The sequence below is a fragment of the Phascolarctos cinereus genome, unplaced genomic scaffold (assembly GCF_003287225.1).
Source record: "Phascolarctos cinereus isolate Bilbo 61053 unplaced genomic scaffold, phaCin_HiC Scaffold_5;HRSCAF=322, whole genome shotgun sequence".
In the NCBI taxonomy this organism is placed as follows: Eukaryota; Metazoa; Chordata; class Mammalia; order Diprotodontia; family Phascolarctidae; genus Phascolarctos; species Phascolarctos cinereus.
Genome location: NW_027555958.1, coordinates 180,175,063 through 180,297,223, shown reverse-complemented (window position 1 = coordinate 180,297,223; position 122,161 = coordinate 180,175,063). Strand labels below are relative to the sequence as shown.

At 37.3% G+C, this 122,161-nt stretch overlaps 1 protein-coding gene and 2 pseudogenes across 6 annotated transcripts; 2 read left to right on the top strand and 1 right to left on the bottom strand.

Moving 5' to 3' along the window:
• Positions 1-10,382: 10,382 nt before the first annotated feature.
• Positions 10,383-118,950, bottom strand: SNX14 (sorting nexin 14). Of its 6 annotated transcripts, XM_020976299.2 has the most exons (30): positions 118,383-118,940; positions 96,128-96,248; positions 94,496-94,572; positions 94,335-94,413; positions 92,546-92,589; positions 88,146-88,233; positions 85,011-85,095; positions 81,958-82,114; positions 81,276-81,351; positions 80,932-80,976; positions 80,739-80,819; positions 80,513-80,627; positions 78,828-78,983; positions 76,806-76,930; positions 70,504-70,562; positions 69,330-69,356; positions 67,450-67,582; positions 62,302-62,506; positions 59,536-59,619; positions 54,247-54,347; positions 43,317-43,428; positions 39,862-39,882; positions 39,326-39,366; positions 39,100-39,219; positions 26,402-26,525; positions 25,934-26,098; positions 14,603-14,698; positions 12,820-12,911; positions 12,472-12,528; positions 10,383-10,595 (listed from the first exon to the last, which is right to left on the bottom strand). In XM_020976299.2, exons 1-30 carry the CDS (start codon positions 118,520-118,522, stop codon positions 10,557-10,559), a joined length of 2,865 nt encoding a protein of 954 aa, XP_020831958.1. In that variant the 5' UTR covers positions 118,523-118,940; the 3' UTR covers positions 10,383-10,556. The 6 variants fall into 6 exon arrangements, 5 of the variants coding, with proteins under 5 accessions (XP_020831958.1, XP_020831959.1, XP_020831960.1 ...); XM_020976300.2 differs by lacking the exon at positions 39,862-39,882 and having other exon boundaries at positions 118,383-118,938; XM_020976301.2 differs by lacking the exon at positions 69,330-69,356 and having other exon boundaries at positions 118,383-118,937.
• Positions 18,374-21,271, top strand: LOC110200899 (lon protease homolog, mitochondrial pseudogene; annotated as a pseudogene).
• Positions 98,072-103,382, top strand: LOC144457947 (eukaryotic translation initiation factor 2-alpha kinase 1-like; annotated as a pseudogene).
• Positions 118,951-122,161: the final 3,211 nt, after the last annotated feature.

Here is a 122,161-nt window from a genome sequence, read left to right as displayed (position 1 = left end):
GCACAATAGCATTCCATTACATTCATATGCCACCACTTGTTCAGCCATTCCCCAGTTGATGGAACTCCCCTCAATTTCCCATTCTTTGCCACCACAGAAAGGGCTGCTATAAATATTTTTGTACATGTGGGTCCTTTGGATACATGATTCTTACATAAAGGTGACATAAGCAATTTAGAAAAGCCAGGAAGAAATTGTCTTTCAGATCTATGGATAGGGAAAGAGTTCATGACTAAACAAGTGATAGAGAAGATCACAAATAAGAAAATTGTCAATCTTGATTATACAATATTGAAAATTTTTACAAAAAAATGTTTCTCTGAGAAAGGCCTCATATCCAAGGCAAGATACATAATGTATTAATTTAAGAGGCATTCCCCAATAGATAAATGGTCAAAGGAAAAAATCCACATTATCAATAGCCATATGAAAAAAATGATCCATCAGAATACAAATTAAAGTAACTCTGAGGTTCCACCTCACACCTATCAGAAGAGCAAAGGTGAAAAAAGAGGAAAATGACCAACATTACAGGAGCTACATGAAAAAAAAACAGTAACAAATTGTTGGTAGAGCAGTGAGTTGGTTCAGCTATTCTAGAAAGCAATTTGGAACTATGCCCAAAAAGTTACTAAACTCTGTATACTATTTGACCTAGCCATACCATTCCTAGATCTGTACCTCAAGGAGATCAAAAGGAAGAAGACCTATATGGACAAAAATATTTATAGGAACTCTTTTTGTTGGAGCCAAAAACTGGAAATCATAGGTGTGCCCACCTATTGGGGAATGGCTAAACAAATTGTAGTGTATGAATGTAATAATGTAAAAGAATATGGAGAATTTCAGAGAAAATTGGGGAAATGCTTATGTTCTGATGCAAAATAAGTTAGTAGAACTAGAACAATTTTTACAACGGCAACAACATTACAGACAAAAGCAATTTTGAAAGACTTCAGAACTCTGATTTATTATGTACTCATAAACTATGAGTCCAGAGGACTGAAGATAAATCATGTCACTCACCTTCTGTCAAAGGAGTGATGAACGTAAATTCAAAATGAAACTACATATTTTTGGACATGGCCAATGTGGAAATTTATTTTAATGGTCTATGTGTGTTTGTTGTAAGAGTTTTATTTTAAATTTTTTTTTTTGAAAATTGTTCAGTGAAGAAGAGGGCAGAGAGAGGGAGAGATAATAAAAAATAATTAAAAAAAAAAAAAAGAAACTAGGCCTTGGTTGAAGAAGACCTGGGTTTAGCACCTAACTCCAACCCATCCTGTTTGTTTAATCAGGGGCAAGTCCCTAAACCTCTCAAAACCTTAAGCATCTCTACACACCATAAATTATAAAACAGTCACTAATCTGCATTAGTAGAGTTTCTGCAAGAGACATTTCCTATGCCAGTGAACTAATACGTCTAGACCAAACAAACTTCAGAAGAAGAAATACTCACAGATAATGAAGACCACCTTTATTTATATTTTTACTTGTCAAGTCTTAGGGTAAGCAGGTCAGGTGCCTTCTTTTATTTGTAGTTTAAATTTCAACTCTGTTTTCCTCTTATCTAGGCCTTTCCCAATTTTAAAGCCTTTGAATTTTTCCCCTTCAGTCTTCATCTTTCCAGACTGAAGAGCACTGACTTACAGTTATCCCCATATAGAGAACAATGTCAGCGTGGGTAATGCTATTTTTGCAATATAAATTTCTTAAATGCAAAGATAATACCTGTCATTATCCTTTTTTTTTTAATTAAAGTAAAAGCTCACTCATTAGGAATAACTGGGATCCAAATGCATGAATTAGTGAAAAAGTCTGAGCTAGAGACTATTTTTAGATAATGCTTTTCTATTTCACATACAAATAGTAAGTCAGTCTGGCAAAGTGCTAGATTACTCTGAAAAGATTCTTTAGGAATTTAATGAGTGAAAATGTTATTTACATGCTAATTGTATGCAAATGGATATTCATGCACTCATTGAGAAAATTTTAAACAAAACACTCCCCTTAACTAGTTTGTTTACGCCATTAAAACCTCAATCAATAAATGCACTTTGCTTTATAACAGGGGTGCACTTCATCTCAGTGTTGAATTAGTTCAAATTCTTGCTGGAGGAATCCAAATAAGATCTTGCTATATGTGTTTGCCCTTATTTCATGTTTACAAATTTGGTACACACAGTCCAGCATGTTATGCAATAAACACATGAAAAGAAGAACAAGTAAATTCTTTCCAAGAATATTCCACAGGGATGTACTGGAAGCTCAAAGACAGATTGAGAGTTTGCCTTGTGCCATGAGGACAGTCATTCATTCACCAAGTAGAAAACAAACACACCCATTTTCCCCTCTCTTTCAATTGTCAGTGTGCCACCTCATGAATACATTTCTAAAGAAGGCCCCCTCCAGCATCTTGGCAAAGAAAGGAAGTAAATTGGAAAACCTGACTGCTTAAGCATGATCATAATACCCTTTTGAAGGAGTAGAAAGAATTCAAACATATGGACAATTTTTAATTATCTATACTAATGGTAGATAGGGAATGGCTTGAATGAATTGATTTGGGACATTTCCCAACTCCCATTTAGCTAAAATTTAGGAATTGCAATACTGAGCAGCCTTAGAGAACTGTGCCAGCTGCTGGGATCTTAATACAAAATTCCACAGAAATATTATGATACACTTTTAGATTTCTGGAAAATAGCAGCTAGCTAGGCATGCATCCAGGGTGTTGGGCAGACTATGACGCAAAGATACCAATGGCAGCAATAAACACGAGTGATATTCCATCTTTGTGGTAGCATTGAGGTTTAGGGGTGCTAGTGTTGAAGTTAGAGTTGGGAGAGCTGGTTTACGTGTGCACGAATTCACTTAGACCTTCTCTGTAGCCATTCGTGATGAGTTCAGGGTGGATCCCAAGAATGTTGGAGTGCTACCTGAAATGATGAAGAGTAGACAGGTCCTAATGTCCTGAAAGAATTCACCTGGACAGTCTCCAAGTTGAAGAAAGGCATTTACTGGGGTAATGTACCCAAGTGGGCCTGCTTCTTGTGAGGCAGAGCCTCAATGGGCTCTACTCCATGTGGGAGGCAGAGCATAGGCCACAGGCTCTGCTGCCTTAAGGGAGAAAAGTGGTCCTTCCTTTCTGTAGGAGGCAAAAGCAATTAGCCAGGTTAAAGGTATGGTTTAAATACAATTTTATGGTATGGGGGAAGGGGACAAGAGAATGGGAGGAGTAATGCCTGGGATATCAGGTAGTCTGGAGGTGATAAGCAAAGAGAACAGGAAAGGGAAAGAGAAGAATTGTTCTGGTATTGAGGGTGTTTTGTGAAAGCACAATGCATATTCTTCTTTGATCCCTTTTCTGGCTGGTCCCATCTTGCATCCTATCTCTTCTCTCACGTGCTGCTTGCTCCATCTGCCTCAAGCACTCTTTTGTACCTCATTACTGGGCCCCTGAAATAGTGACATGCAGGTCCTGCCCAAATGAATTTGACCCAAGCCTTCTTTCAGCCAAAGACAAGGTTTATTAAAGATCCACCACATTGACTAGACTCTTAAGGAATCTGAACATTTGTGACACTAGTATTGGCAAGTGGGCTAGAGTGAATCTCAGCCACTGGCCAGATCGAATCTGATCACCTTAGAGGAGACAAGATGGATCTTATATACAGAAAGACTGTGGGAGAGATCTAGGAGTGGCCAAGTAGTCTGAGGTAACGGTGAGGAGGGGTCTAGGGAGGATCTGGATGGGAGTGGCCATTAAGTTGGGGTGCAGACCACGTGGCCAAGGGAGTCTGGGGTCTAGGAAGGATCAAGGAGTGGAGGTCTAGGGTGGGGCCAGGTATAGACAATTCATGGGGTGCTTCAGTGCTTGTATTCAGATCCCAATCCCAAGACCATATTTCTCCCTAGCCTCAGAAACACTTTCCCTGGCAGTTTCTCCCCAGCCCAAGGACACTATTCCTGGCAGTATAATACTCATGAGGGGCCTCAGCAACACACTTATCTCTCTGCCTGCTGCAATTACAAATCGCACCTGTAGGAGTTATTAGCTTGAACTGGCTTTGTACTGGCTCATAAAGATATTTGTACCCACTGGACTATCTATACCAACTCCCTACCTCATTATCTGCATCCTGTACTCTTCATGTGTATCCTAGACTTAAGATATATGTATACTCCCTACATCTATCTTGTCAAACAAGACATTGATTGGTGGCAGACTGGATAACCCTCAGTCAGCCCTGACGGATAGTTAACTTAGTGATGTAGAGGACCTAAAAACCACACTTCCCTATGATGGGGTGCGTTGGTGCTTGTTTGGGTGCTTGTGCTTGTACTTGTACCCCAATTTCTCCCTAGCCTCAGAAACACTATCCCTGACAGTTTCTCCCCAACCCAACGACACTGTGCTTAGCAGTTATTCATGCATGGGCCTCAGCACGACCCTTATCTCTATCCCTGGTACAGCTACACAGAGCTGGGCTGCTCAGGCCCCAGCCCTCAGATCATGTCTCTGGAAGCCTCCCAATTTCTTAGTAGTTCCTGTATTGTAAGAAAGCTTTCCCTTGTTGCACAGCATTCTCTCACCAAGACAGAGGGAAAGGGGTGCCTTGCCCAGCCCAAGGAGTTTTGTCCTTGGCCAGCCCAAGGACTCTTCCTCCTGCCAGACTCCAAAGATCCATACCTCTGTCATCTCCCTCCCTGTCTGGTATACTCCCTGTACTTTCCCATCCATAGCCCCCAAAGATACCTGAACCTTTGCATTACCTCATCAGTGTTCCTGGCATTACTTTCCCATGCTCTTTTCCATATAAACCCTAGCTGCATTCTCAGTCTCTCACAGGATCCTTAAGAATCCTAGCCCGCTGAAAAGTGTAACAATAAATCTTTGCCACCTTGAATTAAAGAATGCTTGAGTCTGTGAATTCATTCCAGACAACCCGTCCTGTATTCTGGTCTTCGAGGGGTCACAACCTCTCAACCTCTCACACCGTAACACCTGTAGCTCCCTCTTGGGTTTTTCCTGATGAACTTTGGGTAAAACGCCTCATGGTAGATACAAAAAGTGCATGTTCCTTTAAGAACTGACCACTCCTTAACCATTTCTTAATCCCACCCTGAATCACTTAGTTAGCATATTTGGCACTTGTTCTACTATAGTTCATCCTATACAAACTTTAACTGAACCCTTCTAAGGTGGCAGGTTCCTTAAGAACTTTTGCCAGCTGAAAAGCGTAAAAACAAATCTCTGCCAACTTGACTTACAGAATGTTTGAGTCTGTGAATTCATTCCAGACCATCCCGTCCTGTACTTCAGTCCTTGAGGTGTCTCTGAACCTCTCAGACCGAAACACAATGAAATGGAAAGGGCAGTTAATTAACTGGGAAGGGCCGATTGCCCCAGGCAAATGCCAGGGACCTGGGCCACATGTGAAAGTCTAGGGCTTTTCCTTTTTGGGGTCCAGATCCCAAAGACATAGATTTTTCCTTTTAGGGATTCAGACCTTGTCCCCATCTTTAGGCAGCATCAAAAAGATTCCTGGTGCTGTTTTATTCATCAAAAAGTGTTAATAACCTATACCCTCTTCCTCAAATACAAATTCAACACAATTCAACTTTTAAAAACATATATTTCTAGACATAGCCAATATGGCAATTTGTTTTGCCTGGCTATGGATATTGCTTACAAGGGGTTCTCTTTCCCTTTGTTTTCCCCCCAGTGGGGTGGGAGGAGGTAAAAGGGAGTAAAAAAAAAATGCTCATTAAATTTTCATTAAAAAGAAGAAAACAAGCATTTATTAGGTGCCAACTGTGTTCCCAAAACTGTGCTAAGTGATTTACAAACATTACTGCATTTGATTCTTAACAATAACCCTGTGAGGTAGGTAAGAACATTAAGCTCCATCTCCTAATCTCCTTCCCAACTTTAATAATTCCTTATCTTTAAAACATGCCTAGGGCTTCCAGAATCACAGAATTTGTGAGTTGGAAAGTACCTCAGTAGTAAAGTAGTCCAACTCATCCACGAAATAATCCCTACTATGATATACTCAACAACTGGGCATACAACCTCTGCAGGAAGATGTCCTAGGTGGAGAAACCCACCACCTTTCAAAGGAGTCCATTACGCCTTTGGGAAGTTCTAATCATAAGGATATTTTTCTTGACAACAAACCCAAAAATTACACTCATTGCTCCTGGTTCTGGCACTCTGGGGCCAAATGGAACAAATCTAATACCTGCTATACAAGGTGGCTCTTCACATACATGGTATGCCTTGTTCCTTCATTTGCTTTTCATATGACATGTACTCAAGGTCTTTCACCAACTGGTAGCCTTCCTCTGGATACTCACTAGCTTATCAATAACCTTTTCAAATTAAGGTGTCCAGAACTGAACACAATACTCCAGATAAAGGTAGGGTACAACACAACTGTCCATTCCCTATTTCTGGAAACTAAGCATATCTTAATGGAGACAAAGGTCAAATTAGTTTTCACTGCCATCTGATACTACCGATTTATATTGAGCTTGCAGTCCACTAAAACCCACAGATCTTTTTCAGAACAATGGCTTTGTCTCACTAGCTTGTACAGTGAAATTGATTTGTTGTGCCCAAGTTTATGACTTTATATTTATCCCAATTAAATATAATCTTATTAAAATTAAAATACTATTTGGATCCTGACTCTAATGCCCACTGTGTTAGTTATCCCTCATGCCAAACTTTATGTCATTTGATGAGCATGCTATCTATGCTTTTATCTAGTAAGTGATAAAATGTTAAACAACAAAGGGCCAAGGACAGATCCCTAGGGTAACCAGGGATCAATAAAGGGAAAGTAGGTGTCTCTTACTTATCTTAGGCAGTCTACTGGATACCTCCTGCCATACTGCCATTGAACATTTAACAAGTATTCTTTGAGTCCAGTCATCCATCTAATTGTATTAATATCTCATGTCTCTTCCACAAGGATGGTTTAAGATAATTTCTAAAAAGCCTTGGCTAAAATAGAGGACAATCATATCCATAGCATTTCCTCATCTATTAGTTTAGTAATCCCATTTTTAAAAAAAAGGTATGAGATTAGTCTTATGTAATACATGCAGCTAGGTGGCTCAGTGGATAGAGTGCTGGACCTAGAATCAGGAAAACTGAATTCAAATCCAGCCTCAGACACTCACCAGCTGTGTGACCCTGGGAAAGTCACTTAATGCTTGTCTGCCTCAGTTCCTCATCTGTAAAAAAATCCAAATGGGGTCATGAAGAGTCGGACATGACTTAAATGACTGAACAATAACAAAATAAGTCCCACACAACTTGTTGGCAGGTTTACGGAGACTATTATTCTCACTCTCTTCCTTTCCATTAAGTCTTAGAAGAGCCTGAAGAGAGTGGTCCTTGTTCTCCTTAATTATTTTGCTTGTTATACTCCTCACCCTGGAGTACTAGGAAAAATCACCTATACAATGCTTCAGTTTGGTACACATCTATGGCGTTTCTGAAATGTGGTAGTAAAAAAGTACTCAGTGTATAAAGCAAATCGGGTATAGCCACCTATTTATTTCTTCCACACAAAAGAAATGCTAAAACAAACACACACACACACACACACACACACACACACACACACACACACACACCCTTTTAGCTAATATTTAAACAAGGAGGGACAGTAATTTCTAAGTACCGTTTTGTCCCAGGAGGCTGACATTTAAAGCAACAAAATATGAAATATTTTGTGGGACTGCTAAATAGACATTTCACCTTCAATTCCAGGTCCATATCCTCTAGTGAGCCAGGCCTGGAGTTGGGCTCACCCACAGTGGGTGGTCATCTTCTCCAAAGAGCACTGTGGTAGTTGCTGGGGCTCTTCCTGAAGTACAGTTGGCACTGAAGACTCAAGGAACTCCCAACTCACAATGCTGCCCTCAAGGCTTGAAACATCCATCATAGGATGGCTATTCAGTCGCCTACATTCAGGAATGAAACAGAAGAGGCAGCTCAAGACTCAATCTAGGGCTTGCCTTGATATGACATGTCTTCTATTTTATACTAATAAGCACTGTGTTGATCTACCTCCTGGACCCCTTGTGGGACTTTCTGAAGAGGGAATGTTATAGGCTGCACATCTGGAAAGAGAAAAGAAAAAAGACAAAATGGAATCTGTCTCTTCTTTTTCTTTGTTTTTGTTTTAGGCTATTAGGGTTAAGTGACTTGCCCATGGTCACACAGCTAGTAAGTGTCAAGTGTTTAGTCTGAGGTCGGATTTGAACTCAGGTCCTCCTGACTTCAGCGCTGGTGCTCTATCCACTGCGCCCCCTAGTTGCCCCCCCCGTCTCTTCTTTTTAATTGAAGGACGGCGCACCAGGGTCACAAGGTAGGAAGAAGGGCCAAGGGATCGGTTATACTATACTGTATCTTCTGAAAGCACACAAGTCCTTTAGGATGTGACCAGCAAGAAGCATCAGGGCAGCTCAACACATGCTCCATGAGTGGTGTTCTGTCCAGAAGACAGCACGGGGCCTGTTTATCTACCATTACCTGGTATGATCTGTTCTAGAATTCTCCCAGGATTCCCATCAAGCTCATTGGTTTAGAGTTGGCAGACTAAGTTGTCTTCCCCTTTTTTTTGAAAATTGGGATATTTGTCCTTCTCCAATCTCATGGCTCTTCACCTGTGTTCTATAGTTTTTGAAATATCACCAACATGACTCAGTACTAACATCTTCTAGGTTTGTTTTTGTTTTTTTTTTCCTGTTAACTGAAGATGAAGTCCATTAGGGCCAGGTGAATTAAGTCAATTGAAAGCAATTAAGTGCTTCTCTTATCTTAGGCACAAAGTCCTTATTTTTACTCTGTCATTTCTGAGCAAACAGAAACAAAATGAGACTGGAGCAACTCTTCCTTTTGTTTTTAGTTATTGTTCCACCCACTGTCTTCGAAGGTCCTGTTCTCTTTGATTCTCCTCTCCAAACTGCCCCCCAAACCAAACCAAACCCAACCCAACCCAACCTTCTCTTCATTGTCCTTGGCTTCCCTCTGCAGCCTCAGCTCGCTCTGTGTTGTAGCACACCTGAAACTATATTTACAGGACCTTCCAACACTTGTCTCCACTATGCCTGGCCTTGCTTCTATCTTCTGCCCATTTTTCACACAGAAAGGTTCAGATGAATTATAGGCTAGGATGCCATGGAATAAAATGTTTCAGAAGAAGTCAGGCCAGGAGGAATGAGAGATATTCAAGAATAAAATTCTGAAGCCACCAAGGAAGAATTCCAGTGAGGAGGAAAAATGGTATTTGTCTTAAGGGACAAATTAAATTTAGAGACAGAAAAACCCTTTCTCCTCACCTCTGCCTCATGGAAAACCTAACGTTCTTCAAAACACAGTTCAGGGGGCCAGGTAGGTGGTGCAGTGGAGCCCAGCCCTGGAGTCAGGAGGACCTGAGTTCAAATCCAGCCTCAGACACATAAACACTCACTATCTGTGTGATTCTGGGCAAGTCACTTAACCCCAATTGCCTCACCAAAAAAAAAAAAAATTCAGGTACCACCTCCTAACCAGGACCTTCTCTAATCCCCCCAGTTATCAGTCTCCATCTTGAATTCACTTTGTACATTCTTCGTCTTTAATTAATTACTTGCCACATACCCTGCTGAAGCATGCTATGGATCATTTAGTCTTATGTCTGCTCGTCCACTATACCTTCCAGGACCCTAGAACGGTTCATCCACCCTGCAGTTTAATTTCCTATATTTGTATGTTGTCTCCCCATTGGAATGTAACCTCCCTGACAGCAGGAACTGTCTCAAATTTCTATTCGTAGCCCCAGCAGTATTTAATAGATGCTTCAAGATCCAAGAAAGGCAGGGGAGGGATGGTGCTGTGGGAAATGCATTCATTAAAAAAATAAGAGCAAATAAATGAGTTGACTCTATGTTGAAAATCAGTATCATGTTTTTATGCTTCTATACCACAGTTCAGAATTTCTCTCCCATCTACTGTCATGTCAGGCAGATACAGTTTTTATCTTCTACAGCTGCTCCTTAAAAATTTCAATACCATTGAGAGGCAGCCTGATTGAGAGGACTGGGAGCTGGCTTTGGAGTAAGTCCCATTTCTGAAACATACTGGCTGTGAAAAGCTGAGCAGTTCACTTTCCTTCTCAATGTTCAGAGGAACTAGGACTGTACAATGCAAAACAGTTGCCCGTCTGCATTGGGAGGGGGAATTTCTTGAACATAAGCTCCCTACACGGCTGCTACCATAAATCTAGAAAAAAATGAAAACTGCAATACCAAAGAGAAGTATGATTTGGAAAAAGTAGAATTAAAATTTAATAAAAGGAAAATTCAATTTCAATCAGTAATAAGTTTTTGTTAGTCTTTATTAAAACAGAAAAACAATACAATTTTCAGACACTGAATTACATGATATTTACAAAAATATACAAGCAAAGAATAGAAGATATCTTATCTCTTCTGTACTAGTGGTATGGTAGGTTTCAACTGTTCTTTTTTCTTTCTGTACAGATCCCAGCTTGTTAAATCCAAGATGATAGAGAAGTAACATCCTTTTGTACCTAGAGTAAAAAAAGGAAATTCAATCAATATAATACAGAGCAAAACAAGCATTTCCAAATCAAACTGTGTCAATAAAATACTAAACAATTCTTTTTATTAAATTGCCAAGTTAAGATATATAGGACTAATTAAAAGTCCAGATAAACAAACAGCATTCAAATAGCAACTCCCACTCCTCCTCATACTGACAAGACATTCTAGCTTTGGTCTTCACTTTTCTCCCAGTTACACTCTTGATTCTCTGGGCTTCTCCACCAAGCTCCAGCAGCCCTCTCCCCCTGGAAGGTACCTCTACCCCAGCAGCCTCCTTCTCTGATTAGTTATTTCCTCCCAGAATCTCCATTTTAATAGAGAGAAGAAGAGAAAAAGGGAAGGAAAAAGAAAGGACGAAAGGAAAAAACAACTACAGGAAGGATGGAAAGAAGAAAGGAAGGAAGGAAGGAATCTTTTAAGTGCCTACTAAGTGTTAGGCACTGTGCTAATCCCTTTACAAAAAGTATCTCATTTGATTTTCAAAACCCTGAGAGGTAAGTGCTATTAGGATCTCCAATTTAAACTTAGGCAAGACAGAGGTTAGGTGATTTGCCCAAGGTCACACAGCTTAGTGCCCAAGGCTGAATTTTAGCTCAGATCTTTCTGATCCCAGGCACAGTGCTTCATGAATTATTTTGCTTAGTGATCTCATCAGTTCCCATAGATTTAATTATCATCTCTGTATTAATCATTCTTAATCTACTTATCCAAGCCCTAACCTGTCTCCTAATTTCCATTCCCATTTCTAACTGTGCCTCATCTCAAACTGGATGTCCCATAGACATTTTAAACTCAACATGTCTAAAACTGAACTTGTTATCATTCCCCCAAAACTGTCCCCTCTTCCAAGAACTTCCCCATTACCAGCATCTTCCCAGTCACCGACACTTACAACCTTAGTGTCATCCTCACATCCTCATTCTCACTCATCCAACATCCTGTACACTGTGTGGCTTGCTTCAAGACAATTCAAAAACCTCTTTCTAAAGGAGGCCTTTCTCAGTTCCTCCCAGTTACTAGTGCCTTCCCATCTGAGATCACCTTCCACTTACTATCTAACTTGTATGTACCCAGTTATTTAAATGTCATATGCAACATTAGAATGAGAGCTCCTCAAGGGCAGGGACTGTTTTCTCTTTGAGTACCTAGAATTTAGCACAATATCTGGCACAAAGTATTTAACAAATGCTTGTTGATATAATATTTCAATTCCCTATTTCCTGGGCTTCTGTGCTTTCAGGCCCACTTACTCTCAAATGCTGCTGACAAGGCTTACACAGTATCAGGCTCTGCTGGTGACCTCAAGAGATTTCTAAACCGTATTTCCCCCTGCCCCCCATCTCAGTAAATGCCTGTTGAACTATTACTTGAACCTGATCCTGAGCCCCCCCCCCCGCCCTTGTAGTTAGTTTTATAATGTCGATGTTTATATTCCAACTCCACTCTAGAAGGAAAGCAACAGGTACCTCATGTCTTTCTACTCTGTTTGACCAGAAAGAGATGGGGAGGAACAAAGCTGAAGCAGCAAGGACTCAGTTACTTCCTAAACAAATACAAGTTCATAGAATAATAGATCTGAGGCTTGGAGAGACCTTACAATTTATCTAGTTCAGCTTCTTTATGTCAGGGAACTGAGGCCCTGGGATGTTACATGAATTTACTTTAGCTCTATCTTTGTATATGATGGATTGAGGAAATTAGAAAAGTCATTAACGATAAACATTATTTTTTAAAAGAACTGTAGCCAAAATCTCAACTCCTATGTTTCTAATAATATAAGTGGCAGCAAAAGTTTTGAGAAAAAAAAAATCAAAGACAATAAAATGTTTTGTCATTCATTACCTTATTGAGTTCTGGGAAAAGCTCCTGTATCACAATGTCCAATAGAACATAAGTCAACTAACATGCCAAAAAAATAAAGAGGAAAAATTTGTATTAAAAGGTAACAGTCAAAGAAAGTTGTAAAATTGCCCAACACCACATTATTTCTCTTGACAACTACTGTCTCCAAAGCAAAGTGGTTTAAATCCACAGTTAACAGTATGCCTGACATCCACAGAATTTCTTGGTTTGGAGAAATTCTAATATAAATAGTTATTCTTGTGCTCTATCCCTGGCCTCATACAACTAAAGGACTCTACTACCTAAGACAATGTTTGAGAGAAAGATTCCACCTTTAACAAAGGGTACCTGTTTGTTGAGCACTGGCTGCTGGAGGCCATCAAACAGAAGTCTGATACCTTCATACTTAGCTTCATCACCAATGCATTTACCTATAAGATCTAAAGAAAGCAACAAATATTAGGATTAAAAAAAAAAAGATTACTGTAAAATACTTAAATCCCCATCCTGTTTTGAGCCATTGTCTCTATCTCTGTCTTTCTCTCTCTCAGGTTGACATCATGCATTACCCTTTTAGCCTTTATATAAATATTTGTTGTTTTATGTTTCATTAAAATTTTTAAATGGCATTGCTCCCAACTTTAGAGAGGTAAAAATAACCTAAAATAAAAAGCTTTAATTCATTTTACAAGGTCTATACAGAAAACAGGTTTTTTCTCATTTATCTACTCAAGAAAATTTAATTTTTCATTGTCATGAATACACTTAGCCAAGTTAATTTGCTTTAGGTCATCTCTGTATTCAACACATACTGAAATACCTACTACATACTAGGAAATAGGGATAGAAAGACAAAAAAGCAGACAGTCCCTGCTCTCAAGGAGCTTATTAAATTCCATATGCAAGGGATCAGACTAGTTTTAACCTGTCTAACCATTTAAACAATCAATTTATAACAACCATTTGTTAAAAGATCCACAGTGTGGCCAGGCTCTGTGCTTGGTGCTGGGGATGTGGTTGGTCAGTAATTTTCAGTTGTATCCAACTCTTCATGACCCCTCTCTGGGGTTTTTGGTGGCAAAGATGCCATTTCCTTCTCCAGCTCACTTTACAGACAAGAAGACTGACGCAAACAGGGTTAAGTGACTTGCCTACCATCGCACAGCTAGTAAGTGTCTGAGGGCACATTTGAACTCAGGAGTCTTGCTGACTCCAGGCCCAGCAGTCTATCCATTGTGCCACCCAGCTGCCTAGTACTGAGAATACAAAGACAAATGAAATAGCTCTTCCTTTCAAGGAGCTTCTATTCTATAGGGAGTAAGACAACATGTACACATATAAGTACACAGAACATTTACACAAAATAAATACAGTGTAATGTGGGGGATGGGTGGGACTTTCAGGAAAGGCCTTATGCAGAAGGACGACCTTAAAGCTAGACATTAAAGTAAAACAGAAATTCTAAGGGGTAGAGAAAAAGAGAGGGTACATTATAAGCATGGGGGACAGTCTGTGTAAAGTCATGGAGAAGGAATATGAAATCCTATGTAGGTGAAAAAAAAAACCATTTCGTTGAAACCAGCTATATGGTTACATGCAAAATGTGTGTGTGTGTGTGTGTGTGTGTGTGTGTGTGTGTGTGTGTGTGTGTGAAGGGGGAGAGGATATGGTGATGACTAACTTAACTACAATTTATTAATAAAATGTTTCTCAGAAGCTATTTATCAAATGTCCTTAGAAACTTCAAGATTTAGTAGTTAATTCATTCAATAATTTCACGTGGAAAACAAGATTTTTTTCTTGTAATCCTTTAATCTAACTACTTTTTAATCTTTTTTTATTAATTTATTTTGATTTATCAACAATTAGTTTTGAGTTTTAAATTTTTCTCCCCCTCTCTTCCCTCCTCCGTCCCCAACACAGTGTGCAATCTTAATCTAACAATTTTTAATAAGACAATGTGTAACTGGAAACACATGTATATCATCCTTATTAACTTTGTGAAATAAACATTTTATCCTGAAATTAGCCGTAACTTACTTTATTTTGTGACTTTAGTAAAGTGTAATAATTCAGATTTTACAGAAGAAAATCGAACACGTATCTTAATTATTTTCTACAAATACTGCACCTGGAATGTAGTTCATCATTTCTTCAAAGGTCTGTTTTGCTCGTTTCTGCTTGTCTTGGACAGAACGAGGTTCAGTGTTTTCACAGAACACAGCATCTGAAAGGACAAAACAGAAAGGTCTGTGGAAATTCTAAATTGTTTATGGCCAAGACATCAAGCTACACAAGGAATAGAATAATAGTCATTCTCTTTTCCTAAAGTTCATTCAAAGTTTAGCCAATAAGCAGCAGTACTTTCTGTCCTCACTCCTGTTCCTAGGATTGTCCCATCTGTCTACTCAAGAGAAAAATTCCCTGTCCAGGCTAAGTAACAATTATATTAAGTAAATAGAAAAGTCTGAAAAGCGTACAATCTTGATTGAGGACAGATTAAAAATTGGGAGGGATGACTTCTAGATGTATATCCCAAAGAGATCACAAAAAAGGGAAAAGGACCCACATGTACAAAAAATATTTATAGCAGCTCTTTTTGTGGTGGCAAAGAATTGGAAATTGAAGGAATGCCCCTCAATTGGGGAATGACTGAACAAGTTGTGGTATATGAATGTAATGGAATACTACTGTTCCATAAGAAATTATGAACAAGCAGATTTCAGAAAAACCTGGAAAGACTCATATGAACTGATGCTGAATGAAGTGAATAGAATCAGGAGAACATAAGTCATTGAAAAGTATTGCTGTTACTATGTACAAACTTTGACAGACTTAGCTCTTCTCAGCAATGCAAGGATCTAAGACAACTCCAAAAGACTCATGATGGAACATGCTATCCACATCCAGAAAAAGAACCATACAGTCCAAATGCAGACCAAAGCATACTATTTGCTCTTTTTTTGGGTTATTGTTTCTTCTTTATCATGCTTCTTCCCATTGGTTCTAATTCTTCTTTACAACATGACTAACGTGAAAATGTTTAATATGAATGTATATGTAGAGCCTACATAAGATTATACCCCATCTTGGGGAAGGAGGAAGGGAGAGAGGGTAAGAAATTTGAAACTCAAAATCTTATGGAAGTAAATATTGAAAAGTAAAAACAAATTAATTTTTTAAAAAATTTTTTAAAAAGACACACCTAACTTTAAAAGGCCCTCACTCAGGGTCTTTGGTCATTGAGAGAGGCCACTGACCCAATTTATTGGTTATTGCTAGTCTAACTAATAAGCTGATCATGCTAAGGTCCTTGGCTTTTTGGCTGAGATGGCCAGTGTGACCTATTTCATTAACAGTTTAATGTATCACTATTAATAAATCATTGTTTTGCCCAGAAAAAAAAATTGGGAGGAATAGATATTTGAAAAGCTAAGAGACCTAGAAACATTTACAAAAAGACCTACGTACTTCCAAAAAATCTTATGTGGGGCTTTTTTGTTGTTGTTTTTTGAGGTGTTTTTTTTTAGATGAAGACCAAAATCTTTACTTTTTAAAATGTTCATAGATTTTTTTTCTTTTTAAAACATTTATTTTTAAATGTTCAGCTCCAAGTTCTCTCCCTTACTTCAGCCACTCCTCCATATATTAGGAAGGCAAGCACTATAATCCCCATTATACATATTATGTCATGCAAAGCATACTTCCAAATTAGTTGTGCTGCAAAAATAGGCAACAAAAAGTAAATAGGAAGTAATAAAATATTTTTTTAAAAAAATCATTTATTTATTTTTGATTTTCAACATTAGCTTTTATAAGCTTTTGAGTTTCTAAATCACTCCCCCCTACTCTTCCAAGACAGCATGCAATCTGAGATAAGCTATACATATATCATCATATTAAACATATTTCCACATTAGTCATGTTGTAAAGAAGAATCAGAATCAAAGGGAAAAACTATGAGAAAGAAAACACAAAAAACAACAAAAAAAGAGAAAACAGTATGCTTCCATCTCCATTCAGACTCCACAGTTCTTTCTCTGGATGTGGATAGCATTTTCCATCATGAGTCTTTTGGAACTGTCTTAGACCACTGCATTGCTCAGAAGAGTTAAGTCTAACAAAGTCTGTCATCACATAATGTTGCTGTTACTGTGTTCTCATCAGTTCATGAAAGTCTTTCCAGGTTTTTCTGAAATCTGCCTGTTCACCATTTCTTATGGAACAATAGTATTCCATCACATTCATATACCACAACTTGGTCAGCCATTCCCCAATTGATGGGCACCCCTCAATTTCCAATTTGTTGATACCACAAAAAGAGCTGCTGTAACTATTTTTGTTCATATGGGTAAATTTCCTTTTCCTTTGCTCTCTTGGGAAGTACTGGTATTGTTGGGTAAAAGGACATGAAGTTTGATAGCCCTTTGGGTAAAGTTTCAAATTGTTCTCCAGAATAGAGCAGCTCACAAGTCCACCAACAGTGCATTACTGTACCTATTTTGCCATGTTCCCTCCAACATTTGTCATTTTCCTTTTCTGTCATGTTGGCCAATATGATAGGTGCAAGGTTGTACCTCAGAGTTGTTTTTGTTTGAGTTTCTCAAATTATTAGTAATTTAGAAAATTTTCTCCCTATGATTACTGATAGCTTTGACTTCTAAAAATTTCACATTCATATCCTTTGACCATTTACCGACTGGGAACGGCTCTTATTTTTATAAATTTGGCTCAACTCTTTATATATTTCAGAAATGGGAACTTTATGAGAGAAACTTGCTATAAAAATCCACACCTCCCCTCCTTGACCCAGCAACATCACTACTTGGTCTACATCCCATAGAGATTAAAGCAAAAGAAAAAGGACTTATATTCACAAAAATGTTTGGAATAATTGAAAATTGGGGGGATGCCCATCAACTGGGAAATGGCTGAACAAGTAGTGGTATATGACTGTGATGGAATGTTATTGTGCTATAAGAAATGATGAGCAACATAGTTTCAGAAAAACCTGAGAAGTATTATATGAACTGATGCAAAATGAAGTAAACAGAATCAGAAGAACACTGTACACAGTAACAAGAGTACTGTAAGGACAATCAACTGTGAAAGACTTATGGACTCTGATCAAGACAGTGACCAAATACCATTCCAAATGCCCTGTGATGAAAAATGCTATCCACCTCCAGAGAGAACTACTTTTTTCACTTTATGTTCCTTGCTTTTTAATGTTGGTGTTTTATTTTTCACTATGGCCAATATATGTTTTGCATGTCTTCACATGCATAACTGATATCATATTGCCTGCCTTCTCAATGGGAGGAGCAGGACAGAGTGAGAGAATTTGGGAGTCAAAAGAAAAAAAATTGTTTCTAATTAGAAATTAAAGAGAAATAAAATAAATAAATAAAATTAATTAATTAATTTGAAAGAAAGGTAACTAAATAAATATAATGAATGAATAAATGAGAAAATTTTCCCTGGTTTTTAGCTTTCCTTCTAATTATTGGCTTTGTTTGTGTAAAACCCAAATTATCATTTTACCTCCTGCGAGCCTCTCTCTTATTTGATCATAAACTCGTTTTCAAAGACATCTTTGAACAAGAATCTCTAGCCAAAAACTTAAGTATCTAAAAGAATTGATATTTGAGGAAGATGGGCGGCCCCCCCTCCCCCCCCCCCCGCAGGCGGGAGGATGGCTTCCCATCATTTGCACACAGGCTGCTCATGCTCTACCTGTAAATCTAAGGATGGAGGCACAGTGGGTGGAATCCTTCACTACAGGCAGAAATAGCCTATGGGATAATCCTGTCAAAAGAGGCGGAAATGATGCAAAGGGGATCCCATCACAAGAGGCGGAACTGTCATGCGGGCAGATCCTGTCACAAGGAAAAGAAATGAAGTGAGGCAGCGGTGTGCTCAGGAAGAGGCGGCATGGCGGCAAGCTCAGGCTACTTGTGCCTGTGGGGAGCCGTCAGGAGGCTAGTGCTGGCCTGCGGGCCAAGGCCTCCCCAGCAAGCTGGTGTTGGGGGGCCGGGCCGCGGGCTCCACCCAGCCTGGCCGCTGCTGCTGAATCAGCGGGCGAGTGGCGCTTTGCCAGCCCGGGCTCTGTGCGGCCCGGGGCCCCCTGCGTGGGGGGCGGGGGAGTGGCGGGACCTGTGGGATAAGGCCGACATCCAAGGCCACTGCACCTGGGCAGGATGCCAAGGCGACCACTACCATGGCAGCCCCGAGGGCGGTGTTGAGGCCTGGCCTGGGGCCTGCGCAGGCCCCAGGGGTGGGAGCGAGGAGGGCCCAGCCACCAACGCCCTCACACCGGTGATGATCCCGGAAATCTTCCCACACGTGCCGCTCATCGCCATCACCCAGAACCCCGTGTTTCCCCGCTTCATTATGATCATCAAGGTTAAAAATAAGAAGTTGGTTGAGCTGCTACGGAAGAAAGTACACCTTGCCCAGCCATATGCCGGTGTCTTTCTAAAGAGAGATGACCACAATGAGTCTGATGTGGTTGAGAACCTGGATGAAATTTACCACACTGGAACTTTTGTCAGCATTCATGAAATGCAGCTCCTAGGGAACAAGTTTAGATAATAGTCATGGGACACAGAAGGATTCCTATAAACAAACAACTAGAGGTAGATCCAGAAAATGAACAGAAAGGGAAAAAACCCAAGCTAACCATGGAGGCAGAGGAGGAACAAAGTGCCAAGAACCAGGTGGTGGACCTGGTTTTGAACAAACCTGCCACCAGTTCTACAGATGAAATGCTTATGATAGAAGTGGAAAATGCAGTCCACGAAAATTTCCAAGTCAATGAGGAAGTGAAAGCCTTTATTGCAGAAACTGTGAAGACAATTCGGGATATCATTTTTTTGAATCCCCTCTATAGTCTGTGATTCAGATGATGCAGGTTGGGCAGAGACCTCTGGACAATCCCATTTTCCTGAGTGACTTGGGGGCAGCACTGACAGGAGCCACATCTCATGAGCTACAAGATGTGCTGGAAGAAACGAACCTTCCAAATCGGCTCTACAAGGCCCTCGCTATGCTCAAGAAGGAATTTGCACTTAACAAACTGCAGCAGCATCTGGGCCAGGAGGTAGAAGAGAAAATCAAGCAAACTCACCACAAGTACCTTCTGCAAGAGCAGCTAAAAATTATCAAGAAAGAGCTGGGCCTGGAGAAAGATGACAAAGATGCCATTGAGGAGAGATTCCGAGAATGTTTAAAGGAGCTTGTTGTTCCCAAGCATGTCATGCATGTGATTGATGAGGAGATCAGAAAATTGGGCTTTTTGGACAATCATTCCTCAGAGTTCAGTGTCACCTGAAATTACTTGGACTGGTTGACTTCCATACCCTGGGGAAAGTATAGTGATAAGAACCTAGAGGAAGATCATTATGGCATGGAGGATGTTAAAAATCGCATCTTGGAATTTATTGCTGTGAGCCAACTCCGAGGATCAACACAAGGGAAGATCCTTTGTTTCTATGGCCCTCCAGGAGTGGGCAAGACAAGCACTGCTCACTCCATTGCAAGAGCTTTGAATAAAGAGTATTTCCAGTTCAGTATGGGAGGCATGACTGATGTAGCAGAAATCAAGGGACACAGGAGGACATATGTTGGGGCCATGCCAGGGAAGATAATCCAGTGTCTGAAAAAGACCCAGACAGAAAACTCCCTTATTCTAATAGATGAAGTAGATAAGATTGGGCGGAGCTACCAAGGAGATCCCTCTTCTGCACTGCTTGAGCTTCTAGATCCAGAGCAAAACTCCAGCTTCCTGGATCACTACCTAGATGTCCCAGTAGATCTGTCCAAGGTTTTATTCATCTGCACAGCCAATGTTATAGAAACCATCCCTGACCCCGTGAGAGATAGGATGGAGATGATCAATGTCTCTGGCTACGTGGCCCAGGAGAAACTCGCCATTGCAGAGCGTTACCTGCTCCCTCATGCCCGAGCCCTACGTGGTCTGGATGAAAACAAGGCCAAAATCTCATCAGGCGTGTTGACCCTTCTCATCAAGCAGTTTTGCCGGGAGAGTGGTGTCAGAAACTTGCAGAAGCAGGTGGAGAAGCTGTTAAGAAAATGTGTCTCTAAGATAGTCAGTGGGAAGATGGAGTCTGTGGAAGTAACACCTGAGAACCTACAGGACTTTGTAGGGAAGCCCATTTTCACTGTGGAACGCATGTATGATGTAACACCACCAGGTGTGGTCATGGGTCTGGCATGGACAGCCCTGGGAGGCTCTACCTTGTTCATTGAGACCTCGCTATGGCACCCCAGGGAAAAAGACAGCAAAGATGGGAGCCTAGAGGTGACAGGTCAGCTGGGGGACATTATGAAAGAAAGTACCAGGATTGCATATACATTTGCTGGGGCATTCTTAATGCATGAAGACCCATCCAATGATTTCCTGTTGACCTCGCACATCCACCTGCATGTGCCTGCAGGTACAACCCCCAAGGATGGCCCCAGTGTAGGCTGCACCATTGTCACTGCACTACTCTCCTTGGCCATGAACCAGTCCATTCGGCAGGAAGTGGCCATGACATGGGAGGTATCCCTCACTGGCAAGATCCTTCCTGTGGGAGGCATTAAGGAGAAGACCATTGCAGCCAAAAGAGCAGGGGTCACCTGTGTTATCTTCCCCGCAGAGAACAAGACGGACTATTATGATCTTGCAGACTACATCACTGAAGGTCTAGAAGTGCACTTTGTGGAGCACTATGATGAGATCTTTGATGTCGTCTTTCCCCAGAAGAAACTAATGATGAACTTTCAGAGGCCCTGAGGGTAGGGGAGGCTTCAGCCAGACATATTCCAGAGGGTAGGCAACTTGGAGAGAAGCTTCAAGGATCAGTGCTGATAAGCAGCTAAGTAATATATATATATATATATATATATATATATATATAATACATGCATATATATATATACATGCATATATATATATACATGCGTATATATTATATATATATATATATATATATATATATATATATATATATGTATATAGCCTGAAGAACAATTTACCTTAGAGAAGGCCTGTTATGCCTGAAAATGTTTTATAATAAAAACCATTTGCATTCTACACACACACACACACACACACACACACACACACACACACACACACAAAAGGATACTTAACTCAAGTTAAACCAACTAGCAACAAACTATAAGAATCCTAAAACTCCTAGACTGGCTAAAACACTAACCTTTTTAGAAGGTTCTTCAGAGAAACTGAAAAGGGGGAATAAATAGAAAAAAGAAGAAGAAGAAAGGGAAGGGAGAAAGAGTAATCCCAAAGTGAAACTCCTATCTTTGTCAGGGAAGTTCAGATCAAAGAAACCTACAAAGTTACTAACAAGAGACAGAGGAACTTTGTTTTAGAGTGATTTTGCAAAGTCTTGAATAACAGAAATTATAGTAAGAAAGCATTAGAATGACTGAAGAAAAGAGAAACTTGATCATTTTAATGGACTAAAATTCACAATAAAATGAAAGTCACAGGATGGATTAAAAAGCTGAAAAATCCAAGTATATTCAAACTGAAACAGTAGTCTAAATTAAACTATGTTAAAACTGCCAAATCAACTTACTCATTTCACATGACTTCTCCACTTCATCTCAGCTACACATGCAGGGGTGTCACTGTATATGTACAACTGATCACATTTCATTCCATCTTCTCTCAAAGACTGTCCCTTCTATCATCCTGACTTTCACTTATCTTCAGATTGTCTCTGTCTACTGGCTGCTTCCCCACTGTCTATAAATATGAGCGCATCTCCCTCAACCTCAAAAAGTCCTGGCTTGATCTGTCCACTCTAACTAACTTTACCATCCCATACCTCTCCTCCCTTTTGTGGCTAAACTGATTTAGGCCATCAACAATTAATGACTCTACTTCCTTTCCTCTCACCTTAACTCTCTATAGTCTGGTTTCCAACTGTATCATTCAATAAAACTGCTCTCTCCAAATTTAACTGTGCTCTCTAAAATGCCAAATCTAATACCTGGTTCTAATCCTTTTCATGACCTCTCTGTAGCCTTTGACAATGTCAATCACCCTCTTCTTGACATTTTTTTCTTTCTAGGTTTTCATGACAGTATTCTCATCTTGAGTTATCTTCCCTCCTATTTGACTGATTTCTCTCAGTTTCCTTAACCTGGATTTTCATATAGGTGACTACCAATCTTCATAAGTGACCCCAAAGGCTCTGTGTTGGGCCCTTTTCTGTTCTCCCTCTATCCTATTTCAATTGGTAATTTCATCAGTTTCCATGGATTCAATTATCATCTCTATGCTGATGAATCTCAAATCTATCTATCCAGCCCTATTCTTTCTCCTAAACCTCCAGCTTCCCATTTCCAAATGTCAACCAGATGTCTCTAAACTGCACGTCTCATAGACATCTTGAACTCAACATGTCCTAAACAGAATTCATTATCTTTTCTCTAAAACCTATGGTAAGTAGAAAAGGGACGCCCAATGTTTGCCCAGTGCTATTAGTACTATCAGGGCAGCTGGGTGGTGCAGTAGATAGGGTATTCAGCCTGGAATCAGGAAGACGACTCCTACCGAGTTCCTAATCCAGCCTCAGACATTTATTGGTTGTGGGATTCTGGCAAAGTCACTTTACCCTGTCTGCCTCCATTTCCTCATCTGTAAAATGAGCTGGAGAAGGAAATGGCAAACCACTCCAGTATCTTTGCCAAGAAAACTCCAAATGGGTCATGAAGAGTCAGACACAACTGAAAACCCACTAAACAACAACTACCTAACTTTCCTTTTACTGTTGAAGATGATACCATCCTTTCAGTCAACCAGACTCACAGCAGAGGTGTGGGCCTCAACTCCTTATTCCCATCCCCCATATTCTGTTGCCAAGACCTGTTGATTCTGTCTTTGTAACGTATCTTATATATGCCACCTTCTCTCCTCTGACACTACCACCACCCTGGTGCAAGCAGCCTTCTGGTTAGGATCCCCCACTCCAACCCGTCCTCCACTCAGCTTGTCAGAGTGATCTTCCAGAAGTTCAGTTATGATCACATCATCATTTCCCCCACCCAATGCCCCCAATTCAAGAAATGCCAGTGGCTGCCCATCACCAAGATCAAATATTAAATCCTGTTTAGCATCTAAGCCCTTTACCACCATCCATACCACCATCTTTCCAATCTTCTCATCTTACTTCTTTCTCCTCTGATCATACACTTTGAGATCCAGTGACACTGGCTTCCTTGCTTTTTGTTGCAAAAGATACTCCATCTTTTGACTCAGCATTTTAACTGGCTGTCCCCCACGCCTGGAATTCTGTCCCTTCTCACTTCTGACTCCTGGCTTCAAGTCCCAGTTAAAATCCTACCTTCCAAAAGAAGCACTTCTCTGCTACCTTCCCTCTCTTGACTCCAATTCATCCTGTATGTATCTTATTTGTACATAGATGTTTGCATGCTATCTCCCATATTAGACTATGAGCTCCTTGGAAGTAGTGTCAGATTTTTGTCTTTTGCCTTTCTTTGTATCCTCAGCACTCAGTGTAATGCCTGCCATATAGTAGGCACTTACAAATGCTTACTGACTGATAAATGTAAGTGGAAATAATGACAATAAAGCTGAATCTCAACCAGAAAACATTTTTTAAAAAGAAGGCAAAATACATTATACGTGAAAGCATTTATACAAGTGCGAGCATATCAAGTCTAAAAACATCTAATAATTTGAAATTAAAATTTGTAAAGGAAAACAATCTTTCAAGAAAAACTACACAAAAATAGAAATGGAAGATTTTAAACACACCATCATCAAAATATGATAAATCCAACAAAAAGATTAATTAAGAAATCAGGGAGCTAATCAGAGTATTAGATAATTTAGATCTAATAGATACATGGGTATCTCAATTTTAAAAATAAAGAACCTTTTTTTCTTCAACGTTCATGAAACCTTCAAAAAAACCTAATCATACACTGGGCTACAAAGATGAAATAGGGAAAAAAAAATAAAAAAAAGAGATCCTATACACTATATTTATAGATATAATAAAATGAAATTAGTAATAAATAATGATGCAATGAGGTGTAGTGGAATCTAAAAAATTATGTATTCAAAATGCTGGGGAAGGGAACAGAAACATTTATATTTATTTTTAAGCCTGCACAATTGTTTCTTATTCTAATTTCCATTTCAACAACAATTCACCTCAAATGAACTTTCTCTATTCTCTTCTAAAAAGTTTTTTCTGCTGTACATTTCCATATGAATGTCCCCCAAGTACTTCAAGCTTATTAACAAAAACTCTTCATCTCCCCCAGCCATCCACCCCCCCAAAACAAACAAACAAAAAAACCCTGCCCTTCTTATTAACTTCTACATGCCTTTTAATGATGCCAACATTCTCTTCAGTAACTGAAGCTAAAAACCTCAGAATCAGCAACTCCTCTTCACTTTGCCACATCCAATGAGGTACCGAATCTTTCTGCTGCCACCATAGTTCAGATTCCCATTACCTGGACTATTATAATTGCCTCCAAGTTGGTCTCTCCCTAATCCACCTTACAAACTTCTGCTTAAGTAATCTTCCTAATGCATAGTTGTGATTATAATCATGATTCTCTTGAAAAAAACTGCAGTGGTTCCTCATAACCTATTAGGTAAAATCTAGACCATTTAGATTAATGTTCAATTGTCTCCCTGATCTAATTCCAGCTTATCTTTCTTATGTCTCAAAGTACTCCCCTTAATGCACTACACTGTATACTAGTACTTTGTTCCCTGAACTCAGTGTTCCTTTTTCCTTTTCTCTTTATGATTCCTCATGGCACATCCTGGAAACCTGGAATGCTCTCCTGAGTTCTCCCCCAAACTGTGCCAATTAAAATCTTTCTTGTTCTTCAAGGCCCAGCTGTCAATCCCTAAATGAAGCCTATCTATAACTCCGAAGTCATAAATTATTTCTCTCCTCCCTTGAAACCTTTATACATTGTTTGCCCCATTTCTATGCACTTATATTCTATTTTTTTACTCAATAGTTATGTTATGTTTTATATCTCATAAGAACATAAACTTCATGTAGGCAAAGATGATGCCTTATTTAGCTTTGCATTCCCCTCAGTGACTAGCACAGTATGTATAGTAAGCACTTAATAACTGTTTTTTGGGTAAATGACATTCTGTGTTCTGAAATGACTTCTTTAATGGAATATAGTTTTAAATTTTTATTTCAATTTAGTATGCAGTATTGCTGCATTTTGTAGAAAAAAAGATCATACTCCAAAGGAATATTAACACAGACAATATGCACGCAAATCTTTCTCCAAAGAACCACAATATTTACTTGGCGAAGTGATATAGATATATATATATATATATGTATATATACATATATATGATAATTACTCAAAAGAACACACAAAACATAATACAAAAATGAAAAATACAAACCTCTGAGAAGTGTTATAAGGGAGACCAAACGGTGCTCCTGAAATAGCTGCTCTAGTTTGTACTGTAGATAGTAATCAGTATATGTCTCTAAGGTGTTTTTCAAGAGGATTCGTATTCCCATCAAGAAATGATGAAGCCAATCAGGAATCCGAAAAACCACTCGACCTGAAAACAATGATATGGCATAAATTCTTAAAATAAACTGGTCTTTTTTTTTGACATTTATGAGTAAAGCATATATATTATGCTAATTGTCAAGTCAACAATGTTGCACCCCCAAAGACCATTGATTAAGAACTTTAACATGTCAGTGTTCAATTCTGATTGACACACTGTGTTTAAAAAAAAAACCATCTTACTCTCCAATTTAAAATAGATTCTGAAGTTGGACTCTTTGTGGATGCATCACTTGGCATCTGACATAAAACCAAGTGAAAGATTAACACGAGGAAAAAAATCATCCCTTACCTACATACATTAAGTAATCATAGACACCCTCTACGGTCATCATCTCCATAAAATAATTCTGATTTTGTTTTCTCTCTGTGTTTTCAGCACGATTTGCATTGTTCTTGAATAGGTCATTGAAAAGCTGAAAATTCAAATTATGAATAAATATTTTACTACAGATTAACATTAAAGAGATGTCATAACTCTTCATGAACCAAAAGAAAAAACTTGACAATGATGTTGTCCCCCTCCTACAAACCCATACACTAATAATTGATTCTATAAAAATTAAATTGGCGTTAACACCATGTGAAAAGCAGATTATTTTAATCAGCACAACTCCTGTGCAGATCCCATATTACATATGGCATGTTATTTTCAGTGTAGCTACTACAGAAATATCATTAACCACATAAAAACCCTAATCTGTTATTGCCAAATGATGCAAACTGAATATGTACAAGGAGGATTTTTAACCAGAGAACAGAGCTAATTTTGCTATTAAGAGTTCTTAGATGGCACTCTTATGAATGGGTGCTCTTTAACCAAGATTTGTTTCTTCTCAAGTTTAATAGTTAATATGAGTAGTGCCCTAGGGAGCACAGAAGTATTAGGAACAGATCTGAGCATATACATCACAACATCCCAGAAGAAGGAAACCTCCTCATGGGCAAAGACTATTTTCATAAAAACAGTGCATAGGACAGTGCCTTGTATGTTGCTGGACCTTAACAAATGTTTGCTGAAATGAAAAAAGATTAAATATAATAAAATCTAATACTTCTAGCTGGCCAAGTTATCAGAAAGCACATGTAAAAACATTACTATAAGGCTAATGGTTAAATCAAAATTAGCTATTAGAACCACCCATTCTTTACAATAATGACAATTATTTAACTATATTATTAATAATGTTAAAGATTTTTTTCTTCTTAGACTTGACATTTATAACTCCTATGAGAAAAGAAGCTCAATAGTCAGTCAACTAAATCTGATCACATCCAATAGTCAACATTAGTACTGTATTGTCAAAATTAAAGGACATGGTGTTTTCCTTTTAGTTTTGCTGTTGTTCAGTTGTTCAGTCATGTCTGACTTTTCATGACACTGTGGACCACAGCATGCTAGCTCCTTCTGTTCTCCACTACCTCTCAAAGTCTCTCCAAGCTCATTTTCATTGTTTCCATGATACTCTATCCATCTCATCCTCTGCTGCCCCCTTTTCATTTTGCCTTCAATCTTTTCCAACATCAGGGACTTCTCCAGTAAGTCCTGCCCTCTCATTATGTCGCCAAAGTATTTAAGCTTCAGCTTAAGAATTTGACCTTCCAGTGAATAGTCTGAATTAATTTCTTTAAGTACGGACTGATTTGCTCTCCTTGCTGTCCAAGGGACTCTCAAAAGTCTTCTCCAGTACCACAATTTGGAAGAATCAATTCTGTGGTGCTTAGCTTTCCTTACTGTCCAACTCTCACAGCCATATATTGCTACAGAAAAAACATAGCTTTGATTATACGGATCTTTGTCTGCAAGGAGATATCTCTGCTGCTGTCCAAGATTTGCCATAGCATCCCTTCCAAAGAGCAAGCATCTTGATTTCATGGCAGTGATCTTTGAGACCAAGAATATAAAAATCTAACTAATACTACTTCCATTTCTTCTCCCTCTATTTGCCATGAAGTGATGAGACCAGTTGCCAAGATCTTAGTTTTTTTGAGTTAAACTTTAAGTCAGTTTCAGTACTCTCTTCTTTCACCCCTCATCAAGAGGGATCTTAATTCTTCACTTTCTGCTATCAGAGTGGTATCATCTGCAAATTTGAGATTTCTGATATTTCTCCTGGCAACCTTAATTCTGGGTTTAACTGAGGAAAGAAGGAAAGCAAAAGGGAAAAAAGAAAAGGAAAGATATACCCAACTGAATGAAGAATTCTAGAAAATAGCAAGGAAAGATAAGGTTTTCTTAAATAAGCAATGCAAAAAAATAGAAGAAAACAATAGAATGGGAAAGACAAATCTCTTCAAGAAAATTAGAGATATCAGGGGAACATTTTATGCAAAAAATGGGCATGACAAAAGACAAAAATGGTAGGGACCTAAGAGAAACAAGAAATTAAGAAGAGGTGGCAAGAACACACACTAAAAATTATTCAAGATCTTAACATTACTGATAACCACAGTGTTGTGGTTATTGATCTATAGCCAGACATCTTAGAGAATGCAGTCAACTGAGTCTTAGAAAGTACTGCTAACAATAAGGCTAGTGGAGGTGATGGAATTTCAGCTGAGCTATTTAAAAATCCTAAAAGATTATGTTGTTAAAGTGTTGCAGAAGGGCAATGTCGAGGAATGTTCAGATTAATAAACAACTGCACACATTTCACAGGCCAGCAAGGTTACACTTAAGATTCTGTATGCAAATATGTGAAGCAACAGAAGAGCAAGCTGGTTTTCAGAGGCAGAGGAACTACAAACTGCCAGCATTTGCTGGATTATGGAAAAAGCAAGGGAATTCCAGAAAAACATCTACTTCTGCTTCACTGGCTACCATAAAGCCTTTGGGGGGATCTCAACAAAATGTTTTAAGTCCTCAAAGAGATGGGAGTACCAGATCATTTTGTTTGTATCCTGAGGAACCTGTATGCAGGTCAAGAAGAACAGTTAGAACCAAACATGGACCAACTGATTGGTTTAAGATTAGAAAAGGAGTAGAATAAAGCTGTATGTTGTCACCTTATTTATTTAACTTTCTTCTGATTATCTATTAATAAACTAACTGCTTTGGGGGAATATACTGGGTAAGAGGGTCTGTTTCAGTATTTGTTGGGATGTGTTTGTTGTACCAAAACGTGTCAAGACGGTTTTTTTTTTTAAAGATAGTACAAAGGACTCAGGAAGGAAGATGCCATCTACTTCCAGAGAAAGAAATTATAAATAGATGTAATCATAGCATGGTTTTACATACATAAACATACATACATACACACACACACACAAACATATACACATATTTGTGTCTAATGGTAGCCATCTTTAGGAGGAAGCAGAGAGGGAGAGAAAAACATATAAAAAGTACACAGCAAGGAATAAATGAAAATTTACAAGGAAGGATTGAAAGCAGAGTAGTTTTGAAAACAATGTGTAATACTTATATTTTTAAGAAAGTAAATGTGAAATGTAAATTCACGGTCTTATAGTGAATCTTCTTTTTATATTGTGATGTGAACATGGAAATGTTCTTTTTTTCTTTATGTATTTAAGTTCAAAATGCATTTTTTTTTCAAAAGGACAAAGTTAGTTCAATATGGACAAAAGTAAATAACACAAATACATATAATATGGCCAACTCCTGAACTGTAACAAAACTGACAAGTATTTTTAATTCTAAAAAACAAATCTTCCTTTTAGACACTACTTCTGCTTCCTACCTTCTTCTCCTAAAACCCCCATTCCTAACCTCCAATCTGAGTATCAAGTAGAATTTCATTTTGCTCATTCTTTTCTTAAGACCCCAGGATAGTGAGGGACAACTAGAACTTTACCAAGCCAGCCTATTCCAAAGCCCAGGACGTTCCTGTTGTTTGTTATTTTATCTTCCTTCTGTTCTGCAGAACTGTAGCTATGACCAATAGAATTAGTTATCATTAGAACTGGATATTCAAAATTCAAAACAAAGATTTTTACTCAAAGGCATTTTGTCTAGCAGGCATCATACTCATCTACAGTTTTAGGCCTGGGTCATGACTACATATAGAACTACATTAGCAAAGTTTTAGTTAGTAAAGCAATGAAAAATTTAAGCAGTGCTATTCAACTCTGAGCATTATGACACAAAAGTCTAAATTTGGGGGGCAAACCAATACCCACATTTCATCCAGAGGTAAATGAAAGCAAAGGCACAAAGTAACATAAACTGATCCCCACAGTCTTAGAAAGATAGCTACCATTATTTAATATTTACTTCAGTTCAAAAGCACTAAGTGGTATATTTATACAGTTTTTCAAATAAAGGAAACTACAATGAAAAAGAACTATAGACCCACAATTCCAGCCACACAAAATTGGTTCCTTCTATATAAGTGGTTCCTAAGAGATGTTATCATTCAGTTCTAAATCAAGTCACTGTCCTAGCCCCACCCCAAAGTGTTCAAAAAGCTGATAAAGGGGGGGAAACTTACAAAGCAGCATGTCAATTTGCCTTAAAAAGTAATTTCAAAACTCAGATAATGGAGTCAAACCCATTTTTAAACATTTTTAACACTCCCCTTAAAAACACAATTTTAATATTTAATATTAAATAATAAAATTTCACATGAAATTTAGTATTTTAGGTGGACAAAGATTTTATATATTTTTCCTTTTTTTAACAACCAATCTACTAGATGCTGAAATGATTATTTTATCTTATATTAATAATCCATTATTAAACAGGGTCCAAGCCTTTTATTTCCTTATTAAGGGACTAACCCAAGTAGGTCAGCCAGTCTCTGAAGAACAAGTTTGACAGAGTAGACTAGCCTAATCCTCTGGGTACGTGCTCCAAGATCTTGGGCAGGGCCACAACCAACTTCTATTTTGAATGTAAACAGAATCTAATCTAGGTGAATTCCAGCCCCAAAGCATTTAGCCCATGTACCTGCATCCTTTCACTGGAGTTTAGGATAACCCAGTTCATGAAGGAGAAAACCAACTAGAGTGGTCTGGGTAGAGATGGATTCCTTTATCAGAAGGTGGCCCTGTCTCAAGATCAACCAAGTTCTTGGTAGGAGGAGCTGAAAACTTTTAGCCCGCCTCCTCATTAATGTGCCCACCCCCTCATTAATTGTTCACCAATCAGGGTTGATTTTCACCTGTTGGGGGACTGTCTGTCTTTTCTAAAAGTATATTAAGGCATTCAATATCTCCCCTTTAGGGTCTTTGAGTATCAAGAGAGACCAATGATCATCAATTTATTGATTATTAGCTATACTAATTAACAAATTGATGAATTACCCAGAAACTCTTGAGTCTCTCTGGATTTTTATTCCTCACAATATGTTTGATTAGATAGATATGCTGCTTTGTTTAAATGTTTCACAAAAGAATACTTACTCATATTAACACAACCCACATATTAACACATTAGTTTATTCCCATCTAAAACATTTTGCTATCAATAGACAAAGACACACAATTTTTCACTCAAAGATGTCCCTTCCCAGTTTGCTGCCTCTGTCCTCTATTCTTATACAAAATAATTTAAAAACAGAAGTCACATACCACTTCCTTTTTACTCCCAATATAAATGTTTCTGACTGTTCTCTCCTTAAAACTCACAATGCCCTTTGCAAAGCTGTATCCAGTCTTTACCCAAAGCTCTCTTGGCATCTTCATATTTCTGCAAAGTTCTGCTTTCCTTTTGCAAAATTCTGAGAAACAAGTCTAATAGTAGGTGAATCTCTGTCTTTCTCTCTCTCACACACACACACACACACACAGGTTCTCAAGAGACTCACTATAAGCCTTCTAAACTTTTATTTACAAATTTATCACAGAAAAAAATCATTTTTATTTTTCATTCAATAACTTTCCTCTTTATTAGCAAGGTCACCCAATAAATGTGACAAAACCAGCTCCTCACATCACTCCTCTTTCAATAAAGAATAAAGCATTTGCCAAATGCTAACTATATGCAAAGTAAGACAGTCCCTACTCTCAAGTTCACCTTCTAATGGGGGAGACTGATACAAATGGAAGGTTTTAGTTAAAAGTCATTTGGAAAAGGTCCCACGGTCCTTAGGGCAGAGGGGCAAAGTAGATGGTAATGCCTTTTCTTTATATTATTTCCACTGATAAAATTATATCAGTTTCTGATGTTGAAACATCTTACAATGTCAAGGATTTTGGTGGCAAAAACTTTCTTTTGGGAGCCTTCAAAAGATATGCCTGCAGTATCTATAAGAACAGCTGCCAGGTTGTACCTCCACAGAGATTGCTACCCAGGGTGATGGCTGCATATGTAAGCTGGGCTGAAAGGCACTAGAAGCATTGCTATTTCCAAGTCTCTTGGGTCAGGACCCTGGCTGTTTCCATAGAGGAGGGTCAAAAATAGAGGCGTCTAGCACTAGGCAATTGGGGAAAACTGCAGTTGCTTTTTGGTTCCCTGAGGCTTACTTACTCCCTTTCCCTCTGCACCTCCTTCATGGAGGTTATAGGGAAAGTCAGAACAGCTAAAAATATCTTGGCAGATTCTGGAGGTTTTGTGATTAAGGAGTTTTGAAACACCTGTACAACCTGGTCACTCCCTTTCCTTGAGTCAAGAGGGTATCTGTTAACCCCTCTCATAGGAGAAGAGAGTTTCACTCTTTCCCCCTCACCTTTGATTTCCCCCTCCCCCACCTGGGAAAGGAGGGGCAGCAGCCAAGGTGTGGGCCCCCCTGGCAATGGCCCTGTGCCCCAGGGCAATCTTTGTCTGAAAGCATCACCCAGGTTCAGCACATCCTGCTCAAGGTAAAGAAGCTAGCCTTGGAACTTGGGTAAGCACACTCTTTTAAAGTTTAGTTTTAACTGTTAATGATGAGGTGTTGATTCTCTGTGTAAAGTAATTTGGAAGTGCATTTAACAAAACTGAAGTCACCTGATTGGTAATGGGTTGTTTCAGGTTTCAAAATGGTGAACTTTCTGTATCCATTATGTCAAGCAATTTTTCATAATTTGGTTACCGCTAAGATAATTTAGCTATTGTTGGTTATTGTTTTAATGTGTAAACTAGCCAAAAGGCTTATTTGGGTTATACATGGTTTGCTGAGAATTTTCAAGTGTATAGAAATCTCTAACAATTGGCTTTTTACACCAGGACAAATTTAAGTTTGAGATGTAAATCCTGGAAAAGTTTTTCCTAAGCTGTGATTAGTAAAACTTGCTGTTTGAGGTAAAAGCTCACAGGATTTTATTTTGAGTTGTCTGATGGGTCATAATCTACTGATAACCAATAATCCACCATATGAGAAAAATGCCTCAAGCTACTCAGAGAAGGTGATACTGGTGGGAAGTTAGCATTGGGAAAATCTGAGAGGACAATTTTAGCCTCAGTCTAAGATGGGATCCTCCTGGCTCAGTTTCTCCATTATGTTCCTTTGAAAGGGAATGTTACCCACCTGGCTATACAGTCCTGAGTCTGGCTATGAGGTGGATTTGATACTGCATGGTTAGAAAACAATTTATCTGAATCCAAACAGGGCTAAGGATGTTTTATCTTCTCAAAGTTGGGCCCTAAATCTAGTCCCTGCTTTATATCTGGGCCCTGCAGTTTTTTTCTGTCAGATTTGTGTCTTCCAGACTTTGGGCCATTCACCTACAGTTGGCAGCAAACAGCGGATACCAGCCAGTCCCCTCATCATTCCCTGGAGGCAGCCTGTGCTTAGTTCCAGTCAACCTCCTCTTTGGGACCCCCTCGAGGCAGGGACACCTCTAGGCCCCTTGCCAGCAGGAAACAGTTTCAAAAGCCGAGACCTTTGCCCCTTACTCCAAAAGAATTTGGGTCCCATTTGTTTGGGGGGGGGGTGATGGGGTTGGGATCTGGGCCCTAGAAAGGAAAAACCCTGGACTTTCCCACATGGCCAAATCTTTGAAGTTCTCCTGAGGCTATAATTCCATACCTCCCCTCCCTACAGCCCCAGGCCACTTCCCACCTTAATACTATCTAGGCTCCATTCTCCCTGGAGTTCTATTACCTCATAGACTACTTGGCCACTCCTAGATCATGCCCACAGGCTTTCTGTATATAAGGTCCATCTCATCTCCATTAAAATGCTGGGATTCTTATAATCTAGCCACTGCTCAGGTTCATAAAATCTAGCCACTGGTCAGATTCTTATAATCTGGCCACTGCTCAGGTTCTTAAAATCTAACCACTGGTCAGATTCTTATAATCTAGCCAATAGCTTACTAATATTCAGACTCCTTAAGAGTCTGCCCAATGTGAGGGATGTTCTAATAAACCTTGTCTTTGGCTGAAAAAAAAAAATAGAGGGGTCAAGGTGGTGGTAGAGGTGGGGGGGTTTGACTTGCCTGGTACATTCTGCCTCCTGTCTCTCCCTCAGGGTAACTTTGCTACTTCAGCTAGGCTAGCTTTGCCTGTCCTATGTGCAGATGTTGGTGGGGATGGCTGGCCCCTTCTCCACAGGACTCAACTCTCTGGATGACAACTGTAATGGCTAGGCTGGAAGCAAGACCTTTGGTCTGGAAGGTGCCTCCACTCCCAAGACTCTTGTACCTATCTGCATGTTGGTGGCAGCTGGTCAGCAGTAGTTAGTAATAATCTAATATAATTTAATATAATATCTAATATTATATTATGATAATAGTTACGGTTTTGAAAACTCCTGGGGGAAAGACAATTTAACTAGAATACATGTAAAATCTTGATGAATAAAAATCTTCATATAAGGTTGTATTTAGAAAGGTTATTTACACTGAATTAACAACTGTGTTTATGTATAGATTATAACTGTACTTTGCTGATTTTCAATAAACTGTTAGATAAAAAATCCTGCACTATAGACTGTAACATTAGTTTCCTTGCAGGAATCAATCTATAAGGATACCGTTTTGATATGTATGATTTGTGGTAAATTTGTATTACTGTTTCAGATTTGTGTTATGGTGTGTATATGTTATTGACAAAATAGGTTATTTTGTTTTCTGAAAGGTCTATAAGCCTAAAGATTGTAGGAAAAATGGCAATATGAGAAAAAAGATGGTTAGCAAACCAGGAGGATTGGGGGAAGGTAGAAAGGAGGTAAAAATGGGCATGAGGAAAATACAACACTCTTTTGTGTTAATAGGTGAAAGAGAAATAAGTTTAAGGGGAGCAGAAATGAAAGCTGGGTAGAAAAAAAAAACTTAATTGAAATCTATACTCAAGGTGAGACTTCTCTATTCCCCACCTCTACACTTCTGGTCTTAACATCCAGGGACATTAACCATGCTCCAAAACTACAATTACTGTCTACAAATAAAAAATGTAATATTTACTGCACTCAAGAAAAATTTTAAAGTATGATCAATTCTGCTATAATGTGTTTCAAAAATGTTAACCTGTTACAATACTATTGACATAATAGGGAACATTGTGAACATAATGCAAATTTCAAGTCTGTTTTTGTACAATTTCTTCCACAAGAAACAACAAGAATGAAGAAAACAGCAGCACTTCACAATAACTTACAAGTTACAACCCTTCCAACATCTACTTCCACAAACTTTAGGTCTTTTCAAGGTAAATTGCCATAATTATTATATATCTTCTGGTGCACAAGAAGCTGTAAGGGGAGAAGGACTCCACTCATATCCCCACCCCCACTACCTTCCTCCATGGTCTCCAGGTGCAGCTATTGCTTGCCCAATCTTCTAATGCAGCCTGGGTCACAGGCAAAAGAGCAGCCAAAGGTCACAGATCAGCCAGTATTTGTTGCAGTATTTATGTATTTCTTTTTTTTTTTTTAACGAATTTTTATTAATATTTTCTGTTTCTCACATCACCATAGTTCTTCCCAAGTACCTTTCCCTCTCCTAGAGAGCCATCCCATATACAAAATAGTATTTTTTGGCGAGAGGAAAAAGAACTAAATTAAGATATTAATAAGGTTGGGGCAGCTAGGTGGTGCAGTGGATAGAGCACCGGCCCTGAAGTCAGGAGGACCTGAGTTCAAATCCAGCCTCAGACCAAACACTTGACACTAGCTGTGTGACCCTGGACAAGTCACTTAACCCCAATTGCCTAAAAGTTAAAAAAAAACAAAAACAAAAGATATTAATAAGGTCCAAAAATGTAGACCTCGCATCCCCATAAAGGGGAAGGTTGCGGGGTGTCTTCTCACCTCTCTAATCTGAGTCCTACTTGATCTTTATAATTGTGTTATATTTACTTTTGATTTTTTTTTTGGTGTGTCACTGTTCTCTCTATTTCTATTGTTACAGTTACTGTGTATATTGTTTTCTTGGCTCTGCTTACTTCACTATGCATCAGCTCATTTAGATCTTTCCATGCATCTCTATTTCTCACAAGCATCTTTTTTTTAACATGAACAAAGAAATATTATTTTTAATTTATGGAATAAAACAACCATTTCCATAACATAGTACAATAAAAAAAAGATGATTGTACATAGAACTACAAATCTACTATGTACAACTTGCTATTCCTTTCAAATATACAACAAAATTATTATGTAAATTTTAAAAAAAATTTTTTCTTTCCTCCCCCACCCCTCTGCCACCCTAGAGATGGCTACCATTAGACACAAATAGGTATATATGTGTAAGATTATTCTATACATATTCTATTTATCAGTTCTTTCTCTGGATACAGATAGCGTCTTTCTTTACATGTCCTTTATAGTTAATTTGGATATTTATAATAGACAAAATACAATGTTGCTGTTACAGTATACAATGTTCTCTTGGTTCTGCTTGTTTTCACTTTCTTTCATGCAAATCTTTGCATGTTTTTTTCTAAAATCACTGAGTTCATCATTTCTTATAGCACAGTAGTATTCCATCACAATCATGTACCACACCTTTGAAAAGCCATTGCTTTCTTATATTAAATATACTGAATATAACTAAAACTTTTATTCATAGCTCAGGGTCAATATTATTACTAGTCCTTGTACATTCTTCTCATACAATTATTTTTCTGGGGTTTTTTTTCCTGTTGCTGTCAATTCTCACTTCTACTGACAGTATGCCTGTGTCTTCTCTTTCTGATTTGTTTGTTGTCACGTTGCTCCCAGTATGCTTATTTGTCTCCTCCTTCAGCTATCCTCTGGTCCATCTGTGTGTCCTTGAGTAGGTCACTTCCTTTTTTGGGGCCTCAGTTCTTTTCAGACGAGGAAACTTACGAGTAGCAAAGTGACTTTTTCACAGTTACACAGTGAGAGGAGGGATTCAAAACTCCACATTCAATACATCAATTAATCACCATCTGTATGTCCTTGAGCAGGTCACTTCCCTTCTCGGAGCCTCAGTTCCTCCTAATTTCGTAGGAGCCCATGGAGCTTAAAATTAGAGCGACTGGAAGAAGGATCCACTGGGACCTCATCCCCCTGCCCTGCTCTCCCTTCAGGCTGCTGGACTTGGTTGGAGGCATCCCATCTCCACTCCCAGCTGCTTCACCTTCCAGACTGGAGCCAAGTAGGAATCAGGGCTCTCTTCTCCAGCCATGCCCACTCACTGTATTTCTCTAAGCGAATTCACTGGGGTTGTATCCTCCCAATCACAACCTTCACCATGAAGATAAAAGAAGGGCCCTGGGCCCTTAAAGACTAATTCCTAGCTATCTGGGAAACTGGAATAAAGGTATTTTTTTGCAGAAAGAGAAAATGCATTTGCTCATTCTCAGCTGCACCTGTTTTCACAGAAACTTGAATTTGGTAGCTAGGACTCACAGGTGCCCTGGTTTGTGTTTGATTTAGCCAGTGCTATTCTGTGTGTGAAGACTTGGTGATCCCTAGCAAGGGAACGTGGGTTTGGTTTTGGTATGGGTGGGATTGAGATTTGGGGTCACAATATTTTGTTCAGAACAGATCTTAAAAATGCTCTTTCTAAGCCTGTCATAAGAACGTGCAACTCAGAGCTCCTCATCTTACCTTCCCCCTGCCCCTCACCTACTTCCTTATCACCTGAGACTCCACTTTCCCTTAATTTACTTCAAAACACTTCCTGCAAAGTGCATGTGAAAACTCCCTGGTCCTCTGAGTCATCTGTGGTTAAGAAAGTTTACAAAAAACTAGGGGTTAGATATTCCCCCCCATCCTCCTCTCCCCTCTCTTCCTCTTCTTCCCCTTTCAGCTTCCTCCTCTTCCCACTCCTCCCTTTTCAGCTTCCACTTCGTGACAGAAGCATCATTTCTTACAGCGCAGTAATATTCCATTACATTCATGTATCACAATTGTTTTTAGTCATTCCACAACTGATGGGCATCAACCCTGTTTCCCATTCATAGCTATCACAAAAAGTACGGCTATAAATACTGTTTTGATTTGCATTTCTCTTATTATTAGTGATCTCAATATTTTTTCATGTAGTTGTGAATGTTGTTCATATCCTTTGACCATTTATCGATTGAAAAAATGATTATGAGTCATACATATGTATGTGTGTGTGTGTATTTTAGGTACCAAACTCTTAGCAGAGAAATCTGATACAAAGATTATTTTCCCCCCATTTAACCATTTCCCTTCTTATCCCAGGTGCATTAATGTTCTGTGTAGAAGCTTTTCAGTTTCAAGTTCTCTCTTTTGCTTGTAAACACAGTATTAGTATTTTTGCATTTCTTGACCATTTAACATATATAAAACTATGCTTATATTTTTATTAGGTTCCAATCTTTATGTGTTACTGACAAAGTTTTTAAGCACTATGCCCCAACCATATTTTCCCTATAATTTTTTATTCCCTATGATTTTTAATTGTGCAATTTTGCATAACGTGGCACTTTGTGGGAATGCATATGTCATGTCATAGTACGTACACTATAAGTGACTGTACCTATAAATATTTTCCCCACTCCATCTCTTCTACTGTGACAGCAGGTCTTCATTCAAAGGAAGCAATGATCATGGCTCCATCAAGTTTATTATTAAGATAGTCCTATCTTATGCACATTGTAGCAACATCAACTCAAATTGGACAAAAACCAGAATGATGACAAAAATCCTTTTTAATGTACTTTACCTTTTTGTTGTTTTCAGAAGTTGGACTGAGAATTGTTAATTCTGGCCTACTCGGTTTAGGCTTTGGGGATTCACAAGAATTAATGAAATTCATGATGAAAGGTTCCAAATGTTGGCCCTTCTGCAGTGACACAGAGGTTGATAAAAAGTAATAATAAGAGACAGAAACAAGTAATTCACTATGCTCTTGTTAGTCACAAAAATATTTAAAAATAATAGCCACTCACCTCTTTCATTAGTTTTCCTGGAACAGATTTTATAATTTTCCCTGAAATTTAAAAACATAACACGCCATCTTAAATCTTACCTGGTAACAGGTTGTACTTTATTACTAGTACTCACATGAACAGCTTGAAATGATAATTTCACTTATCAAATAAAGTCATTGTTTCATTTTATCATTTACTCTCAATGGAAATTTACATTGTGAAGTAATAAATTATTTCTAAAGCTGTAGGAATTGTTTTTTTCTCTTTAACCACAGTAATTAATAAATCAATGCATTCAAGTAGAAGGCAATCTAAAAAGAAAATTGGGAAATATTACAAACTTTAAATGCTAATTTATTTTATTATTTTATTTCAGAGGCAGTTAGGTGGCAAAGTGGTTAGAATGCTAGGCCTGGAGTTAGGAAGACCTGAGTTCAAATTTGACTCACACATTTGTGAGATGTGTGACCTTTGGGCAAGTCATTTAACATCTGTTTGCCTCAGTTTCCTCAAGTGAAAAACTACTTTTTTTTTAAAATGATAATAGCACCTACCTCCCACAGTTGTTGTAAAGGCTAAAAAAAGAGAAAATATTTGTAAAGTGATCAGCATAGTCCCTGGCACAAAGTAGGCACCTTACAAATGCTAGTTGCTATTACTGTTGTTACTAATTATTATCACTATTTATTTCTGGGTACAGGAATTTCTGGTCAAATCTCATATATGAAAAATTCTATATGGATGCTAGAAAAGTTAACATTCCTCTCTGAAACACAAAAAACCTTAAAATTTTTCCCAAGCCATTAACTCTCACACAACCACTATACTCATATCCTTTACCTCCCAGTTGTGTGCCAAGGACACTGAGTAATTTGAGTGCTTTATGAAATAAGCATTTGGTTGTTTTAATAAGCACTCAATGTATGGCCAAGTTAATGTTTTCCATTCTTGCAAGGATCTACATAATTTTAAAGATCATTCTTTCCTTCTCAACATATATAGACACTATCCTTTCATCCCCTGGCAGATGACCTTTTTTTTTTCCTTCTGTATTTGAATAACTGTAATGTTTGCACTTAATTTTGTGGAAATTCCCCACCTTAAAAGAGATCTCTCCTGCTTCTACTTTCATTTGGCCCATCTCTTCTCTCTCACATCATTTATTTCACTTAATATCCCATCAGACGTAAGTCTCCATACTCTGATTTTGAGGACCAAATCTTCTGCAAATGTATGTTTTCCAGACAATCAGTGAATACTAGAGCTAGCTATATGATTCTTAAAACTAAGCAACTCTTCAGATACATAGTTTTCAAACAGCCATAATGCTTATAATTCTGTCTTTTTTCAACATAATCAATGCTACCTTTAATAGAATTTTTTAATTAAATAAGAAAACTCTGCTTTCTTATGTACATCAAAATGATACCACTACTACCACTAACTTGCATAATGCTTTATGGTTTGCAAAATGCATTCTTTACTGTAATACTATGAAGAAGGGAAATACAAATATAATTGACACATTTTGCAGATAAGGAAACTAAGATACAGAGATAAATGACTTGCCTATTGTCACACAGCTAGTATGTGTTAGAGCTGGGACTGAATTCAATTCTCCTGAATACAAATCCAGCATTCTTTGCACTATAGCATGTATTATTCCTCAGTCCATTTCCCCTTCCCTTTCTAACCTATTTTTACCTTCCGAAATCTATTCATATTTATGAATCAGCTCAAATACTATAATTACCACAAGCCTGTCCCTATTCATCAAACTCATAAATTTTGAAAACTTTCCCTTTTTTGGAAACTTACTACACTTGTCTATACCATGCATAGGGAACTTAACATCTACTACCTTATACAGTAGTTACTTTGTACATATCTTAGCTCCATAATAAGTTGGTAAGATCCAGGAAGACAAGGACCATATCTTGTATACTTTGTTATCTTTAAAGTCACTTATATATAGAAGACAGTCAATAAATATTTGATGACTAAATGAATGAAATATAAGTGGTACTCTTGTGTTTTGGTTTTTTTTTAACTTTTGCTTTTTTTTCCTAAGAAAAGAGAACCATGGAAAGCATGGGAATTGTAAAGACATGATTTGGAGGTTTAAAGAAATGAGGAGTGTTGAGAAGTGATGGAGGTCATATTTTAAGGTTCTGGGTGTTATAAGAAAGGGATAAATTCTGAAAGCCTTTTTTCCTCCCTTTGAAAACTAAACTACCCATGGAAAAGGGTTACTAAATCCATTTTCTAACTTCATACTAAATTAAAAACACTTTTAAATGAGGCAGCAATGGGATTTCATGTCGTACTTTAGTTGGAAGCTTTGCAATGCTACACTTGCGATGTGTAGGACACACGTAGACCCTGCTCAAATAGTTCCAACTATCACCTTCAATTAAAACAATCTGCTCCAGTTTATATTCACTCCAATATGATCAGAAAACAATACAGCTGGGTTTCACAGCACTGTGTAGAAAGGCTACAGCAGAGGATTTCAATTAAAAGCTATAGCTTAAATGATTTAAACACTGTCTAAATCTGGCCTCCAAATATTCAAACACCATATTATTTTTTGAAATATCATGTTTAGAAAATAAAGCCTTCAATAAATCTCCAATAAAGAAAAATTATTTTTCCAGTCATTCATTGGCCTGAGTGGAAACATAAATTTTATTTAGTGCTTGCCACTGGTAACTCAGTCGACTTTCCAAAAACATAGGAAATTTAAACCTTATGTATTCTTGTGATTTCATCTTTAAAAAAAGACTTTGTTAAAATAGGGCAACCTACATACCACAGAATAAATATTTTGCAATAATGTTTTTATAACAATTACCTATTAAAGATATACTGAGATTCGAGACCAAAGTTTTATTTATCCAAATATGTTTTTTTCTTAAATCATTAATGGAAAAGCAAAAACAAGTTTAAATACTAATTCAAAGCAGGAAAGATTTTCTAGAAAAAGAATATTTTATATCAATGTGTTTACAGCCAATGAAGAATTTATTTAAATAAAATCCATTTACAGTAGTGCAGTCAAGTGACTAGATGCCACTAAGAATATAAATCTAATCCAAAAAAAAAAATCTGTTCATACAAGGTGTAATTTAACTTACTATAAACTATACCAAATGTCATTAGGTTTTAGAACATTAAAATTCAAAATGAAGAATTAAGCAATTTGATGATTAAACTAGTCTAAAAATTTGAGTCTTGGCACTCACTAAAGGTTGACAAGTCCAGGCTTTATTAGGCTGGATAGAATAAAATTCCAAAGAATGAAGGCATTTGTGGGCAGTACTATTAATCATTAACTACATGCTCATACTACATGCTCATAGGTGAAAAGCTCTGAAAGCATCACATCTTCAACTCCTTTACATTCAAATTTAGAAACAATGTGGACACAAAACCATAAATGATCTGAATTTTTATAAGGGTGATATGGACAGACTGCCGATGTAATCAGAATCCAAATGACACACAGCTTGAAATCCTTAAGTTTGGTAGTAATCTTAAATTTGGTACTGCACCTGGAAGTAGACAGGCAGCTTACTGAAATTTTAAAGCGTAGGAACAATATGTACTATGCCGTTTTGAAAATAACTAGAATCAAAATTTAAATATATCTGTCCAAGTTAAATAGTTAAATTATTACTATTACTAAAATTGACATATTTTGCTTTAAAGCCTTATTATAAGGTACTTTCCTCATAACTCCTTGAAGTAGGGAGTAAATGTACTAATGTTACAATTTTGTTGATGAGAAAAATGAGATTAAGTTTACATGACTTGCCCACCATCAGAACTAATAAGTGTCTGAGGTAGTGTTTGCACCCAAGACTTCCCTGATTTAAAGATCAGCACTCTTTCTACTACATCAACATTATCTATTCTGAAATCTGAAAGTACTTCATAAACTCATAGCTGCTTAATGGTTGGACCATCTGTTTAAATCCTGCCACATAATGATTTTTAATTGACTTACCAAGATTTACATCAGGCAGTATCTTATCCAGAAACTGTGTCTCGCCACCATTCGGAGAGAGAAAATCTGCCAGAAGTTGGCTATTACTCAACTCTGGATGTTGCAGAAGTTTCTTGAATTAACCAAAAAGAGGAAAGAAGTTTAACTATTACATTAACTAACCAAACATTCATAACTGAGTTCTTAAAAATTATAGAAAAATTTCAGAATGACACAGGCTATTTAAGAAACAGCAGTTTGCCTCAGTGCCATGGGAAAGCCAGTACCATACCATAATAAAAGTTCCAATCCTATCCTACTGTACTACACTACCTCACAATGAGCCTGGGAAAGGGTCTGCTTCCAGTGTTACCTAGAAAATGGAAATGACAAGAGCACCTTATCTTTCTGGATCACTTGAGGAAAAATCAAAGAAGCTATAAAAGGCTTTATAAAAACAAAATGACATAAATGTCAAGTGGTGATCATCTGCAAGAAACAGATCGTCATCAAGGTACCAGATCAACTGAGCACATTTCTGTAAAAATAAAAGCCAGCTATTTCAAAAGCAACAATGTCAAACAGTCTTGCCTAGAAGTTGTTTGGGAACCACAGGGAGAAGAGAGACTGGATCAGTGTTTTCATTGGTTTGGGGAACCTAAACTTAGGTAAAGAAACTCTCTCTGCAAATGCAAATCAGTACCTTCTCTGAAATTTACAATTTGAGAGAGGTACCTTGAGCACAGAGAGATTAAGTGATTTGCTCAAGATCACATAGCTGGCATGTGTCAGAGGTAGAACTCTTAGGATTTCTTGGTTTCCAGATCAACTCTCTATTATCCACTAAATTCACTGCTTCTTGAGAACTACATACCATTTAAAATTTTTAAAAATAGATATGAAAAAGATGTTCAAATATGCACATACATGCATTTTAATCAAATATTCATAAGAAAACACTGAAACAATAGGCAAAAATAGAAATCTTAACCATTTTTGTGTCATGGACTCATTTGACATGGATCAGATGGATCCCTTCTCAGAATCTTGTTTTTAAATATATAAGATGCAGAGAATTACAAAGGAAACCAATTACACTGAAATAACAACGTATTTTTTCCCATCCAAGTTCACAGACAAGGACGTGGACCCCAGGTTAATAAACCCTAAGCTGCAGAACCAAAACTAATAAGTGAAATTGGATACATGGGTTTCAAAGTACAAAATATGATTTTTTAAAATTTATTTAGTTCCATAGACATTTATTGATAAAAATAGTTATATGAGTTATGAGACTGCATGGATTAGAAAATGATGAAAATGATTCTATAAAATAAGAAAGGAGAGCATTTAATATTCAACATAATATTGAAAACATAAAGGAAAGGAGTGTGATGTTGTTGTTCGGTCATTATTCAGTCGTGTTCAACTCTTCGTGACCCCATTTTGGGTTTTCTTGGCAAAGATACTAGAGAGGTTTGCCATTTCCTTTTTTAGCTCATTTTACAAATGAGGAGCTAAGGCAAAGAGGGTTAAGTGACTTGCACGGGGTCACCCAGCTACTAAATATCTGAGGCCAGATTTGAACTCAGAAAGATGAGTCCTCCTGACTCCCAGCCCAGTGCTCTATCCACTGTGCCACCTAGCTCCCCAAAAGAAGCATAAGAAGCACCAGATGAAAGAACGAAGTTTTCACAAATGCAGAAATTTTACTAAAGAATTCTATTCAGACCTTGGAAGTCAGACCTCAAATTTTAAGAAATGAGAAGTAATTCCTGGCAATGCCAACCTCCCAGATTTTTCTAAATACAGTGAGAGAAGATTCATTGAAAGAGATCATGTACCAGAGTTAATGACAACCTACAACTACACACATACCACAGCTCGCCAACCATAAACCAAAAATATTAGAGTCCAACCTGTACCAGAATAAGAACCATTTCTATAATATGCCCAGCAAGTGATTATCCAAGCCTTTACCTGAATACTTTTAGTAGGGGGAAATTACTAACTCCCTAACTACTTTTGTATAGCCCTTACCTGAGCTCCTCACCCATAAAATGAGCTGGAGAAGGAAATGGCAAACCACTTCAGTATCTTTGCCAAGAAAACCCAAAAATGGGGTCACGAAGAGTTGGAAACAACTGACAGGAAAGAACAAAAACAACAACAAGCAGAAAGGGATTTTTACTTCCAGAATCAGAAAAATATTCTGATACTCCAATCTGTGTGATCAAAAAAAGCTTAACAGAGTTTATCTTGATTTTAGCAAAACCTGTGATAAAGGTTCTCATGCTATCTTTACAGACAAAATGAGGTGTGGTGATCTATACAACAGAACAATTAAGTGGTGGACCTGGATGAATGGCTGGGCCCAAAGAGTAGTTATTTAAAGGACTGGCAACTAGAAAGTCTCTAGCAATGTGCCTCTTGGACTTGTCCTTGCCCTAGTGGTGATATTTAACACAGAATCATCTAGCAGGAGCTGAAAGGAACTTCAGAGGTAATCTCATTCAACCACCTCACTTTAGAAATGAGGAAACTACAGCATCAAATGAGTAGAACTAGGAGTATAATTTATACAATAACAGCAATACTGTAAAGATAAATAACTTACAAAGACTTAGGAACTCTGATCTACAACCAACCATGACCACCAATGACTAGCCATGATTCCAGAAGACCAATAACAAAGCATGTAACCCACCTCCCAATTGAGAAGTGATGAATTCAGAGTGCAGATTGAGACATTTTTTTGTACATGGTCAATGTGGGATTTTTTTTTGCTTGACTATACATGTAAGGGGGGGCTGGGAGGCTCTGTTTTTTTTGCTTTCTCAATTTGGGGAGGGGTGAGGGGTGTGAGGAAGGAAATGCAAATCTGAAAATAAAATCAAATTTAATTTTAAAAAATTGTTTGCTGACTTGAAGTAAACAATGTTATAAGTCAGTCATAAAGCTAATGCAGGGGCAGCTAGGTAGCACAGCGGATAGAGCACTGGCCCTGGAGTCAGGAGGACCTCAGTTCAAATCTAACCTCACTAGCTGTGTGACTCTGGGCAAGTCACTTAACCCCAACTGCCTCACCAAAACCAAAACAAAATAAAACAAAAAACCAGCTAATGCCGTCTTAGGTTGAATAATGTAAATGTAAATCAATTTCCATCTTAAGAGATGAGATAGTGCCCGAGAATATTATATACTGTGCTTTGGTCACATCTTAAGTATTGTATTTAGTTCTGGACACCATGTTTTAGGAAGGACACTGATAAGCTCAAGAGCATCAAAAGGAAAACAACCAAAATGGTGGCAGGTCTCCAGATCAAGGACCAACTGAAGGAATTGGGGATGTTTAGCACAGAAAAGATAAGACTTAGGGGGAATATGATAATTGTTTTCAAGTTTGTGAAGAGCTGTAATATGGAAATGACATAAGACTTGTTCAATTTGGCCTCAGAGGACAAAATCAGGATCTAGAGCTAAACATTTGAGCACCTCTAGTCAAGCAACCTTGGCCACGCTAGCTCTCTGAGACTATCATTTACCTTTTTTTTTAAAAGATATTTAACGACTATCATTTTAATAATGCAGTCTAAAATTTCTCCAGAAATTGAACTCAAGTTAACTGGCCTATAATTTGCAGACACCATTCTTTACCCCCCACCTTTTTTGAGGAAGGGGTGTAGGGCGTTGTGGGGGAGGGGGCGGAGAGGGTGAATCAGGATATCTGTCTTTCTCTACCATTCTTCAGTCTTTTAAAAATCACTGACAATGGCCTAACAATCACATAAACCAGGTCTTTTAAGGACCATGGGATGCAATTTGCCTGTACCTTGTAACTTAAAACTCATCAAGGGATACTTGCTTACTTACTATCTTTTGACTTAAGAACACAAGATCTAGAATTAGAAGACCTAGGCACAAATCCTGCCTCTGATGCTTAATACCTGTGTGACCTCAGGCAAATCACCTAACCTATACAGGCCTCAGTTTTCTCCTCACCTATAAAATGAAAGAGTTGGATTAGATGGCCTCTAAAGTTCATTCCAGGTCTAATCCCATAACCCTTTGACTTATCTGTAGGGTCAACTCCCCATTAGGCTTTTCTGTTCCATCTTTTCCAGTCCAAGGATCACTTTCCTTGGCAAAGAAAAAAGAAACGAGAGTTGAATAGTTCTGTCTTCTCTTTATTGTCCACTGTCATTAATTATTCTTTCCACTTAAAGCAGCAGTCCTACTGCTTCTCCAATTCTCCAGCTTTTCCTGTAAGGTAGTTAAAAATTCCCTAAATTCCTGTTTTTTGTTTCTTTAGCACTCCTAATCAGCCTCAGCTCATTCTGGCCTTTAACATTCCTGCCAATATACTGACAGGGCCCTATCATGTTTCTGTATTCATTCTATGCTTCTTTCCTTGACTTCAGCATTTACACACACACACATACACACACACACACACACACACACACACACACACACACACACACACACACAACTTATAGAATTTCATTTCTGAAAAGTTTCCTTCCTTCCTGGTCTGAGTTCCTCTGGAGGATTTTAGGCCATGGGATCATACCTCTCCATTTCTCCTCTCCATTTCTCCTCTCCATTTCTCCTCCCTCCCTCCCTCCCCCTCCCTCCCTCCCTCCCTCCCTCCCTCCCTCTCCCTCCCTCTCCCTCTCCCTCTCCCTCTCCTCTCTCTCTCTCTCTCTCTCTCTCTCTCTCTCTCTCTCTCTCTCTCTCTCTCTCTCTCTCTCCCCCCCCCCCGGCAATCTGAGTTAAGTGATTTGGCCAGGGTCACATAGCTAGTAAGTGTCAGACACCAGATTTGAACTTCGGTCCTTCCTGACTCCAGAGCTGGTGCTCTCTCCACTGAGTCACCTAGCTGCCCCCATTTTTTTTTAAGAAAATTTGAAAATCTGCCCCTCTTAAATTTAGGGTACAGGTCATACTGTGCCTGGCTTTCTTGCCCTTTTGCAACACAAATTTTAAAATGATGTAGTGACTCCTAAAGTTCCTATCATTTCTATTTCAATAACAATTCCTCCTTCTTGTTCTTAATCTGGTCCAGAATAGTAGTTTCCCTTCTCATTTCCTCTACCTTCTATATCATAAATGAGGAAACAAATGAAAAGCTCTTGAGATCACAAAGCTGGAAATAAGGCATGTTGTTGTAGTAATGGGGACGGAGGAAGGGCACTTCAATTAACAGAAAATCTAGTTGAACTCTGTCACTGCCTAAAACAGAGGTAATAACTTTTTGGCTTGCCTAATAATAATTTCATCTTCAAAATGTAAAAGAAGCAAATAATAGGAAACAATATTTTAGACTTAATTAAGTAGGTAGTACAATTATTATCCACATTTTATAAATAAAGAAGCTAATGTTCAAAGATGAACTAAACTGCCCAAGGTCACTGAGATTATGAGTATTAGAGACTGGATTTGAATTCAGATCTGTCTGGAAACCATAAAATGGAAAGAAAAGTAGGTATAATATATGAAGAAAAGAAGACAGCAGCAAAGAGTAGAGCAATAAAACCCATACCTTCAGAGGTCTAGAAAAAATGCTCTAAGTAGGAGTAATATAAAAAATCAGTCTCATCTGTAAAATGAGAAACAAACTAGACAGATAGCCACTAAAGTCCCTTTCAATTCTAAATCTCTGATCTCGACTGCAATCCAAGAAGCCAAAGTTGACCCATTCCTTGTCATCAGAGCTAACATTCATATAGTACCTACTATGTGCCAGGCACTGAGTGCCTTACAAATATTATCTCATATGATCTTTACAACAACCCTGAGAGATAGGTGCTATTATCATCCCCATTTTACAGCTGAGGAAACTGAGGCAGACAGAGGTTAAGTGACTTGCTCAGAGTCACATACATCTAGTGCATGAGAACAGATATGATTTTGATAAGAATCACTGAGACTTGATGGGATGGAAATCATGACTGGAATATAACTATGTAGGGGTTTTAAAAAAAAGATGATGGGAGTATCATTATACATTGAGAACACCCTCATATGAGGAATAAAGGAACTGGAGAAGAGATGTACGGCAGAGGGTATTTAGATAAGGATCAGTGTGAGGACAGACAGAAGCAAGCCATATCCCTGAAGTATACTACATACACCTGACCAGAAGGAAACAAATAAATCATCTGCCTGGCAAGGAGGAATGTCATAACACTGACAGGGACCTTTAATTATATAGAAATCTGCTGGAGCTGTCTAACTAAAGCAGAAAGATTTGCAGAGATTTTTTGTGTTTTGTTTTAACTTGGCTTATTGATGATTGTATTCTTCAAAGGTGAGAGGCACCATGGTCCAATGGGTAGAGGGCCAATCCTGAAGTAAGGAAGACCTAATTATGTTTAAGTCCTGCCTCTGTCCCATATCAGATATGTGATCATGGAAAAGTCATTTAATTCCTCAGTGCCCCCCAGACCACCCTCTAAAACTGATCCATAGATCTGCTGATTTATATCAGCTATATTAGGTGATTCTCCACAGTGGGGAAAACACAGATTTAGACAACCTTCCTTAACTCCCCCACATGCCCTCCTCCTCCAAAAAAGGCTGAAGAAATAACAAAGGAAGGGGTTAAAATGGACCTGATTCTAACCAACAAGGCTGAAGTATAAATGATAGGAATCTCTAAAGAAAGTATCTTAGAACTAACACTAAAGGAGAAAAAAATAAAATTGGATGTAGTCTAATATGTACCATATATTTTTGGGAAATAAGTTTTAAGGAATTCAAAGAAATGATGAATAGGAGATTATAAGCTAAAACAAAGCTGAGGAAATTGATCCAAGAGGGATGAATGGGAAGTTCAAGAATAAATCCTAATGATACAAATGCAGAGTCCAATGAGGAAGAAAAGGGGAAACTGTTTAAAGAGAGTACTGTGAATGCACAAGGAACTCAACAACTTAGAGGATTAAAAAAAAAAGGATAAAAGATAAAGGCAAGAGTATATATTGGGAGATGTGGCATAGCCCTTTAAGAATAATACTATGGGGGGCAGCTAAGTGGAGTAGTGGATAGAGCACTGGCCCTGGAGACAGGAGGACCTGAGTTCAAATCCGACCTCAGACACATGATACTCACTAGCTGTGTGACCCTGTGCAAGTCACTCAACCCCAACTGCCTTGCAAAAAAAAAAAATAATAATACTAGAAGCACTTAAGCTCCAAAGAAATTTTGGCTAGAAATGAAATATGAAAGACAAGAACAAGGGCCTTTAAGATGTGCTAGGTCAAAAGGAATATTGAAAATAAGCAAATGTCACTGGAGATGGAAGACTATCAAGTTAATAAAAAATGTATCATTATTTTTTTAAAAGGAACAAGTGATGCCAGATAAAACTCATTTACTTTTCTGACTGGTTTACTAGATCAGAGGAATACTTTAGACACAGTACACCTAAATTTCAGTAAAGCATCTGACAAAGTCTCTCATGATAGGTTATGATCAAGATGAAAAGATGTAGTATTGTTAAGTGGACTCAAAACAGGTAGAACATCCCACAGAGTCATAATTGGAAAATGATAAACATGATATAAAGTGACCCAAGTCTGAATGCTGGCTTTGCTTTCATAACCTGTATGAACTCACTCAAGTCATTTCATCTCACTGACCACAGTTTCTAGACTAGATGGCCTTTAACACCTCTTTCAGATCTAAATCTACGATCCTAAGAAACCAATGTGGAGGAAGGACTTGGGAGGAATACCCTAGGAAGTGATCTATCCTTGACTCCTTGCCATTTCACATTTTTATCTATCATTCATAAGCAGCTTAACCATTAATGATACGCTTAAAAAATTAGCCCATGACAAAAAAAAACCTAGAAAAGATAGCTAATAAACTCAAAGATAAGTCAGGACCACACCAAATCTTTGTAGGCTAGAACAATAAACCAAATTTAATGAGATGAAATTTAAGAGATTGATATAAAAATCTTATAAATTAGTTCCCTCCCCAAAAAAATCAATCTCACAATTATAGTTTAGGGAAGGATGACTGGAACATTATTGATTCAGAGAAAAGCAGGGAGGTTAGTAGAACTAAGAAGTTTAATATTAGCTCTCTTAACAGCCGTATCACATTTTGGACTAACACAATCTTAGACTGAATTAAGAGGGGAATGTCTTTCCCAACAGGAGGAAAAGAATAATACTTTCATCTCAGCTGTGGTCAGACCACATCTGGAGTACTGGACTCAGTTCTTCTACATTATTACACTCCTCAAAACGGCTACTCCAAACCTTCTTTTCTCAAGGCCCTATATGCAAACTCCCTTCTCAGGAGAGGGCCTTCACTGAAAAAAATGAGACCATGATTAACAGCTCCCTTTCTCTGTCCTCCTGAATTCTACTTTTCAAATCACCTATTCATGTTCTCCTCTGCTGCTTCAGTCGCAAAAATGTGCTACTTCTTTCTAGTTCTTCTTGCCAGTGTCAAGGCTTCTTTTGTGCTCTTGATTCCATCTCCTTCAATCTTTCCTTTTCAATTGGCTCCTTCACTATCTTTAAATACGCCCAAATCCTTTAAAAACAGCCACCTCCTTCCTTCACTCTACCATCTCCTCAAGCTATCTTACCTTTCATACCTTTCACAGTCAAACTCCTAGAAAAAGCTGTCTACACTCATTGCCTCTACTTTCTCAGTCCCTTGCAATTTGGCTTCCATCCCTATCACTTCAATGAAATTTTTCTCTACAAAGTCAATAATGATCAACCTCTCTATTGCTGAAATCCAATGGATTCCATGGATTTTTTTCAGTTCTCATACTTCTTGATGTCTCTGCAGTGTCTAACACCACTGACCATCCCCTCCTCTAAAACAGGAGACAGAGTGAGAAGTTGTAAGGCAGTAGGATCTCTCAACTTACACACCACAACCATCCTGCGACTGTCTGGATAAATCTTCCTTACCTCTATCCCTCAACACCCTTAATTCCCTTTATGACCAAGCTCAATAGCACTGCTATTTCCTTCAGATCTTCCTTGTTCCTGCCCTCCCCCAATTATCACTGTGTATTTTTTTGCAAATATGCAACCCTTACTTGCCTGTGAGCATGTTGTTTCCTTCTAGTGGAATATAACTCCTTGAGGACAAGGACTGCTTCACTTTAGCAGATGAACCCCCAGCACAGGTACTTTCACAGAGTAGTCAGATTAAATGATTTATAAATGCTTGCTGATTAACTATTTTATTTTATTTTTAATTAATTATTTACTTGTTTGTTTATTTTTGGCAATGGGGTTAAGTGACTTGCCCAGTGTCACACAGCTACTAAGCGTTGTGTGTCCAAGGTCGGATTTGAACTCAGGTCCTCCTGAATCCAGGGTTGGTGCTCTATCCACTGTACCACCCAGCTGCCCCCAGATTAACTATTTTAAAGATACTGAGAACATACCCAGAGGAAATCAAATCAACATAGTGAGTGGACCTGGAATCATACATACTACATAAGATTTAGGTAAATGACCTGGGGATATTTAGGCTGAAGAAGGGAAGACACAGGAAGAACATAATAGCCATCCTCAAGTATCTGAGAGGCTCTCATATGAAAGAAGGCTTAGACTTATACCAGGGATACAAGAATGCAGAACTAGGAGCTATGTCAGACATTGTAGAGAGGAAGATTTTAGCTTAATAGAAGGAAATACTTCCTTACAACTAGAGCTTTCTGGGGCAGCTAGGTGGTGTAGTGGATAGAGCTCTGGCCTTGGAGTCAGGAGGACCTGAGTTCAAATCTGACCTCAGACACTTGACACTCACTAGCTGGATGACCCTAGGCAAGTCATTTAACCCCAACTGCCTCACCAAAAAAACAAAACAACTAGATTTTTCTAATAGTATAATGAGTTACCAGAAGATAGTGGGGCCACCAGAAGATGGTAAAATCAAACGGTGGCTGGATCATCACTTCTTGAGATCAAATTACAACAAAACTACTCCTATCCTCTCTGCCTTATTTACTCCATTAGACATGAGGGTTCTGAGGGGACACTTACATCTTCATCCTTTATTAGAATACAAATACTTCATCAATGTACGCTTTCTTCTAGCTGCTCAAATATATTTACCATTCTACACCTTTGTTGCGTGTATTTGCATTTTTAAATATCTACTAATCTCAAGTCTTTTAATCAGGAATACTAGGAAGTCCTCTGCTACATTAAAGATCCACTTTTTCCCCTATAAGATTATACTTATCTTAGCCAAGAAAGGTTTTGTTTTTGGTTGTAAACATTAAACTTACACTTTCAGAAATATAGGACTCCAAGCCAGAAATAAGCCCCAGCCCCTTCTCCGTGCTCTATTAACTGTGTCACCTGAGGCAAGTCATTTAATTTCTTTGGGTCTCAATTTCTTCACCAATAAAACAAGAGATTTGGACTAGATGATTTATCTAAGTTCCCTCCGACATCCGAAATTACAGAATTATACGATAAGAATCTCTTTAAGGTTGTTCTCTTTCCCCTCCTCCCTCTCCCTTTGGAAACAACCTATGCATCCAATGACTGTGGAATGGCCCACCAAATTTTGGCATATATTCATAAGGGACCATCATCTTACCTTAAGAAATGACAAATATGGAAAAATATAAGAAATATGGGAAGATTGTCACAAAATAACAACAAAGTGACGTGGCATAAAGAATTTCAAATCCAAACCACTTGGATGACAATTACATAAATAAGGATAGCAACAACAATTCATGAAAGATTGAATTATAAAAATAAAAAGTTAAGAAGGGAGTATGAAAACAGGCAAAATAATTTTTAACAAAGCTAATTAAGTTTTTAAAAAATAAAAATCAATAAATTCTTGGTTAATTGTTAATCTTTGCTCATTACTAAGTTGATAACACATAAACAAGTTATTCTATTTATTTTTAATTCTTGGGAAAATACAGATGATGATGACATACCTGAAGATATTCCTGAAACTCTTCCCTCTTTGACTTTAAGAATTCATAGTTTTTAGGGCCAATGATCCTCTTGGAAGGAAGCTGAGCGTCAGGAAATGTACCTGAAATTAGCATTTATTAAGGATTTTTATTTTTATCACTATTTTTTATTTTTCTTTAAAAGTAACTTACAAATTTTTGACTATAGAAAGTATATATGTATATATATATATACACATATATATACATATATAAAATAACACTTTAGATTTATGTAGCATATTTTTTCAAAGAAGTTATAGATAATTCAACTTCTATGTAAGATTAATTAACAACGATTATTAAGCATGTGTCAGACACTGGGGATGCAAAGACAAAAATTAATTAGCTCCAGAGCTTAAGGAGACTTTATTCTCTCAGAAGACTACATATATATACATCAATAAGTCTATACAAAATAAATATTTGTGGGAGGGAGGGTCACTGGCAGCTGGGAGATTAGGAAATGTTTCACATTGAAGGTAGTGCTTAAACAGAACTTTTCAGGAAACAAAGGATTCAAAGGTATGGAAATGAGGAGGAAGGAAGTTTCCAATGAAACTTATCTTATAAGATATAAGCTTATCTTATAAAATAAATGGAGTCATTTGGTCAAGAAAAGAACGTTAAATATGTTTTTTATAAAAGAACAGATTTATCTTGTCAAAGGATGTAAGATATTGTTGTGAGATGAATACTCTGATATCTAATACAAGCTGAAAAAGAACTTTGTTTAATAAATACTGTTAATATGCATTGTGTAAGAAATTCAGCTTTCAGGTAGAATATGGACAGTTCTGGAGAAAAAATACCTGTGGTAAGGATGTGAGGACTTTGAACTACTTGTCAACAATATGCAATGATGTTTCACTTAATGTTATAAAGAGACAGAAAAAAATAGTTTATTAAAAAACTAAAGAAATTAAATTTCAAGGGCACCAAAGAGCTATAAAGGACTGTGCAAAACACTTCAGAGCACAAAGCATGATCGTTACCTCAACTGATCTGTATATATTGTCTTATGACTAAAGCAGGTGAAACCAAAGAAAATGAGAAACCACATAAACTTTGGAGACTGAGTTATAATTAAAAAGGGTTATAGATTTGATAGGGGAAACGGAGGGAACTGAGACTTTTCAAGTGAAATCACTGAAAATCAAGTGGAGGGGGGGCTGTCAAGTCATTAAAATGAATAGGAACTAATATAATGAATTTTCTTTACTATATTAGTATCCATAATTTAATTTCTTTTGTTTTACTATTAAAATAATGGCTATGTCAACAACAGCAAATAAATATTAAGCACCTACTATATGTCAGGCACTGTACCAAAACGATCAACAAACAAAAGGCTTCATCATTAAGGGAGATCAGGAAACAATTCTTATAAAAGGATTTTAGCTGGAACTTTAAGGAACTCAGAAACCAGGAAGCCAAAATGAGTAGGGAGAATATTCCAGGCACTGAGAATTGCCAGTGAAAATGCCCAAAGTCTAGAGATGGAGTCTTGTTCAAGGAACAGGAAGGAGGTCACTGTCACTTGATGAAAGAATACAAGGGGAGGTGTAAGGTGTAAGAAGACTAGAAAGGTTAGAGATGGCCAGGTTGTAAAGGGCTTTGAATTCAAAACAGAGGATTTTGTATTTGATTCTGGAGCTGATTAGGAGTCACTGGAATTTCCAGAATAGAAAGGTAATACGTTCAGACTTTCACTGTAGGAAGATCAATTTGACAACTGATTATAAGACGGATTCAAGGAGAGAGGGACTTACAGCAGGTAGACCAACTAGCAAACTATTGCAGTAATCTAGGAGTGAGGTGTGGTAACAGTGTCAGAAGAGAGAAGGCAGCATATACAAGAAATTGGTAATATTGATAGGACTTGGCAAAATATTGGGTGGAGAGGTGGATAAAAGAGTGAGGAGTCAAAGATAACACTTAAGTTGCAAGCCTGGGAGACTGGGAGAATGGTGGTATGCTTGAAGTAATAGGAAGTTAAGTAAAGGAGACAGTGTAAGGGGAAAGATGATGAGTTCAGCTTTGCACATGGTTAACATCTGTTACAGATGTCCAGCAGACAGTTGGAGATGCAGTTCTGGAGGTTAATAGACAGGTTAGGGGTGTATAAGTAGATGTGAGAATCATCAGCACAGAGAAAATAATTGAATCTATGGAAACTGATGAGATCACCAAGTAAAATAATACAGATAGAGAAGACAGCCCTGTCATGTACCCACAGTTAGAATGACCTGGATAAAAATTTAGCAAAGGAAAAAAGAAGTAAAGAAAGGAAATAAGCACTAATTAGAGGCACCTATTAGGGGCCAAACACTGTGCAAATATTAATTAGCTCATTTGATCCTGAGCTAATCCCTGAGAGTTAAGGACCACTATTACTCCACCTCCCCTTTCAGCAAAGGAAACTGAGGTGTCTGATGATTTAGAGGTCGAGTGATTTACCAAGTATCACACAACTGATATGTGTCTAAGGCCAGATTTGAACTCAGGTCTTCCTGACTCAGCACTCTAACCAATGCACCACCTATCTTTCATAGGAGACTAAGAAGTAGTTAGACAGGCAGAAGGTGATTCAAAACTGTGTCATGAAATCCTAGAGAAGAGAGTTTCAAAGAGAAAAGAGTGATCAACAGTGTAAAAGGCTGCTAAGAAATCAAGAAGAATGAAGATAGAAAAAAGACCATTAGGGGCAGCTAGGCGGCACAGTGAATAGAACCTTGGAGTCAGGAGGACCTGAGTTCAAATCCAGCCTCAGACACCTGACACTTACTAGCTGTGTCACCCTGGGCAAGTCACTTAACCCTAATTGCCTCACCAAAAAACAAAAATGAAAACAAACAAACAAAAAAAGACCATTAGATTTAGTAATTAGGAGATCATTGGTAACTCTGGAGAGAGTAATTTCAGCTGAATGAGTTACAAGCCATACTCAAGAGAGCTAAGAGGAGAGTGAAAGCAAAGGAAGTGAAGGTACATATCGTGGACAACCTTCTCAAGGAGCTTCACCACAAAAGGAAGAAGAGATATGGGACTAGTGAGCATGGATGGATCAACTGAGAGCTTTTTAAGGAAGGGGGATACATGAACATGTGTGTAGGTAGTAGGAAAATAGCCAGCATATATACAGGGACAGAATGAAGGATAAATGAGTGGGGAAGATAAGAGTACGTAATCTGCTGGAGAAGAGAAGATGAAATGAATCACTTGCCTACGTAAAGGGTTTTGCCTTAGCAAAGGGTAGGATCACATTTTCATGTGAGAAAAGGGTGAGGTCAGTAATAGTGGCAGAAGGCTTCTAAGTAATATGAGATGTTGGGAGGAAGGGAAAAGAGGAGCTCTCAGCAAATGGCCTCAATTTTGCAAGATTCTCCAATGAGGGTGGGTGAAGGAGAAGGACATGTGAGGTTTGAAGAGAGATGAAAACGTTTGGAAAAGCTGCTGTGGTGAGTGAGAAAGTGAGCCAATGAGGTATAGAAGGAGTGGCTCTGATTGTATCAATCTCATACTATGCACATGTGTTGCACTGTGAACGTCTGGTTGCAGGTAGAAAATGCTTTGGATGAAGACTCAAGAACTAGAGTAGTGAGTAGGGAGAATGTATTTCCCCTCACCAAGGTAATCTGTAGGAGAAAATGGGAATGTAACCCTGTGATGCTAGTCTATCTCTGGAGACTGCTGGTTTAAAAGCAGTTTAGAGGGAATGAGCCAAATCCAGAGAATGAGTGCAATACTGACATACTCTGTGCAAGGGGAGATATTCATAAAGATATCTGGTGTAACACAGGCATGAAAGATAACCACTGAAAAGACAAAGAGATGGGAGATGAAATGTGAGGATCAGCAAGAAGGCCAGTTTGGCTAGACTGTAAAGCAGAAATTAATCAACAAGCATTTACTAAGTATATGTTTTGCACCAGGCACTGGAAGGAGAGTAGTGAATACTAAAGCTAGAAAGATAAGTCATGGATAAGCATGTACAGGTTCTGAAGGATTTTAAAAGCCAGATGAGCTTATATTTGATCCTATAGGCAGAAGTACACTGCTGGAATTTACTGACAAGGGGAGTGAATGGTCAAATCTCTCCTTATGGAAAACCACTTCAGCAGCTTTAGGAGGGCTAAAATTAAAAGAAGGGTAAGACTGAAGGCATGAAGGCTCATTAGGAGGTTACTGCAAGAGTTCATTTGATGGGTTATATGGGCTTAAGCTCAGGTGATGATGGTTTGAGTGGAGGGAAGAGGTCCAATATGAGATGATGTGGACTAAATTTCCTAAAGATTCCAAATAAGATAAATTATATTTCACTGATATCAAGTGAGCAATATAGCAACAAACTAAAATATTCAAAGTAAGGCTACTCTTAGGGATTTAAGTCCAGAGTAAGAGTAAATTGGATCCCAACTAATCTTTTTCTAGCCCAGTAGAAAGAAAAATAGAGGTGAAATTCCCTCTTCTAACCACATACCAGAAGAAGAGTTGCTAGGAGAAACAGAAAAGGACACGATGCAAGGCTGTGAGGAGCAAAGCGGATCCTACCTGAAGGACAATAGCTCAGTCCAATTTGGTGGCTGTAGGATGTGGTCTTGAATTCCTTTGAGCTTTCCTTACAAATTCTCAGTCAAGAGCTTTAGAAACATACAAGAAGGGAGAGAACTCCTTCAGTTGAGGCCATCTAGAAAGGTGATGGCACTTGAGCTAAGCCTCAAAGAAAGGAATCTGAATGACCAAGATGAGAAGAGAGTCTCCTTCAAGCCCAGGGAACCATGCAACAAGGTAGAAGACAGCATGTTGAAAACTCAAAGCAATTCCCTGCCACAGCCTTTCAATTTCCTTTCCTTTGGAGATTTTTCATAACTCTTATGTGAACTTTAAAAGAAAGAAGTGTTTTTCTTTGCCAGTTTCTCCCTAGGTCTATTTGTCACTACCATACCCAAAAGGTACATCCAACAATATAATACAAATATATAATTTTTGTTTCAATAGAAATATTTGTAAGACATTTGAAAGCTAAATCAAACATTTCTAGCCATATCTGTCAAAACGCTCACTGAAAATAAGAAATATATATGTGTATACATACATACATCTATACATAGTGATATAAAGTTTATATATATGTTATATATAGCTTGACAATAGTACCTTATTTTTTTCTTCTTTAAAATAAGGCAGAGTTATATAGTCATAAATCTCACACCCCAAAATTATCATGATACTTATAAAGACTTTGAAATGAAAAAAAGGAAAACATACCATGAAATTCTGTTAGTTTTGATTCAAGAACATAGAATTCAAGGTATCTTCTGTAGACAGACCAACGCTCAGGTTCATGACCGACTGAAAAGTATATAAACATCAAACAAGAAAATGATTTTCTCCTTCTTGAAAAGGTGTGAAATAAAAGCAGGGGTTTTAAGACAACAAATTATGATCGAGGAAAAAGCAGTCCAAATCCTTGACAAAGTTATTCTTTTTACCCTATTATTGACATACCTTCAATTATAATCAAATTTAAAATAATTTAGATATTGATATAGCTAATTGATTAATTCGTGAGTTTTATACTATAAATACATATATTTTCTATTATAAAATTACAACACTAGAAGAGACGTTAAGGAATTATATAATTTAGATTTTAAAATGTAGCTCTTTAAGGGGATGATTTAGAGATTTCATAAGTTTAATGGCTCTTGCAATATCAAAATATTTAGAATCATATAATATTGTGGCAAATGAGAATCTTTGAGGTCATAAACATTCAACCATCTCATTTTAGAGATGAGGAAACTATAGCTCACTCAAGTTAAGTGACTTGCATAAAGTGAGTTAATGGCAGGACATGTCTTCTGATACCTAATCTAATGTGCTTTCTCAGTTCATGAAGTTTTCTCTCAAGGCATTTTGTTATAGTAGAAACATACTATATTCTATACTTATTATACAGATTTGGATTTAAGTCAAAAAATGTTCCCCCAAACAAAATGACTGCACTGAATACAAAGTAACTATCAGTAGTACTGGGTGTCACTAGGTAGCATATTGGACCTATAATCAGGAGTTCAAATCCTGCCTTGGAAGCATACTATCTGTATGACCCTAAGCAAATCAGTTAACCTCTGCATTCCTTAATTTCCTCATTTATAAAATGGGGATAATAATAGCACCAATTTCCCAGGCTCCTCAGGTAGCTGACAGGATAAAATGAGATGATATTTGAAAAGTGTTTTGCTAACCTTAAAGTGTTGTATAAAGGCTGGCTATTATTATTGTTCCCAGAACAGTTATGATCTCTAAGATCATCTATGCTTAATGGTTTTAGTTTGCTATAAAGTATTTAAATTGCTATAGATATTAAATATATATATATTTAAGTGACATTTCACCTAGGAATAACCCTATGGTTAGGTTTTTTGGTTTTTTTTAAATATAAAGTTGCAGTTATCTGAAACTTTATCTACAGGAAATATAGCACGAGTTTAGCAATAAAGCTTGCTATACTGCTGGAAAAATAAAACAAAAATGTATACTAGTTCTTCAAAAGTCTAAATTTTATTGCTTTTTTATGTTACTCTTTAAAAATAAAAAGCATGAAAAGTGCTAAAGTCATCAAAAGTGTAAATAACAATGTGAACAGTTATTTAATTTAATTAATTTGATACGATTATTAAATATAGTACTTCAAAATTGTTTTAACTAAGGGAAATAAATTCTTATATCTTATGTAAAATTCTAATGGCAAAGATTTATAACTAAAGAGTAAAAAGTTTTAGAAAACGTTCTAAAAAGCAAGGTAAGCAGTAGTGGGAGCCACAGTTTAAGTATTATGCATATAAGGGAGCAGAATCCAATGCCTGTCAATGCCTGTCTCTCTTTCTAATCCCTCCTACCTCTTTAAATTCCAATCTACAGAAGCTGCAGAAAATAGAAGCAAGTAGTTATGTTCCTAGTGGGAATCAGCTGCAGCATCTTCAATGGCTCAGAACATGCACTTAAGGAAATGTTGAGGGAGAACAGCAACGAGGGAGAACAGCAACAACAGCAAAACTGAGTAGCACTGCCTCAGGTATGTACTTCAGGACTACGCAGGACGAATGCGGATTTGAGCTATTGCCAAAAGGGAAGATTCAGCTACTCTGGGTACCCCTTCCTTCCTGATCTCCACATTTCACTTTCTGGCAACAGCAGCTTTTGAGAAAACCAGGTAAACTGATGCCTTTAGAAGGAAAGGTAGTTTCCCTGATCTCCACCTTACTCTCCTCCTGCTCTCCCTTACCCAAAACTTGCATGACTTTGAAGTATTCTTGTTTACAATAACTACCCCAATTCTTGGACCAAGTCCAGGGTGGTAGTTTCTTATCCTGCTGTGGTTGCTGTTCACACTCAGCATCTATCAGACCAAACCTGAAACAATCAAAAAGAAAATAATACAGAGCAAAGCAGGTAAGCTTTAAAAAAAAATATGTATTTGACTATGTCCTGTCAATTATAATTACGTTACAAACGTTACATTACAAACAGGCAGGAAAGGCTTTTAAATCAAATCCTGTACAGAGTCTACGTACGACATTTGCTAAATAATTGATGATGATAAGAATAAGCTCCTTTAAAAAAAAGACAACTACAAACCTACAAAATGCTAAAAGAATATTAGTTATTCAGTAGACTCTGGGCTCAAAAAATAATGACTGACAAATAAGACAAATAAGATTCTACACCATTGTATTTTTTTGTATTGGAACTAAAGGCACTACTATATATATATATATATATATATATATATATATATTATATATATATTATATATATATATATATATATATATATATATATATATATGTGTGTGTGTGTGTGTGTGTGTGTGTGTATACACACACACACACACACACACACATTTTTTTTAACATGGATCAATACCCAACTATTACAACTGGCACAATGCTCATTAATGCCTGATAAATGGCAGGAGCTGAACAGAAGAACAATTTCCACTTAGCTTTTAAGAAATCTTACTCCCACCTGCTCTTCTATCGTTCCTCTCAACGTCAATACAAAATACAGGAATTCTCTCCTTTTTCTCCTTCCTGTCAGCAGAAGAGGGGTCATCAAAAAAGTCCACATATGGGATACTTATTTTCCATGCAGCAAGATTTCGGGGTGTACTGGGGGTGCTAACAGCCTCTACCGGAGAGTCATCTTCCAATACAACAATACCTTCTTCAATCTACAATGAAACATGAAGGTGATGTTAATATGACTTGGTTCAATTAAAACTACAGCTTACAACTATAAAGCAAAGTGTTTTGTTTTGTTTTGTTTTTAACAAACATAGACATTAATACACTAAAATGAGTGCTGTATCCTTCAAAGTCATTCTCTTGCGAAGCTACATGCTTTCCCCATTACACTGTCCTTGCACAAGCAACTTTAGTCCTATTCTTTTGGAATTGCCTTTCAGGCTGAAATAAATTCTTTCAACTTGTCTCTCACATTGCAAACCTGAATCTTTGGAAAGTGGATTTGATTTTTATAAACCACTAAAAGATATTTCATGCCAAGTCTAAAGAATCTGAAGGTAAAAATGAAGTATGGCTACAACACGAGACTGATTATTTTGGGTGATTCATGAGCTGATTCTGAAAATAAATCTAGAAGAATTCCAAAAATGTTTTAAGCAATGATACCATCTCTGGAAAAATAGTATAGCTTCATAAGGTGACTAACCTCAAAGTCAACTATTGTGTGAATATGGAAGTTGTGATATGTCTGTTTAAAAAACAAAAACACAAATCTTAGAATCATTCCACATAAACTCAGAGTGTTTTACAAATGGAGTCTGAAATATCTGCACATGACAAAAACAAGTCAGCTACCTTTCCTGCTTTTCCTTTATATATTCTCTTCCACAGCTACTGTTAGTTAGAATGGCTGATTTTCAAAGGGTTTTTCATGTACTGGTATGAAATCCCACTGCCTCTATAAATTCATGTCTGACTACTTCAGTCCAAAGTGATCAATCATGTGTTCCTGTCAATTCTGATAGCACTTACAGTCGGCACCACTCACTAGGTATTTACCATGGTAATTCACAACTTCATATGCAATTGTCTTTTCTATTCTTTGCATCATACTGAAATGTAATATCTGCTGGCACTTAATTTCATAAAAAAGAAAAAAAATTTTAAAACTAAATTCTATCAAATTAGCTCTAAAAACATTAATAAATTAAGCTCATTTAGGATAGTAAATAAATAACTGTACCACTGAAGTGCTATATAAAGTCAAGCCTTAATCAGCTATGCCATGAGAAGGAAACATTGATTTTTTTTTTTTTAAGAATCATCCATTGGTAATAGAAAGAAAATAACCAGCTTCCCTGTTGGCCAGCAGCCAAGCTTCTAGGGTACTCTTCTGTGATATGAGGGCCATTGCAATGAATAGTAGCCAAAGACAGTAAGCAATGAGAAATGCCACAGATTAAATTTAAGAAATATTTACTTTAAGAGTTTACTATGTAAAAGACACTACAAAGATGAAAAACAACATTGCCCCTGCCATCAAAGAGCCTGCAATTTAATAGGGAAGGTGTAACATGTACATCAAAGACTCCTCAAAAAAGCTGAGTACAAGGGGCAGCTAGGTGGTACAATGGATAAAGCACCGGCTCTGGATTCAGGAGGACCTGAGTTCAACTCCGACCTCAGACACATAATACTTACTAGCTGTGTGACCCTGGGCAAGTCACTTAACCCCACTGCCCAACAAAAAAAACAAAACAAAACCAAAAAAAAGCTGAGTACAGTATTGGAGTATCAAAGAAAAATATTAATATGATACACAGTGATTTAGGAATGGGTCTCTCAGAAACAATTTTTATTAATATTATTCTATATCCAAGCACTTCTAGCTTAGAAGGAGAAATGGTCAAACTGGCATAGTCCATTTCCTCCCCCACCCAAGTCCTTGGACATCTATATAATCCAAAACAATTCAGGGTAATATTTAGAGGAATCTTGGAGGAAAAAAATGATAATGTTAAAATACAATATGGGGGCTAACATTCCAGAATTCTAGTCACCAAAATTAGTCACTTAATCTTCAACTAGAACTACGTAATTCCTTCCTTTAACCAATCCCTTCAAAGGTTTTCTCCTATAGCTCAGTATTGTAATACTTTCTAAAAATGAAAGTACTTCCCTCAAGTGGGTCAAAGGGCAATAGGGGATCAGGGAAGGCAATGTTCTTAAACAGACAAGAACTATTTCTCTTTCTATTTTAGCTTTTGTTCTGAACCTTTTTCCTAAGATAATAAGAATTGTAGGATAGAGAAAATACTATTCTTTAATATTTTCAGTTGAACTAAAAAGGAGATTTTTAATATGCCTCTGGAGGTACATTCCTTATAGTTGTGAAACTGAAAAATTTGACTTTGGTGCTGGTGGGCATTTACAGGCTTTGAAGGATGATGCTTTCTTGGACTCTAGAAAAATGTAGCATGGTACAATATGATGTTTGTTTTTTGGGGTTTTTTTCCCCAACAATGTCCAATTTTTCCAACTTCTCCTAAAGGGTCAGGGCTTCGTTTTCATGATCCTTTTTTTTTTTTTTACTAAAGTGGGCAGTAGGAAATAATTAATAACAATAGATAACATTTATATAGACCTTTAAGGTTCACAAAGCACTTTTCAAACCCTCCTTACAACAATTCTAGGAGATAGGTGCTATTATACCCATTTTAAGGCTAAAGAAACTAAAGCAGGGACAGCTAGGTGGTGCAGTGGATAGATCACCAGCCCTGGAATCAGGAAGACCTGATTTCAAATCCAGCCTCAGAGACATAACACTCTAGCTGTGTGACTCTGGGCAAGTCACTTAATCCCAACTGCCTCACCAAAAAAAAAAAAAAAGAAACTGAAGCAGACAAAGGCCAACTGACTTGCTCATGGTCACACAGCTAGTAAGTGTCCAAGATGGGATCTGAACTGAGGTCTTCCTGACTACAGGTCCAATGCTCTAACCACTGTGTGCCTAATTCCAATATCAAGTACTAAAAGTTTAATTTTTATGTTTCTGAAACTTGTCCCCAAGAAACGTGAATGCAGTATGAGCCACATGTTATTTGTGTGGAGGTGTCGACTCCATTTAAAACATGGCATTAACTGGCAGGGAAAAAATGAAGTCCTGTATGAACACAAAAAGTTGACTAAAAGTCTGATAGTAATGGGATGTTCTGAGAAGAAACAAATACTTGCAGAATAGACCTAACTCTTTTGTGATGAGAATCAAACCGGTTTTGTATTACATTTGTTTGCATGTCTTATTTAATCTACTAGAGAAGTAGACACTCAGAGTTGTAAGGGATTTGAGAAACTATCTAGTCCATTGTTTGTTAATTTTGGTTTGCTAACCCTGAATACTAAGTGCAATGCCTTGTATATACTAGATGTTCAATGTTTACTGAATTGATTTTAATTAACTTACTAAGGCAAGACACCTATTATTTTCTAGATAACAGGGAACTAAAAACAAGCTCCACAATTAATGTGACTCCAAGAACTTTTTCTTGAGTTTCAAGAGGCGGTATCCCTGCCTGAGAATGCTCTCTAAAGCATCTCCAACTACTGGATACTTCTCATCCAGTAAGAAGGAACTCCTCTGGGCAGCTAGGTGGTGTAGTGGATAGAGCACTGGCCCTGAAGTCAGGAGGACCTGAGTTCAAATCCAGCCTCAGACCAAACACTTGACACTTACTAGCTGTGTGACCCTGGGCAAGTCACTTAACCCCAATTGCCTAAACAAACAAACATGAAGGAACTCTTCTGCTCAAGAGAAACCAATCTACTTTTGGATATCCTTAATTATCAGGAAGTTCTCCTTACACGGAGCCTAACTCTGTCCCTCTGTAATTCTACTCATTGTGCAGGTGCTGCCCTCTTGAGCCAAATATCACAAGTTTAATTCCTCTTTCCTATGACTGCCCTTCAAAAACGTGAGGACAGCTACCCTAGACTTTCTGTTCCCTTCATTTCTCCTCCTCCAAGTGAAAAATCCCCAAGCGCTTCAACGGATCCTTGTAAAACATGACCCCAAAGGTTCTTCACCATTCTAATCACCCTTCTTTGGACACTGTCCAGATTAGTAATGTCTTTCATTAAATGCAGAGGGCAGAACTGAATGAAATAATTGAAATGCTAGCCTATTCTATTGTGAACTCCCTGAAAACAGGAAATATCACTTATTTTTGTACCTCTTAGTGTTTAACAGAGTGCATACATTACAAATGTAATAAACATTTATTGAATTGAATGAGATCAAACTATTTTTAAAGGCTTTAGTATGTTTCTGAATGCAAGTAGAAGTTGCTAGTTTCAAATAAGTTATTTAGGTAGTCAAAAGAAGACTCTTTGGAAACTTTCTGTTTCCAATAATTCAAGCAACCATAAATTATAAAACTGTGGTTCTTTAAGAATACTCTATAATATATACTTTTCATTAACTCACATTGGACTTTCCCTCAGCTGGAATGAAGTTTCTTGTTAACTTAATTCTATTGTTTAATTCTTAATTCTATTATTAAAAATTGTTCTATATTTCTGCAATATAACACAAAATAATAAGATTTACTGATTTGGCTGATGATGAAATTATTTGTGCTTGAGAAAAATGGCTGCTAAAAACAGAATGAGTTATGTGGAGACAGCAAGCTGTCTACTTTTGAAGGTGGAATAGGAGTATATTAAACCATGCTGGAATAAGGATATATTTTACTGTGTCAACATCATTGAAATAATGCCCCCTCTTGAAAGAAAAAAAAAGTTCTTGGAGTCACATTAACAATTAGGTTTGTTCTTTAATGTCCTGTCATCTAGAAAATTATAAATAACTTTCTGCCTTAGTAACAAAAGTAAAATCAATTCAAGAGGCATTTGTTGAGCATTCAGTACAGGCATGGAACTGTGCTTGGTATTCAGAGTTAGTAAAGCAAGACTAACTAGCAAAATGCTAGTTAATGAAATTAAAGTAAATTAAAATTAATTAAAGAAAAAAAACCATGGAATAAGAGATGTAAGGGTGAGAAAAACACAAAATAGTAGTAGATCAACATGTATCTACGGCAGCAAATCAAAAACCAGATGCATGTTCATTAATTCAAGAAAATTTACTCACAAAGTCATCCTCGCCTTCAGTTAAACCATAATTAGGTAGCATAGCTCCCTCCATTGTAGTACTTTTAAATACTCCTTTGATTTTGCTGCCTATTTTGCTAATCCCAAATGATTCTCCTCTTTTCTGGGTGCTCCTGAATAAGCAAAAATACATTAAACAGAAAGCAAACAACAGTATTACTTTATAATTTGATTACATGACATGTAATAAAAGGCAAATAATTTAAAAAACCAGTCAACTACAGGTACAAATATCATGATTTGAAATCTTAAAGTCAGAGCGTAATTCTTAAAATCTTAGAAGCTAAAAATTGCACAGGATGTGTTACATAGCAAAGTTATAAGATATCTAAAAATAAAAACCATGACAATAAAAAATACTAGTAAATATTTATGATATACATAACAACTTCAAAATATTAATTTAAAGGCTAACATTCAGAAGGTCAGAGCCTCCTTGTGATATTTTGTTCATACAGCAACATAAAATATAGATATAATACTCCACTAAAATAAAAAATCAAAACAAATAATATGCAAATGAGGCAAATCACTCATACTTTGACCTTTTCAATATTTAATGCTTACATAAACTTAAACTTGATAGAAAAGAATTGTTAGTTTATTTTAACAAGTAACAAATAAAACAGTATTCAAACTTTTAAAATCTAAATATTCAAGGAGACATACAGTAGGAGATGGATCTTATTTTATATCCACATATCAGAAATAAAAAATCATCCAAAGGAACCGTTAGGGTAAACATAAGGATAAAAACTAACATAACAACATTCAGCAAAAAAAAGCTTGAATACAAGGGTTTGCGAACTTTAAAACAGATGTAGCCCCAAAGCAACAAAAAAGTAAGCATAAAAGCAACTATTTGCCTCCAGTTTCATTATTGTTACATTTCAGCATCCATAAACATACATTTTAGCCAGCTCCTAAACTCATGCTTACCATGTATTACTGCCCTTACAGCAGAACCCCAAACAAAAAGTCATATTTAGATTTGGAAAATAAGCATTTAAAATACATAATTACATGTCAATATTGAAGCCCTCTAATAACAAGACACCAAATAATTTACTGCACTAATATAAATATATTGACAATAAATAAATGACTAATGATTTCAAAAACTGTAGGTGATGTGACTATACACATTTCATGTACAGATTTTGAAATGTAAAACAAAATTAGAATATTCTTTTCTATTAGAAATAAATGGAATTATAGATACTTTATAAATAAAAGTGGTACATATCTGATAGTTTTATGGGAAATCCTGAAGTAAAAATTCAAGAGTTTTTATTCTAGTTCACTCTGAATGGTTTTAAGATTCAAGAATATCGTAGGCAAGACATTGTTCCTACACCATAAATATGAATGGTATTTGCAACATAATTTGAAATTTTCTAAATAAAATGTTTATTAAAAATGGTAACATATTATACTTTGCAGTTTGTATAATTTTGTACTGTATACGAATCGTTCATCACTTTTCTTGCAATAACATCCAGAACACAAAAATTAAATCATATCAATGAACTAAAATTTAAAATATCAATTATTTTCTGGGTCCCTGGGTCCTACTTGGAGGAAAAATAAATAAAATAAAAGCAAATAAATAAAATCAAGGAATCAAAAATCTAAGATCCAACATATCTGAAAGAATGTAATTTATTAACTCTATGCAATATGCTATTTCCTAAAAAGGATGACTAAAATACAATGGTTCATTTAAAAATGAAATTCCCAATTAGCTGATGTAAAGGCAGCAGCACAGTAGTATCTTTCTTGTCATTTGGAGCAAGGTGCAGTTTATGGCATTAAACAGGCAACATATTTTTTTAAATTACATGCTGGCTCAAAACTTACCGAAAATCATCCAAACTTAGGCTACCTCTGCAATAACAGACATGTGAAATCATACATGGAAAGGTGAGAAGGAAAGTCTGGAAATAAGCAAGCTCCAATTCAAAAACTAAGAAAGTTTAAAAAATTAATCAGGGATATAATACTGATATTTATATAAGAAAAAATCCTTAGGAATAATGTCATAAAATCAACAGGAACACATGATAACATGGCTAGATGAAGTGGGCCTGGGCCAGATTTAGGTTTTCACAGAAAAGAATTTTTGAAAATTTGTTATATTTGGAATATTTCTGAATTAAATATAAATTTTACTCTGATTTGGGGACATAAGTTGCTTGATACATTGACAGCTAAGAAGAAACTGGAACATTTTTTAAAAATCTACATCGTATTTTAGCTTCAACATTTATTAAGTACCCACTGTGGCAGACGAATTTTCCAATTCCTGGAAAATTCACTACGTGTTCATTTATCCTGCTAACTATATTGTATAAGACATGAACCATTTCAAATCTATTTAGTGCTCCAGGTAAAATGCAGAATTTATTAACACATTCTCTACACAGATTTGGTTCTCAATTTGTTTACAGATTGCCAAAGTAAATTCATTTTGTGATCTACCACATGCCCTTAAAATTATAAGATAATTATATATAAATTATGTTATATATAATACATAAATATAAAATTATAAGGTAAACATATTCAGTATAAGGTAAATAATTCAGTTTGTGAAGTGTTAAACAAGCTTTTCTCTCCCCGTGATGTTCTTTTGATTATTCTTTGGTTGCTCAATTTCAACCTAGGTGAATGGGGGAAGGGAGAAAAATCAGTTCATCTTTATGACTGGAAAGCACCCTGTAAAAATATTCATTAGGGAACAAGATCAGCAATAATGTCAAAATTTAGATTTATTGTGGTTATGCATAGTTTCCAATAGGATGGGTAATCAAGAGCTCAAATATTAATTTTAGGCTTAACTAGCAAAGAACTTATATCATTTTGCTCTCTATGGTACTGTAATTCAACATCTAAATTGTTCTAGTCCAAGCATGTTGTAAGGCCATCTGTGTACTTAATATTTATCAGTCTAATTAAGGGGCTTATAGTGCCAACACTCAATGATGATCTTTTATAACAATAATTAGTCAGTGAAACTGTCCAATATGCATACCTGTTGAATTTTGAATTTCGTGTTGGTGACTCTGCCCCTCTTAAAAGCTGTCTGAAATACTGAAAAGGGAAAGAGGAAAGAAAGAAGAGAATATGCATTTATATGGAATCTACTATGTGCCAGGCACTGTACTTAAGCACTTTTTTTTTTTAACAAATAATGTTATTTGATCCTCACAACAGCCTGTCAGATAGGTGCTATTATTATTCTCATTTTACATCTGAGGAAACTGAGGCAAACAGAGGTTAAGTTACTTGCCCAGGGTGACACAGCTAGTAAGAGTTTGAGGTGGAATTTTAACTCAGGTCTTTCTGATTCCAGGCCCAACACCATCTGCTGTGCCATTCTTTGATATTACCTCATGTTAACTTTAAATCAATGTCTCCCACCTCCCAATAAGGTTATCTATATCAGACAAATTCAAAATCCTTCACAAAAATCCTATAACTGTGGATGAGAGCTAGTTCCCACCATGGAAATGAGATGATCTAAGGCTTTCAAGAATTATGCCAAGGGCAGCTAGGTGGCAAAGTGGATAGAGCACCAGCCCTAGATTCAGGAGGACCTGAGTTCAAATTTGGCCTCAGACACGTAACACTTACTAGCTGCGTGACCCTGGGCACAGGGTCATTGCCTAGCCAAAAAAAAAAAAAAGAATTATGTCAGACGAAAACTAAGCACTAACAGGTCCTATTGAACTAAAAAGACTTCAAGGGTAGGCTTCATAATACATCAAAGGATCAGCCTACCTATCTTAAAATATTTGGACAATGGGTGACGAATTTTTGGCCATGGGAGCCAAAATCAACACCAGTCTATAACATGAAATTATTTGCAAAACATGACAGAAGAGAAGGGAGGAAGGTGGAAAATTATACATAATACCACTTTATAAACAGTGAAAAGAGATTAAGCCCTCAGAGGACCTGCTATGAGATATCAGATGAATCCAAGAAAATCTGGAGATGAAACCAGAAGACCAGCTGCCCTAGAGGTTTCCACATCTGATGCAATGGATGATTTGGAGCCTAAGTGTTCAGAGAAATAATTACTTTACTAAAAATATACTCAATGATTCCGAGGTAAATGTAGCCCACAATAAGATAAAAGCAGCCCATCAAGGATGTTTGCATGGGGTCTCAGAAGCTCCTACTTCAAGTCATAGTGTGGCCCTTAATGTAATAATCACTGTCCAAAGGGGCAACAGCTAAGTTTCAGGTCATCCTTGTTGTTGTTCAGTAGTTTTTCAGTTGTGTCTGACTCTGTGATCCCTTTTGGAGTTTTCTTGGCAGAGAACTGGAGTGGTTTTCCATTTCCTTCTCCAGCTCATTTTACAGATGAGGAAACTGAGGCAAACAGGATTAACGGATGTGGACCAGGTCACAAAGTTAAAAAGTGTCTGAGGCCAGATTTGAACCTAGGTCTTCCTGACTTCGGGCCCAACACTCTATCCTCTGCACCACCAGGCCATCTACCTTGGGACAAAATAAACTTAAACAATCATAGACCTTGTCCCAGTATCCTGGCTCACAACTGCCCTGGTTGACTGAGTGGTGAAAGGAAGAAGGGTTAACTCAAGCTGCCCAAGGTCTACTAGTGTCCTGGCCCACAGCAATCCATACCCCCAAAATCAATCCACCCCCTAACCCGAGTGCCAATAATCAGGGCAGCCAGATCAAAAACATCAGCTACAAAGCACCATTCCTTCCCCCCTACTCCTAAATCCTTATGGTAAAAAAAAGGGAGACTTCTCAAATCAAAAACAAAGGGTTACCATATGCTTTTCTGAACTTTGCCTACTCAACAGACCAATAAGCAGTATGAGTTATGACACTGGCCACCCAGGTTGTAAAGGTGGGCTAAGGAGGAACAGACCACTATGGGCTAGAGCAGGGGTTGAAAACCTGTGGCCTCGGGGTACATGTGGCCTTCTAGGCCCTTGGATGCAGCCTTTTGACTGAGTCCAAGTTTTACAGAATAAATCCTTTCATTAAGAGGATTCATTCTGTGAAGTTTGGATTCAGTCAAAGGGCTACATATGTGGCCTTGAGGCCGCCGATTCCTCACCCCTGGGCTACAGGCTTGAGTCAACTCTCAAACCTTCAGGCTGACCTGACGTGGAATGTGGAAACCTCTTTAAGGACACCAGCAGATAGACACAAAATGGGAACCATTTGCCAGTACCGCCAGAATCTTATCACTGACAATAATGGAACTTCCACATTAGGCATCAACCTTAGTACTCTGAAAAATCTGCATTACATTTAAGAAGTCAGGAAGAATACTTGAAACTGATCAAATACGTGCAGAAGAAATCTGAAACAAAAGCAACACCATTATAAAGGCACTCAGGGATCAACTTTCATAATAACTCAAAGAAGATAATAAGATTACAGATCAGAAGAGCTAGACACGACCTCAGAGAACCCAAACTAGAAGTTCAGGAGATGTAAAGACCCACTGCCCATTGGGATTGCTTCTTTCCCCTCCTTCTTTCCCATCTAGGATAGCCAGGAAATAGAAAGGCCCATCATCAGGAAGGTGTCGTTTTACCATTTCTTTATTCCTAACTCCAGGCCTCCCAGAATCCTTCTGGGTTATTGGCTTATATACACATTATGGCTGGGGTATATACACATCACTCTATTCTTTCTGGTGAAATGGAAGCTCATCAGATCTTACCACTTTCCTTGTCATTGCGTCATAAGGTCCTCCAGCTTACAATCAGTTGTACCTCTATGTCTTCCAGATCTCCAGACCCTAATGATGTAACTAACCTAAGGACCCCTAGGCCTTGCAATTCAACTTGCTGATGTACCCTTAAGACTTCTGGGCCTTTCCATCTGCCTTGATATTAACTCTCTTTTATGTGTTATCTCCTTCAATTAGAGTATCATCTCCTTGAGACGGGAGTATTTTCTCAATTTTTTTATTTTAGTACTTAATGCAATAGGGCAACAAGGTGGCGCAGTGGATAAAATGCCAGGCCTGGAGTCAGGAAGACCTGAGTTCAAATCCAGCCTCAGACACTGTGTGACCCAGGGCAAGTCACTTAACCTTATTTGCCTCAGTCTCCTCATCTGTAAAATAAGCTGAAGAAAGAAATGACAAACCAATCTAATATCTTTGCCAAGAAAATCCCAAATGGGGTCACAATGACTCGGAATCGACTGAAAACAACTCAACAACAACTTAACACACCTCGTTTCCACTGCACCACACTATCTTCCTAAGATTCTAAAAGAATAGAAAATAAAATCAATAGCATTTTCACACACAGAAAAAAACCAACACTGACAAGCATCAGAAACTCGTGATCCACATATATACTTTCTTACTGACATGAAAATCATCTACAAGCAAAACTCCAGAGAAAAACACAGCTTGGGCACAAACTCAATGGCAATTCCTGGAAGAGATGAAGCAGGTGTTAAAAAGAGCTTTAAAATGTTTTTTTATAGGGCAGCTAGGTGGCACAGTGGATAGAGCACTGGCCCTGGAGTCAGGAGGACCTGAGTTCAAATCCGGCCTCAGACCGAACACCTTACACTTACTAGCTGTGTGATCCTGGGCAAGTCACTTAATCTCAACTGCCTAAAAAACAAACAAACAAAATGTTGTTTATAAATGGAATGAGAGCACTGGAGGAAAAAATTAGAAAAGAAATGAGAGATACGGAAGAAAGAATTGGAAAGGGAATAAAGAGCATGGCACAAATTCTGAAAATTAGAATGATTCCATGCGGCAACAAGAAATATTAAGACAAAGTTAAAAGACTGAGGGGAAAAAAAACACAGAAGAAAATCTGAGATATTTCTTTTTCTTTTTTTTTGATGAGGCAATTGGGGTTAAGTGACTTGCCCAGAGTCACACAGCTAGTGAATGTCTGAGGCTGGATTTGAACTCAGGTCCTCTTGACTCCAGAGCCAGTGCTCTATCCACTGTGCCACCTAGCTGCCCCAAAATCTAAGATATTTCAAAGCAATAACTACTTACCTAGAAAACAGAATGAGGAGAAAAAAATATTTAAGAATCACTGGACTTTTCTGAATGTCATGACCAAAAAAAGAAGTGGCTACACATCCTATTTCAAGAAGTCTTAAAAGAAATTTGCCCAGATCTCTTAGAACCACAGGGCAAGGGGGGGGGGGGAAGAATCCACCAGTCAGGTACTGAAAGAAATCCTCAAAGGAAAACTCTCAGAAATACCATAGCCAAAATCCAGTTTCTAGGTCAACGAAAAAAATATAAGCAGCCAGAAAGAAAGAATTCAAGTACCAAGGAGCCATAGTCAGGAGTAGCTATGATTTAGCACCCATCCACATAAAGAAGCAGAGAATTTGGAATGCAATATTACATAAGGCAAAAGATAATGTGTTATAGCGAAGAATAAACCCAGAAAAACTGAGAATAATGCTATAGGGGGGGGGAAATGGACTTTTAATGAAAAAGAGGACTTATAAACATTCAAGAAAAAAAGGCCAGAGCTATAGAGAAACTTTGAAGTTTAAACACAGAAGGGAAGAGGGACACAAAAAGGTAAACATGAATGCATAATGATAAAAGACTAAAGAAGACTAAACTGCTGTTATTCAAATATGGGGAGATGATATATGCATCCCCTCTGAACCCTATCATTATCAAGATTCACAAAGAGAATCCAATTAGATAAAGCTGAAAGTGTTGTTATATCTTGATGATCTTAAGAAAAGAATGAAGAAAAGAAGAGGAATATACACTGTCAGGGGGTAGAGGAGGAGGAAGAGCTAAAAAGGAAAAGGAAAGTTAGGGAAAATTATCTCACACACTTGGGGTGAACAAGTAGATATCCATACCAACAAGGAGGAGAGGATGAAGTAGCAACTGACACCTGAACCTCATCTCATCTGAACTAGTGAAAAGAAGAAAGAACATATACACAAACACACTCACAGACATAGCTAAGTATAGAAATACATTTTGCTAAATAAGGAATAGGAAAAAGGGGCAGGAAATGGGAGAAGGGGAGGGGAAATTAGAGGAAGGATAGATTAAGAGAGGGATTATTCTTAAACAAAGAAACTCAGGATATATAAAAATATTTATAACTTTTTTTGAGGTGGCAAAGAACGGGAATCTGAAAAGATGCCTAGAAAATGAGGAACTGATAAACAAGTTATGGTACATAAATGTAATGGAATATGATTGTGCTGAACTCTTATCAGTGTAATGACTAACCACAAATCCAGCAGATTGATGATGTAATATGCTTGCTACACACTTCCCTGATGGAAAGATGAAGAACTCAGAAAAAATGAAGGAGACCTTTATAATGAGACAAAATCTTTTTTGGATGTGACTAATGTGCAAAATTGCTTGGACTGAGTAAATGTGTGTATAATGGGTTTAGTCTTCCTTATGTTCTCAGATGGGGTAAGAGGCAGGAGGGTAAGAATGCACATCTGGGCTTATTAAAACCAATAAAATATACATACATTGTTTTAAAAAGTTGAAGTGAATAACATGCATGGAAGAGATGATAGTCAGTGCCAGTGCAGAATATTCCCATAAAAATAAGAGCAAAGCTCCAACCAAGTATCTACAAGGTACAGTCATATCTGAGTAAGACAACTATTTAGAGAAAAACCTAATTTAACTATTTAGAGAAAAATAAAAATTTGACCTAATCTAACTTTCAGTGGTGTCCCTTTGCGCTCAGAAATTCTATAATTCCTGAAAGGCATTACAATAAGAACAATTTCCCAGGCTTTGATATATTACACAGTCATCTACAAAAACCATGGAAAATCAGGTGAAATTAATGTTTCAGTCCTATATTATCTAACTATATCTAAACAGATCTGGCCTTAAAATTTATAACACCAGGATAGCCAGGTGGCAGAGTAGACAGAGTACCAGCCCTAGACTCAGGAGGACCCGAGTTCAAATCTTGTCTCAGACCAGATACTTTACAACTTACTAGCTGTGTGACCCAGGGCAAGTCACTTAACCCCAACTGCCTCACCAAAAAAAAAAAATTAACACCATTTGCCATTAACTACCATGCCTGCTAATAATCTCATTTGGGGAAAAAGCATATGCTTTCCTTTTGTACCTTTTTTACAGTCAATGTGAAATGCTATTAACAGGCTATTCTTACATAAAAAAATTCACTTCCTTCTACTTTCTCTTTCATACAACAACTGTTCTACTTTTCTCTACCAACCTTGTATACATTGCACATAGTGGTTGAATAACTGAATGCTAGGGCTAATAAGCTTTTTATTAAAAAAGCCTCTACACCAAGTTCACTCCCAACTTACCTCATCACTGTGACAGAACATAGGAGTAAATACATTCTCTAGAAGAGAAAGAACATGCTCATATGCTTCAAACAAGCATCTCATAGTTTGAAGTTTCACAACATCTATATAGATGCCATCAGCAACTAGAAAAAAAATGTAAAACAAAAAAATAAATGTAGAACAGTTCAAAATTTACTTATTTCTTAAGTCCATGTTAATGAAAGATAACACGAAAATACTACAATCTACACTTTGTACAAATACTTTATACAAATAACATTATATTTTATGCTTCAACAAGACAAGTCAGTCAACGAGAAATTTATGAAATGCTTACTATGTGCCAGGTATATTACAGGTTTTGTAAGTGATGGGGATACCAAAAAAGGCCAAAAAAAACCCCCAAAACTGTTCCTGTATTAAAGAAATGTATATTCTAATGAAGCAGACAACATGTAAATAACTAGGGACACATAAGATATATAGAGAGTAGGCAAAGGTAATCTGAAAGAGGAAGACATTAGTAGCTGAACGAAGAGAACAAGCCTCCTGCAGAATGTGGGAAGTAAGCTGAATCTTGAAGGAAGTCAGGGAAATTAGGAAGAGGATATGAGTGGGCAGACAATTCCAGACATGGGGGACATGCCAGTGCAAAGGCACAGAGACAGAGATGAAATGTTGTGTTCAAGGAATAGCAAGGAGGCCAGTGAATCTGATCAAAGAATACATAGCGAAGAGTAAGATATAAAAAGGTAGGAAGGGGCCCAGTTATGAAGAGCCTCCCGTGTCAAACAGAGAACTTTGTATTTGGTCCCAGAGATAATAGGGAGCACTGGAGCTCACTGAGCTGGGTGGTGGTGACATGGTGAAACCAGTATTTTAGAAAAATTACATTGGCAGTTGAGTGGAAGATAGACTGGAATGGGGAAAAGGATTGAGGCAGACAGCCCAGTTACAAAGCTATCTCAGTAATCCAGAAGAAGGTAATGAGGGCCTTAAAAAGAGTTGTGGCTATGTGAATGGAAATGAGATAATATATATAAATGATGCTACAAAGATAGAAACAGCAAGATTTGGCAAAGGATTGGGGGTAAGAAAGACTGGGGAATTGAGGATGACACTGAGGTTCTGAGCCTGAGTGACTAGTAGGATGACAGCAACTTCCACAGTAACAGCAAAATTTGGAAAGGCAGAGGTTTGGAGAAGAAAGATGAGTTCTGTTTCAGATATGTTGAGCTCGAGATGCTTATGAGAAATCCAATCTGAGATATCCAAGAGGCAGATGGAACTGAGTAACTACAGCTCAGGGGAAGGGCCAGGGCTGGATATTTAGATCTGAGAATCATCTGCATAGAGATGCTAACTGAACAGAAGAGATCTGGTGAGATGCCCAAAGCATGGGGAGGGGGGAACAAAGGAGGGGGGCCCCAGGACAGAGCCTCTGGGGACACCAATGGTTAGTGGGAATAACCTGGATGAGGAACCAGAAATGGGGACAGAAGAAACAATGGGACACATAGGAAGTGAATCAGGAGGGAACAATGTCAAAAATGCCTAGAGAAGAGAAGGTATCCAAAAAGAGAGTATGATCAACCATGCCGAACGCTGAAAAGAGGTGAAGAAGGATCAAAATTGAGAAAATTACGTTAATTTGGCAATTAAGAGACTGTGAAAACTGTGGAGAGTAGTTTCAGTTAAACAATGAAGGTGGAAGCCAAACTGCAGATTGTTTTCTCAAGCTTAGCCTTTAAAAGGAGAAGAGATATAGGAAGATATCTAGTGGATTGATGGATCAAGTAAAGGTTTTTACAGAAATTTAAATATACATTTAGTTTATTGGAAAGAATAATGTACAGGAAAAGAGCTGGGCTCTAGTCTCAGCTCCAGGTGGAACTGACCAAGCTGATTTTGTATAATTTCTTGCTCAGTTTCTTAATAGGTTAAATATTGTAGGTATCATATCCACCCAAAGGGATAAGGATGTGAAAAGGCCCTGACAATTACAAAACTCTTTATATATCATCATCATCCAAGACTTACTTCTTTGAATCTCTTCCACAATAAAAGGATCAAATCTAATTTTGTCAATACTTTCATCCAAACAATAGGTTTTATATATTTTCTTCACCTCTTCATGAAGCGACATCATTTCATCATTTGATAACTCTGGTCTCAAAATTCTGTCATTGAATTCCTCTGGCATATTAGGAAAAAGCAGAGAAAAAGGGATCACCTTATTTAACAAATAACATTTCTTAAGCACATTACATAAAAGTCTTAATTATGACTATTGATCTGATTTTTGACTTTGTCTATATGACAAAACACTTGTACGAAGACACAAAAATCAGCTGACCATCCAAATATCTTGTATAACTGATAATAATAATCAATAATAGAATTGATGTCAATTATATAATTGATAATAAAATACTTATGAAATAGTATAAATTGCACAATTTTGCACACGCAATTTAAATTGTATGATGAAAAAACACCAGCCTAACACTTTCCTCAAAGAATGTAAAGTATGGTTTCTTCAAAATATTGCCAACTGGTGCAGTGGATAGAGTGTCACACTGGAGTCAGGAACACTCATCTTCTTGAGTTCAAATCTGGCCTCAGACACTTACTGGGTGACCCTGGGCAAGTCACTAAGCCCTGTCTACCTCAGTTTCCTCATCTGTAAAATGAGTTGGAGACAGACATGGTAAACCACTCTAGTATCTTTGCCAAGAAAACCCCAAATGAGGTCACAAAGTGTTGGACATGACTGAAATGACTGAACGGTAACAAACAAATAAGAAATTAACTTAATTTACTCAAATAACAAATGGCAATTTTAAAAAGCCAGTTTCTTATTTCCAAAGAATTATAAAAACCATTATACTATTGAAAAGGGAGTAGGATCTTCTCAACACTGACTCAAAGTTTCTCATATCTTAATTAAATTTTAAAAAACTGGGCTTTGTGAGAACTAGTAGAGTTATAGACAGGGTACAAAAAAGATAATGATTAAAGAGCAATGACAAAAACACTAACATTTCGGGGTGTTGTTTTTTTTAGTTAAAGAATAGGTATTCCTATCTTTTCTAGGCAGGAAATGCAAGTGCCCCTCACAGGACCAATCTCACCATTGACAGCCATGAGAGCTTTGACCTACATTTCCGACTTCAGCCAGTTTGCTCCTCCTGACAAAATCTGGTGCCCTTGCTCCAGGGGTTCACCACATTAATGCCAAACTTAGTGCAGACACCCAACTGAGACAGCCCACAGCACCTCAGAACATCCAAGTTCAAGAGATCCATTAGCCTCAACCTCCCTAGTAGCTGGGATTCCATATACGTGCTACCTTGAGCAGCTAAATAACCGAATGTTACAATGTAACAGAATGTGAAAATGAGCTACAGGTAAAATCCTGTTAACAAAAATTCTATCACAATAAAACTTTATGAAGTAATTTCCCAAATGTTGCCTAATGTTGCTTTATCTTCCCTGTAACCATTAATAGCAATTATTAGTAACAGTCTATCCAGAGGATCAAAATCTTTTGGAGTTTCAAACACTTCTGAAGAATTGGTGAGTAATGTGGCAATGGACATTTACAATAATGTGTCAGCAACAGAAGAAGCTGGGTACCCTCTGTAACACAATTTGGCTTACACATTCAAAAACATTTTTTTAAGTTAAAAATCATATTCAGTAATCACAAAGGTAAACCTTACCCACGGTCAGACAAAACTGTAACACATGCACTGCTCCTTCTTGTTTCAGAAAATTCATGAAGCGAAACAAAAGATCTTGCTGTTCTCTAATCTCCTTCAATTCTAACTTCAGTACCTTGAAACAAGGCATAAGAGAGTCAAATACTAGACAAATATTTTGTAATTTTTCTTTAAATTAAAAGCAATAAAATAATCTGCTGTAAATACAAGTACTTTTCCCACTTACAGAAGGCTTTTTATTTCTAGGCTCTGCAAATTTCTGCAAGAAAGGAACCAAAGAGGAAGCAGGTTCTGTTGCTTTTTCAGGCTATTAAAAAAGGAGAATGAACCAATTCAGTAATATATCCCTATTCCATTTGATTGATATGAAACAAAATGCAATACAATTTGAAATGCTTTATAAAGTGGTCAATACTCACTGGACTGTCATCTATGAAGATGATAAGTAAATGATTCACAGTATCCTAATAGGAAATAATGAACACAAGTTGCCATGACAAAAGAAACAAGCTGAAAATAATTCCTTCTCTGTATTCTGCCCAGAATTCTAGAAGACTTTTCTCAAATTTTGAAAGTTTATATGTTAATCCAATGGAGAAACAAATGAGACAGTGGCAAAACATTTGCAGTGATGTGCCACAGAGGGACAATTTTCTAAAGAGCTACAGTACAGGTCTCTCATTCTTTGTAGAAGATGTACAAAAAATGTTACTCTGACACAGGGAATAAAACTTTTTATACAGTTTTAGTCCTTCAATCTTACTGGATCAGCCAGGAAATCCAAAGAGGGAAGAAAAACAGAACCAGACAGGATCTCTCTTATAAGTAAAGTCAGTGATCTAGAGGAGGAAAAAAAAAAAGAATAGTTACATAATTGTGACACAATTTGCTAGAAATGAAAATTTAATAGAAAATTATTTCCATAGTAAGAAATAGGTTAGTATTAAAAGTACTATCTACCTAAGAAATATCATTACAAAGACAAATTGTAGAATCTCCCATGTAAATTCTTAAGAAAAGATAGATAGTGATCTCTCTGGGATGTTTTAAAGACAATCCTGCCAGGACACAGGGAGATAAGCCAGATGACCTCCTAGAGTGCTTCACAGGTCTAGTAACTAAGTGCCTACCTACAGAGTTGCTTAAAGTGTTTCTGCCTATTTGACCCACTAACCTGAATATTCTAAAAAGAAATAAAAAGAAATAATGAAAAATGATTCTTACCAACACTGCAACTCATTTCAATTAATAGCTAATACCATTCACATCTAACACCTAAATTGGTATCTTAAGGCCTGATGAATGTTTTTTTTAATAAACTGAAAACTGTTTGAAGTTTAGGCCAATCTCTAACTATAGTCTATGACTACCATGATCAGGAATAGCAATATACATTGTGGCAGGGCACATGAATACTGTTAAAATAACTTCAAAAATATTTATACCTGCAGTCTGTTGCTTTTGGGGGCAAAATATAAGGGAAAAGTAATTCAGTAAGTTTCCTCAAATAGTGTAACTCATCTCTTCGACTTCTCAAAGCCACATGAAGTTCTGGCCCATATTCTTCTAAAGCAGCTTGTTGTAAAAACTCTGCATTTTTTACTACAAAGAGAGATAAAAATCAATATTAGATTAAGCAACCTTAGCCAGTTCCCCTGACAAATAAAAACTATTCAAATACAAAAATCTCAAACTTTAATTCCACAATATTTTATTCCTTCAAACTCCAAATATGCAGCATGCTAACAACTAGTATTTTTTATAGAATAAAGATTTTTAAAAATGCATTAAAGTGAAATCAGGTCACTTCTGGTGTAAAAATATTTACAACAAATGCCAAATAACTTAAGAATTCCTAAGATCAGTAATGTAGTCAAATAATTTGATTTGTCTTCCCAAGATCTGAACATGACAAAATTGTTGTTGGTTTACTTTCAGCAACTGTACCACACAGAAGTTAAAAACCAATAAAAAGTTTGCTAAATATCTACTCTATGAAATGATTTAAGAATCAATCACTAATAAAAAGTAACTGGAAACAAAACAGATGCCTATCAACAGAGGAATGGTCAAATAGTGAACATGAATGTAATGAACTTTTGGTGTGCTATAGGAAATGATGAATAGAAACAATCTGGAGAAGCATGGGAAGACATATGAATTAAAGAGAAATGAAGTAAGCAGAACTAGGAAAACAATACATACAATGACAACAACGTAAAATGAACAAAGAACACAGCCTAACAGACCGTAATGATAATGACCAAAAAAGACCTTGGAGAAGTGTTAAGAAAAGCCACCCTCTTTCCATTTTTGCAGAGTTGGGCAACTATGGATATGATACACTACAATTACCGTCAATCTGAGTTGATGTGTTCGTTAGTTTTGCTAAGCAGCTTTTTTTTCTTCTTTGTTACAAAGGATGGTAGATGGGAAAGAGAGATTTCTTTTTAAATGAATGATACATGGAAACAAAAGATGTCAATAAAAATTTTTTAAAACAATAACTAAAATGAATCAACCAGTTTCTAAACAACTACTTTAATGTACAGCAACTAACTGCATACCATCTAAAATGAAATAAAATTCCAATATTTCCAAGAAGGAAATTAAATTATTGACTTCCAAAAAGTAAAGACGGCTACAAAAGTATATGAGGGGTAGCTAGGTGGCACAGTAGATAGAGCACCAGCCCTTCAGGAGGACCTGAGTTCAAATCCAGCCTCAGACACAATACTTACTAGCTGGGCAAGTCACTTAACCCCACTGCTTAGCCAAAAAAAAAGTATATGAAACAAGACTTTCCAAAAAACAAATGCATGTTAATAACAGCTCTGTGAAAAAAAAAAGTGCTTTAAACCTTCAATAATGAGGAAAATGTAAATTAAAATAACATGAGGGTTTTACTTCACATCCAGCAAATTTTCAAAAGATGGAAATTGTCAATGTTGGAGTGACTAGGGAAGTTAGACACACTAATACACTCTTGGTGAGGCTATGAATTAGTTCAAACTTTCTGGAAAACAGTTTCAAATCATGTAAAGAAATTTACTAAACTGTTGGTACCATCTGATGTGGCTGATCTAATCACAAGGCAAATACCCCAAGGAGGTCAAAGACAGAAAGAAAAATCAATTATATGAAAATACTGACAGCAGAACTTTTTGTGGTCATTAAAAAACAGGGGGAAAAAGTGGGTGCCCCATGTGGCGAGTGGTTGAACAAACTGGTTCATGAATGCAATGGAATAGTACTGTGCCATAAGAAACAAAAAATACGTGGAATTCAAAGAAATATGGAAATACCTGCACAAACCAATGCTGAGCAAAGCAAGCATTAACAGAACAATGTGAACAATTATATAATGTAAATTAAGCAAATGATAACAACAATAAAAGTCAGACAAATTAAAATTAAATGCAATGACCAATACGTGATAAGAGTATTCCCGATCCTCCCTCCCTCTATTGTTGGCTTCCCCCATTAGACTATGAGCCCCTTTGAGAGCACAAAGAACTATCTTTTTATAATCATCACTTAGCATAGTACCTGGTGACAAAGAGTAGGCATTTAATAAATGTTTATCAATTAACTTGTCTTCTCTCCTTTTTTTATACAATCTTGGTTGTTGATTTAATCTCATGAATTCAGTTATCTCCAGGTTCACAATCTCACTGTCATCCTTGACAGCTCACTCCCTCTGACCTCAAATGTCCAATCTACTGTCAATTTTTATTGTTTCGACCATAGCAACATCACTTGTATATGCCCCCTTCTCCCTACTCACATAACCACCACCCTGACATAGGCCCTTATCACCTCTTGCCTTGACAATTTCAATAGCTTTCTTACAGGTCTTCCTGCCTCAAATCTCTTCATATTTCAATGTGTCCTCCATTCAGCAAGTAAAGTGATTTTCCTAAAGCACAAATCTGATCATGTTACCACCCCTATTTATGATAATTTATTCTTGGGGCAGCTAGGTGGCTATCTAGGAAGGGCAAGATGGAGTGATACATGAGAAAATATAGTTGATCCAAAAACAAAACACCAATACAAATTTATTTTATAAAAAATAAAAATAAAAATGAAAAAGCATCATACTATTTAATTTGTTTAAATCTATAGTTTGAAATATCTCATATCTGAAGAATTCATACCAAAAGATACCTGTAAGAGATAACTTTCCTTTATAATGTCAAATTCATTTGGATAAACACCATGACAAACTATATGGCAAAGGTTAATATTGCAAGAACCAAGTACATACTAGGTCTCATGATTTCAAAAAGTATTTTAGAATAAAATTAGGCCAATGTGATTTTTTTAACAGCCACACAAAGTTTATAAGAGAGAGAAGGGAGGTTCATTTTTTTAAAGCCACATCTATAGGAACTGTAAACATAATTCTGTTTTATCAATAATTATATTTTAAACTTCAAGGAAAAAAGATAATTCCAAAAATGTTTTTCAAGTTGTATTAGGCAAAATGGGTTACCTTTCTGACTTGCTTTAGATATCATTTCTATGTGCTTCATTGCTGCTTTTAACATTTTCTTGGTTATAACTGCTGGGATATCCACCTAAAGAAATTTTAAATCAAAGTAAAATATTGCATAAGTTTCATTAGATACTGAATGCAAGATACCTACAGCTGCAATATTAACTGTAGGACAACTAAGGTACTAAATATAAGATAACCATAACAAATATACTAATATTCTAAAAGCCAGGTGTATTCAAAGAACACATTGGTTATAATATGATACCATTTGAATCATTAATCTCAAACTGTACTTTTCAGATTTCTCTCAAAACAAGCATCTGAATTGCTGGAATTAAAGAATTACAGAGTTGCTAGGGACCATAGAAATCACCTGGACCAATTCTAAATGAGGCACAAATTTCCCTTCCACAAATCTTCCCTTCAAGTGCCTCGCACATAAAGCTACCTAGTAAATATTTAACAAATCTGTCCTAATGGTACAGAGACTATTGAAGGACTGTAATGCCAGAGAGCTTTTGTTTTCAGCAGGACTAATTTTTTCCCCTTATAATGAGCCAAAATCAACCCCATTGTCATTTCTATGCACTGGTCCTACTTCTGCCCTCTGGGATTAGAAGACAACAGTCATCTCCCCAGTAAACCTTTTCTTCCTTGGGCTAAGAAGCCCTAGTCCCTTTATTTAAGAAAAAATCTTAACACTAAATAAAAAGCACATTTCCATATATACTTTGGAAAAGGAGAAGACCGTATATGAAATTGCAAGTCTCTGTTATGTAGAGCTTGGTTTTCAGTGCTGATGTATGTGTTTATGATTCCTTCTGGCCTTCTTTAAGATTTCTTCTCATTTTGGAGAGGCAGGAAGGGAACCCCATCCCTACTCCTTTTCTTCCTCAACCCTCCTTATACATTGAAAAGAAAGAAAAAATGAAAAAAAAGAAAAATAAAACTTTTGTAACAAATAAGCATAGTCAAGAAAAACAAATTCCTCCAATGGCCATGTCAAAAAAATGTACGTCTGATTTTGCAGCTTTAGTCATCACCTCTCTCTCGGGATGTAGATAGCACGTTTCATCATAGGTCCTCTGGGATTATGGTTGGTCATAATCATAATACTAATCAGCATTTTTAAGTCTTTCAAAAGCCTTTTTCCTCACAATATTGTTATTGGCATATAAATTGTTCTACTTTTATTCACTTCATACTACATCAATTCATATGAGTCTTTCCCAGTTTCTCTGAAAATGTCCCTTATTTCATTTTTTATGACCCAAAATATCCCATTATATCCACATACAGTAATATACATAGTCACTGCCCAATTGATTAGGATTCCCCTTAGTTGCCAGTTCTTTGCCACTACAAAAAGCACTACTACATTTTTGTTCATATCGGTCTTTTCCCTCTTTTGCTATTTCTTTGAAATACAGACCTAGTAGCTGCATTACTAGATCAAAAGGCATGACCAGTTTAGTGACTTTGGGAGCAAATTTCCAATTGCTTTCCAGAATGGCTGAACCAGTTCACAGCTCTACTAATGGAATTAACACATCTATTTTCCCACAACCACTCCAATATCTGTTATTCTCCCTTTTTCCCCATCTTTGCCAAAATCCTGGGTGTGAGGCAAAACTTCAAAGTTACTTTAGTTTTCATTCCTCTAATTATTAGTAATTTGGAATGCTTTTTTTTCACATGGCTGTGGAGAGCTTGGATTTCTTCCTTTGAAAAATGCCTATTCAGATCCTTTAGCCACTTATTTATACAGACAGGTAGATGATACAATAGATACAGCACTGGACCTACAAGGAAAATTTCAGTTCGAATTTAGCCTCAAAAACTTAACTTGCTGTGTGACCCTGGACAAGTCTCTTCACTGACTGCCTCAAGTTTCCTCATATGTCAAATAAGGATAATAAAAACACCAATCTCCCAGAGTTGCTGTGAGGATAAAATGAGATAATACCTGAAAAGCACTTTATAAACCTTAAGGTGCTATATTAATGCTAGCTATCTACTGGAAAATGGAATTTTCTTATATTTGAATCAGTTCTTTATACTCCTTGGAAATGAGAACTTTAGGAAGAACTTCCACCCAAAATTACTTCCCTTGCCACTTTTTCCACTATTTTCACAGATATTCTTGAACATTTGTCTTTCCAGATCAACTTCACTATCATTTTTTCTAGCTCAAAAAAATAATCCTTTGGATTTTGACTGCTACAGTACAGAACAGGCATAGTAAGGCAGTATTATCACAGCCTATCCTTGAGCAATTAATATTCCTCCAAATAATCCAGTTAGGTCTATCTTTATATCTGTAAAGAATGTTTTGTGGTTGTATTCATATATTTCCTGCATGTGTTTTGGTAGGCAGACTCCCAAATATTTCATACATCTCGTGGTTATCATGAATGGAATCTTTTGGGTATACAGAAATGCTGATGATTTATGTAAATTGATTTTATATACTGCAACCTCACCGAAGTTATTAATTTTTAGTTGATTATAAGGCTGTCCAAGTAAATCATCACATCATCTGCAAAATGCAAGAATTTTATTTCTTCTTTGCCTGTGCTTATTCCCTCAATTTCTTTCGTCCTGTCCTATTGCTATAGCAAGCATTTCTGGCACTCCAGCAAATCACAGTTGCTTTAACATTATTATTATTAATATTAGTAACAGACAGTATTTATATAATGCCTACTATGTACTACCAAGCACTACGCTAAGCACTTTACAAATAGTCTCATATTTGATCTTCACGTTACCCTGCAAGGGGGGTGCTATTCTTACCCCCACTTTACAATTGTAGAAACTGAGGCAGGCAAAGGTTAAATGACTCGCCCAGGATCACAGCCAGCAAATGTTTGAGGCCAGATCTGATTTCAGGTCTTCCTATCTTTAAGTCCAGTACTGTGCCTTTCTCCCAGCCTAAACCGAATTAATTCCAGAAGGGACAACTGAACCATTTTTAACCATGCATTTCACTCTAGAAGACTGAAGGTACACTTTCATTAATAAAAGGGAAGAATTATTCAATATAGCCTATGTAGAATGAAAATAAAATGATTAAGTTATTAAGAAGCACTCAAGATAAAACTCGGATTTCTTATTAAAAACATATACCTTGTGAATTCTTCGCACTAACACAGATGCAAAAAAACGCAATGTTACTCTTAGTTCATCAACAAAAGACTCATCATCAGTTACATCCCTGTGAATAGGCAAAAAAAAAAGCACTTTCAGAAGCTTAGAGAAGTCTTACAATTCACCTGAAATTATTCAAATTAAATCATTATTAAACACCTGCTGTGAAACAGCACAATGCTTTATGCCCTACTGATGTCAATACAGAAATGATACGGTGTCTGTCTTTAAGAAGATTACATTCTGGGGGCAGCTAGGTGGCGCAGTAGATAGAGCACTAGCCTTGGAGTCAGAGGACCTGAGTTCAACTCCAGTCTCAGACCAGACACTTGATACTTACTAGCTGTGTGACCCTGGGCAAGTCACTTAACCCCAATTGCCTCGCCAAAAAAAGATTACATTCTACTGGGTGAGGGGATAGAAGAGAAAAAAAAGGAAAACATATGTACACAGATATGTAAAAACAAAATAATTTAAGGTGAGTACTTAAGGTAGAGGCAGCAGGGTTGATATAGCAAAATTTCCTATTGGATGTAGCACTTGAACTAAGCCTGGAAGGAATCATGGGATTCTAGATGGTAGAAATGAAGAAGATAAACATTCCAAGACATAAGACACAAAAAGAGGTTGAAGACAGTTGCAGTTCAAAGAATAGTAAGTCAGTTTGTAAAAATGCAGAGTATGTAAAAGAGAAAAATATGAAAAAAAAATTGAAAGATAGGCAGGAGGCAGATTGTAAAGAACTTTAAATGCCAGACTAAGGAGTTTAAATTTTGTCCTAGGCAATACAACACTACTGAGGATTTCTGAGAAAAAGAATAATATCAGATCTGTGCCTTAGGAGGACTGCCTTAGTGGCTAAGTAGAGAATGGACTGGTATAAAAACAGACTTGGGGGCATAGAAGGCTATTACAATAATCCAGGCAAAAAGCGATAAGGACCTGAATTAGCACAAGAGCAGAGAAAGGATATATGCACCAAGATACTGCAGAGGCAGAACTGATAAGACTTGACAACTCATTATGTATTGGAGGCATGGGAAAGGTGAAGAAATAAAAGCTAATCTGGGATTGTAAACCTGAACGACCAGACAGGTCTTGGTGCCCTTAACAGTAACTTTGTATCTCCAGGCCAGTGTGGCTAAATCACAGACTACATGAAGAGGAGTTAAGTGAGAGAAAATGGGAAAGGCAGGAAGGGGCCAGGCTGGGAAGAGTTTTGAATGCAGACGAGAATTTTATATTGAAAAGGAGTCACTAAAGTTTGGGGGCAGCTACGGTTAGAGTGCTGGGCCTGGAATCAGAAAGACTCATCTTCCCTAGTTCAAATCTGGCCTCAGACACTTGCTGTGTGACCCTAGGCAAGTCCCTTAACTAACACCCATTTCCCTCAGTTTCCTCATCTGTAAAATATGCTGGAAAAGTAAATGGCAAAGCACTCCAATAATTTTGCTAAGAAGACCCCAAATGGGGTCATGAAGAGTTAGATGTGACTAAAAAATGACTGAACAACAACACTAAAGTTTATTAAGTTAAGAGGGTGACATAGTCACACCTATGCTTTAGGAAAATCACTTAGCAGCTGAGTGAAGGATAAACTGAAGTACAAAGAGACCTTAGGCAAGGAAACCAGCTAGTTTGTGGCAGTAGTCTGAATGAAAAGTTATAAGGGCCTGAAACAAGGTGATGGCCACGTAAGTGGAGAGAATGGAACATATTCAAAAGATGCTGATAAGGTAGAAACACCATGATTTGGCTATGGACTGGATATGTGGTGTGAGAACAAGGAGTTGAAGATAACATAAAGGCTGTAAACTAAGATGACTGAGAGGATAGTAGTGGCCTTGATACCAACAATAAAACTCAGGTGAAAGAAAGAGTTTGAGGGAAAAGGTAAGTCCTGTCTTAGACCTCCTAAGTTTGAGATGCTTACAGGATATCCAGTTCAAGATTTCCAGAAAGCAGTTGGTGACAAAGGACTGTAGCACAAGATAATGAATACTGCTTACTGATTAATATATAAGATCTAGGAATAATCTGCATAGAAATAACTTTAACCCTTAGGAGTCTATGAGATCACCGAGTGAGATACAGAGGAAGAAGAAAAAAGAGCCTTGGGAGAAACCCATGGTTAGAGGTATGACATGAAGATCTAGTAAAGGAGACAGTGAAGGAGCGACCAGATAGATGTGAGCAGAACCAGGAGAGTATAATGTTACAAAAACCTAGAGAGGAAAAAGAATCCAGGAAATGATGGTGATGGACTGCAATCAGAGACTGCAGAGAAGTCAAAAAGGATGGTGACATTTAAAAGTCCATTCGATTCAGCAATTAAGAGAACAGTAACTTTGAAATTACCAATCTCAATTACCAGTTTCAGCTGAATGATTTAGTGGAAGCCAGACTGAAGAGAGTTTAAAATCAAATGAGAAAAGAAGAATTTGGAGCACCTGGTAAAGATGTCTTTCTCAAGGAATTTAGCTGAAAATGGGGGGAAAGATATAGGATGATAGCTAGCTGGGATAGTTGATCAAGTAAGGTTTATATTAAACTTAGAAGTGACATAGTAGGCATATTTATAGGCTACTAGGAAGGGGTCATTAGATAGGAAAAGACTGAAGACAAAAACAGAGTGAAAATGACAGTGATGACAATCTGTTGGAGAAGATGGGAGGAGATATGATCAAGGGTGCATTTTTTTTCCAAGCCTCACCTTGGAAAGGAGAAAGTCCATTTCTTCATCAGAAACTGGAATGTAGGAGGAGACAGTGAGTAATGATGTCACAGGATTGTTCAGACATGCCAGAGGGGAACCATGAGAGCATAATGTCCCAAAAACAAAGAAAGGGAAATAACATAGGAGGTGACGGTAACTAACAGTGTGAAAGACTACAAAGAAGTAGAGGATAAGAACTGAAAAAAGGCTATTAGATCTGGCAATTAAAAGGTCATTGATTCACTTTGGGAAAAGTACTTTCAATTTGATGATGAAGTCAGAAACCAGACTGCAGAGGTTTATAATCGAGTGAGAGGAGAAGAGGAGGCAATGAGAGTAGATACTGTTAGCTAAAAAGTGAAGTAGAAATAAAGGACAATAGCTAGCATGGATGACGGGATCAAATGAAAGTTTTAAGGATAGAAGAGATGTGGACATTTTTGTAGATAGCAGAGAAGAAAACAGTAGATAGAAAGAAAATGAAGATCAGAGAAAGAGTAGGAAGGACAACAGCAATCTATTGGAGTAGACAGGAGAAGATAGGATTAAGGGTGCATACAGACAAGTTGGCCTTAGCAAGGAAGAGATCACATCTGAGTAACAAGGGAAGAAGATGAAAGTGAAGAGAGAGTTCTTGCCAATGACCAACACAAATGCGTTCCACTTCAAGAAAACTGGATGTCAAAAAACATTCAGTTTACAAAATGGGTAAATTCTGGGAGGATTCTCCTACTTTGGGAAGGAAAATAAACTACTTTTCACTTCCCTGAAGTTGAAAGATACCTGGGAGGTGGAGCAAAAAGCTGATAGCAAAGCCCTTGAGCATAAAGTTAGTGCTGACAGAAAGTTCCCGAAGGTACCACTGTTAGCTGTGCTTCATAAACCCTGAAAATCCTTCAAAAAGGGGGTTCAGCATGGAAACCTAACCTGAAAGTACATGTTAAGATCCTGAAATCTAATAAAATTATATCTTGATCCACCAGTTAAAGATGTTTCATCACGTTACTACAGAATTCACAACAAGGTTCTTTACATGGGCTAACTTATACAGGATCCTTTTTGTTAGCACTGTATGTATTTGTCCAGCTGGCTCTGTTTTAAAATTTAATATTCTCAAAAGCTGATCCACTGCCTTCTCTGTGCTCTGTAAACCTCAGAACGTCATAGTAAATGACATTAATGCTCAATTTTTTAGAAAAAAATTTCAATTTTCCATGAATTCTTTACTGAAATTAACTACAATTATTCAATTAGAAAATGTGAATTTAGATTTCTCAAAAATCATGTAATTTAAAAAACACAATTCATTTATCTATCGATAAAAATAAAATTGCTACATTTAGAATTTATGAAAAACCTTTTATTTCAAGAGATTAGTTCCCTTGACAAAAAAGTCCCATGGTTTTCCCATTGTATTTTTGTCTTGGAAGATTAATTAAAACAAACAAACAAAAAAAAAAAACCACAGTTCCTGCCTTTAAGGAGATTGCATTCTAGGAAGGGTTGAGGAGGAAATATGTCATTTACATATAGATACGTAAATACAAGATAATGTGAGAAGGAAAAGAGCACTATAAAGTACTGGGTACTTATGTGTAGAGACCTTAATTCTGACTAGCAGTCATTCTACAATATTAATGAGTTTTCTGAAAAGAACACATACCTGTACCAAGGATAAACAAAGTTTTCCAACACTAATTCAAGCACCTGGGAAGAAAATATTTTTTAAAAGAACAGTGCATTAATTCATCTTAGGAAAAACACCATTACATTTAGTAGTAAGAAACATATGTTAATATTAACAAATTCCCATTGCCAAAAACTAAGACCTCTGAAATGCATACACCTTTGCAAGCTTCCCATAGTTAAAAGGTATTCTTGGAGGCAACAATCTAAATAGCTTCAGGAGCAACAAGCCAAATAACACCAGAAAAGCGTCAAAGAAATTGCTCCCAGTTGAACTGCAAAGCTTGAGGAGGAATAAAGGGAAAATAAGTGACATTCGTAGTCTGAAAAGGGCCTTGCCTTCATTATTTCATTTGACCCTTATAACAACTCTCTAAGGCAAGCAGTACAACTAATAGACAATATCATTGTCCCCATTTTACAAATAAGGACATTAAAGATTAGAGACTGACTTGACTTGCTCATGGTCACAAAGATAAGTCATCCTAGAGGTGATATGTGAACTCTGGTCTTCCTAATACCATGTACAGTACAATCTGTACCACACAAGAGTAAAAAATATGTCAAAACTTGTTCTTTTTCAACTTCAGAGGTGGAATGTATGGGGGGGGTGAGCACGCATGTGTGTACATATATATGGAGAGAAACAGAGAGAGAGATGCACTGACTCCTGTAAAGAGATGGAATAGAAGGTCAGGACTTAAAAAAGGAAGAGCTGAGAATGATAGCCATAAATCCATATATTAAAAAGGAATCTATAAGTCATCACTAGTACACATGCCATTACCCTCATAGCAAAACCTCCAACACTGGCAATAAGTGTGAATGTAAATAGTTTTTAATATAAGATGTCAACATGAGGTATATTAGTAGGGGAAATGGGATATTTTTAAATTAACAAGGTCCTTTATAAGCACAATGTACAAAGGATATTCCTCTATAAAGTAAATGCTATGAGATATTAAAAAAAAAAAGAAACCTATTCCTATCACAAGCCTCTTTTAGATAAAGAAGGATGGGAAAATATAAGTCAAGATTTTAATACTAGAAGGTACTTTGGAAATTCAGAAAAAGGAAAATACCAAGAGACAAAGTAGCACCTTGCTCCACTTCTACCAGCTAAGGAACAGAAAACAAATTGGAAAAAAAAAGGAGAAATAATGAGGCAGGGTTCAGAGTGCTTACTTTTTCCCCAATTAGCACAGTAACAATTTATCTACTACATAAGAACAGGTGAAGTCACCAATTCCTGTTTGTACTCCTGCAAGTAAATATCAAACCTAGAGTGATTGCTGAGGAAGATATGTAATACATTAACATCTACTCCCTCTAGTCAAGGTCCTCATTTGGAAGTTATCTGGGTAGAGTGAAAAATGGGTATTTCTTCTGTCTTTAACCACAGAAAGGCAGTGGCACTAATTATCAATACTTTGAACCAGGCATAACAGGATTTCCTTTTAAAAGACTTCTAAGCAAAATTAAAATGCTGGATCCACAAGCATTCCTAATTTGTCACTCAAGCTAAATAGGTAAAAACTATCTTTATTTCAGCTTCTACTGCTAGTCTGTATATATAAGTGAACTTAATTTTATTAGTTATTTATTATTATTAATAAACCAACAAAATTTTATTTTATGCATCCCATATATTAGAAGATGCTCTTGATTAAGATTTCAGTTGAACCATCTGTTCAAGGAATTTTCTTTTGGTACTTTACCACACACCTTCTATATCTAAATGTGCATATCTGGAGATCATCTATTACCTCTGAGAGAGATGCATCAACTTTAGAAGACACTTTAAGGTCTAGCCAAGGCTGGTAGTTTTCAAGCAGCAAAGTAGGTCTGAAAAATACAAAGCAATTGAATTGCTTAAAATCCAGAATATAATAGAAATCAGAATACAAATACTGAACATGGGCCTTACCTGTGCCTTTCACATTTCACTTTACCACACACAGCACAGCTGTGACCTTGGGGAAACAATTCTTGTAGTTCTAAATGCTTAAAGAAAAAAAATTATTGAAGAATCAATCACGTTTCTTTCCCAAAAATATTTCAACAATCATTTATATGCAAATCAGCTTTAAAAGAACACAGACAGGGGCAGTTAGGTGGTGCAGTAGATAGAGCACAGGTCCTGGAGTCAGGAAGACCTGAGTTCAAATCCAGCCTCAGACACATAATACTTTCTAGCTATGTGACTCTGGGCAAGTCACTTAACCCCAACTGCCTCACCCAAAAAAAAAAAAAAAGAACACATTTCTCAGAAGCTTTCAATTATTATGAAATAATATACCAAAAGAAATAACATGGAAATTTTACCCAGTGTTATTAACTGTTTAAACAATTCCCCCAAAATCTCCCTTAAAAGTTTGAAACTTAAAATTTTTGCAAGCCAAAAATGCCAAAAGTCTTTTAGATCCAATAATATCTAATTATAAAGAAAAATAAAATATTTTCAATAATACAAATAATACAGCCACATAAGCTTCATTTCTAGAATTAAAACCTGAAGTTTCTACCTTTCAGAACACTTGCAAGAAAAGATTCAATCTATATATGAATTCTGTAATAGGTTTCTCTCAACTTTTGAAGAAGCAGAATTACTTTTCATGGCTCCAAAAGCTTTCAAATCATCAGGATGGAGGAAAAAACTAATAAATAAGAAAATTGCTGACAGGCAAAGGCAGAGGGGTTTACTGCTAGCTAACCTTGAATATACCTTCTTACATACAGAGAATCTTTCTTTGCACACCAAAAGACATGCGGTAGTGGGGATAACCAAAATCTAAAAGCATTCTCAATTAAAATACAAATAAATTTGAATTTTATCAACAGCATATATATATATATATATATATATATATATATATATATACACACACACATATACACACAACAGTAAATACATGTACTACTAGGCATTATTTAATGTCTAAAGTTCTGCTCCAGACACAGATCATGTGGTCCTTGGGCAAGTTACTTAACTTCAGAGGCTCATATAACTTTCTAAGATCCTAAATGGCACTACAGCTGCAGACTGGACTTTGTACAGGGAATTTCCTCACCAGGCAAGGGGGACAGAACATGCATTTATATAGGGTTTATCCTGTGCCAGTCACTGTGCTGAGCACTTTTTGCTAATATTTCATTTGACCATCACAACAACCTTTCAAGGTAGATGCTGTTATCATCACATTACACTTTCATCATTTTCTTTACATCAATAAAATCACAGATGTGGTCTCCCCTCCCCCCAAAAAAAAGGGAGGGGGAAGAGGAAGAGGAGGAGGAAGAGAAGGGGGAAGAGAAGAAGAAAAGCTTCTGAAGAAGATAAACCTGCTGGTCTTCTGGTCCGTGGATTGACAGACCTCTAAAAGTATGGTCTAATAAGACTGTAAGGCCACCAGGTTGGAAACCAAGAAGCTAGAGATATTATTGGTGGTATAAAAACATGATTGACATTCATATCTTAGAGGATTAATTATGCCTTGCAATATTAAAAAATAATGTTTTTAATTTAACAACATCCTTAACAACTACGAAGAAATTTTACCTTGGGTTTGTATTTTATTGTGAAGAAAATATTTGGCAAAAGAGTATCCGGTCCTAATGAGCAGTAGAAAGTGACAACTCCAGCCACAAATGACCAGAAGATCATTAAAATATGAAGATACCTTGTAAAAAAATTGAAGATAATAGGTATAAACAAGATATGCAAACTACTCATTCCATTTTTCTTAAACAGCATTATTATTTTCTTGAGCAAATCCACTAAATGCAATGTGAACATTTTGAAATGTTACAGATTTATTTCAAAAGGAAAAAAATTAAATATCAAATAAGTTTTTCATAAAACAACTATTCACAATTGTATAAGGAATTATAAAGTATTTTATTTATAACAACTCAATGAGCTCTTTGGGGAAAATCTTATTAGAATTGATTTGGACTTCTTTTTACTCATTTTCCACAACACATTCACAGTGCCATATATGTAGTAAGATGCTAGCATTAGAGTTGGAGGGGACCTTAGAGTTTACATAGATAGTCCAATTCTCTCTTTTCCAGATGCTGAATGACCTTCCCACAGTCACAAAGATAAAGTAATGGAGCTAGGATTTAAACCCAATTCCTCTGACACTAAACCCAACTCTCTTTTATACTATACTACATTATGGAATGTTCACTAAATTGAATTCACATCTATTCACCCTCAAAAATCCAATGTATCAGCAGCAATTACCTCTTAGTAATGGCTAGAGATAAGGTAATCAATTGTTTTACCAGTTCTAGCACTTACGTATCTATGCAAAAAATGTTTCCTTTCAAATCCTAGATACACAAGTGAGGAAACTTAAGATCAAAACATTTTCTTTGGAACTTCCTGTTCAGTTTCTTCCTCTTTTTTTAGGCTAAAATGTAAATCTTAGCATCTCTACTAGTATTTTTTTACTCAGTAGGTAACAGTAATGTGATTGTTCTTATGAATATATCCTGTTAATGACTTCATTTTGGAAAACAGTTGATAATTGCTGCAAAGATTATTACATACAGTATATATAAACAGTTCTCAAAAGAAGAATTTCAAACTATTATCTATCACATAAAAGAACGCTCCTACTCCCTAATTATTATTAGAGAAATTCTCTTATTAGAGAAATACAAATCAGAACTGTGACTTTACTTCAACAACAGCAAATTAGTTAAGACAAAGCAGGAAAACTGTCAATGTTGGGCACACTAACACATGCTTAGTAGAACTTCAAACTCATTCACAGTAGTTTGTAATTATCAGAAGAAAGTGACTAAATGTACATACTCTATGAACAGAGATCCCACTAACAGGGATATATCAGAAGATGGTCAATGATAAAAAGAAAGGCCTCATACACACCAAAATATCTATAGCAGCGCTTTTTTAAATAGCAAAGAAATAAAAAAAAAAGTAGATGCCTGTCAACTAAGGAAGGAATAAACATGCTGTGATATGTGAATGTAATGGAATATTACTGAACTGTTAGAAATAAGAAATGAAGAATTCAGAGAAGCATGGGAAGATTTTGATAAAATGATGCAGAGTAAACTGAAGGTGGAAAACAATACATAATGATTACAACAGGGTAAAGAATAACAATTTAAAAATGAAACAATATGGTGAATTACAATAACCAAAGTTGACCAAAGGAATATAAAAAGGTACCTTCCTCCATTATTTACAGAGGTGGGGGACAATGGACAGTGAAAAAAGAGATAATTTCCCATTTTTTCAACATATTGGTCAGTTTTAATAAACCAGTTTTTCCCTCCTTTCTTGTTCTTTGTCATAAGGGATGGTTCTGTGGCAGAGGTAGAGATGACTAATATATTGGGAAAAGTAAGTGTGTGCAAAAACAAAAGACCAAAATAAAAATGTATCTTTAAAAAGAAAAAAGCCTTGCAGCCCTGGAATGAGGGGACCTTCTTTGGGGGGGATAGAAAGAAAGGAGAGGGAATGAGTATGCCCTTACTTCTCAGTGAAGTGGAAAGTGGAAAGTCACCTGTTCTGATTAAAATAACTGGCATCAATACGTCAGCTTCATCCCCCACCCTGCACCTCTCTAAATGCTGTAATGTCCATGTGAGATAGTGGGAAGAGTGCTAGATTTAGATTTAGATCTAGATTCAAATCATGGTTCTACCTGTGTGATCTTGGGCAAGTCACTACCTTTCTCTGGGCCTCTATTTCTTCCTTAGAAAGCAGCATGGTACAAGGGAAAGAACACTGGCTCTGGACCGAGGCCCTGGCTTAAAAATCTATGTTTAATTCTAACAACAAACAAGACTGTGAACTGTGAACTACCTATTTAGCCTACCAAGGTTTCTATTTTTTCATCTGTAATATGAGGGGGTTAGACTTAGATGAACCTTGAAGCTCCAGATAAATGATTCTTAACTTTTTTTATGTCATGGACCCCTTTGGCACTGGTGAAGCCCATGCGACACGTCTCAGAATGTTTTTAAATGCACAAAATAAAATACATAAGATTGCAAAGGAAGCCAATTATACTGAAATACAGGTATCAAATTTTTTAAAAAAAAAACAATTTCTCAAAATGTCAGGGAAGAATGGTTTTAGGACTATGATGTCATGGACCTGGGGCATTTGGAACCTGTGAAATCAAAGTACCTAGGCTACCTGAGCCAACTGTAATTGTTCTGTCCTCAGTAATCCCAAAGCAATTTGTTTGTGACTTTCTTATGTACCTTTCAAATATTATTTTGAATTGTAGGTTTGGGTGTGTACATGTGGGAGGGTGTGTGGTATCTCCTTCCTCAGCTATAAACTTCAAGAAGTCAGGGATAGAATCTTCTTTAAACTTTGTGTCTTCCCCAATATCTAGTACAAGGTCTCACACATGCATTTAATAAGTACCTAGTATGTGCTAAACATTAAGAACAATATTGTTTTAAAAACAACTTAAAGGACTAAGTCATTTTGATTGTTATAAATACCCAAATTAACTAACTACAAAGGACCTATGAAGGAAGATGCTATCTGCATCCAGAAAAAGAACTGATAAACAGACATATGTTTAGAATGGTTTTTACATACATAACATATATATACACATATATGTGCATATATACACATACATATTTGTGTCTAACGGTAGCATCTTTAGGGCAAGGCGGGGGGAGGGAGTGAGGAGAGGAAAGACAAAAGGGGAAAAAAAGAAAGTTACATGTCAATTTTATTATCTTTTAGAAGAAATTGCAAGTTGTATATAATAGATTTGTAGTTTTATGTACAATCATCTTTTCTATTCTACTGTTATGAAAATGCTAATTCTCTTAAGCCCAGAATAAAATAAATTAAAACAGTGAAATAGTAAAAAAAAAAAATTCTCAGACTCCAGGTTAAAAATCCCTACTCCAACTCTATATTCCTATTATTCTTTTTAGTGAAGGTTTGAAACCATTCTGCTGTGTTGGGGTTTTTTTGTAATTTATCAAGCTATAAATTATTAGTTTATTTATTTCCTTATTCTTCCAACCAAAATAATATACAAACTGTCCCATTTCCTTTTTTCTCCTAATTTAAAGCAACAGATGCAATACCACAGTTGAAATTCCAGCCTTTATCTAGTTATAGGAAATTTATTACCGCTACTAAGTGAATTATGGTATCTCAAGGTACAGTCTAAGCTTACTCAAAAATTAATTTTCTAGAAGCAATTCAGCCTTAAGTGTCATTTTGGCTATCGGTTTTGTATTAAAATCTTTCACATCTTTAACATGAGAGTGTTATAATGTGTGTGATTTTCTCTATTAACTTTCTTCTTTTTGATCACAAGCTTCTAAAAGGTAGGAAACCCATTTTCCCTACATTCTCAAACCTCTACAGGATATATCAATCATCAAATACAGTATTCTCATTCTTCTCCAACCAAAGCAACAAAACCGAATCTCCCTTTTTCTCATAGGAAAAAATCCAAACTCTTTAGCTTCAAGACCCTCCAGGATTTGTCTGCAACTGACTTTCCAGCTTCATCTTTAATCTCTCTCTTAAATAGAATCCAACAAATATTAACAACAGCCCCTACAAGCACACTATTGTGCCAGATTCTTCTACTTGTTTGCCCTGGCTTTTCTATACCCCTAGGAAGTTCCTCCTCCTAAATTCTACCTCTCAGAATGCTTAACTTCCTTCAAGATTCAGCTCAGAGGCTGACTTTGATTGGGGGGAAGGCAGGGAAGAGAAGGAAGAGAGGAGAGGAGATGCATGTTTCCTGGTCATCCCAGCTTCTAGTGCTTTGCTCACTAAGATTACATACTCTCTTCTATAACCATTTGAATGAATAAGCATTTATTAAGCACTTATTATGTCTCATGCACTGTGTTAAGTGCTAGGATACAAACAGAAAAAGCTCAAGGAGCTCACTAAAATTAGGGTAGATAATACATAGGAGGGTTCAGCTGAAGGGAGAATAGACAAGAGGAGGGGGGAAGGGAATAAACACTTTTTAAGCACCTACTATGTATCAGGCACTATGCTAAATGCTTTACAAATATTATCTGAGTTGATCCTCACAACAGCTCTGTGAGGTAGGTACTCCTTTGATCATTTTACAGATTGAGGAAACTAAGACAGTGTGTCAGTGACTTGCTTAGGTTCACACAGCTAATAAGGATCTGAAGCTGGATTTGGACTCAAGTCCTCCTCACACCAGGACCTGAAATATATCCATTGTACCACTTGATTGCACTGAAGTCCTAAATATCCCTGCAGCAGAATAGATGACAAGTCTTAGGGGGTCCTTAGAGACTGTACCAACAATTAACATGGTAATACCCAGGGGTCATAGCAACAGAGCAAATGGTAAGGCCATGTGGTCCTCCATCTTAGCAGAAGCATTGTAGTTGGTGACTCCCATCTCCATCTAATTGGTGTGAGCAACCATGTCCATACTGCATAGGAGATTTGGAGAGGACCAGCCCATCACCAAAGGATCAGAGATTTTGAATTCCCTGCCAAAGATGAGGGAATGAAGGGGGTCAAATGTTGAGGTAGGTGGAGGGAAGAGGAAGAAAAAACACTACCAGGACAGTAAGGTGAGAGGAAGGTGGGTCCAAAGTCTAAGGGAGAGAAGAAGGGCCTCTACTGCCAGCTATTCCAAGCAAGTGCCCCAATGGGATCTGGTGACCTGAGTTAGGAGACAAGACTCAGAAATAAGGAAAAGTACTTCCATTGGTGTCTGTTTCTGCCAGGCTACTTTGGCTGCTCCCCCAACAGAATTTAAGCTCCTTGAGGCCAAGGTCTATTTTTTCTTCTTTGTATCAAATACCTCTGATGATGGTTTAATATCCAGATGGTTAAACACCCAGAAATTCAAGACCACCACTTGCCACAGACTTCCCCCAGGAGGGGTAGGATCTTTGATACGATGGATATGCTCTTCACACAGCAGACATATATACATACTTACAGTAATAGAGTTATAAAATGTCAGAACTGCAAGAGATTTTAGAAGTGATCTAAGTCAACCCCTTCATCTTGCAGATGAGGAAATTGGAATTTAAATGGTTAAAGGTGATAGGAATCTGATGTTCCTGCAGAACTCCAGGCTATGAGAGGACCTTTACCTTTCCCTTCTGCAGTCACAAACCAACTATTGCTTGTTGGGGCACTTGAGCCATGTGCATGAACCAGATCTCCATCATTCGAGACAGGTGTTCACATTACTTTGTTAGACCTTTACCAAAATGGGGCTGCTGTCTTCCTTCACCTGCAGTGAAGAATTTAGTTCTTTAAGGCTGCATCACAACAAAACTATTACTGAATTAATGAGAACAGCTAAGCAGAGAGTTCTTGAGGCTCAGCATGAAGGATACCCTCACGTCCACAGAGTCAGAGCAAAAGAGGTAGTCTTTGAAGCACAAACTTCTCATTATCTAAATGAGTTTGAGGAAACTGCTGTCCTAGGAAAGGGTGAGCATGAGAAAGTATACAAGGTCAAAAACAAATTAGGCAATTTTATGCAATCAAAAAATTCTGATTAAGAAAGCCACTAAAAAAGATTGTAGGAAGGCACTTCAGGAGGTGAAGGTGCTGGCAGGTCTGCAACATCCTAACATTGTAGGCTATCACACAGCTTGGACAGGAAACGTTCATTCAGACCAACCATAAGATAAGAGACTTTCTGTTGCCAAGTTGCCATCTCTCCAGTTCGTAATTGATGAGACAGAGAACAGAGATCAGTGTCTTGTTCAAAGTGGTAATTGCGCTCACCCATTATTTTGCTGATTTGGACTCAGAAAGAGAAAAATCCTTTGCAGAAACTTAGGTTGACAATCAGAATAACAAGTTAGCAAACTATACTGATTTCATTACAAGAGATGCCAATGAATATGAATCACAAGAAAATTGCTTAGTTAATACATCTACTAGATCACTTGTTAAGCATCACATGCTGCCAGAGAATAATTTGTACCCAGAGGAGAATTTTACATCCAATGAAAAATCTTCTGAAGAAAACTTGGCATGGCTTGGGATCATCTCATGCTCCATATTCAGATGTAACTACGTGAAATCTCTCTTTGGGACTAGATTACTGATCGAAATAAAAATAAGGGATCATGTATAGTTGAACCTTCCTGTCCTTATATTATGGGCAGTGTTGCAACAAAAATTTTTCAACAGCTACTGGAAGGTGTATATTATATACACAACATAGGAGTGGTACACAAAGATCTCAAGCCCAGAAATATTTTTCTTCAAGGCCCTGACCATCATGTAAGAATAGGAGATTTTGGTCTAGCTTGTACAGACACCATGCAGAAAGACACAGAATGGACCAGTAGAAATGGGAAAAGACTGATATATACTTCAGGAGTGGGCACTAATTAGTCTGTATGCTTCACCAGAACAGCTGCAAGGATCTGAATATGATGCCAAGTCAGATATGTATACTTTATTATGATTCTTCTAGAGCCCTTTCAGCCATTTGGAACAGAAATGGAAAGAGTAGAAGTTTTAACAGGCTTAAGAAATGGTCAGATCCCAGAATCGCTTAGCCAAAGATGTTCAATACAAGCCAAGTACATAAAGCAACAATTAACAAGGAGTAATTCTTCACAGTGACCATCTGCTGAACAGCAACTGGAAAGTGAACTTTTTTCAAAATCCTGGAAATATGAATTATGTCCTACAGAAGAAAGTAGTTGAACAAGAAAAAGAAATTGAAAAGCTCAAGGAAACTATAAGACTCCTTTCTCTGGAAAAAGGTGTAAAAGAAAACATGAAAGAAAGTGAGGGCTCTCCAGCCTGATCCTGACAGCTGTGTATAAGGATGGGCACAATAATTTTTTTAAAAGTATTTGTTGTTAATTTTGGTGGATCTATTGGAATACAAATTTGTATACTGTTGGGCCATTCTTCTTTTCTGTACAGGTTTTAATTTTAATTTTCTTAATCTGTATGTACAGAGTAACATTAAAATCAAGGTTTAAAACCTGTAAAAAAAAAAGATGAAAAAAGGAAGTCAATATTAGAAGTATGGAAAGATAGGAAGAACATTTATGTACTGTTGATGGAGTTGTGCCCTTTGACCTAGAGTCCACTGTTGGATAATAGTCACTGATAAAAAAGAAAGGTTCTGAGGGCAGCTAAGAGGCACCGGGGACAGAGCACTGGCCCTGGAGTCAGGAGGACCTGAGTTCAAATCCATCTTAGACACATAACACTCACTAGCTGCGTGATTCTGGGCAAGTCACTTAACCCCAATTGCCTTACGGAAGGAAGGAAGGAAGGAAGGAAGGAAGGAAGGAAGGAAGGAAGGAAGGAAGGAAGGCTCCCTCTTTAATGCACTGTTGGTGGAACTGTGAAGTGGTCCAATCATTGTGGAAAGCAGCTTGAAACTGTGCACAAAAACTTTACTAAACTATACATATCCTCTGACCTAGTGATGCCACTACTGGGTCTATACCTCAAAGAGATTAAAGAAAAAGGAAAAAGAACCATATGCACAAAAATATTTATAGCAGTTCCTTTCACAGTAACAAAGAATTGGAAACTGAGGAGACGCCCAACAACTGAAGAATGAATGAACAGATTGGTATGTGATGTGATGGAATATTACTGTGCTATAAGAAATGAAGGTGCTGGTTTCAGAAAACCTGAGAAGATTTATATGGACTGGGGCAGAGTCAAGTAAGGAGAGCCAGGAGAACAATTTATACAATAACAATGCTGTTAAGGACAATCAACTCTGAGGGACATAAGAACTCTAAGCAAACACAATAACCAACCAAAATCCAAAGGGCTACTGATGAAACATGCTATCCAGTCCCAGACAGAGAAGTCATGAAATCAGACTACAGATCAAAGCATTTTTTCTTTTCCCTCTTTTTTTTTTTGAACATGGCTAATGCAGGACTTTGTTTTGTATGTCTATATATGTTTGTAATGGACTTTGTTTTTCTTGCTTCTCAGGTAAGAGGAGAGGTAGAAGGGAAAGGACAAGGGAGGGAATTTGGAACTGAAAGTGAACTAGAACTGCATTTGAAAAAAGTTACACATACATCAAAATACTTACAGTAATACTTTTGCAGAAATAGGGATCCACACGTGTGGAACACATTGCAAACATTAGATTTTTTTTTAATGGGCTGGCTGGTTTTGCTGAATTTTTTTCTTCATCTTTTTTTAGGAAAACTAGCTTTGTTTTAAGGAATGGCTAACTGGTAGGGAGAAGAGAATACCAGGAGGAAATTTAGTCAATGTAAAAAACAAAAGACATCAATAAAAGTCTATTTAAAAAAAAAACAAAAAAAGGATTTAATCTCCTTGAAGTCAGCAGCATTTTTTCCATCTTCTTTGTATCTCTAGCACTTCACACAATTCCTGACACAGCATTTAATGAATGTTTGTTATTTCACAAATTGGTTACATGACTCCTCTACTCAAGCCAAACAGTATTTATTTATTGCTCTCCCAACATTTCTTCCCACCTCACCTCCTCCCAATTTAATTCAATAATATTTACTGAACACCTCCTATTTTGTCAAGCCAAGAGTTTGATTAGTAGTGGGATCAGGCCAATGAGTGGCCCCTGCACTTCCAGTCTGGGTGAGATTTGGAAACCCAGTCTCAAAACAACCCCCCTCCTCCCCAAAAAACACTTAATCACAGAAGTGACATGATCAGAGTTTCAGATTTATACTGGAGAAAAATTAATCTTGCAGCAGTGTGAAGAACTGATTGGAGATGGAAATGAAAAGATTAATTAGAAGGCTACTCTACTAGTCTAGGCAACATGTTGTGAAGAACCACAAAAGTACAGTGGAAATGAAAAGGAAGACATGTTGGAGAAATAACTGTGGAAGCAGAATTGAAAGAACTCAGCAATAATTAAATGTGAGAGTTAAAAAGGGAGAAGTCAAAGATGACTCATAATAAGCAAATGGAAGAATAGTAGTGTCAGCAACACAAACAAGGAAGTCAGGAGGAAAGGAATGTTTAAAGGAGAAAGAAGCTAAGTTTACTTTCAGATATGCTGTTGGGGTGGGGTGGAATTCTACATAGCACTGTCCTATAATAGGCAGTCAGAAACAGGTATCTGAAATTAGGCTAAAAATGTAGATTTGGAAGCTCTCTGCATATATGCTGCACAGGTGATAGTTGAAGCTATGGGAGTGGATGAGACTGCTAAATGAAAGAAGAAAGTGAGGAGGGAGAAGGGAAAGAGTGAAGGGAAAGGGGAGGGAGGAAAGTAAAGATGAAACATAGCCTTGAGTAATGCCTACATCTAGGGAACAAGAAGAGAAGGTCGGGGGGGGAAAAGGAGAATCAAGAGAATGCCAGGACATGGAAGATGAAGGAATATATCTCATGTCAAATACTGTGGAGGAGGCAAACTGAGAAAAAAGCCAGTGCATCTAACAATCTGTAGGCGATGTTGACAGTCAAGAGAGTTGTTCTAGTAGCAAAAATAGTTCGAATAGAATGATGGAAAAGACTGCAAGAGATAGTCTTCGTAATGGAAAGTGTGCTGAAGAATGAATAGCACTTGTAAAGAATTAGAAGTGACTGTGGACTGCTCTTTCTCAAAGTTTGATACTTTAAAAAAAAAGATGGGACAGTAGCTTGAAGAAACAGTATCAGGTTTAAAGGAAGAACCTTTTAAGAAGAAGCAGGACAATTTTGAAGGAACAGGAAAAGAAGCCAAGAAAGATGCAAAGATGAGAATATAAGAGAAAATTACTAATTGATGAAATAAAATCCCAGAGTTGGCAAGTAACAGGATGAAGGGCAGAGTTAGATTCAAATTAAGGAAGAAGTCCTAAGGCAAAGTTCAAATCCTACCTACCTTGAAAGATGTCAAATTTTAGAAGTCAAATTTCCTTAATGGAGATACCTACATTTCAGAGTTATAAGGAAAGCACTTTGTAAACAAAGAACTATGTAAATGTAAACTATTATTAATGACTCATGGTATCTTTTCCATAGTCTCAAATTGACATTTAAAATCTGTATCAGTATATCTACCTGCTATCTTATCTCCCTAAGTTATTTGAGACTAAGGAACCATATAATGTCTTTTATATTTCCCACAGTTTCAAGCACAGAGTAGTAGACATTAACTAATAAACATTCATTGACTTAATATGGTTGCATTCCAGATAGTGTTAGGTGTTTTGCCCTTTTGATCTAACAATAGGTAGATCAAAGATATCCACTGAAGCTTTTTTTATAAGAGATCACAAAGTAAGGAAGAACATGAAAGACGATCCAGCAAAGCAGACTGAGAAAGGAGCAAACAGATAGGTAAGAGAACTATGAGAAAGCAGTGTTACAAAACTTCAAGAGGAGAGAATATCCAGGAGAGGGTGGTCAAAAGTGCCAATGCTCAAGAGGGATCATGATGGATAAGGACTAAGAAAAGGTCAATGGATTTGGCAATTACAGGATCATTGGTAATTCTGAAGACAGCAGTTTCAGTTGAGTGATGAGGCTAAAAGCCAGAATATAAGGAGTTGAGAAGTGAGTGAGAGGAGAGCAAAGCAGATACAACTAGAATAAATAATTCTTTCTAGAATTTTACCCATGGAAGGCAGCACCATTAGAATGATGAGAGAACCATTAGAATGATAACTTAAGGAGGGGTAGGGTGAAGTGAGGGGTTTGTTTTGTTTTTTAAGGATGGGCATGTTTGTTTATAGGCAGCAAGGAAGAAGCCAATAGAAAGAGACTGAAGATTAACAGAGTAGACGAAAGAATTGAAAGCAAAATATGTGCCAATAATTAGAGTGGATAAACTGTGGTATATGAATATAATCAAATATTGTGCTGTATGAAAAGACTTATAATATGATTAATACAGAGTCACAAAAAACTTACAAGATCTGATGCATGTGTATGTGAAGTATGCTGAGCCAAGAAACAATATACACAATGATAACAATGTAAATGGAAAGAATAAAATAATCAAAAGTGAATGCTACATAATTACAAAGAACAAACATGGGCCCAAATAAGAAACAAAAGACAACCCCGTTCCACTCCATTGCAGGGCTGGGAGGTTCACAGACATCCTATATTCAACACATTTTCAGACTTTTTCAACACATGGATAAGTTTTGCCAATTCTTTGTCTCTTCCTCTTTTTCTTTAAAAATATGTGTTATATCTGATAGCTTCTGGGAGGGGGAAGGATATGGATGCTGCAAGAAATCCTAGTAGTGTAAAAAAATAAAATATAGCAAGAAAATTTTAGGAAAAAATAATTTTTTAAAATAAAGTAGCCGACTGTGGAAGCAGTCTGCTGGAGAGGATAGGAGGGGATTGTATTAAGGGTACATGTGACCAAGAGAAGGCTCACATCTTCATGAAAGACTGGAGAGAATGAAAGATGATGTCAGAGGTTCTAAGATAAGGAAAAAAAGGGAAAAGGAAGTTCACAGTGGAGAATGATCAGTTCTCTCAGTGAAGAAAAAGGTAGAGGAAAGATGTAAGGAGAAAGCTTGAGGAAAGGGAAAGTTTGGAACAACTTCAGTAAAGGAGTGTGAAAAGTATCAAAGAGTATAAGGATTATCTTTGCACAATGAACTGCCTCTCCCATAAGATCAAAGAGTTTATATGAATTCTTCCTTCAGAAGAGGTGGATGGTGGAGGTAGTCTACGGGTGGCGTTTGTCAAGGTATGAATTGAGCTAGGACAAGGGGTCTTAAAGAGACTGTTGAGTAGAGGGCAGTGTAACAATAAAGTGGCTAACTATAAGGCTGGATTGAAAAGAAAAGGAAAAATCAAAACAAAGGAAATGGTCATATTTTAAATTAGTCCTTCAACTTATTTATCTACCACTGAAATACAACTCTGAAAGTAAAGAGACTTCTGATTCCAACATCCAAACTTTATCCTTAGAAGCTGTGATTTCTTTGTAGGGAAATTGCCACTGGATAGTAGCTAGGTAGTTAACTGCCTAAGGCATATGTAGGTTAAGTGATTCATACAGTCACAAAGTGTCAGGATTTGAAAACAAGATTTTCTGCCTTCATGGTAATAAGTCTAAAATGTTTCATTTTTTGTTACTGTTGTTCTGGACCTACGATTTCATTTGCACAGGAGGCTGACAAGGTGGAAAATACCTCCACATACATAAATTGCAGCTAGCTGGCACAGTGGATAGAGTGCTAGGCCTAGAGTCAGGAAAACCTGAGTTCAAATTTAGCTGTGTGATCCTGAGCTTAACACTTAACCTGTCTGCCTCAGTTTCCTCAATTAGAAAATGGGAATAATAACAGCACCAACCTACCCTCCAGAGGTTGTTGGGAATACCAAATGAGAAAGTATTTGTAAAACACTTAGCTCAATACCTGATACATAGTCAGTGCTATATAAATGCTAGCTACTTTTATTATTATGATGATGATATTACAACTCATCCATAACTTATTCTTAGAGAGTTACCTGGGAAACTGAGAGGTTACATAATTTGTCCATGATGACACAACTAGTATCTGTCAGAGACTAAACTTGAACCAACCCAAGTGTTCATGACTCAAAGGATGGCTGGCTTTCTATCTCCTATACCATGTTACCTTTCAAAATTATCTTTTTCCTTCTAAAAATACAATCTAAAACAGTGTATCATTCCTAACTTGGCAATAAGGCTATCTTGGCCTTATATACTACTCATACAAAATCTATTCAAATCATAGCTGATTTATATTTAATGCCAATTTATACCTAATATCAATTATATCTAATGATACATACATATAGTAAATACATATACTGAGATTATATACACACACACACAGACATCATTCTACAATGACATTTTAACCATCTTCTTTTTGATGGTATGACAGATTGAACTTTGAACTTAGAATCAGGAAGACTTGAGTTTGAATACTGCCTCAGATACTTTTACCAAGTGAATGAACCTGAGCAAGCCACTCCATCTCTCAGCCTCAGCGTCCTCATTTGTAAAATGAGGATAGCGCAGACTTCACTTGGGTATTGCGAGGATGAAATGAGAAATGAAATATGCAACATGTTTTGCAAACCTTAAAGAGTTACTATATTAAATTATTCTTTTGCCACTGATAACAGTTAAAACATTCCATACCCTAGAATGTTTTTAAGCCTCAAAAATTCAAGACTTGGAATATGTAAGTGAAAAAATTAATTAAACAGTGTTTACTAGTTTTTCCCCACTAAAACCTTACTCTGATAACCCTGTGAGGTAACTCTAGGTTCTCAATAGCCATATATGGCAACAGAATATAAACACAAAGGCTTCAAACATAGATCCAGTGACACATATTCTGCTCCTTTCAGAAAAAAAGAATAGTCTAAGTTCAGAACACTCATCACCAAGTTGGTTGCAGGGTGATTATTTTATTTTATTGCAGAGCAACTTTTAAGAGGACTTATTAAATCATAAGGGGGTTGCCATCTGTGTCAGAAAACTTCTCACACTACCAGAATAACATATTCTTGAAGTAATATTAAAATAAACTTGTTTAGCAGTACTTAAAAAAGAGGTTCAAAATTCTACTTACTGAATTTCTACTCTTTGAAATTTATATTTAAAGTTAATTCTATGAATTAACTAGCTGAATAAAAGCAGGCATTATTATTTTTTTTTCAATAACAAATGAAAATTTTATTTCTGTAGCAAAGCTCTGACCAATCATGAAGTTTTCAGTAGCTCCCCAGTATCTTAAAGATAAAATTCAAACTGCTCTGTTTGGCACGTAAAACCCTTCAACATCTGGCCACAGTCAGTCTTTTTTTTTTCCTTTTTTTTCTCTTAATATGAATTTATTTATTTTTTAGTTTTCAATATTCACTTCCACAAGTTTTTGAGTTCCAAATTTCTCACCCCTACCCCCACCCCAAGACGGCATGCATTCTGAATACCCCTTCCCCTAGTCTGCCTTCTCTTCTATCTCTCTCCCCTCCCTTCTCTTATCCCCTTCCCCTTCTATTTTCCTGTAGAGCAGGATAGACTTCTGTACCCCATTTCCTGTATTTATTTCCCAGTTGCATGTGAAAACACTTATTTTTTAAAACATGTGTTTTTAAAACTTTGGGTTCCAAATTTTCTCCCTTCCTCCCTCCCCTACCCATCGTCATTGAAAAGGCAAGCAACTCAATATAGGTTGTACATGTGCAGTTATGCAAAACACTTCCTTAGTAGACATGCTGTAAAAAACTAACTCTATTTCCCTTAATCCTGTCCTGCCCTCCCATTTATTCTATTCTTTCTTTTGACCCTGTCCCTCCTCAGAAGTATTTGCTTCTGATTACCCTCTTTCCCAATCTGCCCTCCTCTTTGTCACCCCCCTGCTCTCTTGTCCCCTTCTCCCCCTATTTTCCTGCAGGGTAAGACAGATTTCCATATCCAATTGAATGTGTATGTTATTCTCTCCTTAAGCCAAATCCTATGAGAATAAGATTCCCTCATTCCCTCTCACCTTCCCCTGTTTCTCCTCCACTGTGACAGACTTTTCTTTTCTGTTTTTTTTGTGAGATAATTTACCCCCTTCTACCTCTTCCTTTCTTCTCCCAGTATCATCCTCTCTCATCCCTTAATTTTATTCTCCAGATATGACCCCTTAATCTTCAACTCACCCTGTGCCCTCTATCTATCTATATATACATACATAGAATTTTTTTCCTTCAACTACCCTAATACTGACAAAGTTCTCATGAGTTAAAAGCAGGCATTATTATTAAGAACAATTCATTAGTTCAAATATTTACCAAACATCTAAGAGGTGCAGTATACTGTGGGAGTACTGCTGGAATTTTTTTTTACATTAAGACCTGCAATTTCATTGGTATGGGGAACTTCCCATACAGAAATTCCATCTAGCAATGCAGATTCACAACTGGTCTCCAACTTAATTGTCTTAGAGGTTGGTTACCTGGGACAGTGAGAGGTCAAGTGATTTGATCAGGGAAACACTGTAAGACAACAGAGGGCTCACAGACAGGACTTAAACCCAGGTTTTCCTGACTCCAAGGACAGACCTCTGTCTGCTATTAATCCTGCTGTCTCAGGGGCAGCTAGTGGCACAATGGGTAGAGTGCCAGCCCTGAAGTCAGGAGGACCTGTGTTCAAATCTGGCCTCAGACACATGACACTCATTAGCTGTGTGACTCTGGGCAAGTCACTTAACCCCAATTGCCTAAATATTAAGTAAAATAAAATAATTAAAAAAAAATCCTGCTGTCTCTCTGGAGGGCACAAAAGGTTAAGTATTTACTAAAGCTATTCTCAACTAATAAGAAATGTCTGAATAGAATGGGTTAAATCATTAAATAGTGAATTAGCTCCCAGCTAATTGAGGTGCATAAGCTAAGGCTAAATGATCCCTTCACAGGGAATCTGAAGAATTCAGATTCAAGTTGGGACTAGACCAAATGACCTGTCCTTTCCAAATTTAAAAGTTTACTGTAGGAATCCAGTCCCATCACAACCTCCAAACCCTTTTCCTCAAAACAGCAATTAAAGACCATTCTTAAGAGCAAAGTAGAACTTCACATCTATATATACACCGTATTTCACCGCATAATCATCACTCCCTGGAGAAGGGGGTTCCCAGTCCAAAAATTGGTACCTTTCATTGCATAATTGTAGCATGGTATAATTCAGTTCCTCATACTACTTAAAAAGTAAACAGAGCAGCAATGTATTCACCAGAGACATCATGGACAAGCATTTCTCTCTCACATACTGAGAGCCTAGAATCCTCAGTGCATGCATATTGTCAGTATATTTCTAAAAGCTGACTTGCCTGGTTTGTTTAGAGAGCTGCAGTATTAACAGTATTGTCACAACCCAATGAAGAGCTGTAGGTGCAAGAGGAGCAGGCGGGCAGGCAAAACTTCCATAAGTAAGTCATGATGTGGTAAGACTTGAATCTTCCCAATTTTAATGTATATTCACAATTATTTTGTGCATCCTAATCTTGCACCAAAGACAGTTTAGTAAGAAATGATTTTTAAGTAATACCAGCACAATTTTTTAAAGCTTCACATAATGGTCGCACCTCACCTTTTTGCAAAAACACTTGGCATAAAATCTAAGATGATTATGCAATGAAATACGGTATTCCGAGAGTTCTTTCCCTGTTCCCTCCTTTCTCAAAGGGGGTAAGTAGAAGGATCTGGACACAGTTCAACTGTCACAAAAATATAGCAGGGATTTTTTTCTTTCCAAGCTAGGCCAACAAGTTTATAACACTCTCTCCAGATGACAGAAAGTAACAACTTAATAATACACAATGAAACTTCCAGGGCCTACCTCTCTAATTCTCTCATTCTCCACTTTCATCTTGAAATACCAGTTTTGTTCAATCATTTGTATCCCTCAGCTTCAGAGGAATTAGTTCCACAAAAGATGTGGGGAAAATAATCAGCTCCAGAAGCATGCCAAAAGTGGTGCGTTCAGTTTAATAGCAAAATTAAGAGTAAAATAATCATAGCTGACATTATTCAGTGTCTTCACATACATTATCTTATTGATCCTCACACACATTATTACTATCTTCATTTTATAGATAAGGAAACTGAGGCTCAGACAGAAAAAGTAACTTGCCCCAGTATCATACAATTAGTAAATGCCTGAGTCAAAATTCAAATGCAGGTCTTTCTGACTCCAAGTCCAGTGGCCCTGTTCACCTTGCCAAGGTGCCTCTCTATGTCCTTCACAGGCCTTACTTTACTCCCTGCTCCTACTGGTGAAGGTGCTGCTCCTATTGAGGGGAGAGGGGCTAGAGGGTGTTGACTGTGCCTTTAAAGGAATAAAAAGAAGAAAAATGTCAAAATTTCAAACAAGTAAAAGATGAACAGAGAAAAATGCTACTGACAACTGCAAACTGAAGTTAAATCTCTTCCCCTCAGAAAATTTCAACAATCATTTCATAAGTAAGAACTCCAACAAAAGCTTGCCCATTTTCTGTTTCAGAATTCAGAAACTGAATCCAGTGAGCTGTGAAGAAATGCAATCTGTGACTGGCTTACTTTGGAGAGGGAAAAAAGGTCTTTCAAAGGACTTAAAAGCTCAGGATATATGGAATTCCACAATCTACTTCTGATTCCAAATGAACCAGATGTATATTCATACCCTTATCTTATGACTTTCTAAATACTTCCATTTCTGTGCATAACCCAATATTTCAACTCTTCCCCTCCAAACAACAGTTTTCTATTCAAGATTTGAGACAGCCTAGTTTTTCATTCATTCCAAAAGTGTTTACTGAGCATCTACCATGTTCCAGGTATTGTGCTATGTGCTAGGTATGAAAAATTGAAATAGTCCCTACCCTCAACAAAGTTACATTCTACTAGGGTGGGGGGGGGGAGAGAAGAAACATAATGAAGTTTCAAACAAAATAATTTGGGGGAAAGGGGTAGAAAGCACTAAAAAAGGAGAAAATCAAAAAAGGCCCAGTATAGGAGATAGCACCTGATTTGAGCCTTGAAGGGAGCCAGAGATTCCAAGAGGTAGACAGTGTGAAGAGGGAAATAATTCTAGGCATGAAGGACAGCCTGTGGAGAGGCAAGAGGTGGAATCGAATGATGAGTATGGGGAAAATGTACAAGTAGGCCAACGGACTGAAATGAAGAACTCAGAAACAGACAGATAGACAAACAGATAAACATGTATCCAGCCCCAATATCTCCTCTGAGTCTCAGTCCTAAATCACTATATGCCTATTTTACATTTCAACCTGGATCTCCCTAAGACCTATAAAACTCAGCATGTTCAAAACTGAACTTATCTTTCCCTCAAAACAAAACTCCCCCATCCTCTAAGCCTCCCTATCTGTATCTATCCTTCTACTCACTTAGTTTATAATTTCAGCATTATCCTGGACTTTTCATTCTTCCTCACCATACATATCCAATCAGTCGCCAGTTCAACTCTATGCTGCCCTCTTCTCTCAAGTCCCTGCCTCCCTTTTCCCTTACTGTACCTTCTCAAACCTTAGCCCTGGATGACTTTCACTATCCACTGTCTTCACTCCTACAGGATGAACAAAGCCGGAGAAACATCATGCAACCACTTGATGAAATCCACTACTAAATTATGTCAACACAACCTCAACTGGACCTCTACTGCCCTAGAAAATCTTTATATACCTCCTTATCAACTACTACCCCAATTTCGACACCACCTCTTCCAACGCTTTTCATCCCTCCTCAAACCTCCTATGGCATCCCCTCCCTGAGGCAGCTAGGTGGTTCACAGAATAGAACACTGGGCCTGGGGTCAGGAAGCCCCGAGCTCAAATCCAGCCTCAAACATTTAATAGTTGTGTGACCCTGGGTAAGTAATTTAACCTCTATCTGCCTCAGTTTCCTCAACTGTAAAATGAGGATAATACAGTTATTCCTTCCACATCTTAACTTTCCCCATAGAGGTTTCGCTATATTTCAGGTCAGCCTAAGAAATTAAATGGGAACTTGGGGTCAAAACTTGAAGCCACAGGTGAAACTCAGAAATGCATATAGTACTGTATAATATCAACCCAAATTTTACAATAAGGTACTTATGTAAATACCCCATAAAAGAAAAAGAAAAAATTCAGACTTCTTCTCTGGCATAAAGGGGGCCAAAAAATTTTACATGGACTTTCCAGATCAAGGGGGCACCTTGCCCCAAACCCTGAGGTGTAGAAGGAATAACTATAACAGTATCTACCTTGAAGCACTGTTGCAAGGATCAAATAAGATAATATTTGTAAAGTGTTTAACACAGTGTCTGACCTGTAGTAGGCACTTTGTAAATGCTTACTTATTCCCTTCCCCCGTCCCCACCATTTCCCCCCTTCTCAGCTGAGAATCTTGCCTCATATTTTAGAGAAAAAAACTGAGGCCACTCAGTGTGAACTCCCTTTTCCTCATCTCATATCATTCAGATGCTTCTAGCACTATATTCTCCTTCGTTCTTCTCTCACCTGAAGAGGTAACCTTACTCACACCAAATCGAACTCCTCTACCTGCACAAGCAATCCCATTCCATCTTGTCTCCACCAACAGACTGTCCCCTCTGTCACCCCCTACTCTATCACTTATCTTCAATCTCTCCCTGTCCACTGGCTCCTTTCCTAGTGCCTACAAACATACCCATATCATCCCATCCTCAAAAAACCCTCACCTGATACTTTCATTCCCATTAACTATAGCTCTTCTAGATAAACTGAAGTTTGGGGCTAAATTTCTTAAAAAGGCCATCCACAACAGGTGCCTCCAACTTCCTCTCCTCTTACTTAACCCCTGCTTCTGACCTCATCATTCCACCAAAACTGCTCTCTCCAAAGTTACCAATGATCTCTTAATTGCCACAATACCCTCCTACTCATTAAATTCCAGTGGTTCCCTGTCACCTTCAGGATCAAATACAGAAGCTTCTGTTTGGTCTTCAAAGCCCTCTATAACTTAGTTCCCTCCCTTTCTCCTCCCCCTCAATCTTTCCAGTCTTCTTATATATTCCTACCAGACATATAATTTTTGACCTACCGAACTCTATTACTTCATTTTTAAACCCTACCTAGCTTTCCAGAATCATTGGATGTTACTCTCACCATGAACTCTGCAATCCAGCCAAACTAGCCTTCTTTGTGTTTCTCACACATGAAACTCCCATTACCTTTCTCTACCCTGTTCATCTCTCATACCTGGAATGGACTTCCTCCTTACCTCAGAAACAGAGAATACCCTTATTCCTCTCACATTCAGCTCAAGCATCATTTTCTTCATGAAGCCTTTCCTGATCCCCCATACCTGGAATTCTCTCATTCATCTCTTTCCTTCAAGTCCCAGCTAAAATTCCACCTTCTTATAAAAAGCCTTTCCTGATCCCCCTTAACAGTAATCATGTCTTCCCTCTACTCCAATTTATCCTGTCTATAGCTTATTTATACATAGTTGTTTGCATGCTATTTCTTCCATTAGACTGTGAGCTCCTTCACAGCAGAGACTGAATTTCGCCTTTCTCTGTATCCCAAGCACTCAGCACTGTGCCTAACACAAAGCTGTCACTTAATATCCCAATTCCTCCTTCGAAAAATATATTTGGATTTGTTCACTTTATATTCACAATACACACACATATGTCATATTTATAGGCAAATAAATATACACATACACACGCTTCCCTACCACAGATGAATGCAGTTTCCTTGAAAACTGGGATTGTTTTGTTCTTTGTATATCCTGGCATCAGTAAGGTGCCCAATGGGGAGGGGGCAAGGGGTAAATAAGGGCATTAATCCTATACGAGTCAGAAAGCATAAAGCCAAATCAGTCTGGAAAGACAAGTTGAAGCCAGATTATGAAAGGCTTTAAATGCCAAAAAGAGAAGTCTATATTTGATACTATGAGATAATAGGAAGCCACTGATGCTTTTTTAGAAAGTTATGTGACAAAATCAGACCTGTTTTCTAGGAATATCAATCTGACAGTTATGTGGAGGATGGATTGGAAAGGAAGGAAATGGTATTACACAGACTTATCAGAAAGCAACTACAATAGTCCAGATGAGAAGTGATATGGGCCCAAAACAGGAAGTTAGCTGGTTGAATGTTGAGAAAAGGATAGATTCCAGAGATATTGTGGACAAGATTCTGGAATGACCCCTAGACTATGAATTTGGATGTCTAGAAGAAAAATGAAACCTTGAATAGAAATAGGGAAGTTATGAAGGCAGGGATTATAGACTAATGAGCAAGGCAAGGTTTGGAGCTCAAGATGAGGGCGGTTTTGGGAGATTTGGGGCTTTGTTTTGATTTCTTTGCTATTCCAAGTTTTTGATGTCTATGGGACATCTAGTTAGAAATATCTAATAGTAAGTTGATCAAAAGACAGAAAGCACCTTGAGCAGGATATGGACAATGATGATCCAACAAAAGTGACTAAAAAATGGCTAGCCAGAAGGTAAATTCTGCTTTCTGATCTTATTAAGAGGTGTCCTGTTAAACTAGTCAGAAATCCGGAAGACTTGGGTTCAAATCTCATTTCTAACAAGTTCCAGCTGTGTAACCACGGGCAAGTCATTTAACCTGCCTGGGCTTTGTCTTTCTCATCTAAAAAAGTAGGGATAAAACCTATAGCACTTATTTCCCTGGGTTGCTGGTAGCCTTAACAGTGATAACACATGCAAAATGCTTCTGCACCCTGAAAGTTACTTAACTGTCAATTATTTAATGTCTAGCCAGATGATTAAAAATATATGCCAGTAAAATAAGAAACATGTTAAAGTCGGACCTAAAAAACTGCTTATTTTTCAGATGAAATTGGAGCCAAAGAGGTTAAGATCACAGTAGCCTAATCTGGGTCCATGGCTCTTTCCCAAGAAACCACACAGAGGGCATGAGCATAGTTTCTTCCCCTTAGGGTAAGAGGAACTGTCACCACCAGTATAATTTTACTTTCTCAATCAATTTATCCAGCTGCGAGGATTAATTTCGCTCCGTGGTCACAAATTCGGCTCTCTTGGAGCACTGGAGTGGTGGATGAGGGCCTGGAGGGTCAGATGCAAAGAGAAGGGTCTTGGATGTTTAAGCCAGGATGACAAGAGAGGGACCTCGGACCCTGCAGCCGACAGCGCCCGCCACGGGGGACAGGAGAGCTCCGAGACTCCCCAGAGGGTCTGGGTCTCCAGCATCGCCCTCCCAGCTCGGAAAGTGCCTCAACCCCAAGGTCCGGCCTCTGGGCAGGTGACCTGGGGGGAGAGGAGGGGTCGGGGGCGAGGGGACTGGAGGGCAGGATAGGAAGGGGCAAAAAGGCAGGGAGGGGGTGCAATTACCTGTTGAGGAGCAGGGAAGCCACGCAGAGGCAAAGAAGCAGGAAGCAGAAGAGCGGGTACTGGCGGCAGATCTCTCGCCCCAAATCTAGTCTTAGTCGCTGCTTCAGCTTCTCCCCCGCCGCCCGTACCCACGGAAACATCTCGACTAGGACAGCACGGCGTGTCTAGGGGGACACGGGCCCCATCGACCCTTCTACTCCACCCTTCAAGGGCCCAGCCCCGCAGGACCTACAGACGCGCAGACGCCATCCCAGCTTCAGTTCGCAACCCCGCCCCGCGAGAGCCTCCTCGGGGCTCCCGGGACGCATGCGCGCTAACCTCCAAGAGCGAACTTTTTACGCAGCCCCGCCTCACCGGAAAACGTAACCTGCAGTAGTCACTGAATTGTTCTGAGGGTCTTGTCTCACCTCTTTCCCCAGCCCAGGGACCCTCCTTCCACCCAATCCACAAGCACACTCGCCCCCAAGTCAAAAATGGCTGCTGCCCTATGTAGCTTTTCATCGGACGCAGGTCTCCAGTGGAGGGACCAATTCCACCTAAGTCCAATTCCTTCCAGAAAACGGAAAGGAGCCAAAATGCAGGGTAATGGACCGATCAGGTCCCTTGGGAAAAACGAGGGCCGAGGCCCTACGCAAGTGGCCGGAGGACAGCCAGCCGCAGTGCCTGCTGGGACCTGTAGTTGTCCAAGAGGTAACAGCCGAGGCAACGCCCACCACACGTTTCCTCTGAAGTCCTAGGGCGTGTGAGGGGGAGGGGAGGCTTTGGATCCTGGAGCGGGCTCGGGAGAGAAGTGGGGAACCTTGAAGTCACGGAACTAAAAGCTAAGGTTGGGCCTGTGCCTACTAGAACTGGGAGACGCACTGAAGACTTACCGAGAATTATGGGTGAAGCAACCTGTTGTGGGGGAGGGGAAGTCCCCCGACCTAGTTCCACAAACCCCTTCTAAGTTGTGCCAAGACCGGCCGGGGGGAGAAGGGGTGGGGAATGGGCCCGGAACTTGAGGGGAGTGAAAAAAGTTAACTTGGGTAACCTCTGATAAATGTTTAATTTTGTCACCTAACATTGCATTGCTACAGTGTCAAAGTTTCAATCCACGCAAAGGTACATTTTGACTAACATTAACCTTCATAGTATAGAAGACGTGGGCCCATCGCCTGGTGGTGTGCAATCGGAGCGCTGCAACACCCAGATTGCTTATTTTATAAAACTCCACCTCGTTGAGTGTTTGGTCTGAAAGGATCTATTGAAGAAGGTCGAACACACAAGATGGTAAAACATGAACAGTCTGCAGTTTGCTAAGGATGGAACACCCACGTCAAAAAGAGCAGAACTCAAATATGGAAGTTTTAAACAAGGGTTCCAAAACAAAATTACCAAAGGACCCACCCTAAGCATAAAGATCACTTTAATTTACTAAGTCAGGCATTGTTATTAGACTATATATAGCCTCTCCATTGTTTGGCTATTTAGGTTTATCACTTTCGGCTCAGCTGAAAGCAATAAAGTTTTGGTTACCACTTAAAATACTAAAGGAAAAGTACCAAAAATGTATCCAGTTAGTGTATGAACATATTTTAATATACTTTTCCCTAAAAAGCACTCACCTTAAGGAAGGGAAAATACTCATAATCCAATTATGAGCCGTAGCTCAACACATCTTTATAATTCTCATTTGTAGTTGTCCAGGGAAATTAGACAATTTTTCTGTGGCTCCTATATTTACACCCCCCCAAAAAAAAAAACATTCTTGAACCAGCATAATGGTTCTATATGGTCCACCATATTGACCAGGTTTGAACGACTTTAGTTTTTTTAAAAAACAATCATCTAACCTCAAAAGGATGAATTGCTATCATTATTGCTATTTAAAGAATTGCTGCAGATGATTCCCAAAAAAAGATCCAATATAATGGTATACTCTTATGGTAACTACTTAGAAGGAGGTATTATTCATTTGGATGAAGAACACCTTCATAGACTGTTACTTTCACTACATTTCTCACAATTCACATTTCTATGGCATTTGTATTTTAATTTATTCCTTGCAATACACTATAATTAATATATTACCTGTTTTACTAGACTGGGAATAGTATCTGAGCTTAAGTAGATCTTTTCATCTACATCCACTAAAATCTTCCCACTATACTACTATCTCTTCCTTACATTACCTACTTGTGCTTTCATTGTAAATTCCCTCTATTAATCAAGGATTTATTTAGCTATTAGTTAGTTATATACCTCTTGTGTATAAATGACTGTAAAAGAAATTTAACATGAAGCCTTTTTTGGAGTTGTTTATCCCATGTACTAGTGATATATTAAAATGCATTTTCAATTAATCAAAAAGCATTTATCAAAAGTCTACATAGGCTTTGGAAACATTTTACATTACTGGTACATACTGACATGCAAGATTACTATTAAAATATATTACATACTTTTCTGGGAAGATGTAGCAATGGTCTTCATTAATTTTTTTAAAGGGCATACATTATAATGCCTTACTCTTTCCTCATCTCTGATTTTATACAGCATACTTGATGCCTCCACAAAATCTCATTCCATTTCTTCATTAAGACAGAGAGTATCTATGGCTCTATAAAGCCATGTTAGTAAGTACAAGCTCTGGAAAATTCTGCCATACTGGAAAGGAGGGCAATGTTAAGACTTTTTGAGGAGCAACCTAGCCAAAACAGGGAGCTCATCTTCAGGAGGCTGGCCACTTGGTGTCAAAGTGACAACAGCAATCCATGAAATAAAGTACAAAATACCTTTCAGTTCTTTGTGACTTCTTACATTCATGCAGTGATTATGGCAAAATGGTGGAAAAGTGGACAGAGGGAGCTAAAAATCAATTTTTAGACAATCTATAAATAATTATTTAGGTATGAGTAATCAGTTTGAGAGACCCCAGAATGAGTGAATATGCTGTTAGAGGAAATGAATAATATCAATCTTAACATGGACCATAAATGAAAACCAGAAGACAAGAGGAAATTAAAATTAAAAAGGATAGCTCATAGATTCTACTTGCTGAGACAGAAGAGTTGCTACAGTTAGTTTTTACTGAGCTTTCAGAAGCAGTAAGAAACATTTTATGGGTCACTTCCTTATCTTGCACATTTCATAAAAATTTCCAAAATGACAACCACAAAGATAACTGTAGCTTATGAGGCAGAAAAATTTGCCAAAAAACTGGACAAGATCTTCCAAATTACTTTGGTATATATTTACTAGTAGGTCACTGCAAAACAAAGATGGGCTTAGGAAATGATGTTGAAAAGAAAGTTGGAAAAATTGTTTCCGAAATAACAAGAGATCAAAGAAATTTAAAAAATTTATCAGCTTCATAACTCATGTAACTAAATATTATGAATACTTAAAAAAGAGAACCGGGATAGACAAAAAAATTACAAAAAGTAACTTATTTTGTGTATGTGTATGTATATTATGTAGAGAGACAGGAAACGGCTAATTACTGATGTTGGAATAACTTTTTTATAAAACAAATTTTTATTGATAATTTTTGTTTGTACATAGCCTACATTTCCCTTTGCATCCCCTCCCCGCTCTCAAGTGGCCATCCCTTATAACAAAGATTTTTTTTTTAAGAACAAGAAAAAAAATTCAGTGAAACCAGTAAACATTAAAAAAATCTGATGTTATAGACAATGTTGCACAGCTCTGGAACCCTATTTCTACAAAGAAACAGGAGGGAAGTATCTTTTCTTGAAGTTAAACTTGTCATTTCAAAACATCCATTTCTGATGTTTTGT

What these genes read in the sequence shown, in the direction of transcription:
- SNX14 (XM_020976299.2), bottom strand. Translation starts at nt 118,522, where the DNA reads ATGTTTCCGTGGGTACGGGCGGCGGGGGAGAAGCTGAAGCAGCGACTA. An exon ending in CAATAAAATACAAACCCAAG is followed by an intron (nt 94,573 to 96,127) that starts GTAAAATTTCTT and finishes TTTTTCTTTAAG; the next exon opens with CATTTAGAACTACAAGAATT. An exon ending in CGAAATTCAAAATTCAACAG is followed by an intron (nt 69,357 to 70,503) that starts GTATGCATATTG and finishes CTGTTATTGCAG; the next exon opens with AGGTAGCCTAAGTTTGGATG.